The 107,307-nt window shown below is 39.3% G+C and overlaps 2 protein-coding genes across 8 annotated transcripts; one reads left to right on the top strand and one right to left on the bottom strand.

Annotated features, from left to right (window-relative positions):
* Window positions 1–18,521: 18,521 nt before the first annotated feature.
* Window positions 18,522–35,734, top strand: SERINC1 (serine incorporator 1). The gene is made up of 10 exons (XM_064413049.1): window positions 18,522–18,681; window positions 24,173–24,334; window positions 25,810–26,003; window positions 28,816–28,895; window positions 29,085–29,222; window positions 30,610–30,779; window positions 30,879–30,969; window positions 32,250–32,391; window positions 32,499–32,729; window positions 34,179–35,734. The coding sequence occupies exons 1-10, from the start codon at window positions 18,643–18,645 to the stop codon at window positions 34,315–34,317; spliced, it is 1,386 nt and encodes a 461-aa protein (XP_064269119.1). The 5' UTR covers window positions 18,522–18,642; the 3' UTR covers window positions 34,318–35,734.
* Window positions 35,735–36,405: 671 nt separating this feature from the next.
* Window positions 36,406–71,742, bottom strand: HSF2 (heat shock transcription factor 2). 7 transcript variants are annotated; one of them, XM_064413046.1, is made up of 14 exons: window positions 51,182–51,418; window positions 47,821–47,929; window positions 47,488–47,615; window positions 45,989–46,113; window positions 43,935–44,010; window positions 42,715–42,776; window positions 42,518–42,602; window positions 41,536–41,705; window positions 40,124–40,236; window positions 39,958–40,033; window positions 39,286–39,391; window positions 38,366–38,425; window positions 37,681–37,765; window positions 36,406–37,342 (listed from the first exon to the last, which is right to left on the bottom strand). In XM_064413046.1, the coding sequence occupies exons 1-14, from the start codon at window positions 51,338–51,340 to the stop codon at window positions 37,053–37,055; spliced, it is 1,644 nt and encodes a 547-aa protein (XP_064269116.1). In that variant the 5' UTR covers window positions 51,341–51,418; the 3' UTR covers window positions 36,406–37,052. The 7 variants fall into 7 exon arrangements, with proteins under 7 accessions (XP_064269116.1, XP_064269118.1, XP_064269117.1 ...); XM_064413048.1 differs by lacking the exon at window positions 51,182–51,418 and adding an exon at window positions 71,638–71,742 and having other exon boundaries at window positions 39,958–40,236; XM_064413047.1 differs by lacking the exon at window positions 51,182–51,418 and adding an exon at window positions 64,389–64,589 and having other exon boundaries at window positions 39,958–40,236.
* Window positions 71,743–107,307: the final 35,565 nt, after the last annotated feature.

Here is a 107,307-nt window from a genome sequence, read left to right as displayed (position 1 = left end):
AGCTGTAGTTTGGAGTCCTGCCAATACTCCCTCTAAAACATTTTTCTTGGAATATAATTTGCTGTATCTTCTTTAATGATTCATTTCTTTGTAATTTATTTCATTATTTGGGCAGATGGCTTGATTTCTCAAAAAATCCTCTTATGACTACTATTTTTAGCTTAATGACAAAAATAACTGGTAGGTGCCTTTCCTTTTCCAGGTTATAAGGAAGGTTTATTCAGAAGAATGATTCTGCAGTTATTCTCTCACAAAGTTTTTGTACTATAGATTTACATTCAGCAGAAACTGAAATCCAGTGTGCTGGTCACCTTGAGAGCTCTGTTTGCATGAGAACACATGAGCTAAGGAGAGTACACAGGTATTAATGCCAAGGCCCCGTCCTGCTCTTAGCTTGGTAATGTGAAGGCCTTGACATCCTTCTAGCCCAGCTGTATGTCTTCTGAGGGAGAACCCAACCCGTGTATTCCTTCAGGCTGAGGCAGTGGTAGGAGCTGTGAGGTAGCAGGAGATGCTCCTCACCTTTCCCAATGCGCTGGCATGTGCTGTGTGCACGTGGGGCTTCATGCGTGGGGTTTGGAGTGGAGCACTGCAGGGACCTGCTCTGAATCAGATCCAACACGAACGCCTGGAGGAACCACTGATGCCTGTGAGTGAGATGATTATTCCATGACAACAAGTTCTTCAGGGATGTGCATGTTCCCAGTGTGGCACTGAGAGAAAAATCCTTTCTGCAAAGGAGTGAATCACATACCATAGTGGTGTTCAGTAGTGGAAAAGTGCTTTGAAGCAGCTGGGATCAACTTATTTTCTGCTGTGGGCATGCCTTGACAGAAATGTGGAGCTTCCCTACTTAGAGCCACAACTGGGTTTCTATTCCATTTCCTTATTACAAACTGCTATTTCTTTATTTTAATTCCTCCTTTCTTGTAGCTAAATCAACATCACTTGAAAAAGAGCTTTTGTATTTGTAAGTCTTGCCCTGCGCAGTTTCTATTTTTTTTTCTATTTTCAAATATATGCAAGATTAGGAAAAAAATGTAGTTACTTTAATAATATTCATGCCAAGCCTGTCTTTCTTTATAATATATTGTACATACTGTTAGGAGTTTCAGATTCCCAAAGATGCTGCTAATGAAATCAATTGCACTCACAGGAAACAAACCAGTGAGGAAAATACTGTAGATGAATGCTTTTGAATTCCATTTGTGAAACTTATGAAGGAGATTATGGTTTACTGTGGTGCCAAGGAGACGGGGAACTAAGTCAGTGGCCCAGATCTTTGCTAGCCCTGTGACCATGTTCCATATTCCACTTGGCATCTAAAATTTTAAAAATAAACAGAACATAAAGTAAAAATGGAAAAAAAATTTTAGATAAATAAGACGAGAAATAGAAGAGATTTTAAATACAAAAGATTTTATCTGAAGGTAAAAGACATTTTTCCAGAAGCAGAAGTTATGTGCAAGCAAGAAAGCTTACACAGATTCTAAACCTAAACAAATTAGGCTTAAAAACATAAATGAAGAGTTTGTAGAATAACTTGCTAAAGGCAAGTATAAAAGTTACTCATAAAACCTTAGACCACAAGAACTAGGAAGTTCTGCAGAGCTGAGGGATTACCAAGGAGTAGGAGGATCACAAAAAAGGCCATGAAACAGATGCTAATACAACTCTTTCTTTGCAGTTTCTCTACCAAAGAGCTTGGAGACATTCATATCCATCCACTTTCTTTACAAAAAATCAGATCTGCAGAGTGATCCCATATTGAATGGCTGGAATGAGGAAAAAAAGCTCATATAAAGAAAAGGGATAATAAAATCAGCTTGCCTGAGTCCTATTCACTTCGAAGTGTCTTGAGAGGTCAGGTATTGAACAACTGTCTCACTAAGTTTGAGGTAAATTTGTCATTCAAATACTTTTTGAACTCAGCCAAATAGACAGGTACAAAATCTTGAAAAGGGCCCCAGAGGGTATTTTTATTTGAGACAATCTGCTTAAAAATAACCTAAAAATAGTATCACTTGGTATATGAATAACTGAACTAATACAATCCTGGCCTGTATCAGCAATAGTGTGGCCAGCAGCACCAGGGCATTCATTGTCTCCCTGTACTCAGCACTGGTGAGACCACACCTCAAATTCTGTGTTCAGTTCTGGGCCCCTCACTGCAAGAAAGACATGGAGGTGCTGTAGCGTGTCCAGAGAAGGGCAATGGAGCTGGTAAAATTCTGGAGCGCAAGTCCTGTGAGGAGTAACTGAAGGAGCTGGAGTTGTTCAGCCTGGAGAAAAGGAGGCTCAGGGGCACCTTATGATTCTCTACAACTGCCTGAAGGGAGGGTATAGCCAGGTGAAGTTTGATCTGTTCTCCCAGGTAACAAGCAGTAGCATGAGAGGAAATGGTCTCAAGCTGCACCAGTAAGATTTTGATTGGATATCAGGAAAACTTCCTTCACCTTGGAGGTGTTTAAAAGATGTGTAGATGTGGTGCTTAGGGACATGCTTTAGTGGTGCACTTGGCAGGGCTGGGTTAATGGCTGACTTGATCTCAAAGGCTTTTCCAACCTAAATGATTCTGTGATCCTATTGTATGATTCTATTGTATAATTATTATGAGGAAGCTGGGCCTCTTCCCATCTCCTGGAGGATTCATCAAGCTCCTTCATATGTAAGTGATCCAATTTATATGAACTTTTATATTTCATTAATACTTCTGTCTAGGTCTTTCTGGAAAGAATTGTGAAGATCTTTATAAGCAGTCTCAACTACCTTGAGATTAAAAGGATTAATAACTACTTAAAGGCCCATCACGGGATATTAAAGAGAGTCATCCAGATTCAACTTCTGTCTCACAAAACAAGGAAAGACTCGCTGAATGAAATCATTAGGCACTGTGTTTGAAACAAATAAAAAGAAGTACTTGTTTACTAATTGTGTAAGAATGCCACACATTAAATTGCCCACATAATCAGAGAATAATGTAGAAACGAAAATCATAAATAGGTAAAAAAGTTCAAATTATGGGAGAAATATTTATCAGGTGCAATTTAAACACAAAAATTGAGATTCCCAGTTCTTTATATATATGAGGCCTCTAATAAATGACCCAAACCAACAAGACTTATAATAGGGTACAGAAACAGAAAAGCAAGTGCATCATCTGTGCCTGCAGCTTTAATACCTGTGGTCTTTTCTTGAGGAAAGCTCAGACTCTGGAGACATTCAGAAATCTTCTCAGAGAGAATGTTAGTTGGGAAAGGTGTTCACTAGGAATACTATTTTTAAAAATTTACTTCTTTACCAATATTTCCATTAAAATGCCAGCAGCATGAGCAGTGCGTGGAGCCCTCTCTAATTTGCATAGCACACTTACTCTAAGTGACAGATCTTGTTCTTGTTACCATCCTACCCTCACATTGATCCAAAGCGGGACAGGGCCTCCAACATGCTGGCTGCCAGCAACTGGCCTCTGAATTAGCATAAAGCAAGAGTGAACTCCACAGAAGTTGAAAGGAACTGTGAAGCAAAAATCAAGCTTCTGATTCATTGCATGATTGATTACATGCATGCATCCAAATGCATGGAAACTTCCACATGCAGACATCCTGTCGGCTGTGTTACAGCATTAAGCATCATGCCTTGCTGCAACCTCAAACAGAACTGACAGCTCTAAATGCACTTCGATTTAAAGCACACTAAAGAGAAGGGAGAAGATTACATTGCCCAGAGGAACTACTGCTGAAATTTGTGTTTGCATCAGAATGACAAAGCCAGGGTTTGAACAGAGATGCTGCTTTTTCAGCCCAGAGTTGGCTCTGACAGGTTGCGTGTGCGATGTGCCTTTCAGACATCCAGTTCCTGCCTCCTGCCCCTCCTCATGTCCAGGCTCACACATGAATTCATAAAAGCCTTAGAGGATTTAAATAGCCTGGTTACAAAATTGTATTGAAACATAGATACTGATGCAAATTGTACAGCCTGTTGGCACTGCATGAATCACGCCAGGCCTAGAAAGAGTCTACATTAATTCCAAGTGTGATGTATTTCCATTTCCAAACTGTTCTCTTTTCATATTCATATTGTGTGTTGCCTTCATTTAGATTATTTTCTGTCTTCTTTTGCATCTGTTAATGTTTTTGCCAAGTCTCTGTATACATAGCTAATTTCCAGAGCTTCCCTTATCCTGCCCTGTGTTTGATCTCCAGTTCTTCCAAAGAAATATATACAATGGCAATCAGAAATTGAGATAAAGAAAGAAGCATCCCTTGAACTAGTTGTTACAAACAAATCCCTATAATAAAACAGAACCAAAAGAATAAGGAAAAGGTTTTTCCCACTATAAAGTTGGTTTTTTGCATCCCACATATACACACAGTGGATTGGTGTCCTACCATTTTGGTCATCCTTACTTCTTTTGTATGGAAAACTTATGCTACCCTTTGAGGGCTGTTTCTGGCTTCCAAGGGAAAGCGAGCAGCTCCCAAGTCACTGCCATGGGGAACACAGGCACACAAGCAGCCTCAACAACAGCACATGCACCATGCCAGTGACAGCAGTCTGCTCTTCAAAGGACGGAGAAGAAGGAAGCCCAGTCTGGCTGGTGACACTGCCACTAGGTGGGCACCTCGCTGAGATGGCTGGTGTCATGCATGGCCGTGTTCAGGAGATGCATTTGAGAGTGGCTATAACACACCTGCCATTAGGAATCTTCATTTACAAAGTCAGACATAACTTTGGTGAATCTGATGCCTGTGGGGATTAATGGGCAAGGCATGCAGCTCTGTGTGCAGCAGCAGCTGCCATGAAGTCATGACACTGTTGTTCGATGTTTGCTTCCAAAAATTACAGAAGCACTTGTAACAAATACAGTTGTTCATAAATCCCTGGAATAGCCTGCTGGATGAAAAGTTCATTAAAAGTCACATTCAATTAACAAATGACTGTCACAGCCAGATGTGTATATCCTGAGGTACAGTTTAATATATGTCAGACACAGACAAAATGACAGGCTAAATGATGATTAATGCTTAGCTGACAGTTTCACAAAGCATCACGCTAAGTAAAGGAATGCCTCTGAAATCAACAGCCTAATTTACATACACAGTGTCAGCTAACTCTGGTGAAAATATGAAATAAGGAAAAATAGATGATATCCCAAAAAAAAGGGAAGAAATGCAATGTGCTTGCAGTTATTCCCCAGTCTATATTTCTGTTTCACCCAGCTGGGGATGAAACATTTGCTTTTCAGGTCAATAATTAGACAAAGATTTTGTTTGAAGTAATGAACCAAAGCAACAGAACTCTAAGTACATTTCCCAAAAGACAAAAAAGGCAAGGTAGGGAGTCAAATGTGACTGGGCTTCTGAAGAGAAGCAGCATGACACAGAGGCTCAGAAGACCCAAAGTGGATATGCTCATGAGCCTTTCCAGAGCTTTGTGAAACATCCTCCAGGACTGACACATATTATTGCGATGCTACAACAGAAAGACAGGCAGCTGAGACTGTGCTTTCATTATATGAATGTGCTGGCAACAACACTGAATTAAGGATTTCTTCTTCCTACTTCACAGATGGTCACTTTTAACTCCATGAAAAGGTACATCAGCTCCCACAAATGGCCATGGGCTCACAATACATCCAGGAGCAGCAAATGAATCATAGAGTGGGTCACAGGCGCTAGAGAATATTGCCGGAAGGTTGTCATGAAAGCACGGTCTCCAGTTAAGTTCTGCTCCACTCAACATCAACTTGTGCTAATTGTGTGGGTCACGACCTGGGCTGACTTGGCAGAGCTGTGTGTCACCAGCTGGAGTGTGTTCAGATGTGGTTTTGCTGGGGTGGTGTCCAGTTCATGCATCATCATTTACAGAGAAGACACTGACTCCTTTTGTCACACAGATCCAAGCTCCTAGTGCAACTGAAGCACTGTAGAAAAGTGCAACTGAAGCAGTGTAGAAAGGTTGCCAGGCCATTACCTGTATCCTAAAAGCTGAGTTTTGCAGCATGAGGCATGGAAAAGGCACAATGCAGGTGCTAGAAAATTGTTGTCTGTTGGCTTTATAGCAGTGAGAAAAACAATGAAAACTGCTCTTGTTTTTTGTAATAGCTTCTTAACAGTCTCTGGTGTTCATAATTTTGTGTTGTCTATTCAGTGACCCCTGAACTTCTTGTGACAGAAATCACATAGCAAGTTAGTTCATTGGAACATTCACACAGTTCCTGATCTCTGGGGTTAGAAGACATTTACTTGGGTGGCTGTCTGCAAGGTGTTTCTTTACAACTAAGCTCAGTTCAGCCTCTCAGAGTTGCTAATACTGACTGCTGCAGTAATGTCAGAAACTCTATGAATTCCTGGCTGAACATTTTCACTTTTTCTGAGATATCTGTCTTCTGCACACCATAGCAGATACAAAAGGATCATATGGGATGGGGATATGAACCAGTCCCAGGTAGAAATGTTATGAAATTTTCCTACCAGATGCAGTCTTGTCAGATGTCCAGAATAAACTGTACTGGGGAAAAGTGCTAAAAAGGCAGTAAACTGAGGGAAAAAAAATAAGAGAAAGAAAAATAGTTGAATATGAAGAGAATAATCTTCGGTTTTCACAGTCTACAAGGGCCAGGTTCACAGCATTCCTCTTGTTCATTTGTTTATGTCATGGATATACAGGCTGCAGTGACACCTCTGAGGTCTTCTCATGCTATTTATAATGTACTTGATACTTCTGTGTTTTACAATATTATTGCCTCAATTTTATTTTATTTTTTTTTTAAGTAAAGCAAATAATAAATTCTCTTTCAGCTATAAATTCCCAGCTCTGGGAATTGGCTTAGGAGAGCTGCTCCTTTCAGATGGCAGTCCCAGCTAAACACGTGGCATGTCAAGGTACTCAGCTTACCTTGGTTGTCTGGAAAAAGCCAGGTTGATCCTCAGACTTCTGTTAAGTAGTGAGCACTCTTTAGTGAGCAGTGTGTAAAACAGCTGGAGCTTTTAAAAAAGACATAAACAGGACTCTCAGTAGCTGCAACAGCTGGAAGAGCAAAGAAGCGCTAAGATGTATCAGTGACAAATGAAACACAAATCAATAGACAGACAAAAGACAAAAGAAACCGCATTAGGGAAAATTAAGCACATGTCATCACAAGATGATTGGAGAGCTGATATTACAGGCATCCAAGCACATCACTAGCTATTAATTTGGCGTTAGTTGTCATTTATATTTAGTATCTGAGTAATCTGGACTAAAAAGTTCCAGATATAGAAGACACTAAATGCAAGTAATTTGGACTAAAAGAAATCAGACAACAGAGTGGACTTGAATCTGAGTTTCCACTTCAGATGTAGGGATCATTATCTTAAGAATGACGTAAGCAGTAATAAGCTTGCTTTGTGTCTTCCTGAGAGGTACTGATTTTATGGCTGGTTGAGAGAAGTCTCCAGGGAGAGAGCACGTGGATACTGAGATTCTGAAAAGCAGAAAAAAAATCAACTGCCAAGAGAGGTGAAAGGATTTTTTGTCTAAAAAACCAAACCAAAACAAAACAAAAAGAAACCACCAAAAATGGACAAGAGAAGATGTTTCATGAAAGCACCTCTCAGAATGAATCAGCTCTTTGGAGTGCATCAAGTTAGCTTTACAAAACAGACTGTTTCTATGTATTCACCATTCAGGAACCTTCAGTGATTCAGTGAATTAATTTCTTTCAGGAAGTTTCTCAGAAGTGCCTGACCAACATTACTGGAGAATTAATCTTTATAATTCAGTTGTCAAGCAGTGTGACTGATCACCTGTGGTCTAATTCTTGCTCTCTCATTAAATGGTCTCTGTTTCAAAAAGACATTTTTGCCTAAAAAAAAAAATTACCTAGTCACAAAATTAATCTCAAATTTAAGCAGCCTTGAAGATCAAAGTTCTTAACTTTGTGTTTATTAGTCTCAGGAAGTGAATGTGTCTAGGGCATAGACAATGGTTTTGAAGATACAGGCTGACCCTCTTAACCTTGTATAAGATTATTCAGGCTTTTGTAAGATAGGAGTATTAATAAATCAGAAAATATTTAAGATCTTTAGAAGAATGATGGATTTGGAGATCCAAAATATCACACCAGGTAATGAGACTGTAGGGAAAGAGATTAAGGATGAAAATACCTGAGATTTGATCAGTTCTGAGGTAGGCAGTTTGAGCGAGAATCTATCCAACAGAAAAGCCATCAGTGAAGGGCTGGGGAGAGATATGAAGTTTTAGAAAGCAGAACAGAGATATATCTCCCTTGGTGGTAATTAAAATGTGAACTGTCCAACCAAAACTACCAAAACAGTTGCAAGAAGAAATCATATTCAGTGTCCTTATCAGAGCCATTGACCAGGCCTATCTCCAATTTATTAATATTTTATTGGGCTGCCAGAGCAGCACCTCCGTTTGCAGACTCCCCAGGATGGTGAGAACAGCTGCAGTGATTCACACAAAAGTTTGATGACTACAGAAATCGTGCATGCAGTCTTTCCGTAACTCAAACTTACAGTGAAGTTCCTTCCTGCCACAATAATTTAGCAACAGTAAAGGGCTTGGTTACTGTAGAATGCTAAATTTTCATATCATCACTGTGTAGGAGACACATAGCCTGAGGGTTTTTTCCATTTTCATAATGCCTGAAAGACTTGTTTCCTCTAATTGTCCACTAGAAAATATTATTTCCTTTTCAGATTTGTAGACATGCCATGGGACAGTTTACAATGTGCAGAGATGGCTGGTCTTCTACATTAAGTAACCATATTATTTGAGGGGCTGTCACTGAAAAGTTCATTTGCTATATTGTTTAGAGTTTATGCAACATTTACTCACTTGAATGTGCTCTTAAATTTAATAGAGCTGCTACTATAATTAAGTCTTCACATAGAGGACAGACAATGTGGTTCTTGCTGCATGGGAAGTGCTAAATATAGACTTATATCTTTTTTCTGGTTTGGTTTCATGCAAGAGAACTGAGAATTTCCTCTGCTACACTACAGATGTGAAATATACAGCAAAAAGATGTTTCCCAACCAGAAAAACTGACACTTTTTTTTCAGTTTGTGTGTGTGTGGGGTATTTTTGGTTTCTTTTAGTTTAGTTTATTTAGAACAATACAACTTGATCATGAGAGAATAATGTCTGGAATCAGAATGTGAAGGTAACAAAAAGAAAAAATGCTTTTCATTGAAACATTGAAATGCAATGAAAAAAAAATTCCAAACTTTAATTTTAATTAGCATATATTAAAGTACAGCCCCACATCCAAAGCAAAAGTATGACAACATCTTATTCCAGAAAACCTAAAAGGCAAGCTATAACTTCCATAGGGGTTTTCTCCATTTAAAGGATCTTCTAAGGATGCTTAAATGTTTTGCTCTTAAACGTTAACTGAATAACCACGTAATGTGACAGAGATCAGGAGCAAAAAGTAAAAAATATGGTACCAAACATAAACAGTTTGAAGGTGAAACTACCTTAGACTTAGTTGTTCCATTGCACATTTTTGTGCAAGGTTGTAGACCCTTCTCTTTCTAATTCATTATATTGTTATTTCATCTAGGTTTTCTTTCTCTCCTAGATCACACAGTGAAAATTGAGGAGGTGTTGCTGCCTTAAGACTCCCTTCCATAAAATCCCCATGAGATGGTCACAGATATGCCAGTGTAGGAGTACAATAGATCTATAGTTTGCTCCCTTTTTTTCACTCCCTGGAGCATGAAAGTTTCTTGGCCTGATCTTTTCCCTTTCCTGTAGTCTCCTTTAAAAGCCCCACTTTTTCTGCTAATGGCACATTGACTCTTGACATGAGAATGACAGAGTGATCCACAAAATGGTTCCAGCCTCCCCAGCTCAGCTATCTGTTCTGCTTTCTTTAGGAAATGGGCATAAAGACTTGTATAAACATGAGTTCCAGCATTTATACTGTTACATATAAAAATACCTGCTACTACACAGAAAGTTACCTGGGATTCAGGACAGCAGCTAGGAATGTTACCTGGGGTTCAGGACAGCATCTGTCACTAGCAAAGCTCACAAGGATAAAAACATAACACTGTAAATTCACTTTATGGGCATGGTATAATGGAAAATATTCATTATGGGTTTGACGTATTCCTTTTGCACTAATGTCTGTGTTTTATGCTGCATATTTATAGGCTTAAATTACATCACACATATTTGGACACCAAACTGTGCCTGCTTGGCTGTGCAAGTCCAGATTCATCCCATCACCATCCCTGGAAGTGTTCAAGACTAGGCTGGATGGAGCTCTGAGCAATCTGGTCTACTGAAAGGCATCCCTGTCCGTAGCAGAGAACTAGAGGATTTTTAAGGTCTCTTCCAGGTCAAAGCATTCCATAATTCACTCCAACTGATTGTGTCCTTGAAGGCAGCTCTCTACTTTCATTCTCTGTCATCTCTGTTAGGTTATACAGGCAGGAAAGACATTGCCTGCCTCCTGAAGCATATCTCCAGTCCTGAAAATTTGAGCTGGCTCTTATTCCCTCAATTTCAAGTTGGTAGTCAAGAACATTTTTATCCTCAAGCTCTGGTTCACTGCTCAGAGCTGGCAGAAAATCTCATTGCCTTTTTTACTAGACCTTGCATGCCCACCTGAAATAGGTTTGCTGCAAGGAGATAGGCAATTTCTGTCTTGGCTAAAGTCCTACAGTCAAAATTAGGAGTTTATCTAGTTCAGCATTTGGAAGGTTCATGTCAGGATAGGTGTGAAAACAGTATGGCTGCTTGTGGTAAGACAAAAAAGCGTGCATAGAGGAACTGGCAGAAAGTGTTTATTAAATAAAAAAAGAAAATTACTGAGAGTCCTGTGTTTTTCATAACAAACTTCTACATTCAGTGTACTGAACCAGATGTGTGCAACCAAACCTTGCTGTGCTTGGGTAATCTCACAGGCACAGAGAGGAAATCAGTGCTGAGCATATTCCAAAGCAGTCACAGAAATACCAATGCCTCTGAATGCTTCCTCTAACCAATGGCTACTCCAGTGCAGAACACCATGAATTATGAAATTCAGATTTAGCAGTGAATAAACACTGTTCCAGAAACCAACCTGTCAAGCCAGAGAAGAAAAATGGCAGAAGTATGTTTTTGTTGACCAGTGTGTGTTGTTTTTCTTAACCTAGTATTAAATCCATTTAACTTTGGTTTCTACAAAATAAGTAAGTTGTCAAATAAGCAACTGTTGAAAGAGAATTTTGGCTCTAAACATTCTCTCAAGGTTTTTTTGTTTGTTGGTGGTCTTTTTTTGGTTTTTTTTTTTGTTTTTTTTTGTTTGTTTTTTGGGGTTTTTTTTTGTTTTTTTGGGTTTTTTTTTGTTTGGTTTGGTTTGGTTTTTTTGTTTTTTTTTTTTTTGTTTTTTTTTTTTTTACTAGGGACTCCAAATTACGCATGATTAGCCAGAGTGGTCTGCTAGCAGGAGTTCCAGAGAACCAGACAGTTCAGCTGAAGTTAACAGAACTGCAGAGGAATTTTTAGCATATTAATTTAGGCAGTCATTGCTGAAAATATTGATTCTTCTTCTCCCTGTTTAAAAACTGGTACCATATGAAGTCAAAGTATTCTGAAAATAAACTCTGATTTACTTTCTTGAATGTTCCTTGATGAGTATATCCATATCGTGTTTTACTATTAGGCTATATTTGCACACAGGCAATTTGTTCCACTCCAAAAAATAGCAGCAAACTGTTATAGCTTGCCAAGAGATCATACCGACAGTTTAACAGATTGAAGGAGCAATTTGCCCATTTAGTACACAGACATAAATCTTTATGCTTAGCAGCTTTGTTTAAAGGCCAGGACTGCTTGCTCCTACACCTAAACCTGCCACCAGCACATGTATGGTTGCACTGGGAAAGAAGTGAGGGAGAACAAATGTTGACTTGAAGAGTGTTGCTCTCTCTTAAGTGAGTTACACAGATTCAGAGTTCATGCTGTCATCCAAATGTTTTATGTTCAGTCCTCCAGTGCTTGTGGCTCTGTGAGCCATACATGTACAAATTCCACCTTTGCCTTCCCCACACAAGTGCAGCTCTTTGGTTGAAGGATTATGGTCGACTTGTGCCCCTGACTGCTCTCTCAGGATTCTGTAAAGGAGGGATCTTGATACAACCTAGCAAACTGCAGGTACCATGTTCCTTTCTCCAATATCTTCTAAAAACAAGAGCAATGACAGTTTTCAACACTGCTCCCATAAATATGCTCAGAGGGCTGGAGCACCTCTCCTATAAAGACAGGCTGAGAGAGCTGGGCTTGTTCAGCCCAGAGAAGAGAAGGCACCAGGGGGACATAATGAGGTCTTTCAGTACTTAAAGGAAGCTTATAAAAAGAAGGGAGAGGAACTTTTTATGTGGGCAAATAGTGACAGGATAAAGGGCAATGGTTTTAAAATTCTTTACTCAGAAGGTGGTGAAGCACTTAAATAGGTTGCCCAGAGAAGCTGTGGATACCTCACCCTTGGAATTGAGAGGAATAGCGGATTTGTCTTTACAAACAAGCTGTTGGTCTGCTGGTAGATAAAACTAGCACTGGGAGATAAAAGAACAATGGGAAGGATTCCATTGATTGATGAATGGAAAAATATATTTGCTTTTACAAATAAACTTTAGCTTTGCTGACAAATGAAATTAGATGTTGAAAGACGAAAGAAACAATGGGGAAGAAAAAACTCTAAATTCCATAAGAAATGTGGCCAGGAAATTAGAATAAAAAGGGAGGCTGTGTTGTCCAAAAATTTGAGAGACCCCAGGGGAATGCCCCATGGCCTCTCCTGTTATTAGAATAAAGTAAAGGACTCCTCTGTCTCCTTTTGGACATAAACCTCTGATGTTTGTGGATTAATTTTCCTCACAGTAGTGTTCAAGGCCATGTTGGATGGGGCTTTGAACAACCTGGTCTAGTGGAAGGTGTCCCTGCCCATGGCAGGGGACTTGGAACTATGATCTTTTAGGTCCCTTCCAACCCCAACCTTTCTATGTTTCTATGTGAAAATAATTGCTCTATTTTTAACTAAAATTACTAAGTTACAAAAGGAAGAGTCCTTTTATAATTAAAAAAACCCCTACATATAATTGCTACAACTCAGTGCCCAGTAAGACACTTAGCTAAGAGGTCACCACTAGGTCAGGGTAAGTATCCTCTTGCCCAGCATTATGTCCCTGAACAAGACCAAGAGCAAATGCTTCAGGAAAGAGTGTAGCTGAAGGACAAGCAGGTGGTGATAGCTTTGCCATTCCAGTTCCAGCAATTACCATTTTAAGGATTTTCTGAATAGAAATTGGAGCTGGACAATTATGCTTAATAGCCCTTGATGGATCTTGCTAGTAGCTATTAATCGAAAAGGGAGCCTCTTTTGTCATTTTGTGACTGATTAGTTGCTTTGAAAGCCCTCAGTGAGGACCTTGTGTAAGGCTTTTTTCAACCTAGGTAACTGCAGAAGCCAAATCACCCTTATTCATTCACTAACTTTTTGAAATAATGCTATTAGATTTCTGCAGCATGTGTTCCCAGGGGGCTAAGCTGTGCAGGTGCCTCCAGAGCCTTTGTGGCACTACATTTGCTGCTCCCTGTTTTCTGGGACAACTCCCACAGCCAGTTAAATAACAGCAAGTGGTTCAACATGTTCACATTTTAATTTGTTCAAAATAGCTAGTAAGCTGCATCTGATCCCACCAATGTTATTAATGTCTTCAAAATCAGCCACACTACCCAAAGTATCAGTCCTAAGAGCAGAATGATCCCTAACTTGTTCCAGCTAAATGCTTTTATAGAGCAAATACTAAAATCCTACATCTTCAGTTCCTCATGATTACCTTTTAAGAAGATCAGAACCTCTGTATTGCCACTCCTGACTGGCAAACTTTATTCTTAGCTGAAACTCATAATTGAGAGTAATAGGTCTTCACTGCCTTTAAGAATGAAAGAAAGATCATTGATAAAACAGACCACTAACAGCTGGTGTGGATCAGTGTAGCTCCAACAATATCCCTGCAGATATATAAAAATAAATAAAAATATTATCTTCTCTTTACATACATAATTTTTCTCCAACAGTTCTGCTGTATGGCTAGCTGGCTGGCTGGATGGATGGATTTTAAGGGTTATTAAAAATAAACTTATTTCAGTAATCAACTGTCTTCAGACCTTAGCCACCTGGGCACACACTGCCTCATGCCCTGTCAATTAACATCCCAGGTCCTTTTCCACCAGGCAGTTTTCCAGCCACTCTTCCCCCAGCCTGTAGCACTGTGTGGGGTTGTGACCCAGGTGTGGGACCCCACACTTTCTTGTTGAACCTCATCCCATTGGACGTGGCCCATCGATCCAGCCTGTCCAGACCCCTCTGCAGAGCCCTCCTGCCCAACAGCAGATCAAGACTCCCTTCCAACTGTGTCACCTGCAAACTGAGGGACTGCTCAATCCCCTCGTTGACGAAGATATTAAACAGGACTGGCCCCAGCACTGAGCTGGGGGGACACCACTCGTGACCAGCCTCCCTCCAAGCTCGTGCTGAAAGCTGCCTGCAGCACAGCCACTGTGAGGAGGCGTCTCTGGGGACTGGAACCTGCCTAATGCCATGCCAGCCGTGCATCCTCAGGTACCCTCGGGCATCTCACCTGTGTGAAACTCCCAATGCACAAGACAGGGTGATTCTGAAGAATACAAATGGATTCTAAATTCTTGTTGGCTGTTGAAAAATAAGGGTAATAAATCATTCCTTGATGAATTCCACTTGTTTCTTTAGACTTATGCCCAGGATAAGCGATACAAACACAAAGCTTCTCATGGCTGGACCATAGGGAAGATGGAATTAGACTGAAAGTTGTCAGTATTGGGTTTTAAAGGCATCCATCACGCCCTGTTACAATGCTAGCAGCAGTCTCCAAAATGCCAATTATTTAGAAACACTGAACCATACTATTCTATACAAATTGAAGGGGGCTGATTTTATTACAAATATTTCTGTCTTTTCCAATTAAGAATGTAGCATTATGTAGTGATGTGAGACTGTCTTGTTAATTTACCCTTGGAGTGCATTTATTCCAGACACTCAATAGCAGTAACAGAGCAGAAATTAGTTTTCCTCTCTCACTTGCAATGACTGTGATGGGGCTTAACAGGAATGTTAATAACAATCTTGACCCAAGCTGCATCTAATCTTCTGCTGCTATAAATGGAGTGACAGCAATTTGCACAATCTGATGATGTTTTGTTCTTTGCTTCATGGCAGTAGCTGTATAAAACAATTTCAGATTATCCACTCTTTTCTAAAGAAGGATTAAATTCATACATATTAAAAAAAAAAAAAAGATTGTTGTTAATCAATTTCTACTATTTTTTTGTATGATTAAACATCATTTTAGAAGCATACCTGATAATGTTTTACCATTTAAATCCATTGCATTGTTTGATTTTGATCTACATAAACAGGTATTAGAAGAAAAAAATGACAAGACCCACAAACTTGTAGGAGGGAGATAAAGAGGAACATTTATTCTATACTCCTATCTATTTGAATCTATTAGATTTATATCTAGGTCAGTCCTTGAATAATATGGCCTCTGAATTCCATTAAATTTCTGATAGCCCTATTACAAGTCCTTGCACAGTCCATCAGAAATAAGAATTTTATTCTTTTGTGTTCCACTTCTCTCTCACAATAGAGATGAAAACCTGGATATTACAATCTGTTGTCACAGACATTATTTCAAGATTACTTTTCATTTAGAGAATCAAGAGGGGAATAAAAGGTGGGCTTTTGTAGATTTCCCTTAAAAATGACATAAATTAAGTGAAATGTAGAATCGTACTGCGTACACAGATTCATTCCAGAAAATACAGCCCTGCAGAGTATTTCTCTGTTAGCATTGTTGAGATAAAAAAACACATCTTCACATTGCCGATTTCCATTTGATCGCTGCCAGGAGAGATTTCAATCCTTTAAGTTGCACTGCCCTCTAGGGGAAAGGATCTTCAGCTGTCGTTCCGCGTCCATGCCGCGAGAACAGAAGCCAGCCTGGCTTTTCTCCCTCAGTTTTCAAGGCTGAACACTTTGCTTCCTCCAAATGTTATGTTGATGCTTGGTATGAGTTCGGCATGAGTAGCACAAAGATGAGCAAGGCCCCAGTACAGCCACGCTTTATTTGCATTTTTATTCCCTCACATGCTCTGTTTGTGTGTGTGATGCCTTGCCTGAAGCATAAGCCCGTTTAAGTTGTGAATCTTGCCCTGTCGAGCTCACCCTTCCTCTCAGTGGTCTGGGGACAGGGACTCAGGAGACAAAATGGTTATCAGGGCTTTTCTGCTGGAGGTTAAACCTTGTGTAGCCATGTTCGGGATCCTCCACAAGGCAGCTCTGGGCTCTCTGAAGATCTGATGTTCACTGAAGGAGCTGATCACAGTTGCTTCTGCAGACCATGAAACAAAGGTGATCTCTAGTTTGGAAAAATTATCATTTTTCAATAAACAGCTGACAAAAAGGCAGGTTTTAGTAAAAAGCTCCCTAACACAAACAACAACAACAACAACAACAACAACAAGTTATTTCTGCTATTTGAGTCCTGTTATTTTCTAAAAAGAAATAATCAGAGAACTAGTTAAATAACAGACAACTGTGATTATCATATTCATGCAAACTCAAAAGGGTCACAGGGAAGCAAGATACCACACTGGGGAAGCCATCTGGGATATATATCTGGGTTTGATGAATTCCACCCCCCTTCAAATGAAGTAAAACTGGTATTTCACAATATAATTTAATGCTGTCAGCCAACTGTATGGCTTGGAAATGGAATACAATTCCAGAAGAGAAATTCCTATAGCAGATATCTTCTCTTTTACAATTTCTTAGAAAAGATGTGTAGTGAAGGAGGAGCAGGACTTGGTTCAGTGAAGTGTATGTAATGCTTCAGTATCTTTCCACAGTAGATACTCCAAATAAGATAGCAGAAATAATGACTGAATCAGAGAACAATTATGGGATTTAGTATTTGGGGAAAAAAAAAAGAGATCAGATTGGTATGGAGAGAAATAGGCTGCCATGGCTATCAGAAATTCTTGTAAGGAAAAAGAGCACACTGTGAAAATTGTGGGAATACTGAAGCGGAAAAAAAAATCAGTAGCTAATGAAGACTCATCTTTGAAGAATATTAAAGGTTCCACAAAGGAGAGGGAATGGAGATTATGCATTCATCACATGAAGCAAGCTGCAACGTTAGCTGTGAGCTGATGCTGCACCTCCAGGACCTTGTGGCTGCTGCAGTGGTGTTCTGTAGGAGATGAACACAGCACGCTTCACTGGCTCAGATCAGTGCACAAACAAAAGTGAACATTAAGAATTACTGTTCTGGATCTACTGGCCAAACTAAAGGTACTCCAGAATTTTTCAATGTCCACTATTTCTGTGTACTTACCTTTCAAACAAATAGCTATAACCATTTTATTAATTTTCCCACTTTTAATTACTAGGCAATTGCAGCCTTAAACCTGCAGCCTGCAAAAATTTCTCCTTAGCCTTTTCATGTTTGATTTTGAAAACAGGATTGCCTTTAAAATCAATTTCAAAGGACAGATTTAGCAACATCCATAGATAAATCAAATCTGAGCCCAGCATGTGGTAGTGTAATGACTGCATGTTAGTAAGGGAAAATTGTAAGAAACAAAAATTTCTTAACTTGTAAAACGATGTATACTTCTAAGTATTTTATTTAAAAATCCAATTTCTTTATGTATGCTTCTTAAGGAGGGATCTTAAAAGATACACTTAAAAGTGCCTACTTTTGGGTTTTAAGACTTTTTAGAAATGAACAGGTTGTATTTTTCAGCTGAGAAGGTATCCTTGGTATTATAATACCCTTATTATTCAATATTTTTAATAAATATAAGTATATATTATGTTTGTATTATTAAATATATAGCCTAAATTTTCTGATCCTCGACTGATTGTTTTTGTAAAGATTTTTAGGCCCTACTTCTTCTTTTAGGACTGTATTGTTTTTTTGTGGGCCTTTTCCCTTTTTTTGGGGCTGTATTAATCTACTGTCATCAGTTAGAAATTTCCATCCAAGCTACATAACCCCAGCCAACATCTGTGCACACAGAGGGTGAGGGTCTGCACCTGGCCGGGGTCTCTGCGACCTGTAAATGTGACTTTTAGTATTATAATGGACATCATTCAGCTATAGGACACACGGACATCAGATATTTTGCCAAGATCCATAGACGCGCACCAACACCTTGATTTACCACATCCTTAAAGTTTGTTAGCTCCCAGATGTCCTGGGCTCAGTTTTACTGACATACAACATTTTGCTTTACTACACCCAGTTCGCTGCACCTACACCCACAGCTGACAACTGACAAGCTTTAACCTTTAGCCCTTGACTGACGGCTGGGGGCTGCTGCTGTTCCCCGGGCTGGCTCTCCTTTCCTGAGGGCGAACCGAGCCCTGACGCCGGCACATCCCGGCTGCCCGGGCCCCGGGCCGGCCGGCAGTGACGCGCCCGCGCCGTCAGAGCGGCCGGAAGCGCCGCTGGGAGCAGTAAACAACGGCGTCGGGAGCCGCGGCCGCCGCTTCCATCTTGGAGGAGCCCGAGCCCGCGCCCACCGGCGACCATGGGCAGCGTCCTGGGCCTCTGCTCCATGGCGAGCTGGGTAAGGTGGACGCGGGCGGCGCGGGGGTCCCTCCCTGCCTTTCCCTGCCCGCCGGCGGCCGCTGCTTCCCCCGCTCCTTCCCTCCCCACCCGGGCCTCGCCCGCCGCCTCCCCGCGCCTGTGTCACCCAGGGCGGCTGTGGCGCTGCCTTCCCTGCTCCTCCTGCGGCACGGCGAGGCTGCGGGCCCCTGCCCGGCCCCATGGGAGCTCTGTCAGCCCCGAGCGGCCGCGGCCCCGCTCCGCCGGGCAGGGCTCTCTCCCGCCGCGCTGGAGGGGGCGGCCCCGCCATGGTCCCCCTCTCGGGCTGCTCCCGGGATCCCCAGGGATGGGTCGGAGCTTCGTCCTTAACCCAGACAGGCCGGCCTGTCGAGCTGCTGGGCGCCGCTTACTCCGCGCTGCTGTGCGGGAGGTGTTACGGAGTCCGCTGAAATCACCTCTCCCCGAATCTCTAGAGTCTGATCAAATGCCTTGAACTCCAGGGTTTCTTTCGGGAAAATCAAAACCCGCACGTTTCCCCGATTCTAATAGTTGTATTTAACGCCTCTTTCTTACGGCTTTGTCTGTAGCAGCTCCACCCTTTGTAGCATCTTTGTCTCGCCGAGCCATCCTTTCCTCGCGGCACGGTAATCCGTGGTGATGTGTCACCACGTCAGGTGATTTTTGTTCATGGGAAGCAGTAGATTGAGATGGCATTAAGACTCTTGGCACGATGCAGGAAAGCAAAGAAGTTGGTAACTGGTAACTTCAACTGAGGCATTGCTTTTCTATCAATAAGTGATATCTCTTTCCAAGTCTAGTCCCTGTGTATATTGACACAATCAAATGGTTTCTGAGTTTTTAGATGATTGCTGGAAGAATGTCAGTGGCATTGTGAAAATCTGAATTTTTCATACCATAAATATTGTACCATGCATGAGTTAAATTAAATTAGCTATTATTAAAGCATTCATACACACACTTCTAGTGATATAACAAAACCTCATATTTATCCAAGCTGCTATTTTTGTGATATCTGAATGTATGGGCTTTGACTCCTCTAGTATACAGTGACCTTTAATTAAGAGAAAAGATCCATAATCACTTAATCTCATGTAAAAAATATATGAAATTATCATAGAATTGGAAAATCTGAATAAATTAACTTCCAGGCTGATATGCCTGTAAATAATCAACTAGAACACTGATGATATCCTTTTAACTAATTACTGTCAGGGTTCATTTTGCTCTCATTAACATTTTAAATACTACTTAATGGTTTAGCCAGTTAGGCTTGAACTACTAACTGGATGTAGTTAACAGTGTTATTTTTAATTATTGTTGAATACTTCATGACATTGTGACTATAGGCTTTGATTCGAATACTTGAGTTAATATATACTGCGTTTTCAAGTTCATAAACAGCCTTTCCTACAACTGTTTGGTGTTTGTAGTGTTTGAAGAGCCCCTGTCTACTTGCTCTTGTTTGTTTCTCTACAGAGAAATTCAGCCTGTTAGATAAAATTATTTGCATGAGATCATAACCTTAAATCAGATTTAGTGTGAGTAGTTAACCCCTGGCCCTTCCTTTGAAGTGCCTAACAAATCAGGGTGGATAGTTTTTGTTAGTGTTACTTTTCTCTTTCTCCCGATGGCTTTAAAGGGTTAATTTTCTTTCCACATTTAAAACCACAGCTAATCAGCACTTAAAGCCTATACAGCAGTTCAGAACAGGAGCTGGAGTCTGTGCACGCTGGTCTCTAGGGATGTGTCAGTGAAACTCTGAGAAGCTCACAGACTGTGGCTGTGAGGAGAAGCGCGCAGTGAGGGTGGGGGAGCCGCCGCCCCAGGTGCAGTGGGCTTGGTGCGGTGCGGGCTGTGGCACAGGGACACAGCTCCGTGCCCGTGGGGACGCTGCTGTCCGGGTGGCTCCTCCGCAGGGCCACGTGTTGTGCTGTGCAGAGCCGCGCTGCTTGAGGCCCCCCCATCAGGCCTCATGCCCTGCTTGTGTCTTCTGGGCTTTTGTGCTGTGTTACTGCTGTGTGTCAGTGCTCTGCGCTCCCCTGTGCTGATCAGGCAGTGCTTCAGGTTAGCGTTTTTAAGAGCAAGGGGAGCCTGTCAGAGATGGGGGTGAGACTGAAACTGTAAGAGCCATCTTGGCAAAAGTCTTCTGCTCCTGACAGCCTAGATTGATAAGGCAGCGCTGTTTTCCCTCTGCTGTGTCTTGCCTCTATTGTTCTCTGAATCAGCTGAGCTGCTGTTCTGCTCCTGTAATATTCTCTGTCAAGACAAAGATCTTGATTAATTCAGTGTCTATAAGCTTAAGAGTAGGGATCATGTAGCCAAACCCTGACCAGGCCCATCAGGGGCTTAGTGTTTTTGCAAGTAGTTAATTCAGTATTCAATCATTTAGTCATTACTCCAGTAGGAAGATTATGTTTAATACTAAAAACTTCTTGTGTGTGCATCAGGGGCAGTAAAATTTGTCCTTCCATGATTTTGTGGGGTTCTCTGTCTCCTTCTCTCTCCTTCAGTATACATTTTTTGTTACGTGTTCCTCATGCAATTTCCACTGCCTTGGGGAATGAAGTGACTCGTTTAGCAGGCATGAATTAACTTGTATGTCCTGGTGGCTACTCCCAGAATAGGTGTGTGAGTTTGTCTTTTTTTTTTTTTGCCTTAACAAACACCATTGAGCTGCTTATTTTTCCTGAAAAATGTAAAGAGATATGACTTGGTAGGTAAGTAAAGTTTCTGGAAGGCAATAGATTTTATTCAGTTGTGTCTGTGTAAATTTTGTCTAAGCTAAATGAAAAAGTACTTGTGAAGTAACTTTTTGTCTGCATCTGTGACTAAGCTGAGTCACACTGGGGAGTTAAGCTTTGATCTCCATGGTAGTATCTTGTTGCGTGTACTACTGAAATTTTTGTGGGAGGTGTGCTTTAAATTTAGGAAGAAAGTGGCACAAACTCACCTTGTCTGCTCTGCTGATAAGCTGAATTCATTGGGCTCAATGTTGCTTGGTTTCTGTTATTTTTGAAGTCTGTAACAAATAGTTTAGCTGACAGTATACTACTGTTTTGTTGGAATGGTACATATTTTATTCTCTTTTGCCAAAGAAAGAGAGAATTGGACTGTAATGTGATGCCTTGTGTAAGTAGCCAGTTTGTATAAATAGTGTCATGTATCTTGTTCAGAGATGGATGTGCATGGGCTGTTCAGGGGCAAAACATTTTGAAAGCTGGTGTTGGAGCTGAGACACTCCAGTGAGGCCTCTCTTGAGGCGCGTTGTTTCCCAGTGAGGTGGAGACAATCATCTTCATTTCAGCTACTGCAAGTCTCTCCAGTCTGTAGAGGCATTTGTGCTTCCGCTGAGACAAGGAGCAAGTTGCTTGAATTATTTAGGTATTTTAACAAACAGTGTAACCCTGGGATTCCTTACAGAAGTGAATTTTCATAACAGGTGCTCCTGTCCCCACGTTTTCTGCAGCACATGAGCCTAGTCATATATTCTATTCTGCCAAACTCAACCTTTTATTCAAAGGAATGTTTGGAAATATTAATGCATACAGAATTAGTTCAAGAAGGTAATTCAGAGAGCTAAGATATTTTTCACTGGAAAGGTTATTTGTGTGTGTAGGACGTAGTGTAAGATAGTAGTACTATAAAATTCTGGTTTATTTGGAGACAATATTTGCCATACATTTCCTGCTTATGAAGTGTAGATGCACTACACCTAGTGTAGTTGCTTGCAGTTGTAGAGCAGCCTCCAAGGTCCACCTACTCCATCTTATATGAAAAAGGGGGCCCGAGTGGGATGATCTGGTACCCTGTCCAGCTGCATCTCGAACACCTCCAGTGATGGAGACTGCCATATCCTTGGGGAGGTTGTTGCAGGGACTGGTTGCTCTCAGTCTAAATAATTTCTTTATTATATTGAGATGAAACCTCCTATAATCAATGCCTTCATATAATTTGTGCTGCACTGAGTGGAGGAGAAGGTAAAAAGGGGCAATGTAATAACTATTACATCCTGAAATACTTATAATGAGAATATGCTTAGTTTCAGTGGTTTAGCAGGCAAAAGTAATGGTGAAGTTTGCCGATTTAAAGATGATTCTGTAGCATAGTGGACTGAAGATTGTTGACTCCTTGGGAAGGAACACATGCCAAAAACAATACAGGGAAGTTACTTAAAGGACGATGTTTGTTGGTTCAGTGTGTGAGTGTGGTTGAAACTGTAGGAATGATAATTGGCCTTTTCCTGAGGGCTGCTCGGGAGGGTGCCGGCAGTGTTGTGGCAATCTGTCTGCTTTTCCCAGCAACCCTGGGGCTCTTCCGGTAGCAGTACTGCTGGCGTTTTTGGTTGTCATACGACTAAGCTGCTGAGAACTCTTTCTGACCGATGCCTGTCATACTGGGTGAGTGGCACGTCCTGGTCATGTGGCCTTGTAACTAACACGGTCCTTATGTGACTGTGTCTCTCATGCAGTGATGGACACCTGTGGCTGTTGTCCCTGGATGTGTGCTGGGGGAGAAGCTGGGTTTTAACCCTGTTCTGTATCTTTCTGTGTCAGAGGTAGCATGGTTTGTTGTAGCTCAGAGAAGGGCAGTGATCACACATTTCAATTGTACCTTTCCTCCTTTGACTAATGTTTACTTGTGGGGCCTTGCCTTTCTTTTACTTCCCAAATTGTCACTCTGCACGTGGCAGAGAATTGTTCCCTGCTTCCCAACTCTTTCCTGGCAAAATAGCTCCCTTTTTTTCTTCCCACAATTTTCTATGTGAGAATTAAATACAGGTAAATTTTGTCATGGTTCCCCCCGCCTTGTAGTATTACAACTGTAGAGCATTCCCATCTACTTTTGCTGTTGATATTTGGTATCAATAACACATGTACTGCATATTTGCTCTGTTCTTACTGTTTGTAACTTTTACATTTCATAACTTAATTTTGCAGACTAACAGAATTATGTGATATGTGAGTAACTGCTATTGTGAAATAGTTTGCAACCTAAGATTTAGACTCTATCACCTGTTTTTTGTGTTTTGGAAGTATTTGTGGCCCCAGTGAGGATTCTATCCCAACTGTGTCAGGTGCTGAGAGTTTACCTACATGACAGTTGTGCTCGTATCTTTTTCCTGTGATGTGTTTGTTTAATCTCTGCAGCTGTGGAAGGGAGGATGTAGTTGCTAACAAAAGCATTCCTTGCATATCATTTAGCTGAAGTGAAATAAAATTCAGGAGAACAAATGAGCCTGAATCCAGTCTTTATTTCTTCTGAATGGCTAAGTGATTACTTCTGGCGTAGCACTAATTTCACTGTGCAGGGGCACATCGGGAAGCGTTGTTGTTTGGTGGCTCTGTGGCATGTTGCAGTGACTTAGTCTGCACCAGTGGTAGGATGCACAGGATGAGTAATTTTCCATCATATCTGATGATCTGTACAGCCTGATTAAATATTGAAATCTAGTAATCCAAAGCTTTTTAAATAATTCATGTTCTTTTTGTCAGATACCATGCTTGTGTGGAAGTGCCCCGTGCCTGCTTTGCCGATGCTGCCCCAGTGGAAACAACTCCACCATAACTCGGCTGATTTATGCCTTCTTTTTACTTCTTGGCGTGAGCGTTGCCTGCGTGATGCTAATACCAGGCATGGAAGAGCAGCTGAAGAAGGTCAGGTTATTTATTGCTGCATTTTTGGTAGAACAAATGTCACAAATAATAGTAATTGACATCTTGAAAAGCATGGATTTTATTTGGAAATGTGTCATTTTGCTACCAGCTGTGCTTCACAGTCCCCATTAATTTGTTTGTGGGTCATATAAAGAAGTTGTGGGAAAATCCCTCTATAGATGAAAAGCACCCTTTTGAGGTAAAGTCTCTCCTTTAAGTTCTCAGAGCAGAAAAAATAAAATTTAACATCAAACAAGAAAATTTATGTATGTGTCGTTTCAAATGAAGTATTATTGAGATGCTTGTATTTATGGCACTTAACTGATTTTTATTGTTGTTGTGATTAAAAAATATAACCCACTCTAAGATATCTTCTAGTTTTGTCGTGCTGTACTAGTTAAAATTCTATTTTAAAGTCTGCAGTAGGTAACAAAAATATTTTTCACTTCTCATAGTAGCCTGTTTTCCACCCAGGGAATTAGGAAATGTTTGTAGGATCTTACAGTTTATTAGCTATATGAAGATGCAATATAAAACTGGAGAAAGGTAATGTGAGTTATGGTAGAGCTTACAGGTTCACTGAACTTGGGTTGCATGTACTTCAGTTCTGTTTTGCAGTCTTTAGTTTTTTTCAGCAGATAGTAGCTTTGGTTAGGCATGATTTTCATATTTTTTCCCCCAAATTATTCATCTGTAAATGTGTATTGTAGGTTGGTATAGAGCTTCAGTGAGAGCCATGTTAGTCACCTAGGAAAGAAAATTACAGCCTTCTGGAGTATGATTTGACTTCTGAAAGATGTTGCTCATGTCCTGGTAGTGACTGGAGAGAATGTTCTCAGCTGTTTCATATGGAAATTACAGATTCACCTGATTGATGGTGATGGTATTTTTTTTGGGAAAGGCTGTGTCTGTTTTAAAGAGATGTAAGCAGGCTGCCACCTCCTAGCAATGTCATAAGTCTGATAGTATCTGTCAAGTCAAATTTATCAGTTCCCACTTTGATTATCTCTTGATTCAGATCAGCAAGGGAAAACTGCATTTCTTTGCGAAGTTCTGAAATTGCTAATAACATAAAAAACCTTTTAATAAGATCCCTTTCCCATTCATGGAAACATTCAAGGTCAGGTGGGATGGGGCCTTGAGCAACTTGATGTAGTTGAAGATGTCGTTGCCCATGGCAGAGGGGTTAGTCTGGGTGAGCTTTGAAGGTCATCTCCAACTCCAACTATTTTATGTAAAGATTTATTTTATTTTTATTTTATCTGGCCTATGCAGGTTTTTTTTTCCTTGCTGTGTTTGATATTCTAGTTAGACTGCCACTAATGATGCAGTCCTTCAATATCTTATTTTTCTAACAGTGTTAATAGTTACATAATATTAAAATAATAATAAATTGAATAATGGAAATTCATTAATACGCATTTACTGACAGGAAATCTTTTGATGATGACTGATGTGTCTTGTATTTATCACAGATTCCTGGATTTTGTGATGGAGGGTTGGGAACAAGTATTCCTGGTGTGCAGGGCCATGTGAACTGTGATGTCCTTGTTGGCTACAAGGCCGTGTACCGTGTGTGCTTTGGCATGGCCATGTTCTTCCTTCTCTTCTCCTTGCTGATGATCAAAGTGAAGAGCAGCAATGACCCCAGAGCAGCGGTGCACAATGGGTAAGGTGCAGAAATGAGTGCTGAGATGAGTTAGTAATCAGTTTTTGTTTCATTCCACAAAGATTTTTTTCAAGAAATAAAAATATTTAAGAGCCTCATCTGAATTATAGTCCTCTTAACTTTGTATGAACTTGTGTTCTTTTCTGAACAGTTTTCTTTTAAAGGTTATAGAGGTTACACATACATACAGATAGAGATGTATAAAACGTATCTTTTCTCCTTCTGCTGTCTTTTCAGTTGCCTCTCTGCAAAAAGAAATGTTATGTATCTAATTTCTGAGCTTTCCAGTGTATTTCATTGTGTTTGTATTTCATTTTAGTTAAGATTATCAGGTGGAAGAATATAGTGGAATTTCAGCTTGTGCATTGGCACAAGTGGTAGTTTTCATCCAGGGTCTGCCTATGTGTAATATAGCTCCTTGAACCAAGGAAATGTATATACTTGTAAGAGGACATGATACTGAAGAGCCTAAAACCATTTATGTAGCCTAATCTTGGTAGTCACAGTGATTGCTTAGACTACTGCTTTTTAGAGGTGACTGTATTTAACAGAAGCTATGAACAGCTAAGCCAAACATTTTATTTTATATTCAGTATAATAGGATAAAAAAAAGTCTAACGTAAAAAGAGAAAAAGCTTCAAATTATTTCTGTAGGGGAAAATAATTAAGACTGAGCAGAATATTGCTTTGTTTACTTTTGGGTTTTTTTGGAAAAGAAAAAGAGAGTACACTATTAAGATATGTTAGCAAGAGTAATTCAGTTCAGCCTTTCCCTCTACCCTGTTTTGTTCAGGAGAACATGCTTGTTGCAAGCAAGAAGAAAGTGGTTCAGCTACATTCTGTATCAGAGCTCTGTTGTTTTTTGGTTCTTTTTCAGAAAAAGGCATGTGGTGATTTTACATGATGAGGAATGTTTATTACCTAAATTTTTTCTAAAGTGTTTGGGATCTTCTTGATAACCTTATTTGGATTTGTGGTCTCCAATACAAATTTAGGTACTGTTTGTGCAACCCATAGCAGTTTGCTCTTCTTAGTCAATCTAACATCAGCACTAGGATAAAAGGAAAAATTATGCTGTTTAACTGTTGCTGGTAAAATATTTAATAACATTACTTTCAACACTTCTGTAATAATTTATTGCTTCAATAATATGTGTTACAGTGAGCTTTATGAAAAGCGCTATGGATTTTGATTTTTGAAATTGTCTGTATGTTCAGTAATATTTTGAGATGTAATCTTTTTGTCAGTGATTTGAAATATTCCGAATACTAGGTTTTTTGCATATATGTGTACTAACTTTTTCATGCTTGCATGCAAGTTAAGTTCAGTAATACAATCTAGTGCCAATGTTCACCTTCTCAGCTTTTTTCAGTGGCAGTCAGAGGGGGTTCTTGCCTCAGGTTTATGATAACAATAGAAAAAAATAAATTATAGTATATCTACCAGATAGTTGCTGGCTTGTACAGAATGCACAGCGGCTTTAGGTGTTATTTCAGATGAGTATTGTGTTCAATTGTAGAATGGGGTAGAGCAGTAAGATCCCTTTAAAAAGTCTAGAGTTAGAGATTAAATATGTACAAACTTGAACCTATTTCTGTTTCTGTAACTGAGAATGATATTGATTAAAAAAAGTGAATTCTAAAACTCGTGGGGTTTGTATTTCACTGTAAATTTTACAACTTAATTCAACTTTAATTGGATTTTGTCACTTCTCTATATCCCAGGGAATTAGTCCATTTTGTTCTGTATTCTGCACTTTGGTCATCTCACATTGTTCCTCTCCACACAACTGGCACTTGTTCTTCTGGTATCCATCACTTGATTGTAACAGCCAGCAGGAGAGATTAAACTTGTTCAAAGTATGGGAAGAAATGGGAAGGGATAGAAAACTTGAAAAATTGACAAGTGTTTGACATTATGGGGGTGTGGTACATATCTTTGTGCTGTTATATTCAGTTTTGAAGTGCATGTAGATGGCATCATGCCTGTTTTTGGAGCTGCCTGTCACTGGGATCAGAAAAAATAGTCTTTACCTCCTTACAGTTTTGTTGGCATAACAGTTTGAAGTTCTCTATGCAGTGTATATTTATACAGTTAGAGTATTTGGGGTGAGTTTGGTGTATCTTTGGTAAAGGATACTCCCTTGTATGCTTTCTGGAAACATCTGATCTCTTTTGATGATCTGTGAGTGCATATCTTTTACTGGAAGAAAAATTCCAATGACACTGCCCCTGAAGCAGGACATGGAACTTGATTGTGTCTTTTCTGTGCAGGATAAATTATTTGCTTTTGTTTTTGTGATAAATCCTCATCAGCTGTAGGCTTAAAGAACCTGAAATTGGGTGGGAAGAATCCAGACTTTTGTATATTTCTGTCATGTAGGAAGCGAACCAAGACTGGTAGAGAGCTCCAGCATAATATTTTTATGTCATTATAGGCACCAGTCAGATCTTTGATATTAAAATTATGAAGGGATTTTTTAAACACATTTTTCTCATATGCGGACAATCCAACAATCTCACTGCTCTGGTTTAGGAAGAAAAAAAGCAGCTCACAATTGGCCTAATTTGGAACTCTCAAGTAAGAAGGTACCTCTGGGAAATGTGTCAAGCTCTGTGTCAGTCTAGCACAGTTTAAGCATAATTTTTTTGAGAACAAAAATCTTGGGCAGATAAAATTTTTATCCTGCTTCAAATGAGGCAAGTTAAGAATGAGCAAATTTAAAAAAAACCCAATGCTTGAAGATGTGTATTTTATGTGTGAATTAGACCAGACTTAACAGTTGCCTTATTTTTTTTTTATTTCCCTTTAGATTCTGGTTCTTTAAATTTGCGACAGCACTTGCAATTAGTGTTGGAGCTTTCTTCATCCCAGAGGGACCATTTACAACTGGTAAGGGAATATTGTCTTCCTCTATATCGTGGTGCAGTCATACTTAGTTTTAAACAAAGTCAGTGCATGCTGATGTCACACAGTTTTAATTGTAGCTGCATAACTGTAGTGCCTCTCTGTGTTTAGGGACACTACGATGGTGTAAATCACCTCCGGTTCTTAACTGGTTTTGTTTTACTTCTCTTCTAGTGTGGTTTTATGTAGGTATGGCTGGAGCATTCTGCTTTATTCTTATTCAGCTGGTGTTGCTTATTGACTTTGCCCATTCCTGGAATGAATCTTGGGTTGAAAAAATGGAGGAAGGAAACTCGAGATGCTGGTATGCAGGTAAGGAGGGGCTGTACTACAGTCAAGTTTTAAACTTAATTTAACGTACATTATGTTAAATAAGTTACTGAATATTGAATACTGAAATTTTAACAGTGCAGAAAGGGCTGCTTCGTGCATGAGTGTCATTTTCTCAGATGTGTATTTCAGCTCCATTGATGTCCTTCTGTTGTCAAGTTAAGTAAGGGGAAGCAGGGAGAGGTTCAGCAGCCTCTGGGTAATAAGATCTGTTCCCTGGGAGCAGGGCATGAGTTTCACAGAATGGGTGAGCTTGGAAGGGACCACAGCAGCTCATCTGATCCAGCCTCCCAGCTCAAGCAGGGTCATCTCAGAGCACACATGGCACAGGATTGTGTCCAGATGGTTCTTGAATATCTCCAGTGAGGGAGACTCTACAGCCTGTCTGGGCAATCTGTTCCAGTGTGCCGTCATACACAAAGTAAAGAAGTTCTTCGTCATGTGCAGGTGGAGCTTTCGGTGCATCATGATATCAGAGAAGTGGCAACTGCAGCTTTTTGGGTTTTTCTTGTTTTGCTTTTTGGCTTGATTTTGGGCTTTTTTGTTTGGGTTGTTTTTTGGGGGGGGGGTTGGTTTGGGTTTTTTTGGTGGTTTTTGGGTTTTGTTTTCTTGCGGGTTTTTTTTTTGTTTGTTTGTTTGTTTGGGTTTTTTGTTGTTTTTGGGTGGGTTTTTTGTTTGTTTTTGGGTGTTTTTTTTTTGTTTTCTTTTTGTTTGGTTTTGTGGTTTTTTTTTTAGTCAGAGGTTTTGCTAGCCCTTCAGTACTGATTAAAAACAAAGTAACCTGCTAGTGCGTCATGTTGAGTAGAATCCTCTCAAACAATTGTTTTTTCTGGTTGCCAGTTAGTCATTCTTTGAAGGTATATGCTGAGTGAAAGATCAGCATATAGTGAAGGACATTAAAGTTATGTCAATGGGGAAATGTTATTTTAATAAAGTGTTTCAGGTTTGATAATTGAGGTTTTTCGAAAGAGAGCATGGCCTGTCTTCATTCAGTGGCTACTTCTCTATTTGATGTTTTTACCAAGATGTAATTGGGAAATGAGATTTTGTTTTAGCCTCTCTTGAAGAAGTACTTCTTCAGTTTCTTTTTTAAGCTGTTATCCAAAGTGTGTCCAGTACAACTATGTTCCTTTATCTTTCTTGCTCTTCCTGGTTGCTGTTAGGACACTGGAGAATCAAGCAGGGCCTCAGAATTCCCATGTATTGTTTCTTTTTAATACTTCACAGACTATTTGAGAACTTCTTTTACATTTCAGTGCTCACAACTCCCGTTGTGAGTGTGTCCCACACTTGATAATCATGCAGTATTATTCCAATCATAGTAGGCTCTGTTATTAACCAGTTTAATTATGGTTTTGTTTCTTCACAGCTCTGCTCTCAGCTACAGCTGTCAACTATCTGCTATCTCTAGTAGCTATTGTCTTGTTTTATGTTTATTACACTCATCCAGAAGGTTGTTCTGAAAACAAGACATTCATCAGTGTTAATATGCTCTTGTGCATTGGTGCTTCTGTAATGTCAATTCTGCCAAGGATTCAGGTACGATTTTAATTCTGTTGCCTCCTGTATTATCACAGTATAGTTGTGTCTGCACCTTTTGATTGCCTAACTTCCTTGTTTTGTGACTCCTTTCTGTAGGAATCTCAGCCAAGATCTGGTTTGCTGCAGTCTTCGGTGATCACAATTTACACAATGTATTTGACTTGGTCAGCCATGACCAATGAGCCAGGTAAGTGTAGTAGCAATGTAGAGCTTTTTGGGTAACCGGTTCAGCAATAAATTGTACTTCCACCTCTTGCAGGGCAGCATTAGAGTAGGGTAGTAGAATGTGCATGTGTTAGGACTCAGTTAGGTGAGCTCCTAGGAGCCCACTCTGCTGAGGGATAAGGAGGGATGGGCAGCAGGGAGGGGGGCAGGGTGGTGGGTCCAGGCAAGCTCCCTTGAGGGGGAGAGGGAAAGAGAGTGCCACTTCTTCCAGCACCTTTTCCTTTTCCTCCCCCCACAAAGCTACATTCCCACCAACAATGTGGGAGGTATAAAATAGCAACCTGGCCTTGCCCACACATCTCTGAGCTCCACCCCCTCTGCAACCTCTACTATGACCTCGTTTCCCCTTGGTCATATGGCATGTAAGAATTTCTGCTCTTTACTGACAGAGCTGCAGTATTCTAAAGCTTAGATTTTGCAGATCAGTGCAACTCCCCTGAGGAGTCTAGGAGTTTCATCTCTCTACCAGGTTTCATGTTTCTTAGGTGACCAAGATACTACTGATATTTTTCCAAACTGAGGATTCATTGCAAGTATTAATAAATGTTGTCAGTGTTTATTGTGACTGGAAACAGTTGAATGTCTCTAAAAATAAATAAGTGCAGAAATTCTGATGATTAAAATAAATCACCAGATATTTATTTTAGTGGTTTTAATTTGGTCTCTGACCCTTTTATCTTAGCTGTGGACAGTCTTTTGTGTTTCTGTGTCATGGAATACATGAGTCACCTAATTCAGTCAGTGATTATGGGAAAATAACATTGTCTTCTACTTCAGCTGTTTCATCAGTGTTACCTATGGATGCTGTGGGTTGGGAACCACTCATAATAAAAAACTGACTTACTGACATTGCTTTCCAATTCTGGGATGACTTGGGTACCCATGTATAGAATATGTTTGTCAGACTTGTTTTCTAGCAGTAGAATTTCTGAAGTTTATTATGCAGAAATGTCTGTTTTGTTGCATCTAATTATGTCAGATGGAATAGTAAAGCAGTTGATGCATAGCTTACGTAAGTTCAGAATCCTTTTATCTGCTCAAAGACACAGATTTTTATGCCATGTACTGCCATTTCCCTGCTGTAGAGAGATTCAGTAGGCTAAAATTAAATTCAGATTTTACTTAAAGACTGTCACAGTCACGACGTTCCTTTCTATTTCTGTGCATTCACCATAGAAATGTGCTATTAAATATTTGTCCTGTTCTTGTTTTATGTAAGTTCTAATGCAATTTCCCTCACAGACAGGCGCTGTAACCCCAGTCTGCTGAGCATCATTGGTTACAACAGCACCACCATTCCAACCCAAGGTCAGGTGGTGCAGTGGTGGGATGCACAAGGGATTGTAGGACTGGTTTTGTTTTTGCTGTGTGTTCTCTATTCAAGGTAAGATTCCTTTAAAAAAATACATTAATGCGCATCACTTCTTATTGTTGGATACTAAATTGTATTTATTTGGGTATCTGTACCATGTCCTTTCCTGTCATATCCAGCATCCGGACATCCAACAACAGCCAAGTTAACAAGCTGATGCTGACTAGTGATGAATCAACACTGATAGAGGATGGAATGCCCAGGAGTGATGGCTCCCTTGATGATGGAGATGATGTTCACCGAGCTATAGATAATGAGAGGGATGGAGTTACTTACAGTTACTCCTTCTTCCACTTCATGCTTTTCCTGGCATCACTGTATATCATGATGACACTTACCAACTGGTACAGGTATTCATGTTTGATTAGATGTTGTGCTGATAATGAACATACAAGATGCGTCTCTTGCTGGACAAGGAGGCACAAGTTGCATGCTCTGGAATGTAGGTCTTGAGTGGGCCTTCTCAAGGGAAGTGTATCTGAAAATTGTAGCCAACCTTGTTCACAAGTGCCTGCCATATTTTCTAGGATGATGCTTGTCGTTCACTGAACTGCTGAAATACATCCTGCTAATGTGAACAGGATAAAGTCTTTAATTATATAACAATTAAAAATTAGTGAACACTGGGCCCGTGTATAGAAAAAGGACATGTTATATCAACAGGTCAAAGGGAAGGTGTTTCTTCCCAACTCCTCCAGTTCTGGGGCTTCCCAGTACAAGACAGACATGGACATACTGGAGAGAGTCCAGCGAATGGCCACAGAGATGACTGAGGGACTGGAGCATACGTGATGTGAGGGGAAGCTGAGAGAGCTGGGACTGTTCAGCTTGGAGAAGGTCCAAGGGTGTCTCACCAATGTATATAAACACCTGTAGCAGGTGTACAAAGAAGATGGAGCCAGAACTTCTCAGTGGTGCTCAGTGACACTGCCAGAGGCAAAAGACACAAACTGAGACACAGGTGGTTCTCTCCTAACATGAGGAAACACTTCTCCATTGCTAGGGTGACTGAGCACTGGCACAGGTTGCCAGGGGAAGTTGTGGAGTTTCTATTCTTGGAGGCACTCCAAAGCCATCTGGGGCTTTGGTGTTCCTGCTGGAACAGTGGAGCTGGACTTGAGAAGCTTCAGTGGTCTCTTCCAACCACAGCCATTCTCTGATGGGGCTTGGTGGAAGGATAGTGTATTGTCTGATCCTTGAAAAAAATCCTCACGATAAAATAGTCCTCCTGCATGTGAACTGTTGCTAACAGCTGGATCAGATGTTCTTCAGAATTAAAAAATACAGCTTGAGGTCTCTAGTTATTTGGCAAAGAAAAATTTTTATTGAAAAAGCAAAAGTCATTCAGAAATGACTCTTAATTGATAGTCCTGCTGTGAAATTGATTTGTGGCCCTCCTTGGGTCAAATATGACATCAAGATGATTAATTTCTAAAAATTTTTAATTTTTAGATGGTGTCCTTTGGTGAGGCAAAATGCATTCATTTTATCTCTTTAGTGCTAACCATTTACTGCCTTTCTGCAGATTTGTTAGAGCTCCCTTGTGATTATTTCTGCTTTTTGGCAGCTTCTCCTACTGAGTATTTTCTCTGCTGTTGTTGTTTTTCCACCTCCTGTGACACCTACTTACAAGTGGTGTTCTTGTACAGACTGGTGTGAACTGCGTGGGAGAAGGGTCCTTTGATGTGTGAATTGAGAATGATCTCCTGTGAAAACAGTGTTGAAGGGTAGCTTAGAACACTAGTATGTTATATTGAAAAAAATTGCAAATGATCCTTTTTCTCTTCCTTGGTTCACAGTCCGGATTCTTCTTACGAGACAATGACCAGCAAGTGGCCGTCCGTGTGGGTGAAGATTTCTTCCAGCTGGATTGGCATCGTGCTGTACGTGTGGACTCTGGTGGCTCCGCTGGTTCTCACCAACCGCGACTTTGACTGAGCTGTGCTGCTCTGGAGGGAGGAGGCTGTGTTAGCACCGCGTGTCCCTGAAACAAACAGTATTCCGGGTAATAGTGCGGGTGTAAATACGTGTATGTGTGCTGTCCAGGTAGTATTCCCTGCTTTATCCTGCATGATTACCTTGAATCATGTCTTGTCATTTCAGTAAATGACTTTTTCTAGCTGAGCTCAGTGGTAATTGCTGTAACGATGGTTTCCATAGGATTACTCCTACTTTGAGAGCACAAGATATAAGATCAAAAACTTTTGGAAGTATGTTTTTTTCCCCTCAATTGCATTAAATGGTTGTAGGAAAAAAAGTGCAAGTGTTAACTAGGGTTATTAAACAGTGCTAGGTCAGGCTTTGCAAGTGAAGAAGGGTCTGCCTTTGATGATGCTCGTTGCCTTGATTCCAAAGTAAGCCATGAGTAAGTGTTGTTAGACTCAGAGTGGAGCACGTTGGGGTTCACTGGATATCTCGCAGCACTTTGGCACTACCAGCCTGACTTTTCCCATGCCGAGGGCAGCAGTACTTTCAGCACAGATGTGAGGGGGGAAACTTGCACCTGGAGCTGCAGAGGAGCCAGTCCAGTGTGTCCCATTGCACACAGGACAGGCCCCTGGGGCGAAATACCCTGGTATCAGATGCTCAGAAGCATGTTTTTAAGGCACCTGTTTACAATGTGCATCTACATAGTATTATTGTTTTTTAAGTAGTTTAAGTAGCATAGCTGTGCTGTAATTTATTGCTGTTTTGTGTGCCACTTTCTTGGCTAAGCTACAATCATGAAGTTTGCAAGGAGCCGAGTGGTAAAAGCTGTGTAAGCCCTTTGGAGGAATTGAGTATTGTGATTATAAAAAAAAAAAGTGGAGAAAAAGGAGCACTGAAGTTACAATAACTAAAGAAGGAGGTTTGCATTTACTGAGGCTTCAACTGACTGGTTTCTTAAAATATTTAAGGCTCTGAATCTTGAAATCTTAAACTGTATTAGGTATTTTGCTTGTTGTCCATTGCCAGAGGTGGACTTGAGCCTAGAAAGTCTAAATCTAGGCATAGTGCCTGTGCAGTTTCAAAATCTTAAAATGCTTTTGTGCTTGTTGCTTTGTAACTTAAGTACATAAGCTGCATAATTTCTCTGTTACTTGCTACAACTTGAGCCTAGCCTGACTGGGAGTGACCCTGGAGCCTGCAGCAGATGTCATGCTCATCCCTTTCCGTGGTGTTTGTAACTGTGACTTCCTGTTGCTATTCTTTATTTTATTTTAATTCTGCACCTGAACACTGACATTTACTGCAAAAAGTCTGACATGTGAAGTCAAACTTGAGACAGTAATGAAAAGATTAGTAAAGGCTTGTAATAATTTGGAATATGTTGTTACCTTATTAATAAATAAATTTGGATGAAGATGTCCCATGACTTCTGATGTCTCATGCTGCTGCCAGATGTGGCTATTTCAAGAGTCCTCTCCTGGGGATGCTTTGCAGCACTCTCAGGTTCTGAGAAGAGCTGACAGTGCTGCAGAGCACACCTGGGAGTCCCTATCTCTTGCAGGAGGTCACATGTAACCTCCCAGGTGAAGTTCTCTGACAGTTCTATGCCCATGGCAGCTGTGTCCCAGCAAACACTAACATGCCTTGCACCTGGAACTGCATTCCTACTTCAACTGCTGCCACCTCACTGGATTACACCTGTTTGAATTTGGGTCAAACACCTGAACACCATTCTACTACAGCAGTTCCTGAGTCCTGTAACAAAGAACAAGTTGCTGAATTCAGAAGATAAGCAGACTGCTCTGTCTGTGGATTCACCTTCTTGTACAAGTGGCCAGATTACTCCTTTGGAAAAAAACCTTGGAGCCACTGCCAGAGTTGGGGAATGTGGCTTTTGTGTTGCATGTATGAAGTTACTGAAACCCAGTTTCTCTTGTTTTGGGGGCTTATCAATAAACCCATCAGGCTGGAGATAAGGAAACTATTTTCCAGCAACTGTACACAGCAGATTTTGCACAGCTTCTATGATAGGAAAACAAGAGGCTGTGAAATCCATAACCACCTGGCACACAGAGTAAGAGACAAACTTGACAAGTATCACACTTAAGTAACATTTATTTTGTCAGCATAGATGGTCCAAGTTAAAGTACTCATGCAGTCATGGGGCCTGGCAGCTGTCAAGAACTTTTCCCCAGTTTGTGCTATGTTGTGAGCACTTCACTGAAGTGAAAGTAAGGCAGAACCAAGATTTAGCAAGGTACAGGCACTTTGTTCCCAGTTGAAGCAGGGAAAAAAAAAGCCTACATCAGGTCCTGGTCCCCCCACCCCAAAAAAGCCTCATGTGTGTTAAACAAAATGTAAAAAATAAAACCCCCAAAATACAGAAAGTCAGTGTTCCCTAACCATACACTACTAGTTTATGTCATCATATGTAAGACAAGAAGTGTAAGAAACCATAAACCAAAGCCTCACTATTGACAAGTGTTGGTTACTTGCAGTACGAGCAATGTGGGCAACACCAAGTGTTCACAGCAGCGCAGCAGGAGCCTGGCTCAGCAGTGCCAGCTGTGCCTGGTGCTTGTCTAACTCCATAGCTAAACAACTGCTTGCATAAGATAGGAAAGGTACTTCAGATTCCACATATCTGGTTACATAAAACAGTGATGTACAAAAAAACTCTCATACCAAACAATATTCTAAATAAATAGTTCATCTTCATGACTATATACAGAGCCTCCCTCCCATCAGTTATCCAAGAAGGCCATGTCTGTGTCCATGGGTGCTGGGGCAAGTTCGCACAGGTAGAACAGCGTGGCCTCACTCGCCTCTGCCTCCGTCAGCGGCTCCAGACGCACCAGTTTGCTCTGGGTGGGCTGGGGATCCAGGCTGCTCTCCAGGAGCTCATCCCCTTCCAGCGACTTTTCAACAGTGCAAGGAGTTTCAGCTGTGAAGCCCCCACTCTCAACAGCAGAACCTGGGTTCCCATCGAGGAATGCAAGGAGTGGAAACGCAGTGTAGTGTATCAGCTGCTTATCTGTGGGGAAAAAAAATGACAGAATATCAATGCACATGCCTTTTTACATGCAGAAGGAAAAAACAAAATCCAACCCACAGTACTTATTTAAAGAATAATTACTAAAAAAAGATGGGTATTTGCGTTTTTAAAGAATTGTTATGTTCATGCATAACATTATTAGTGCAGATTCACCTGCAAAACATCAGTTTCTCTGCATCTAGACAAAAATCTAAAAAGCAAATATACTAAGTATTGTGTTTTGGTTATTTATCAGCATAACATAAAATCAGATGAGAAAATAACTTTTGGGGTACTGTTCAACTGTGGAAATGTTTCAACAGATGACTACAACTAACCTGATCTGGGCTTAGTACCTTGCGTTTCCTGTGAAGCTGCTGGACCAGCATTATTCTTGTTAGTTTCTTTTCCCTTTGTCTCCACCTGGGAACAAAAGCAAACTTTTAAAATACACTTTTAAAGCCTGTTCCAATGCCAGTGGAGAATAGCTGAACAACTATGACAAACATTATTTTTTTATTTGTGGTAAGATGCAGTGGCATAATCAGTATTATCCACACTAACACACCTTGGCTGAGAAAACATGAAATGGAAAACACAGGCTACAAAGCAAGAACCAAAACTGATGCTTTAAATGAACGGGACAAATTCAAAGTGCTACATCTTTGCCTCACTGCTTATTACTGGTTTCTTTTCCCACCAGACAATACAGATGAAACCATTCTGATAGAAGTGCATATCATGTCTGCAAATAAAAAAATCTCGGGTATACAAAAGTCAAGAGACTGGTATAATGCAGAGGTAGTACAAGTTTTAAAGGACATTAATTAATTAATTAGGGCACTTTTTCCTTTGCTGTTTAAAGCCCAACAGGATGAACTCAGCTGCAGTCTTCCTATTCTCATGCAAGTCTTAAAAGCCAGAGCACAAAGTGCCATGATTCCAGTAAAGAAAACAGCAAAAGATGAGTGAATTTTGCATCTCTCACTACTGCGTATGTTGAGCAATGGATTTAAGACTTACTTTGGTATTAGTGATATGATCATGATCTGTGGGATTCATCTGCACAGAACTTGTAAAAAGCTGAATAAGACAAAAGACATCCAAGTTTTAGGTATCTCAGTGTTGCTATTAAGAATAAAAGACCATTGCTTCTGCATGTGTGAGAAAAACCCCTATACTTATTCCACCCTCTATGAGGACTGGAGTCTATCCGGAATTCCATGAACCCTGATCACAAAAGAAACAACTGTACGGCATCTAATGTGGTTTGCTGCAGCCTTAAAACACCAACTTCTACACTGCTGCATGGATAATTGTGTCTGCAGTATGGATGAAGGTGCAAGTTACACCAAGCCGGAAGGAGCCTTCAGTAAGTGGAGGGCAGAGGTGCTTTTAAGAGGGATCTCAGTGAAGTGGGAGGGGGGCCAACAGCAGGTTCAGCAGCCACATGTCACCAGTAACCTCATGCACTGGAGCCCAGGTTAGGCTTAAGCAACAAATGACAGGGAGCAGCACTTCAGAAGGGACATGTGAGTCGTGGCACACAACACCCTGCCACCAGCCAGCAACATGGTCTTTCTACAGGGAGGAAGGTTCTTTTTAGCCCCAGTTCATTGAGAAGACCAAAGATAATGTGCTGGGTTATTTCCAAGCAAGAATATTAATTGACTTGACATCTAAGTTCACATCACAGCAAATATAAGCATTATTTCATTAAGAAAGCCATTGTTCAGTAAGAAACTTAAGCATTCACTTGAGCAGTGGTGTAGCATTAAGACTTGTACCAGTGCTCCGGAAACTCATAAATATTTTTAACTTTGCTTTGTAAAGGGAAGGAAAAAAAGATCATTTGTGATTTAAATCCATATTAAACAGCAACAATACACACAAATGTTTCCTATAGCCTATTATGAATATACTTAATTTTAAGTCAAAATTACATCAACCAGGAGATCTGGATCTATGCTGAACTGTCGTCCTGACAACATAGCCTGGAAGTCCTCTAAACTGCAGTCGATACTGTCCAGATAATCCAGAAGTTCAACTCTAGAAGGCAAACAGGATTTTATTGCTGTATCCCTTAATAAAGTAAGAGAAATCCTTAAGTAAGCTTTACACAGATGTACTACATGCATCTAAAAATCTTTACCAGAACTAGAATGAACTAAGTCTTTCACAAGAAATGACCTCTGGAAAAAAGAAGACTTTTAGCCTCTTTAGAGAGAACCCAAGTCAGCAGACAGGTGCTCTGGAATAGGTATCACAGGAATCATGTCAACATAACACTATTACATGACATTAGCAGAGATGCAACTCTTGCATAGCCCTAATGAGTCAAATCCACCTGCAGGAATGACAAAAATAAATCCTGACGGTTTAAACAATCTCCACAATATTACACTGCTGGATTAAACATTTCAACTGACTCACTTAACAATTAAAATCAGAGGTCACATCTTAAAATACTTAAAATAAAAGGATCTTCAGAAACTGACTGGAATAAGTAGCCTGTAAGTTTAAAGTTCTCAGTAGAAACTGCTATTCAGTTCTTTTCATTTCAGTCAAATAATTAGTTCTAATACTAGAAAAAAACAAAAGACCAGACTACTCACTTTCCAAGAAGATTTATATTCTGTGAAATTACTCCATTTTCATTGAGTATGGAATCCATCACGGAGACTGGGTCTTCTGCAGTTAAAGTTGGCTGGTTATTCAGCTGTACAGCACTTGACATGAGTGGGCTTGTGCTGTCACTGACATGGCTGGCTGGATCATTACCTGGGACAGCAACTGATTCAGTGTTTTTATCCCCTTGAATTACAGGGGCATATTCATCTTCGTTATCATCTTCCACAATTACAATATCAGGAGAATGGTAGCTACAGCTACAGCTGTAATGTGAGATAAATTAATTGCAGCATTTCATACACATTTAAATGGGTATTATTCCACAGGTTTAGTTACCTCTCACTATAGTCAAGCTACTATTCAAGCTACTATCAGGAAATAAACTTTTCTACTGCTTTTTAATACTAAACACAGCAGATACTCAGAACATCTATTTTCCACTGATACGGTTCTCTAATGATCAATACAATTAATGTAGCTCAGTTAGCAGACACTGTTGTGCCAGACTACAGTAACCAACTGCTAAAGAGCTATCGAACACTGACACTTTTGTCATTAGAACAAAGATAAGCTTGCATATAAATGTGAAGTATGAACCAAATCATACAAGGTCATCAAACCAGACAGACAGTTTATATTTTGTGTATTTCCTGCTGAACAGCATCAACTCTGGAGCACCCATAACAAAGCATCCCAGACAACAGGTTTGTAGTTAACCTTATTATGCGTACAAGGAACTAAACCTGAGAACCAAGAGCGAGCCTCTAATGATTTGCTTTCATGCCTATTCTGGTTCTTAACCCTTAAGAAGCTGTTAGTTATGTTGCCTCTCTATCACAGCCTTTTTCTCATTAAGCTTTTCTATCAGCGAATGCATTCCCAGGCATCAGCTGAGCAAGAACAATGGTGCCAATTCAAGTATAATCTACAAATATTCATTTTTTTTTCTTGAGGCATAATACAGGCCCTATCAGTCCAATGCTACTCAAGAACAGAGTTGCATCTAAATCCCTGGAATAAGTTTCAACTTGCTTGTAGCTGAAAGATTAAGAACTTCTGTTGTATTGGAGTACAGACAGGAAAGAATACAATCCCCAAAAACAAGTGGACAATAAAAAACCCAGAACCCCTGAAATTAGTTGGCTTAATGCAAAGACCACACCAAAACCTGACAAACACCACATGTAATTTTTTTCTCCACAAAAACCTAGAAAAACAAGGGAAGTTGGTCCTGTCTGTACAAATAACCAAAAAGTAAAGACTTCTCTTACTCTGGCTTTAGTATATTTAACTATTATGCAATAATACAGATTGTTTTCACCAGTGTCCATCTATCCTCCTGATATTAAAACTCCAACAGACAATTAACTATTTTGGAACAAATCCAGAGGTCAGTAAGTCAAAAGCTAGTGTGAATTCACAGATGAAGTTTTTTATGTGCAGGAGTGATGAATAATTCTAACCCACTTCACTAAAAAAAAATTATCTAAGACATCTGAATTAGTGCATCTTATACAACACTGAAAGTCATTTGTCAACACACACTTCTCGAGACTTCTTACTTGGAAGAATCTGAAGTGGCATCTTCACTTGTTTCTGGTGTAACGGGAAGATTTTCTTCATCAGCCATGGGATGTTCTTCCTCACCCACATCCTCAGTGACATCATAAATTACAATGTCATCTGAAATCTGTTCCCTTTGTTTTAAGCCCTCATTTCTGTTGAGAGGTACCTGAGAATTAAAGAGTCAGGGCACAGAGGGACAATGAGCTTCAGCATTTTGACAGTTATTTTATCTTACAATGCTTCACATCTCATGAAGTCTAAGAGCTTTTCTACACCTTGGAGATTACAAGCTGTTTGTACAGATCTATGTTTAATAGAAAAAGCCACGCAAGTAAATAAACAAGCTGGAGAATAAAAGCTACAGAAAAAAAGAACTGGCAAATACAACTGTAGAAATAAAATTATACTAGCACTGTCAGATATGAGAACAAAAAGTATTAAAACAGTGACTGCTGTTTAAACAGTACTTTGTTATAAAGCCACTGATTCTAGTGCCATACTACAGAATTTGTTGTAACAATCTCCTCGCAGATTATTATTTGGACAGCAGAAAACAACTTTTAGTGACTCATTCACATGTAACAGGAACATGATATGGTTTTGCTGGGTTGAATACTGCCTTGCAGAGCAACACACTGGACCCTTGTCCCTGTATGGGGCCAGGGATGCCACATTCCAGAGATAACAATGTGACATTATACATGCTATTTCTAACAGCACCACTCTTAAAAGCAAACTGCTTTCAGCATGATCATGATTTAATACACAGGTAACTGGTTTATACGTGCTTATGTTGGAAAGTGAATGGTGATTATCAACCCCTTCAGCTTCTGAAAGGAAACAACACAGCCTATCACTTGTACAAGCTGACTGCTCTCAGTACACAGCTGTGATACAGTCTCCATACGACAGTGGATTTGATCCATCTGCCCACCCGCACTCCATCCAAACAGAGAGTACCCGTAACAGAAAACTTACATGGTGGCTACTGTCAGCTGGTTCTTTCACAATTTTCTGAAATACATTCGATTTTGTAGGTCCATTAGTGTTCAGAAGTAGAGGCCTACATCAGAAAGAATAAAGTAAGAAGGGCATCTCAAACCCACCTCTTTGGTAATTAGTCAACAAGGCCTGTCAGTTTATCAAGTGGACAAAGTTTTCAAGATCATATTTACCTCTTGCGTTTTAGGCTCACTAGCTGGTTATTCTGCACCAAGGTAACAATGAATTGTACAATCTGTAAGGGAGAGAACACTATTGTTGGTTGCTTTACTTGTAATTGTTTCTCTTTAAGAACCAAGGTATCTTATAGCAAAAGACACCAATAATAAAACATAAACAATATATATAAACAACAAACCACTTTCTTTGTATAATAACTTTTATGCAGAGCTGCTCTTTTCTTTCAGAAAACCTAAAACTCAAGGTAAAAACCAGTGCTGATAATATCTAAATAGTTATTCAATTGTTAGACTTTTCACATAGCAGGTGATAAGAGTTTGCTTTTACACAACATCATACAAGACACAGAAAGACGTGCAGCAACTCCAATAATTAGAAGAATTCTAATTAACAATGACAAAAGGCATGTAGGGATGTCTACCATACACACAACCTAAATCTGTAAATACTGATTCTGGTGAAAGGCATTTTTGACAGATTCAGAAAAAAAAACAAACTGTACAGTTAACACTATTCATCAGCTGTCTTTCCTTCTGAAACGTTAGCCTTCCTTCTCTTATGCTTTAAATCTAAGGCTTTAAAGTACGTATCTGGCTTGAAGAAACTGGGAAAAAATTTAGTAGCTCTGCTACAAGGCCACTTGCAGTGATGCCCTTTGTGATATGTTAAAAAAAATAGATCTCTATGCATTTGTGTCAGTTTTGGTAGGTCATAAATTTAACTGTTAAATAATGTAAGTTAACATATTATCAATAGGTTCCACTCAATTATCTATTCCTCTGGTAACCAGGAATATGCAGTCAGTAGGTCAGTTAAGGGGCAGCAGTGAACTTCCAATACAGAATCTTGTAATTCTTGCAGTGAGAAAATTTCTTCTGAGCAGCTGACAGAGAATTAGACATCTGATTCCCAAAGTAATAAAAAATGGATGGACCATATTAAGGGTAACTTAACCGATGTAAGATGTTCTTGAGCCTCTTTCTTTGAAAATGTTTATAAGACTTTGGCCTTATTTTCTGTTTATGCAATAAAATACCCTGAGTGTTTGTATCACTAGGGTTTGTTCATCATATACCACCCTGCTGTTTCTTCTATTAAAGAGAGATCTGACATTACAAAAAGCTGAGCGAGGGCAGAGCAAGGTAACATGGCAAAGCATTCCTAGTTCAGAAGCACTCACTCAAGCACATGTGACACTTGAACGAAGCCTTACCTTTCTAATAACTTGCTGCTGTTGCAAGTGTTTTGCTCTCAGTTCTGACACTTCCCTCCAAAGGGATTCATTCTCTCTGTGAAAAATGATGATTTAAAAGTCACACTAGAACTAGTATTTAATTTTTGTTAAAGATCAGCTGGCTTCATTAAAACTCTGAAATGCGCTTCTAGATTGGGGGTTGGTGTGGGAGAGTACACAGGCAGCAAGCAGCCTTGAAAGTAACTGTGAAACAAAGACCTAAACACAACAAATAGCCTGCAGAGAATTTCCATCTACTTTAAAGGAAAAAAAAAAAAAAGGACATTCCCAAATTTGGCAATAATCATTACCTATACATACAGCATTTAAAAATTAACTATCAGCATTCAACAGTTACTTCTATTAGCTCCAGTGTACAGGCATGTTAGGTGATAAAAAATAACAGGGGCATGTCAGAGGTACCAGTTTTCATGGAACTCTGCCATTTTAGAAACCTTGGTTCTTCCAGTACTCACAGGACTCCAGTTACTGAGACAGTGTAAAAACTGCCCTATTGCAACCACGAGCCTTTTTGTTTCCAACAGTGTATGCCATGTTAAGAGGTAGATAATGAGTACCAAAAGCTTCAATGAATATAGGTAGAGAACATACCACCCTCCTATCTTTTGTAGTTTAATTTTCAACACAAAAGAAGCAAACTCCACTGGTGTATGGGGTTTTAGGAAACCTTAAACTAATCTTTCAGAAACAGCAGCTCATAAGCAGTGTGATGAAGGGTACTTCTCGCTCGCTCCTATGCCCAACATACAATTTAAGAGTCCAGTTCCATCACAAAATTAACAGCAGAAGTGAGAGATTCTGAACTTTCTCAGCTTGTTCACTGGATTTCTCAACATGTTTTGTAGGACCAGGTCTTCTGATTTAGCTCCAGTTTCTACCTCAATCACTTCAAACTCATGGGATGACAATACGGATTGTCAAAGACCAACCACTATGTTCTCATCTCTACAAACTGTCAGCTAATTAGCAACTGGCTGTCATTTCAGTCAAAGCCAGCCCTGCTCTGGGCAGCAGTTTGGACCTGATGGCCTTCTGAGGTTCTTTTCAACCCAAATTCACCTAGGATTTTAGAAGTGCAAATATGATTTTTACTCTAGACTGGCCAGATTCTAATAAAGACTATGCCTAAGCAAAAGAAGTTTGCTTCTGAATATTCTACCACTCAAGTCACTGGAACTGAAGTCTAGAAATGAGAGAATTTACTTCTTACAACCTGAACTAATCAGTGACCTCTGCCACAGAGGTGCACTCTCATGAGACCATCTTCTAGAAGAAGGAATAGAAACTCTAATAGAGTTTCTACTGAGGTGATGTGACTTACAATGCATGACTTTATGTATCTTGTATCTACATATTCTAAAGGATTAAGTAATTTGTGACACACATCTCTCTCTGTTGAGAATAAATAATTTCTAAGCAGGCAGTAATGAAATTCTACAAAAACTCTACTTACATTTGGATTTTGAGTTCTGTTTCTCTGTCAAAAAGGTAACTAATGAATTTCCAAATAAGATTTTTCTAAACACATTTTCCTAGGTATTAACTTCTCCACAATTTTACACAGGAGGGGAATGAGGACAAAAACAACAGAAAAAACAATGAGCAAAGACATTAATTGTCCTACAGAAGTATTATATGCAAACTGCACAAACCAAACTCTGCCTCAAAAGAAATATAGTAACTATTTCAAACTTGAAGACAAAAACCAGCATACTTTATACTAAGAGCTGATTTAAATACCCAGACTCAGCATCTATATGGAACTATCATTAAAGGTGATATTTAATTGCCTACTACTAGACAGGTCAACAAACACCAGCATCGCCTGTAATTTTTAATAATATCAAAAAGTTTAATTTTAAAGCAATTTTTCTATAGAAGTTTATGTTCCTAAAGCAATAATTGAAATTAGGCAACCAGAAATCAAGAGACACATAGAATTATGTCTTGGTCCAGTATCTAGTATCACAATCACTCAGCATTAAGGATCAGATGCTGATGAAGCAACTTACCTCTTCAAAAGAGACAACTGAGATTCAATAGTTGTTTGCTTAATTTGCACCTTTTGAGCACTGCATATTATTTTAGAGAGATCTTCCTGACGGATCTTGTTTTCTTCCGGTCTTGAAGAAGAAACCTTTAAGAGATTAGAATCCAGAAACAATAGTTCCCTTAACTCATGCTTAACTATTATTCTCTTTTGGTGATCAAGTATAATGTTAACAAAATACGCTTTTATAGTAATAATAAAACAAGTATCTAAAAAAACTCCAAACCAGAAACACAACTGTCACCACACCAGCTTTAGCTGTTACAAGTATTTGCATACAATCCTGACTCTTCAGGCATTTTCCCAAGTGCTCTACTTCACCATAACTGCACCACAACAACCTGGTGATAACAAGTACATCACTCTCTGCTGGTTTTCGCTGGTGTGGGGTAATTTTCTTCACAGTAGCAAACACGGGGCTGTGTTTTGGATTCTGGAGTTGTGCTGCAGTGCCGGCAATACAAAGATGTTTTTGTTACTGCTGAGCAGTGCTTACACATGGAGTCAAGGGCTTTTCTGCTTGTCACCTTACTCCACCAGCCAGATGGCTGGGGCTGCACAAAAAACTGAGAGGGCACACACACAGCTGGGACAGTTATCCCCACCTCACCAAAGGAGAATTCCATACCATATGGTGTCATGCTTAGTACATAAAACAGAGGCAAAGAAAAAGGAAATGGGGGGGATGTTCAGAATTATGACATTTGCCTTCCCATGTCACCATTACATGTGATGAGACCCTGCTTTCCTGGGGATGGCTGAACACCTGCCTGCCCATGGGGAGCGCTAAATTAATTCCCAGTTCGGCTTTGCTTGTGCGTGTAGCTTTTGCTTGACTTATTGAACTGCCTTCATCTCAAGCCACGAGTCTTCTCGCTTTTACTCTCCCAATTCACTTCCACATCCTGACGTGGGGGGAGTGAGCAAGTGGCTGTCTGGGGCTAGGCTGTTGGCTGGAGTTAACCATGAGCTCTGGTTTCATCTGCCATTTTTCTATTTGCCATCTTATTCACTTGACTCAGTAACAGCAGAGCACATTTCAGAAGCAAAATGAATGTGTTTATAGGTCTGCCCCATTCTCTTGGGTGTACAGTCTAATGCTTACAGTAGCTTTGTTCTGAAACAAGCTACATAAATGAGCAGTTTCTTACATTGCTGATGGTAGTCAAAGCATGCTCTGCACTTCTAATACTCATTTGCAAATTGTCATATTATATAACTCATGCTTTTTTGCCACCTGTGAAACTTTACTATAATGACAGCAAAGCAGATAAAAAAGCCTTGTCAAATCCCCCAAAATATCTTTAAACAAGCTCAAGATATAAATGAAAGCAGGACAGTTTGTTTCCACAAAGTCTGAACTTACCTGCACTCACAATCCCGCAGTTAAACTTGACATGAACTTAGCAATTCATCAGTACTGAATAGTACAGGTTTTCCACATACTGGATTTTCACTAACCTTCCTTTTAATGTGCTCCAGCAAGTCCTCCCGGCCCTGCCTAAAATATGCATGCCGAAACTCTACTGGACCATCTCGCTCCGTTTTGACAATTCCAGAATCAACATGGACGACTTTACGGAAGCCATCTTTAAAAAAAAAAAAAGAAAAGAAAAACCTCAAACCCACATAAAGAAATTCAAAGTATGCTGTCCCAACTATCCTGTCACCAATTGAGGATAAGACAGTATCCTAGTTGCAGAGAACACAAAGCCACTGCTCAAAGGAAATTATAATTAACTTTTATTTACAGGAATTAGAACTGTGCTAGAATGCAAAAATCCAGGAACTTACACATGTTTAACTGTCTGACAAAGCTTGCCATGTTGTTATGCTTGAAGTACTTGGGAAGAATCTCTTTTGCAAATCTCTGCTCATCCAACACCAAGAAACTCTTTCCATTCTAAAATGAGAGAGACACATTAAGCTACTTAAAAACCATAGCAGAAAACACACTGGGCTTTTAGAATTAATCACCAGATTGGAATGCTTCCTTTCTGCATGCAGTACATTACTGATCTGCTTGCCTACAATTTTCCAAAACAAAAAGGGTACAAACCTTGCAGTTGCAAAGCAACTGAGTACTTACTATCAATTTACATCATTACCTGAAGGGGAACATCTCTATTGTTACACACTGCTTTATCAAGGTATGAAGTAATTGTTTACCCGCAATTATCAGAGTTTCACTACAGGACAATACTATCAATTTTGAATGTAGTTTTGAAGCCCTGGTAAGGAATCTTAACAAAGAACCTGAGCAAGGAAAAAATACCAACAACCAGCTGACAGTCCCGTCTGCTTTTCAGTATAAAACCATGATTGGTTTGATAGGACCTCTAAAGCAGATGGAGCTGTCAAAGAGGTGAGGTGAGAGTGTCCACTGGGTTTTAGAGTTACCAAAAAGGTAGCCACATAAAGCAAGACTCCCCTTCTGGAATGCCAATTGTGAGGGAAGACTGATCTTTTATTTAATCCACAGGCTTTAACTAAAATAGAAGGATCAGCTCTTTCTTCTTCAGTGACTGCACTCCATTTAAGTACAGGGCAAGTAATTAGCAGAATGCAAATTATCTACTTCAAAATGGTTTAGGCTGTCTACACATCCACAATACTCTCACCCTGTAGTAGTTAATAAAAAGTCTTATCTTCAACAAATGTCAACACTTTTCCTCCATCTTTTTAAGAGGCCTTCTTAATGAGTCACTTATCCTCAAATGCCAGCAGCTCTGTGATCCCAAGAAGCTTAAAGAACCAACTGTAAGACCACATGAAGGTCCTTGTCCAAAGGCAGGTGTCCTTGTTTCAGCTAGGATAAAATGAATTTGTTTCTCAGTAGCTGGTAGAGTGTGGAGTTTTGGATTCAGTGAGAGAATGTTGACAGCAAGTTGAAGTTTTAGTTGTTACTGAGCAGTGCTTACCCTAAGTCAAGGTCTTTTCAGCTTCCCAAGCACTGCCAGCAAGCAGGTGCACAAGAAGTTGGGAGGGTGCATGGCCAGGACAGCTGACCCAAACTGGGCAAAGGGATATTCCATACCAGAGAACATCATGCCCAGTACATAAACTGGGGGAGTTATCCAGCAGGAGGGCCTACTGCTGTTTTTGGATGGGCTGGGTACCAGCCTGCAGGCAGTAAGCAACTGAATTGGGCATTTGTTTTTCTTGTGTTTTCTTTCTGTTTTATTACTGTTATCACATACTTGACTTCATTTCAGTTTTAAATGTTATCTCAGCCCAGGAGTTCTACTTTCTCTACCAGGGTGCGGGGAAGTGAGCAAGTGGCTGAGCTGTACTTGGTTGCCAGTGCGGGTTAAACCACAACAGCTTGTTCCAGCAAATCAGCAGGGAGCATCAGAAACAGGATGTTACAAATGGCTCTTCAATGGGTGACTTAGGCCTTAACACTGAGAGGAAGGTAGGGAGATTAAAACTTCCAGTAATGCCTACCTATCTCCTGCAGAGAATCAATCAGTGGAAGAAAAAGGGGAAGCAAAAGAAATGGCAAGAACAGACTATTTTAGCCAATGCTGTGTGTGAAATTCACATACTGAAGGTGCTGAACCAAGTGACACTACAGTGACCTGTGACACCAACTTCCACATGATGCCTCACTTTATCATCACCCTGGCATTGTCCAGGCCTAGCACACAGAATGTGGGAAACACATCCACGAGCTCTTGCTGCCCTGACAGCCACGTACAGCAGAGCTGTACAGCCGTTAAGCCTGCAAGCTTCACTACACAGCTAAATACAATTGTCAACTCCCAGTCCAATGACTCCAGCACACAGCAGTCCTCCAAGTGCTTCATTTGTTTCTCCTCACCCGTATCACAGGCAATCCCAACATCTCCCCCCACAAGAACTGGCTGCTAATAATATCAACTGTGATGGGTGGACCTTCCCCTCTAGAAACAGCCCTGCAGAATTTCAAACAATTGTTTTTACTGTTTTCAATTAAACAAATAACACAAGGATACCTACACAGGTGTTGGTATGTTTACTTTAGATAACCATAAACAATGGATTTGGAAATACTCCATTAAAAGAATAAGGCAGCAAAATCAGCATTTTTTAATATAGACAATATCAATCTTCATACGGCCTGTAATATCTCTTTTCCAAAAAAAACCCAAACAAACCCCAAAAACCCACAAAAAATTCCCACCCTAAATCAAAACAAGAAGGAAAAAAAAAATAAAGAAAAGCTGCCATAATCTACTGAGGCCTCCTGCCTCCCTCTTTGGGAAATTTTGGCTGAAGGTACTCGTAAACCATTTTCAGTAAAATTTTTAAGACATTTCATTATTTCTAGAGCACTTAAATAATAAGCTCTCAATTGAGTTTAACTCAATACCACTTAAAGATATTGACAGGATCTGAGAACAAGATTTTATTGAAAACAGAACACAGGGGAAAAAATGAAGTCGCTATTATTAAAATATGTGCTTAGCTTTTAGCACAACTGTCAGTGATGCCCCCTGTATCAACTTGCCAGTGCCTCGATGCACTGTAAGAAGACTGGTGCCCAATCCGACCTCCCCCGTGGCCCATCCCCTTCCGCCACGCCGGCAGGTGACACGGAGCCCGGGAAGCCCCCGGCCATGCCCCACGTGGCCGCCCCCCGCGGGCAGCACACAGGAAACACCGCAGGCCTGAGCACGCCGCTCTTCCCACCCTCCGCAGCCCCGGCTAAGAGAGGGCGAGCCCCGCTCCCGGCGCACCCACCACCCCGGCCCGCGGTGGGAAATCCCCCCGCAGCTCCACGTTCCCCGCACGGCAAAACCCTCCGGCTCCCGGGCCCCTTCCCACCCCCCGCACGCCCGAGCCTGCTCCGTCAGTCGGAGCCGCCAGACAGACATCCCCACCCTCCGCGGCGGTGCTGGGGACGCGCCCCCAGGGCGGGCACCGGAGCTCCTGCTCCACAGTCAAAAAACAAGGCAGAGGCTGAGGGCTGAGCGGGGCCGGCCTCTGCCGAGCAGCTCAGCTCAGCTCAGTCCGGCCAAGCCATGTGGCCGTGCCCTGATTTTCCGTCCTCCCCACGGGCACGCCGAGGCCCCCAGCAGGCCGCGAGTGCCGCCGGAGCGAGGCGCGGGGCGATGGCGGGGGCTCCGCCACACGCGGGCGGGGAGGACGTGAGGGGGAGGGGGCGGCCGACCTGGCTCCAGGTGATGAGCTGGTTGCTGGGGGTCTCGCCCAGCAGAGCCCAGAGCTTGCTGAGGAAGGCCGGGACCCCCGGGCTGGCGAAGGGAGGCGACGGCTGCTGGGGAGGCTGCGGGGCCGGCGGCGGCTGCTGCGGCGGCTGCTGCTGCTTCATTGTCGCTCGGGAGCCTCCGCGGCCTCTGTCCGGGAGGGAGCACAGCCAGACCGGCCTGGCCCCGCCCCGCGCCCCCACCCCGCATGCGCGGCGGCCCCGCGGCTCGCGCGCGTGCCGGCCCCGCCCCTTCCCCCTGCGCCTTACATAATGCCCCCACGTGCGCCGCCCTCACGTGTCACAACAGCGCCGGCACGGGGTGGGGACGGGGCCAATAGCGGCGCGCCTCGCGGCGGGGGGCGGGGCCGCGTCGCGCGGGCGCACGTTCCCGGCGGGGCAGCGGCGCGTGGCGAGGGGCGGGCGCGCGAGCGGGAGCGCTCCGGCTCCCAGGGAAAGGCGGGCGAGTGCCCGGGGCGGGCCCCCTGAGGCCTTATGGCAGGCTGCCGTTTCCGAGCCGTCTGGGAGAAAGATGAAGCGTAGCTAGTCAGCTCCAAAACATGAGTGCGCAGGCCGTATGCACAACAGGAACATTCACCTCCCCCCCAAAAGCACCTCAGGCAGGCCCTAAGCAGACCCTCTGCAATTTGCCCTCTGCAAGGCAAATTGTCTTTAGATTTCAGATTTAGCGGCTGCTGAAACTGTGAAATGAAACTGGGTAGCTGAACTGCAAATAGTTTTCAAGAAGTTGTTCATGGAACTAAAATTAATGTTTTCATAATAAACCTTCATTGACTGGTAGTGTTACTGGTATTTTTACTCAAAAAAGTCTCAAAGAATCTCGGGGAATTTGGTCCGCTTCAGTTTACAGTAAAAATGAAGCACAATGGCACAGGGAGGATAACAGAACCTTTAGTGGGGTACCTGTCAGGAAAATTAAGTTCAATATTTCTTTTTCAAGCTGTATGTCACACAACTTCCTTGTCATCATTAGCAGCCTGCCACAGCCTATAACAAACCCTTTGACTGACATTCACTAGATCATTCCTGAGAGAAGTCACAGTTGCCAACTTTATGGCTCAGCTTTTCAGGGTCAGTATTTGGAATGAGAAAGCTTAAATGAATGCCTTTTGAATTTAAACACACATTTGCAGTAATTTTCCAAATAAGTTTTCATCCTGGCATGCATGTGCAGCAAGATCTCACTGAATTCCATTTATCCAGATACAAATGCTAGATAAGCAGAGAGAACATGGTTGTGACTTAATCTGGACTCAGTATTGCTCTGCATCTTATATTTCTTGTTTGCAACTTCCATTTGAAAATAGAAGTTGATTTGCAGCATTGTTGGAGAGTATTTCAAAAGGTAAACCCCTATATTTATGTCTTTGGCTGAGAGAGAAGGGGAACCACACACTTAATTTTTTTCATTTCCCTAGTAGACTGAACATCACTATGGTGAAAAAGACTGCTGTGTAACTTGATTTCCAGTGTCTTACAGTTGAGGCAAGTCTTTAAATCTTTCTTTCTAAACCTCAGTTTAGGAAAAAAGTTTTCTTCTGAAGCCTTAATGCTTAAGAACTGGAAGTTATTTACTAATACTTAATATAAAGTCTTAGCAATGTACGACTCAAGTAAGGCTTCCATTAGGTTTTGTCTTACGAGGTCTGAGCATAAGGTAGTTGCTTGTCCCAGTTCATAAAGCTTTTCATTACAATCCAGCCATTGCAAAACTCACCAGTCTTTATTTTGGGGCTATTTACTTCCCAGTATCTTCAAAAGCAGTGCTGTAATCTTTTTCCACACTGCAGTAAATTTTTCCTCCACTTAGCTTGCAGAAATCTGGTAATTATCAGCTCTGAGACAGGTCAAGCTATTTAAATCTTCCATGATGCAGTTCTCACCCTTCCCTCTCCAGAAAAACATAACACTTCAAAACTCCTCAGGTACTGTGAAATGTTGGGAATTCAGATCTCTTCCTATATCCCTAAACTAACCCCTCAAGCCCCAGCAGATTCAGTTCCTCCCGAGCCTCGTTCCCCCTCCCTTGGGCCCATAGTTCCCCCAAATGTCAGAGTTCCAAGTAAGACCTAGTGCCTGGGGACTAAGGGAGCACTGCCAACAGGAAACATCTGATTTCCAGCCCTTTTTTTCCACAGCTTTCATGGAGAGGCTACATAGTTAGCAGCACCTCAAGTCTGGGCAGGCGGCCAAAGAATAAAGTTAGATAGCTGTTCATATCACTGTCTGTTTGTTTTGACATCCCATATGCCTAAAAATTGCATCGATCACTGGTCTCTTCCTTTCATGCTCAAGCAGCAGGCAGCCCTACAGCACTCCTGTACTCTTATAGGAGCTTTCACCACTGATAGTCCAATTTTGATGTGTTTTAAGAAAAGTAGTTTGGGATGGGGACTCTGCTCCACAGCACATTTACAAGTAGGGGTCACAAAGCAGCCCTCATGTAACAATACTTTTCTGATATAAACTTAATCTATCTTCTCTGACTTCCTATTTTTTCCCCTACAATGGGATATGCAGCAGGGATCAACAGCCCTTCTTGTGCTGTTGGTCTGGCACTTTTAAGTCTGAAGTGCAATCTCCCTGAACTCCAATTACAACAGACCCTGAGTAAAGCCTGAGTCAACTCCCCAAGGGATACCAGTCTGCAGATTTTCCTTAAGACAAACAGCATGATGCAAAACAAGAAACTGGAAATGACAGGAGAGATGAAGGTAGGGGGACAGTTTTCAAGGCAATACCCTCCTCTTTCTGCAACCACTATTTGTCCTGCCTGAAAGGTCAGCATTTGAAGGTTATCTTTATTGATTCATCTGTATTGATCCATATGAAAGCAAGAGACAAATCAGACTGATCTTGCACAAATGTTATCCCTGGAACAAGCACAAGCAGCCAGCCACAAGTAGGCCATCCTGGATCAAACACTGCAGAGCACCTCATAGCCAAATTTTATGTAAGCCTTCCACCTTAAAAAAATTATTACACTACTTAAATAACTGAAAAGTGTCCCAGCTGTGCACATACAGCTGAGATTCAGGATCTCCTTGAATCAAAAGTGGCTCTAAGAGGCCTAGCTTTAAATTAATCCTCCTTGAACCAAGGATGGTATGAGATATCTGTATTTGTGATGAAACTAGCTAGAGTAGGCAAGGTAGATGACATTTAGAGAGGTTCTATAGAGATTAATGTCCTGGTTTAGGGTGAATTTAGGAGGAAATCTCCAAATGGGGTTCCTCCAGAAGGCAAACTGAAGCAGCCCCTCCCCCAAGTGGTTTGGGAAAAAAATTCCTTGGAGAAAAGTGGAAAAAGCTGTTTATTTAACAAGGAAAGTATGTGCAAGCATAAAAAAAAAAATATATATATATATTAAACAATAAAACCTCTTATTGTTCTGAAGAGATGGCAAATTCAGCAAGTCCTTGTTGTGGGCTGTAGCTCAGCTCACTCAGTCTCTCATCAGTCCCTCCTGCACCGGAAAATGCCACATCCTGGGCCCCAGTGGGCCACAGGTGTGAGCTGCTGGTGCTCTTCAGGATTTTCAGTCCAGAGCAGGTTTGAACAGTTACAAGAAAAAGAAAAAACATAGTCTAGGGAACTTCACTGCCTCAGCTAGCTAAAAAACACCTAGTAAAAAGCAAAGGAGAGCTTTCTCCTGCTGTCCATCAGTGCTGCAGACAACACAATCCGGGAGAGAAAAATGCTGAAGCTCTCTATGTTTTGAAAACAACAACCTCAAATATTCCACTGCTTTTCATTCTCCCCACTTTCACTCTCAGATCTAATTTTAAAGCCCAAAACTTATTTCTGGGCTAAACAAACAAATGGGGGTTCAATTCAGCATCATAAAGTCACCTTAGAACAATTAATCTTCCAAAGTAATATCCATTCAGTTAGCGTTATGCCATCCTTGTGCATTGGATTCAAGTACCACGTAGTGTTTTGGATGGCTGAGTGATTAATTTTCCTTCTTATGCTCTACAGGAAGAACAGATGGCACAGTCAGCACACCGGATATTTAACAGACAGTGATAAAACAAAGGCTGGCATCAAGTTCCAAAATTAAGTTTTGATAACTGTTCCCCACAGTATATTTAAAATTAAGCTATGATAACTGAAACCAACTTCCACTCATGATCAATGTTTTTTCTTTCTTGAAAGTAAAATTCAGACCTACATTCATATTGACTATAAACCCTTCAAGACAGCTTGCTTTGCAAATAGCACAGAAGTGGTATTGTATCCATTTCTTATTTGCTTATGTGTGAGGAATACTTGAAATAGACTTTCCTAATTAAAAAATATCTTCTATACACCTTGAAAATGCTCAGTGTTTCTTAAAAGACTGTTTTCTTGTAATATGAGAAAAAGTTACAAATTTGGAAAAGGTATATTTTAAAAAAGATATAGCATCGTTTAGTTGAGATAGCATTCAATATAAATGTAGTGTATTTAAAAAATTCCAGATTTAAAATGCTTGAAGCCATAAAAACCCCCATCTTAAAAAAGGAGGCAAAATAATATCTGAGTTGAGACCCATTTCTTAACCTGCTAACAATGACTTCAGGCCAGATTACCTGATTTTCAGGGATTTCTACAAAGCTAATCTTTATATTGAAGCTTTTGAAAGGATGGTAGATTTGGAAAAAAGAAGGAAGGGGGTTTCATTTGCCATACACCTGACAGAAAACTGTATTGAAGTTTTAGAGCAGCTTACTGTGACCATGTGTTGGTAATTACGGAAGTTCAGTGGTAAGAAAAAAACACAAAGTATTTGTGCTCATTTGGCCATCCAAACTTAGCACTGCTTTACTCTAAAATGAAAAGTAGATACAAAAACCTGTTAGCACAACTTTCTCTGCTTCAAAGAAGATTTTGTTATACAGAAGTTCTGAACGTTGTGGCAATGAAGAGCTCATAAATCAGAGTGAAGCATGAAAAGAAACTTTGTCATTGGAAGCTAGTTTAAAACCACATACTACATCCATGATTTACTTATTCTAAGGCCTCCATTTTGTGCAGTTTCCCATTACAAGTATCAGGACCTGCATAAAGTAACTGTTGTGTCAGTTCAATTCCAGAGCATGGCAAAGCTTTCTTCAAAAGCAGAATGTCCCTTGCATTGATTTACTCTTATCAAAAGCACGGTGGAAATTCTTTGTAAAGTACCAGTGAGCAACCTTAACCATATATTTGACACAGAAAAGCAACAATGTTCTTATTAAGTTTTAAAATTAACATTATTTTCAGTAATAAATTAGATTAGATTAGTCTGCTCTCAAGCCCATTCAGAGATATGATTTGAATGGATAAAAAACACCTGCTCTATGGGTGTGGAGTCTGTCATGTCTCCCCATGCTAATCTCCATTTAAAATCTCTCTTCAGCCTGTTTAAATCATAAAACACTGAGACTTGAAAGCAAAACAAACCCAACTGGCTAATTTCAATCCAATTTACCTGAATCTGAATAGGTGGAACATATCCTATGTCTGTCCCTAATCTACTGTTCTCATTGTTTTTTCAGGCTCCTGTAAGTTTTTATAAAGAAAAAAAAAAATTCCTTGATTTCCAGAAACATGGCCCAATTTACTAGTTTTCCTGTATTGACAGCGATACTAGAAAAAAAGCAATGATTTACTGTAGTTTCCACAGGATTTTGCTATTTCCTTCCCAGTTTGGTTAAAAGTACTGCTGAAGCAGCCATGCACCACAGTTGAATGGACAGCTGGTGACTGAAATGCTATCTATGCTGTAACTGCAGTTGCAGCTGTCATCACCTTTGGTAAGTTGGTCAAATGTAATCAAGCCCTTATTGAATGTGCATCAATGTTGTCTGCTGTGCTAGGCTACTTATTCTTCCCCACACAAATTGACCATTAATTTGAGAACCTGCTGCAACTTGTAGTTTTCTGTATTATGCAGATGTAAGAGCTCAACACAGAGCATCTTGACTTCACAGTTCAGACAGATTCTGTTTGTGGTTTGCACATATTTGGTGTCTTATCCTGGAATTTTAATGTAGTCTCAACACTGTCTCTTCCTCCTCTCCCCTGCTCTAGATAAGAGCTACAGTCATAGCCCAACAAGACATCTCTTGGGGACATAACAAATAAATTAATATTCATTTGACTTCACTCCTCACCACTGAGGTCCGTCCTTCAGTGCTGGGGTACAATTGTCAGGTGCTCTGTTAGAGCACTTGAAAATCATGGAATTATGATTGTAGTCATAATTTGCTGAATGAGCAAAGTGCTTGAAAATTAGAAAAAGCATGGAATCATTTAGGTTGGAAAAGACCTTTAAGATCATCAAGTCCTGCCATCAACCTAACACTGCCAAATGCACCACTAAAACATGTCCCTAAGCACCATGTCCACTTGTCTTTTAAATATCTCCAGAGATGAGGACTCCACCATTTCCCTGGACACCTTGTTCCAATGCTTGACCACATTTTCAGTGAAGAAATTTTTCCTAATATCTAATCTAAACCTCCCCTGATGCAACTTGAGGTAATATCCTCTTGTCCCTTTGCTTATTACTTGGGAAAAGAGACTGACCTCCACCTGGCTATACTCTCCCTTCAGGCAGTTGTGGAGAGTGATAAGGTCTCCTCTGAGTCTCCTTTTCTTCAGGCTAAACACCCCCAGCTGCTCTTCATAATACTTGTCCAGACACTTCACCAGCTCAATTTCCCTTCTCAGGACATGCTCCAGCACCTCAATATTTTCTTGTAGTTAGAGGCCCAAAGCTCGACACAGGACTCAAAGTGTGTCCTTATCAGTCCCGAGTACAGAGGGGCAGTCACTGCTCTGGTTTTGCTGGCCAGATTATTTCTTATACAAGCATGGCATTACTGGCAAGTATTATGAACCAGAATCTGTACTCTGAAAGCTGTTTCCTAAGTTGTTCTTTTACCAAGCCAGTAACACACACTAGGACATTCCACTTGCACATTTACTAGTTATATTACTGAAGAAGTCCTATTAATATAATAATACTTCTTCTAAAGGAGCAAAGGTTTTTCTCCACATTATTGTTAAGAAACTGCTGCTCTTAACTTCAGCTAAGTGCTGCTCCTTCACAGAGAGAACACTGCAATAATCCTAAGGACATGAAAGGCTCTAGTTCAATAACAATTTCTCCCCTCTCTGTCTTCCTTTACAATGCAGTATTATTCAATGCTTTTCACTCACTTACTGCTGTGCTACCTCCCACGCTAGGTTGCAATAACTGTTAGATCAAGGCAAATGGGATTAAAAAATACACACACAAAAATAAGTCTTTAGATATCTGGGGGGAGAAAGCTTTTATCTTGTATAATTTCTGTAAGCCAGTTCAAGTAATTCAGATCCAAAAGCGGTTGCAGCATCCCAGCCGAAACAATGTCCTAGCACTGCAAGGTGAAGAGCTAGGAAGCTTGAGTTAAGGTGCAATATACCTTGGGATTCTCTCCTGCCAGCAAAGGATTTATGAAGAGATGTGAAGCACAATAAAAGCAAGACAATTCTATTTGACTATTCCTGACTAAAGCAGATCTTAGGGTTAATTACTTTATTACACAGACCAATTCCTTTTCACAACTATTCAGCAGACCACTCAAAATCCACCTAGCTAAAAAAAAAATGCAAAAACAATTGAAAATTTTATTATTACCACTGTAAAAGCTGCATTTTAAAGATAACAATGAAAATGCTAGAACTAAATCTCCTTTCCTGTGTGCATTTCTGTTGAAACCTGTAGTAGATATTGTGGAAGTAAAATGAAAGCATTGTTTGTATAATAGTCTTAACATTACCCTGAAATCAAAACCAAAACACAAATGTACTCAAACATGCAGCCATAGTAACCATCAACAAAATCTCAGGAAAGCATTGTTTTGTTATGCCTATAGACCTGAAATTTTAAATGGAATTTAAAAAGAAATGCAAATAAATTTGCTGTTAGATCTGTGGAGTTTCTTTGGAACAAGGGAAAAAATAGATGACCATAGCAGTTTATAACAATGGCTAGTTGAAAAGGGTAAAATCACTCTGTTGTATATGCAGTTGCCAGCTGGTCATGAAGTGCAGAGTTCCCCTTTGGAAGGTTTCAAGGCAGCAAAAGCCACAAATGCAACTTGCTCTAACTAGAGTGTACATATTTTCTTACTCTCACTGTGAGGAAGGGTATTTCTACTTAACATCCATAGGACAGTGCTACAAAAACCATTATGTGCATGAGACCAGTACCCCCTGCTCCTGACTCTATGTTGTATGGTTGGCATAACCAATGTCATTTTATAAGCCAAGCAGCTGCTTTTTGTAACCTAGTAGGTAATGTATTTGTTCACTTTCCCTCATTATCAGGCCCCAAAGGTCCAGCAAACCAAGCAGACAAACCAAAGAGATTTCTTCTTCCCCTCCCAACCTGCCTCAAGGTTGCTGGGCACCAGGATAATTACTCCCTTCCCTGCCAGCCCTGGAGGCCCCAGGCACCCAGCCAGGGAGGTGCTGTTGTTGACCCCGAAGCCTAAAAGCACACATAGAAGAAGCCTAAGCATTTATAATACAACCTAACTTGTAAGTTAGGTTGTATAACTGCTTGGGCTCCTTCTAAATTTTACTACCTTCATTCTGCTTCTAGAAATCCAGTGCCATTCTAGCAATAAATTCTTTGATATACTAATTATAATAGGTTGCTAAGAAAATAAAGCTTTAATTGTTACTACAGGTTATCATCATCAATCTGCCTAAGATCCCTAAAAGAACCTGTCTCTCCCCTTAGCATTGGGTGACACAGGTATAGATATCTCAGGACTAAACACATGAATTGTCTGTGTGTATGCTATATATATATCTATCAAGCAGTGGGAATGCCCAGTTCTTAATGGAGTCCTGCCTGCCTGGACCAGACACCTTTCTCTCAGGCTCAAGAGGACCACAGACCAATCACATCCTGTACCACATACATGTTCTACAAGTTCAGCACCTTGCCCCAAATGCCAGTGTAGGAAGTGAACAAAGCATTCCATACTATCAACCTCAAAAGTTACCAAGGTCACTGTTTCTACCATAGCCCAGTCAGATCAGTTCCCCAGGAAAATTCTGGTTTTACTATCAGTGTAGAATAAAACAAGACTTTTCTGTCCTCTCTGAAGGATGCAGGAGCATTCTGGAAAAGCTGCTGTCACCTCAGTAATACACCAGTCCCCATTCTGCTCCAAGCTGCCAAATCAGTTATGGCAACAGCTGAGCTTTCCAGATTTAGGGAGTGTTAGTTGTAGGACTCCAGCTTCTGACTCATCCTCAGTGACAGGACAGCTGGAGAGGTTAAAGACATATGACAAAGGCATTTTGAGTCACCCCACTATCTAAAGGATAAAATCAGTATGATTTGAATCAAGAGTCTAACCCTTTAAATACTCATTTGAGATTACTCATGTAAGGCATCATTGCTATACTTGTTAACTAGCACAAGGGTTTGAAGAGAAGGCTGCATCATAGAAGAAAATAATATCAAATCAGTGAACTAGGTGGACATGCTTTTTCAAAAAAGCTTGGTTAACCCATCAAGATTTGGATACTGACAGGCCAGGTGTGGCATATTATGCACAGGTATTTAAACCTCATTTTCCTGAGCATTCTTACAGAGAAGATCTAAATGTGGATGAGTGTTGAAGGGTCCTAACGTAGTATCTGCTGTGGTGATCCAGATGAAGTAGCATCAGTTCTGCTTGTTCCTTCTTTCTTGATGTAATCTAGGTTTGTGCCAGTGACACAGTGCTCTACTCATCCCCGAGTGGCTGTTGATGAGAACAGTACCAGTGCAAAGCTGTTTATACTGACTCAAACACATACAGAATTCTCATTTCAAAACCTTTCCTACCATGAGGGAAAAGGAACTGTGTTAGAAGACACTGATACTAAATACATAAATATTGCTACATACAAGACTGTGAACATATACAGCTCTATTTAGGGATCTTTACCAGATCCAGACCAGTATCTAATGGTCTGGATCTGGTAAAGAATAGAGAGATATTGCATTGAATCAATTACTCAAGACTTTTTAAAAAGCCACGCATAGGCATTGTCAGACAACACAAATTTAATTACAGTGTTACTGAATTAAGCATGTCATATACTGACAACAAAAGTTTTTTTTATTTTTAAGGAAGAATAAAATGTTTTGTTGCTGCATAAACAAGTAAAGGACCAACGCTTAATTTATGGTTTAAAGATTTGTGGCAAGAGTTAGAGGCTGACATGCACTGTGTATGCCTGGCCAGTTCTGTGTACTATTTTATCTCTTTTCTAAAGGGAAAGCTTCCTAGGGCAAGCTGTCAGAGCATTGGTAAAAATGGAAAGAGCCATTACATCTAGCCCTACCACCTGTTTTCTTTTTCCACTGTGGGATCACAAGATCTATGACTCTTGCTTAAAAGCAGTTTAAGTTCAAGGTTCCACCAGTGGAAGCATTACTTGTGAAGTATGCTCAGAAATCCTAGGGAGCCTGCTGCAAAATCTGCAGTTTGTGAACTGCAGGCAGCTGTAATAATCAATAATTACTGAGGTAAAGCAAAAGGTAGCAACCTTTGTAAATACAGAGTGCTTTATACCACAACATTCCAAAATAATGGTGTTGTTTTGGATGAAGATTATAAAGTGAAAGTCACCCACCTCTCAGAAAATATAACTTGCTAGCTGAACAGGAATATATCCTCTTTTAGGCTCCTTAATTTCCTAGTGTCTTGGAAAACACATTTAGATTCTCCCCAAGTCTGAGATATTTCACACTGCCTGCCCTAATCACAAATAAATTTTTGCGCTTTGCTTTCCACAAACCACAAGTCATTTTACCAGAAAAAAAAGTCCCCCAAAGACACCATTGACAACTGCCACAAATGACAATTTTAAATTAAAAGCTTCCAAATACGATTTTTATTAAAAATAGAGGTTGGTCGATTTTGTAGTAGTAGTGGAATACATTTGGGCAAAATGAATCACAAAGTTTTATGTTTGATTTTTATTTTTAATGACTTCACAAAACCGTATCTTAGCATCATCATTTGATGTACTCTAAAAACATTTATAGGCAGATGAACTGTAAGGAATGTGACCAAGGAAAGCCAGCTCATGCTGTAGGGTGGAACAGATAGTTCTGGCATACTAAAAATAAAAAGAAGGCATTAACTCATCATGTGCTGTGCAACCCCAAATTATTTAGAAGAGTTCCAATAAAAGGTAACCATGATAAAAGTTCAGACCTACTGATAAAAACAACCAAAAGTTGACTGAAGCCAGCCACATGCCTCATTGCATGAAATAAACAGAAGTTTTAACTAACAATTTAGTTTCTTTGATTTTATGCACATTTTAGGATAACTTTCATCCAGTCATAGAGTTTTTCTTGGTAACATGGTTAGTAACCATACCAGACAGGAGTTGAAATACAAGTGATGAAGCAAATTTTGGGTTGTACACAGCCCACAGCTGTGTTTTCCTTAAATGACTGACTTGTCTTATACCTCAGTTGTAGTAACTTCTTATGGAGTAAGTTCCATTTCAACCCCTGTGTTCGTATTACTGTGCTGATGTACATTCTCTCTCAAACTGTATGAGCAAAGTTGTAAAAAAGAAGAGTTCTTCACTAAAGCAAAGGATCCTAGTAAGTCAAATTATTTGGTATCACAGAATCATGTCATTTCAACTATATGTTAATTTTCAGCATTTTTGCAAGTCACAAGCAACATGGGCGCCTCTGTGTGCATACACAGTATACAGTCAACAAACAAATGAGTTTTTTTCCCCCATAACTTTATACTGAAAATAGAAACCAGAACTAGATTATTTCTTAGAATGTTTCAGCTAATGATCTTGCAATTGGAGAGAGGCCTAAGGAGACTTAGGAGAGGTAAATCTTTTAAACAACAGAAATGCTTCAAACCACAACAGAGTAGACAAATTCTACTGACTGTAGCAGGGAAGCGGGTGAAGTAATTTAATGATGCCACAACCTTGTGCAAATCTTGATCTAGTTTCCACTTTGTGTATGAAGTTGTGGCTGTTTCATATATGCTGCAGCAGAGATGTGAAATCAGTTGGTTACACTCCGAGTTCCTCAGAACTGGCAACTAGCTTCTCAATCTCAGCCTTCTTGAAGTGCTCACTCATACTATTTGAGTTACCACCTCCAGGAGCATACAGACTGCAATCACTACATCTTCTTAAACTTTTGTTCTGTTCTCTTGGAGTCAAAACACAGTGGTCTGCCTATCAACTTATTTGGTCTTTTGACTCTAGCAAATAAGTTAAAGCATGGCATCAAAACAGGACACATTGTTCAACACTTTTTCAACACTAGCCCACCAGAAAACATGGAAGAAAATTTATCCATGTTAAAAAGCTTCATTAAATTACCATTCTGCAAGATAACCTAACATCAGCAAAAGTATATGCTAAAGATTAAAACACTCCTAAGTGTATTCTAGAAAGGCAGCTTTAAACCAAAAGACACCCAGTTCAAATTTGTTGGATTTTGCCTGACATGTCTCAAGTATTAATGAGCTGTCTGAAAGAACAGCAGTTGATTCAAAACAGCAACAGCTTCATGTCTTTGTTTTGTTCAAGAGGGTGTTTCTCATTATCATGTCAGATAGTAGCTCGAGAGTCCACAATGTATGTTCATTCCAACATACCCATATGCTGAATACTACTCAAATTCCCTTTTAAGAGCCTAACTAGAATACCTGTTCTTAACAGAGAAGTTGCACTAACAACTGGCACTTGGCTCCCTACCTTGGGTAGGGAGCCAAGAAAACCCATTCCCACCTCAGACCAGTAGTGAACCCAAGCTGCCATTCTGAGGCCTTTGCTTTTGTACGTGGCAGAACTCCACAATCAACACTAAGAACTGAAATGCATCTGTCTCATGACTCACTTGGAGCAACTCTTTTACCACAACAACTTACAGTGACTGAACACACTGTCCTCACCACTGCTCATTTCTGCATTAACTCCACTTACAACAGAAACAGAAAACCCAAGCAAACAAAAAACCCCAAAATTCACTTTTCAACTCATAACCTACCAAGTAAAAACAAGTAATACCCTGAGAACCAGCAGGTCTGTGAGGAAAGAGTCTCCACAGAGCCAGAAAAATGTTCACATTTCTTACCCTTGTTCTGTCACCAGAAGGCACTCTTCCCAGTCTCCTCATATCTTAATAGAACTTGCAAAAGCTCTATTTCTTATTCTTAATTCATGAATAGAAAGGACAGGTAGGGTTATGGAGCAGCACACTATTTTTAGCTATCTCATTACTCTTCTTCAACATTCAAACATATGTAATATCTACTGATCCTTCCCAACATGCCCTCCAACCCCTCAGAATACTCTTCCTTTCTCCTACTACTAATTTTCCCCATTTTAGTTCAAAATCAGTTAACTCAAACCAGCTGTGATCACAAGCTCGAAAATGCTGAACCAGCTGTCATGAATCAGGGCAACTTCAGCCACAGCTGAAGGCAAACAGGATACAAGAAGGAAGGACACCAGTTCAACTTGGTTACAGAAAAGCTCTCTCCTCTTTGTTACACAATGCTAAACTTCAAAACCAGTCTGCTTCCTTGCTTAGCTAGATCTAAAAATTCTGGTACTGTTTTCGTTCTAAAATTAAATACACTGCTCTTACTCTTTAGCTATCCTTTTCTGTGTTTTAGATGTGTCTGCTCCAACTCTTCATTGATCAAGAACACCAGCTCCAGCTTCAACTTTGGTTGTCCTTCCTGTCCCATGACCTTAATTTTCCAAACTTAGAAAGGGGAAAAAAAAAAAAAGACATATCAGTGGTTGCTTTTAGGCAAAAAAAAAAAAAAAACAAACAGAAACAAAAAAAACCCAGCCCCAAACTTTTCCCTGTATGAGGCTGTGTTTTTCTTTGAAACAAATCTTCATTCAGTGTAAGGCAAAATAAAAATAAAATTCGTAACTGTATGGCCCTATTTCATTTATGTTGCAAAGAATTATCCAAGTTTAGCTTAGATTATACAAGGAATGTGAGGAGGAGACTGCTACAGTCACAAACAGAAATGACGTTGAATATATGAGTATTGAATAACCTCTAAAATGGCCTTGCTTCAGCACTGCTTAGGGACAACAGAGATCTTCATAGAATCACAATCAAGTAGGTTGGCAAAGACTTTGGACACCATCAAGTCCAACCTATGACCTAGTACCACCTTATCAACTAGACCATGACACTAAGTGCCATATCCATTCTTTTCTTAAACACCTTCAAGGACAGTGACTCTACCTCCTCTCTGGCAGCCCATTCCAGTAGTAGGTTTGCTCTTAAGTGTAGGTATTACACAATGTGTGAGGGCTTTGAACTTTGGTCATTAATAACACAAATTAGTTGGTCAACATCAAAAAGGATCAAGAATGGGCTTCCTAACACTGTATTTCCAAATTCAGAAATTTGATTCATTGAATTTACCAAAATTCCTTTTTCACAGAAAAGTAAATTTTCTGACATTTTGGTCATGATCACTACATTTAACAATATCATTTTTGTCATCAGGGTTGTTTAGTGCTTTTACACGGTCCTCTGATGACTGTAGCTGTAAGGTCATGAATTAATTTTTCTGCTCTTTCAGTAGGGCATACTATATTTATACAGTCCCTCAAAAACCCTCTCCTCTGTGAAGGCTCCAAACCCCATTTCTTTAAATATTTTAATTGTATCAGAAGTTTAAAATAAATAAACATTTTAAAATCCCAAAAAAGGATCTGGCACTTTAAAATTCAGTAGGGAAATGGATGCTCCCAGGTGAAAATCCAAAGGATATGAAAAGAAAAAGAATTTAAAATTTTACCCATGCTTTCTGAATTACAGCCCCTTAAAACTAGTATGTAAAAGATTAAACTGAAGTTACATAACATTCTTTCTCAATAGGTCAGGTATCAAATAGCATAGCAAGACTTTATGTATATCTTTCAGGAAGTGAATATTTTCCAGATGAGTCTAATAATAAAGCTAACTCCTCAATTTCCAAATATTGAGATTACTGTACTAACAGTATAGTGTGACTACTAAAACATTTTTTAAACTTTGAGATTCTTTGTCTCAAGACTGAACAAATGCCAATTCAACACTGCGTGATATTATCTTGAATGTTTAAAAATAAACATATTTTCAAGAACAGCAAGTTAGAATGACCGTGTACATGTAGTAAGAATTACTGTCATATGTGGCATATTTTCACAATGCCATGAAGAATATGCTTTCTTCAATCAGATGTTTGACCCTGAAAAAGACACAGCAGAACACATGAGAACTGTTCCAGTTAAGGACCTGGTTTTTCCTTTTAATTTACTCCCCTTGAGTGGGTGTTTGAATTAAAATACTGAGACTACCCAAAAATTGCACTGGTACTATGCAGAATGGAGTGAGAGCACTCTTACAGGGAGGTCACAAAAGTTGCTTCCTATTTTTCAGTGTATATGTTGTTTTCATATTGAGTTATTTAGATCCCGCATTGGCAATAAGAAAAACAAACACTGCAAAAAGTCCATTAGATGCATCAGTGCTGTTTTAAATGACAATAGTTATTACTAAGCTAAAAAGCTAATGAGAGTTAGAGCCTAGGGACAAATGAAAAACCTCTTAGAGGAAGAATTCCTTTCTCAACATCTTTAGGGAGGACGGAGTCAAACTGACTGTATGAATTAACTACTATGTTAATTGTAATGTCTATCCAAAAGCTATGAACTTGAATACAGACTGAGTAAACTGGAGGCATGACAGGACAAATTTGTGTTGGACATCACCAGTTACTCTAGAGAGCAGCTGTAGGTTCTTGGCATTTGTGACAGAGCAGTTACTGGCTGAGAATACAGGGAAAATAAACAAACATACATAAGAAATTTTATGGGAATAGAGACCAGTAGTTCCCAACCTCTATCTCAAGGGTATGGATGCATTACTTTTAAGGGACCTGCAAAAGACATCTGGTAAAAACAAATCTAAATCTATTAATATTACAAGTGCTGTATGTATATGTTCTTCTTACCTTTCACTTCCATGACCAGTGACAGGACTTGAGGAAATGGCATGAAGCTGTGTCAGGGGAGGTTTAGGCTGGATATCATTTACCCAGAGGGTGATTAGCAGTGGAAGGCTCCCCAAGAAGGTGGTCATGGCACCAGTCTGATAGAGTTCAAGAAGTGTTTGGACAACACTCTCAGGCACATGGCATGACTCTTGGGGGTTCCTGTGCAGGGCAAGGAGTTGGACTCAATGATCCTGTTGGGCTCCTTCCAACTCTGCATATTTTATGATAACAAATTTTCCAGGAGCTCCTTCCAGTAATAGGCTTGAAACAGATTTAGACATAGAATTAAAACACCACAAGGTGTTGAAAAAAAAGTTTCTGAAAAAAGTGTCTCTCATTTACAAGCACTTGTGTAGAAGTATAAAATTTAAGTCACTGAAGTAGCTATGAAGCAAAAGGATTAAACCCCACTAGCCTCAAATTTAGATTACTTGAATATCAAGAAATGAAATTTCCTAAACTGGATCTGAAAAAAAAGACTGAAATTTTAAGAGGAACCCATAGGAGATACTATAGTAGAGACACAGACAATGCAGAACAAACACCTGGCAGATGTTTCCAGAAAGTGAAAGTTTCACTATTGCTTTAATTTAAATGTTTTTATTTGTTGTTTGTTTGTTTTTGTGTAAGGCCAAGAGTTGGACTATAAGATTGTAATGTGAGGTTTTTTTGAGGGGGGGAGGGAATGTGAACTGGAGAACAGATCACTTGCCACTCCAGTTAGTAAAAATAATTTTTGCTATATCAGTAAACTCCATATGTTCATTCATAATCAAGATAAGCAACATGTCAGTTACTGTTTTCAATCATAAGACAAAAACCTCAGAAACATGAGGTGGCATTAACTATATTAAATTCCTCTGTCCTAACATTAAGAATGCTGTAACTTCCAAACTGACAAAAGAGATATGAATCAGAAGAGTACTGATACCCAGGTAAGGATAACCTACTAGCAACTGACCAAAATTCATTTAACATATAATTTTCAAGAGCCATAATAAAAGCTATAAGTGCTTGGAGAAGCCTACAGCTGAGGATTGATATATTACTTATGAGAGTATTGTGATTTCAGTAACATTGAAAACACAGAGAGCTGACTTCTTCAGGTAATCATTAGAAGACTTGAGGAGTGTTTGTACATTTTAATGGAAAACTAAATGCACACAGTTTAGAAAACATGTATGTTTGGACACTATGGCTATATTTTCTGCTCTTACAAAAATCAGGTTTCTCAATAATTAATTAGATCACAGTTAAAAAACCCAAAAACTCACATGCTAAAAGCCATTAGCCTGAAAAAACACCAAAACCAAACCAACAACAAAAAAACAAAACCCCAGAAAAACCTATTGCTAATGAAACGGCAGTACTACAGGGATTGTTGACAGTATGAAAACCAGAGCACAGGTGTCTTGCTGGCTCCCTCCTCTTGTTCATTTTAACTGTCTACAGAGATATGTCATATTGATATTATAGACAAACACACACGTTTATAAGATAAAGAAAACATTAAGTATTCAAAATATTTAAATACCGGAAATACCTCAGAATAATCAGGTATAAGTAAAGAATTCTGAAGAGAAGCAATATAAACCCCCTGATATTTTACCTGTTTAAGTCAAAATTTGTCTTCAAAGTTCATACAGCTGGCAAACACAGGTGGACGCCAGTATGCTCCTCTGTGTCAGAAGTACTTAAGCAAGCTGAACATAATCACACAATTTTAAACCATAGCAAGTTTTATGTTTTACTATCACTCTGGACCTATGGTTACTCACTGCCTCCACAGAGCTATTGATGCCTCCTTGTTTCTGCATTAAGATCAGTAACTTCCTTTCGTAAGGCTCTTTTTTCCTTGAAAGTTCAAGGGAAATATTTCAATAGATCTTAAAAAAGCCCAGCATTTACAGAAGAAAAGGTGAAGGGAAATTGGAATTTTGTAAGCAACACAAAACTCTTTAAAACAATCATCTGATTGCTTCTGTAAAGCCTATTTACATGAAAACAGAGCTCTGTGAAGATAAAACAGGGCGAGTAAAGAGACCATTACTGACACATTTGAACACTTCATTAGTTAAACTGGTTTTGAGTGTAATCGTTGTCTCAAACAGGAAAAAAATATTACATAAAGTAGACCTCATAATCAAGTTTCTAGTATCCCTCCCTCAGTAACTGGAAGGCAATAAGTATTGTCCCATTAAGCATTGGACTGCTTATACACACAAATTAGTTTTAAAGCAAACATGACATGGTGATAGATTACACCTGCTTATACCTGAAACATGGATGACCTTCCCAGAGTTATAAATCTGGGTCTCACTTACTAAAAACGTGCTCTGAATTGATGGTGAAACATGCCAGAGGCACTGCAAAGCAAAATTTTCAATTTCGACACATTTTGTTTCCCAATTTCCTTACAATTCACAGTGATTAAAGAGCACTTTACATCTCGAGGATAAAACCCCTTAGACCTGAAAAGAAAAGTGCAAATGGCAAATAAGAGAGGAGGGAACTGGTGTGATTACATAGTTGCTCAGTCCTGATAATGGTTGCCATGTCGTTGTACATTTAGACCATGAAGGCAGCAAGTCAGGCAGTGCTTCTATGGAGAGGTAATTCCTTTTATTAGATTAACTAATATAGCTGGAAAAAAAACCTGATGAGCATCTGGGCACATAAGCCTTCTGAGGTCACTGTGTGACCAAAAGCTTGTGTGGCAGCCTGTCCCATTATAAGCCAGTGTAATAAAAGACAACTACCTCCCTGCACAAACCTCAGCTGATATATATCATTTTACCACACTTAGTCTCTGCAAAGAGATGATAGTGAAAAATCAAGATACTGGTTTAGCAAGATTCATGTACCTTCATAATGCAGAATCTCTCAAGGCTCTTACAGCACTTCATCAAAATGTCATGCACAGCAAAAAAGTCTAGGCCAAACAAAAAAAAAAGTCTTGATATATGAGAAAACATTACATTTTTGGGAACTCCCTCAATTGAGAATGCAGCACCTTTACACACTTATGTTAATTTTGTAATGCAATTCTGTGGAAAAAGGCAGCAGGAAGAAATTGAATCCCTGGGGACAGGGAAGAACTTAATTGTTGTAATGGTGCTTAATGAAAGAAATTCTTGTATTACAGAAGCTGTTTCTCTTAGAAAACATGAAGCAACATGGGAGAGGAAGTTTGCCAACAGTCATCATGAACAGATGATTCACCTGAAGAAACAGAAATTATGCACTTCCAAGGTACTGACACTGACTGTCTTCTGAATTAGCTTTAAAAATCAACTCTTCATAAAGTGTTCAAAAGCTGTGAAATGGTCTCAGTGAGGTACTAGCCCTCAGCTGGCTCCTTGGCTTTCACCACTAGGGGTTCTCCAAGGAAAAAAGTTGTAGAAGAACATGCTAAGCAGTTTAGATTCCCTGACTTTCTTTTACAACACAAGATTTTAAATTCTGCTTAAGAAATGCATTCTCATAAATCAGTTGCACATCAGACTTAACTGAGTAACTGCAACAGACATAAGGCACTCCAGGCATGCTACATTTCAGCCACCTTCAGGCATCTCAAAAGATGACATCTAAGCTAGTGAATCCAGATTCAGGGAGCCATGAACCTCTAAAAAGCAATTTATTGCATACTGGAAGAAGGTGACTTTAGAGATCTAATTTTCAAGTTAGAGTTCCTCAGTTTAGTAGCTAGATTATTTTTTGTCTACCCTGCTAGATACCTGGTCACAAAGAAAATTACTACTAAGTTGGTTAGTATTTGGGATCCTAAAGATGTCATTTAGGAACATGGTTCAACATTACTAAACAAGGGCAGTGCTTTACATAAATCAGATGCAGTGGGCCAGCCTATGAAATGCAGTACACAGTTAGCTACAACATTTCATTAGCAAATCAGTTCAATCTCATTAAGCAGACCCCTGTGGCAACCAACAGAGGCACAGTTTTATAATAGGATCATTTTCCAGAGAAAAATTGAACTACTGTTTCCCAGCAGTACCTAAACATACAACAGTTTTGACTGTTGTGGATGATGGTAGAGGAAAGAAAACAAGTAACCTCCCACCTGTAAGCTAAGAAAGAAAGTATATTTAACATAATGTTTTAATGATCAAACTCTGGAATTCATTAGGTCATGCTTTCCTTGAACCTGATGAACTAACACCTTGTCAATCTCCTCTAGATCATGCTTACCAATTTCTATGCAAGGTAAAAGTCCCTAAAAACAAGCAAAATGGTTGTTCCCACTGAATAAAAGCAGTAGGAAAGAGACTAAAGAAATGCTTAACAACTTACTTTATTCATTCACTGTTGTATTGAGGATGACTAAATGAAGTGACACATAGACTCCTAAGTCTCAGAAGGCAAAATAGACAAGTTTATTAAAAACCACACGCTTTTGTAGACAGTTACAATACAGGTGGACCTGGTTGGTCCTCAATCAATATCCCTCACACCATTGGCTAATTAGACACACCACCCTTTTGTAAGCATCCTTAGGCGAAAACAACACCAGCTGCAGAGATTAAGAATTTTTTTAATTCCTTCTCTGAAATTTCCCAAAACTTCACAGAGCAATGCCTGGAAAGTTTATCTGACTTTCTTCTCTGACCAGTTCTCAGCATCCATAACATCTCCCTCACATTCTCAAAAGGTTCATGGAAAGGAAAGCATGTCTGTGAGCAGTATCCCTCACTGTGGTTAGTCTAACTAACAGCATTTTTTAAGTCTAGCCACCACTCTCTGTGTCTGAGCAGAGAATTCATTCACTTCCCCTCATTATCAGGTTCCAAAGGTCCAGTGAACCAAGCAGACAAAGCAAAGAGATTTCTTCTTCCCCTCCTGACCAGTCTTAAGGTTGCTGGCACTATGAAAATTACTGCCTTCCCTGCCAGCCCTGAAGGCCCCCGGCCCAGGGAAGTGCTGTTGTTGACCCTGAGGGAAGCTTAACAGCACACAGAGCTGTCTGTAAAGTCAGCAAGTGGAGAACTTGGGTCCAAACTGCTGCTGGACTGTGAGACTCAGCACCTCCCCATCACGAGGGATGCCTCCACTGCTGGAGGTTTCAGGGAGTCACTTGTATTCTTGAATATGAATGTGAGTCTAGATTATGATTGTTATATTGATACAGCAAACCACACATTAAGACCTGACTTGACCTGCAGAGGGTCCAGCTGATTAGAAATTTTAAGATTAGTTGCATTACAAGTGCTGTACAATGGAATTATAAATTGTACTACATTGATTCTGCTTCTAGAAATCCTGTGCTGTACTAAATTGTAAATTCGATTCTATACTAATCATAGTAGACAGTGAACAAAATAAAGTTTGAATTGTAACTACAGGTTAGTGTCATCATTATTATGTCCCGGATCCTTAAAAGAACCTGTCTGTCCTCTTTGTGTCATATGACAGAAGAGAAGGAAAATGAGCTTGAAGAACCAGAACAAACAAGTTTGTGCACCTCTAACATTCACATTAATTGGAATGAGGTCTTTAAATTCCAAAATAAGAACACTGTTTTTACAGCTCTTTAGACACAGCAGTTAGATTTGCATGAACTGTCAGCATTTCAAGATCAGGCACAATTGTGCCTTCCGAGACAGCAGCTTGTGCCTTTGAGTCTTTACATTTTTAACTGAAGATAATGTGTTAGGTGGCTTACCATGAAGTTTTCTTGTACCACAGTGCCAACAGAGGACTGCAGAGGCTGTAGCCACAGTATGTGCAACCAGAAAAACTTCTTAGTAGCAATGCTGACACTCTCCAGCAACACCCATAAAGGCCTCTCATACCTTACAAGATGAATATGATTAACCAAGAGTCCAAGGCTAGAAGATATCTGTATCTGACCTGTGACATGCCCTAAGACCAAGCAGATGTGTCATATTTCAAACTCAAGCTATTATTGCCTAGAAGCTTAAATTGAAGTTACTTTTCTTTTTATCTTTCACAGCAAATTTTCCTGACCTTTATTGAAAAAGGAGGTGCTGCTGCTTTCCAGAACCATATTGTTCTTGCTTAGCAAAGCCCCACTCATATTATATAAATTGTTGAAAGTAATTTAAAGGTAATGAAAAACAAACACAAAGTTTAAGGTAAATGGCATGGCTTGTGTGCAAATAATAAGGCAAAAAACCCAGTTAAGACTTATATTAGCAAGGAGAACAGTACATACAGCTGTCGAAACTGGGCACAGATGTGGCCAAAATTTTGACCTTTTATGAAAAAGAAAAAAACGAAACAAAACAAAAACAACAAAAAAGACTGAAGTTTTTCCCCAGAATGGGACTAGGAGGTGGGGAGAGAGAGGAGGAGAGAAAAAAATCTCCCTTTGGAGTTTGAGGGTCCTTTTCAAATATTCTAAAGTCTAAATGACAATTGAGGTATCCACATTTTGACAAAGACCCAGAGTGAAAAAACTCAGACACCTCCCACTCACCACAAAAACATGCCCCCACTGAAGTCTTTGGCCTATGTTTTTAGCTGCTGTTCGAAGATAGTACCCAGATTCTCAGTTCAAGTAAACTGCATTATGGATCCTGATACCCCGAGGAACTACTTTAAAAAAGTCTCTAATACATAAAAGTTCTTCAGCATTGGATTAAATAACTCAGCGCTTAGAAGAGAATGACACACCTGTACTCCAGCCAAGGACCCCAAACTGAACAACTGAGGAACTGAAAAGGACAGAGTTCACAGCAAAGAAAACTTACAGAATATTATTTGGGGGCGGAAAAAAGTTAGAGGAGAAAGTTAACAAAGGAATTGAAAGATGAACGTGTGACAATTGTACTCTGCCAAAATCAGAAGGGCTTCTGTTACACAATGTAAACATGCACATATGTTCTTTTTCCTCTCCCAAAATCTTATTTTTTAGTAAATACAAAGTCCTTTTCAATTTATTTTTAACTTTTTATATCTGTGTCTGAATTCTGCCACCGAATTACCAAGCATGACATATAAAATATTTTTTCCTGTTAAGCTAAGATGAATGCAAAAATTAAGGTCAGAAGTAGTCAAGTGACAAAAAAACCCAAGAAAAAACAGCAACAATGAAAAAAATCCCAGCACCAAAACCCAAAGACTAAAACCTTTTTGCTGTCTTAGGGTAAATAAAAGTGTTTATGAAACTTGTTGCAATATTTGGAACTGTTTTCTTGCATTAGGATGTGACAGACTGGTTGCTCAGACAATTTATGCAAAAAGAAGATAGAATCACAGCAGGTTCTTCAAATGTATCTCTAAAATGTTAGTAAAACATTTTTGCTGGGTGAACTTGCAGCTTACATGTGTATGACATGCTTCTAAATTTTACTGTAACAAAGAGAAACTAGCTAGGAAAACTAAAGTGAAAGAACACTGTGAGAAGTTATCATAAAAAGATGATACAATCTTGTAAGAGGAGAACACCAAAGTAGGAACACATTTGGCAGATAATAAGACAGATCTCATTGAATACAAATTAACCTCTAATGGAATACATTAATAAATTAGACAGTACACATGATGTCCTGTAAGTGGAAACACTACATTTTTTCTGCAGAAAAAATAAGAGGAACAGTATTAACAGGTTAACAACACAAGCTTTAAGACCAAAGCAAGTACTTTTTGTCCCAAGAGTATGTAAAGCTTTAAGGAAAGGCTTTAAGTACTGGGCTTTGAAACTGTAAAGATGAATCCTGCCTGTGGAACTAATGATTGTCCTCTGTGCCTGGGCTCTGACATACTACATTGGACAAGACAGTCAAGCAGATACATCTATGGTAAATCTGACCAAAATGTGACTAAGACAAACCAATGTATTTTTAGAGCTATGGTAACAGTCTTTGACAAACTTCAAAATGCTTTATTTCAGCATGTAGGAGCTTAATCTTTGCACAAGAAAACAATCAGCACCAACTCAAAGGAACAGAGTATGCAGAGCAATTAGTTCAGTGAAGGCTAACCTATATGGAAGACAGAACAGAAGACAGACTTTAAGTAACTCTACATTACTAGTAATTATTTGAAATAACCAAAGTAATGTAACATTTTAAATAATGCAAATCAATTAAAAAAATTGAGCTAATTATGTGTTTTCATTCTTGCTCTGCACTTGTCAGAAAGCTTAGCATGACTTTCAAAACCTCATATTGCCTTTCCTGCCAGTGGAATTGCTGAGCTAGTAATACAAATGCCCAGAATGGCACATTGCTAATTTAACAACTTGGGCCTCATATTTGAGATCTGGTTTAATAAACATATTATATTTTCAGTATTTTGAGTCAAAATAACAGCTTTAGGTTTGTACAGTTTAGCTTCTTTAAAAAAAGAAAAAAAAATGACAGAAAAATGAAAACCCAAATCAAAAATAAAAGAACACTATTAAATCCAGTAATCTTTCCATACAATTGCATTCAATTTTTCATTCCTATCTCTTGCCTTAGAAGACAAAAAGCAAACTAATTCTCACCTTTTCAATGTGAAGGTTAAATTACTAGACTCTGCTTTCAGTCTTCTTGACATTATAACCCAATTCTGGATGATTCCTTCCACTTTGATTTAGTACTCTGATTGAGAATGATAGTGTAGAAGCACTAAGTCTTTTGGCTACTATCTTTTCACCTAAAAGGTGAAAAGAGTAGTAGAGTCTTTAGAAAATAATATGTTGCTTAAAAAGAATCTTCAATGTGACATCATTAGTCAAACTGACCAAAAAAGACTGTCACTTTCCCATATTAATTAATTTTGTTCTGTTAATACTCTTTCAAAAGCAGAATAAAATTGACAGTAAAAGTTGGCATGCATGTTTCCCAAACAGTTTTAGTGAGCCTCAGTCAGAATCTCTAAGTCTTTACCAGGGACACTCTGTGATGCCTTGAAGTCACTGATATGATATCAACCAAGAAAAAGATAGCAAAAGTATATCTGAGCCTTAAGGAGATGCCGAAGGTGGCTGATCTTAAAAGACAGATCTGGTCAGCTGTGTTCAAAATCAGGTATACTAAGACTGCAGTTTTAGTACAATTTGTTAATTTATTTCAAACAGAACCATTTGTGCATTTCTGTGGAGATTTTTTTTTCCATTCAAATTATATGAAAAGAAATTTGAATTAATTTTCTTTCTAGGGTTTTTTTTTTTCCAAGGCAGAAGATAACAGCAAAGCAAACATTCTTTTTGTGATTAAAAGTATCATATTTGGTGAAGACGTTGCAATAATTTTATATATGAAATAGCACCTTAAACAACTGGCCCAAGGGAGCCTCCTTAAACTAAAGAGATGTGACATAAAGGAAATTTGAAATAAAAGTCTTTTTGGGTAACAAACATATTCAAGTTAGTCTTTCTGGGCAGAACGTCAGCGCGGCTTTTAAGTGTGCCTCTAGGTGGTGCTAACGCTATTCCAGTGGTTAAAATCACAGTTTTAGGAAACATTTCAAGCGCTAGTGAAAAACTTCTGCCTCCAGGTTTTGTGTAGAGGGAAGTGTATCATTGCAACAGACCGCATATTGATGATTTGCAACTAAGGAGAATTCCCACAATTAATTTCTGATAACTGAGTTTAAATAATTTAAAGGTCTTGTTCGAACCCACAGAAACTTATTGTTTCAGAAATGGAGTTAAAAGCCCATCTTTAAACAAATGTCAAGTCAAAGAGCTGCAGCATGCTGGATATTAATTTGCTTGTTATTTGGAGCACCATGTTACGCAAGCACTAATCTAATGACTGAGCTCATGTTTATACCATATTACACCTTGCAGTTTGGATTTTGCTTGAAAGTAGGATAGAGTAATTCTCATGTTGTAGGATCTGTGGCACTAGAGTCACAGCTCTGTCTACCAGCATTTTTAAGGCCTTTGGGAAAGCAAGCCCTTGTAAGCCTTTAAGTATTTTGATGAAAAAGCAAAGCAAAACTTCCTTTCTCTTCTTTTTGGAAGAGATTTGTGCACAGTATGCAGAAAATGAAGAAGCCTTTTATGCCTATGGTAAGACAGACTCTGTTCTTTCATACTAAATAAGACATGACTATTCATTCAGACATGTTTCCTTTGGACTGTACTGTAAAATTTCTACATAGTTCAGAATACTTTTTTATCCTCCTGCCTCATTCACACATACTTCCCTTGGCAGCCTAGGATACTTGGCATTCTGATGCTTACTTAATGGCTTTTGGATACCAAAAAGTGGGAACTTGCTTCTGAGTCACTGTTGTTGACTGATAATTTTCTTTTTTAGCAATACAGTTTCCAGTTGAGGCAACGTTCAGAGACAGGTTGTCCTGTAACTCACCTCAATGCTTTATTAAATTAAAAAGAAATCTATTCAAAGCAGTGTCTCATTTGTGAGATGTAGGTGGGCTGCACAGCCTGGTAGGAGAGGAGACATGTGCCTTAAACTCACCCACATCCAGTGCCAGCCAGGAAGTGCTTCGTGCTTGGTGCCTGGTGCAGTGCAGCATGAAGAGGCTGTGAACCCACTCCCTTCCTGCCACACATCTATTTCAGGTCGGGTCACAAAATGACCTTATGGATTCACCAGGGAACTTGGCAGTGCAGTCTTGTCAGGGGAAGTTTTGGTTTCACTGTATACAATATAGTAAAATTCCACAAATTTCTTCAAGTTCAATCTATAAGGTTTATTTAACCATGGGTAACCAACTCTGTTGACCTACAAATTGCATGTGTGTTTGTATGACTGAAAACAACAGACATGAACTAAAGAAAGTTCAGAGAAACTCTGTGAATGTGTCTCTGGGCAAAATGAGAAGTTTCTCATTTTCCTGAAGCCCCAGGATGGCGTGGGTGTAGGCAGGGGATGTTGACATGCCTATGGTCGGCAGCTGAGGACATTCTAGCAGTAATGTTTGTCTCATTTCCTACAGCAGATGATTCCTGTGATTTCGTAAATACTGAATAGACAGTGAAGCAAAATTATTATAACTGGAAGAATGAGTATTTAGTTTTGCTGTGGTGGGGCTCATTCACTTAAACTTGCCTTTCCTTTGCTTTTCTTGACTATTATTTTCAAAAGTACATTGTCCTAGGGCATCCCATCTATTCCACCACGCATTTGTCATCCATTAGGAATCTCTTTGGGATTAGGTGTTGTGCACTGTTGGAACAACAATAGGACTCAAGGACAGACAGTGCCTTGAAGGGTTGATCCTTTAATTTGTAGTGCAACACAGACATGTGCAATCAGCATGGGTCTGAGTGTGGTGAGCTAACCACATAGGTAATACAAATTACTCACTCCTTATGGGTAATTAACCTGCTAATTATTCACAAAGCATTTTGCTCTGTGGCAGTCTTGTAAGTTGACAGGAATCACCCAAGCTGAAAGAAACCTTTAAAAAAATCTTTTTACCGTTGCCTCACTTCATGTCAAATCACATCATCTCTCAGAAGAACATTTTTGTATATACAATGAGGTAATAGTGAAAAAAGAAACTCCTTCCTTCCACATGAATGCCAGCTGTCATTTCAAGTAACCAGAGATACCCATCTATGTGAGGAATAAAGGGATACAAAGAATGTGCCTTTGAAGACCCTTTACCTGTTCCTATTTCAGGTTTTAGTATTTGGATAAACTTTAGATAAGGTCCCTTTTAGATAGGTCTCTTAAATAAGGTCTCTTTTAGAAACTTAGATTGTGATTCCAACCTTTTATTCCTCAACATTTAATTTTTTGTTGTTGTTGTTAAATGAGAAAGTTTCTTAATGTTTGTATTTTTCCTAGACTTGTTTTGCTCATAATATTCTACAAAGGGTAACCTGTATGCCTTCTATCAGTGCATTCTTAGTACAAAAATGATGATGAGTACCTGAATCTTCTATATAATGAACAAGGTAAGTATAGAGCTGCACCAAATATTGTGAGCTATACCGTGTTCCTGGGTGTGGGATCTTTGAGTCTGTTTGGGCAGTCAGGTCTTGTTTTCAGAGGACTTCAGGCTATGGTGGAGACAGCTGCTTGCAGTGGTGCTGAGCTTGCTGGGCTTCATTTTAATCCATCTCAAGAGGAGATAGACTTCTGTCCATCACAGCCATCTCCCTTCTCCTCTCTCCTGGGATACAAACACTTAAAACAAAGCTCCCTGGTAGCTTTCTTTTTTAAATTAAGACACCCTTGCCCACTAGACCTTTTCTGTTACTTTCCCAGAATTTCCATGTTTTCTCCCTACATTGCTCCAATATGTAGCACTTTCTCTAGTCCTGTTGCAGCATTTTAAAATAAAGAAGGAACGGTGATACTATGAGCTCTTTTGTAACCCCCACCTTTAGGTTTATAAAGTAGATGGCATTATTATCTCAAATATGACAGTGCTTGACAAATAGCTGTTCTCTGAAAAACTCCACTCTTTCCCTTAAATGACAGAATGTGAATCTCTCTGAAGGTTTCTAGACACTGAAGTGGTGTATGTGCTGTAACTAAGTTGTAAGGATAACACAAAAGCTCCTTTCCAAAAGGGCAGGTAGAGGACAGGGCAAAAGCCTTTTAAGATTTGTTAGTTCATACTAAACCATTTGTCCATCATTCTTTTGTTGCCTTTGAAAATGGCTATTGTTCTGATGTGCAGGAGTAGCAGTACTCGTATCATAATGCCCTTGAGCAGTTGTGAGTTGCAGTGAATTGCCAAGCACAGGGAGAAAAAACATCTTTCAAGACTCTGTGCTCATTATGTTTCTTGTGGCATTGTAAAAAGTACTAAAATTAGACAAAGTATTGTGAATTCATTGGAAGTACATGCCTGCCTTATGGTGTTTTGGTATATTAGGCAAGTGATCGGTAGCATATTAAAGATGGGTTTGTTAAAGTCATGCTGATTGTGTGACAGTTGCCTTTTATGAAAACATATTTTTTAAAGTGCTTTCCTTTACCTTAGATTTTTATTTGCTCTTTAATTAGTGATTGCCCTGAAAATTTCAGAATTATCACCTCTATGCTTTCTTCTTATTGCCAAAAGAATTTCCATATATGAAATGGAACTGCAATTTAACTCTCATTTTGATCCTGTCATTCAGGTATTTTGTATATTTATTTTTATGCTGTGCTTTGCTCTTTGTATTATGCATTAGGGTAAGAAAAGGATTTTGGCCTACTGTTTTCATGAATAAACAGGGAAGGGGCCAATAAACCTACTGGGTTTCAGCATCAAGAATGTAGAGATTCACATTAGAAATGTTAAGACTGACAGGAATGAAAGTGTCTATATATAAAATACCAGTAAAGTTAATTTTAAAAACCCCAAAAATCAAGAAGAAGGAACAAGAGAATGGCACATGTTGATGGCATCCAGATTAGCAACTGGTAAATACATTTACTTCCATATTCTCAAGACATTGAAAGAAGGAAAATGAAGTACAGGCTAAGATAAAGGACAGGCTACACGTGGAAATGGAATCCAGAGCATAATGAAAAAATCATCAGTGTTACCTGATGAGTTACAGGAGTGCTACTTGGTGGAAAAGGCAAAATACCAGCATTCCTGTCAAGCCCTAACAGGCAGAAAAGGCAAATCAGGGAACCAGCACATGGTTGCCAGGCTAAGACAGGTGGTATCACAAACAGCCAGTGTCCTTTGTCTTGTCACTGAAGTGTCCCTAGCCAGACTGTTTGAACATGAGAATGGGGGTGTGGGAGAATACCTGTGACTGAAATCAATTTTGTTTCAGTTACCATTGGTTATTATAAAGTTGCCTGCTGAGCTATTTTGCAACAAGAGTATTGCAAAATGCCTAATTAGTTTGTGGCTGTGCTCAGATCTGTAGATATCCAAGAGATAAATGAAGAACAGAACAGTTATTTGTTCATTAATTTTCCCTGCATACAATGTGAGCTTTGTAAACACTAGTGTAAACTTTTCAGCTGCTTTCTGTTAGGAACAAGTTATCCCAGAATATCACACTGCCTATAGGATGGTGCTGAAGCAAAATACAGGTTGGGATCCAAACATCTAAGAGATCTTTTTACTTCATATTTGGTAAGGGTTTTCAAACCTAATCCATTCAGTTTCATTTCGTTTCTTTGATTGTATCCTTTGCTTGTATTCATGCCACAAAGATCATGAAAAATACTGTAAACTTCACCATTTAGCATGCCAGAAACTGAAGGTGAAGCTCAACAGCAGTTTATAAGTGAGTGTATCAAAGACTTCACAAGGAATCAGAGAGCCAAGTCAGCTGATAGCTTACACACATATACCCAGGTTTAGTCTGTCATGCATTTCATCCGAGACATGCTTTACACCATGCTACTAAAGGTTCACAATTTTCTGGAAAATATTACCACAGTCCTGCTTAAGCAAATTGGAGTTATAGAAAATTTGTTTTTTGTATAGCCTACTTTGAGAAGTTCTTTGAAGAAGTTGTTGGCAGCAGCAGTTTGCAACTGCCAGGTGCACTGGGTTCTATTTTATTGAATTGCCAGATGATGAGAAAAATGTTACACCAATGGTCTCACCATTCTTTCAGTTATGCACTATTTGACACAGAATAAATAGGCAGGATGGGAAAGCTGGAAAATAATTTCTGCAGAGAAGCAATGGTTTTGTTTTGTTGGTTTGTTTCATTTTGATATTTTCTCTCCTCCTTCAAAACACAGATGAAACTAAAAGATACCAATTTGGAATGCTCTAGGTTATATCTTGCCAGGTGGATGGCCAATTACTGTGAACGAGTGTTTTCAGAGATGGAAAACATTTCATTTTTTGCTGAGGCTAAAATATGGTCTTCATTTGATCTTCTTAATGGCATCTGACAATGAAGTCATTTAAAGATAAAATGCCAAGCACAACCATATTACAGTGCACCTACTGACTTCTCTGTTGAATGCATAACAGCTAAAATTTCCTTTCCTTTTGTTTGGAGGAATGATATTACCTTAGAGCAGTCACGCTGTTTTCATGATTTATGGCTTCTGTAGTGTGAAATGGCGATTCTTACCCGAGTTCAGGAAGTTTAGTGGAACTCTGTAGAAGAGTAGAAAGAAGAGGTTAAAAGAAAAATCAAAGGATTTACTATCTGACCTTTTTAGCATAGCTTGTAGTACTTCAGTTTGTATTTCTTGCATCAAAACCATTACTTGTGATGGAGTGAAAATATTGGATGACCTAGGAGTTAATATTTGTGCTATGGGGGAAACCAATGTCATATTACTGCTTATTTTTACAGTGCACATATCTACACCTGCCTTAGTTGCTCGCCCCTTGTGGAGAATGGAGGCGAGTAAATATTAAGAGTGCAAGTCATTGATTTATTTCAGATATATGCCTTTTGGAAGTAATGGGGTATAGGTAGAAGGCACACGGCTCAGTATTTACTTAACCTTGAGGTCTGTTACCCACAGTAAAATCTCCATGGCAGTCATCTTCCCTTAGAAGAGGAGATTGCTGTCAGAGGTTCCCAGTGACATTTCAAATGCCCTATGGCATCTCTGAAGGCTTGGCCCATGTGGAACAAATCCTACAGGATGCTGTCTTGTACAGGCGACTGAGGCTGAGTGGGATACATTAGGACATCTAAAATGACGTTAGAGAATAAACTAATTCTTTTCTCTTTGTTTCAGTTTATTCTGCTTTTGAAAGATTTACTATGTCTTACCTCATCCTCTCTTCTAATTTTGTCTAGCTTCCCTACCTAAGGGTGTTTTCTAGTTCTCATTGTTCTTATTGCTCTGCTCTACACTTGTCTGGTTGTTCTGAATCTTCCTTGAATTTTGGTCAACAGATACATTTTATAGCTAATCTCTTGATGTTGGATGGGACAGAAGGATCCCTTTGTAAATCTTGCAATCTGTAATCCCAAATAAAAATCTAATGTGTTTATACTTTTTTTAAAATTTATTATAGCATCAGCATGAAGTTATTAACTTGTGTTTAACTTGTTATCCTTTATAACTTTGCAATCAGCTCCTGCAGAACCGTGATATTTCCAGCAGCTTATAATTCTGTTTCAAATAAATTATTTTATAAAATGTTTCATACATGAATAACACTTGACTTTTCCTGAACAAAATCAGTTTTTTGATCTAATGTGATTTCAGTCCCTTCCAGTTTAGTGTTGCCAGTGTTTGTGTTAAGTGTACTCTGTATTGTATCCCTGAGGTGCCTAATATGAATACCAAATATATTGCATCCAGGGAGGACCCTTACAGAACTTTAGCATTTATTTGGTAGGAACAAGTAAGAAATAGATGTTTTGCTAAAGTCAGTTATTACATTGCCCTAGAAGAAAGATAGAATGGTTTCAAACAATGCATTCTTGAAAAATTCCCAGTCTCCTCTTTTTCTTCTACATATTAATTTTTTTCTTTTTTGTTTCTTTTTATTTTTTGTATCTGAAATAGAATGGGAATTATTTTTTGTATCTGAAACTGCCAACTCAAACCTTTATCTTCTTTTAATGAGTGGCACTATTTTTCATTTCTTAAGCCTCTTATGCCTCCCCCTTCCTTCAGGAATTCTCAGGAATAACTGCTGATATGCTGGCATCTGAGAAGCAACTCTATAAGGTCAAGCAGATTTTTAAATATCTAGTTTGTGTGATCATAATTTCAAGGCTATTCTCCCTATCCCCTTTTCTTCCTGTTTCTTGTACTGGGAATTGCAGGCTTTGTAATTTCTCATCTTATATACCAGATCTGCTGATCTGCGATGTCTTTGATCTGATGATGGACACTTCATTGGGAGTCAGTCTAAAGTGGTATTACTAAACTTGATATTTTCTGCTTACAATTGGAATAAATAATATTACCTTTATGTTCTTCTGTTTTCAGACCTTTTCTTTCTTTCTGTTATCTGGATGAGGAGACTCCCTTGCTAGTTGGGCAATGTTCAGTGCCCAAAGCAGACGGTATTCAATAAATCCTGATTCCTGGGCATCCTCTCCTTATACTTCTGTAGGAGGCAGAAAACTCTTTCCTTCAGGCTCCTTACAGACAAACACAAATAAGAAGGTAAACTTGAAATGTTTGTTTTCAGCTGGAGTTCCTGAAAGACAACTGAAGAAATTTGTTTTACCTCAAAAATGCAAGCTGTTTATGTGTGTAGGGTCGGCCTCAGCACTTGGCCAAGGACCCCAACAGCCATTTGCTGGTGGCAGCAGGACAGAGGGAGAAGAAGAGTGAGAACACTGTTGGTCAAATCATAGGCAAGGAAATAATTTACAAATTAATCTAAGTATTTGGATACAGATTTCTCTGTTGGGAAACACAAATGAAAACGACAGATGTTTAAAACACCCTTTTTCAACACCCAAGTTAGCAGACTTCTGGAAAGTCACAGCATCCATTTCATGTCATCATACCTGATGGGTTGTTCTGAAAAACTCTACATGGAGTTCTTGGGAGGCTAAAAACTTCTGTTTCTTCTCAGTCTGAAGTGTTGTGATTGTCATCTCTTCAGGGGTGACAGATGTGGCTGCACTGGTCAAAATTGGGAGAAGAAGTAGCTCATAATGCAAAAAGTGATGATCACTATATTCAGGGACAAAAAGGGTTAGAGGGGAGGTTATGTTGCCTCTAAAGACAACAGACTGTTAAATATTAAAAAGGGGAAAACCTGTGTAAAATGAGCACTAAAGTGTGTGAAGAAGATACACTCATCCAGGAATGGAGAATGTGGTCTCTGACTGCCAGAGTCTGGATGCTCTGGAATAACCTGCTAGGACAAGTAACACAGACCAAAACCCAAACTGCTTCAGAAGGAATTTCTGAAAAGAAAGACGTGGCAGGGTGTGATAGCAGATGTTTGTTTCCCAGGCTTCCTTTCCCAGCTTTGTCTTGTACTGGCTTGAAAAAATGAGGCATTAAATGAGCATCCCATGGCTTTTTTTCCCCCCCATAAAATGGGGTTTTCATATTCATTAAATGTAAGTGACTGTCTAGGTAACTCCTTTCCAATGCAAGTTTATTTTCTTGATTTTCAGTCCCGTCATCACAGTCTTCCTGGTTTTCATAATAAGCAGCTGTTGCATTTTTTTCTAGAACTTGTTTTTGTACAGAAAGTTTCTGCAACCTTAATGATTTTATGATGATTCTATCATAATGCAAGCTGCTGACCTTTGATTGGCATTGGCAGTGAATCCCTGAATAGCATTTCATGTAGGAATGATTTATTCGAAAAACTTCTCGTTACTTGTTAAACTGGCCATCAAACTTCCAAAGTGATTGATGTATCTGTAGTCACTCCTTTAAAGTAGACTAAAGGACTAAACCTGGACATTGTAAATAATAGGATGAGGTAAATAACAGATGATGATCTGCTGATGTTGAGAGGACAATTTCCAGTGGAGATTAGAAGCAAGAAAAAAATTAATATGTAAGTCTTTGAATAGCTATAGGTCATACATTAATAAATTGTATTTTGGCTGCTGTTGTCATAGATGAAAAAGGGGAAAAGACCTAAAGTTCCTGCAGATTCCACCATTAATTTCTCAGACCCATGAAAGGTAAATTATACTATCCATTTACCAGACCCTGGGTATAGCTCCACTGAGGAAATGGCCAGCATGCTGATAAATTAATTATACTAATTTCTTACACTACAGGTAGTTCAAATTGGAGAATTGCATTTGAGTTTATCCCAAGTTCAACTTAGATTTGGTTAGGGCAAGAGCAATGAGAACTTAAAGGCTGATAAATTAGGTTTCATATATCCCAGAGCAATATTGACCAACGGCATCTACTTTCCTAACTGAATTTCTATAATAAAGTTTAGTTTAAGTGTATACTCTCAAAATAGAAACATCGTATGGATATTACATTTATTCTGGACACACTTTTATGGTGCATACTTTTGCTTTAAAGCACTGGCCATAACTTAGTTCATTTTATAGTAATATCGCCATTCCATATCCCTTTTGTTTTGTTGCCTGCCTTCTTCCAGGCCAAAGGGACTGCATTTCAATAGTGATTTTTTTCTCATTTGAAAAAGAAAATAAACCAAAAGAACCCAAAAGAAACCAACCCCAAAACATTTTGGGTTCATTCATGCTGAGAAACATTGTAAATATGAAAGTGCTTTCATGACAGCTAGTTGGCTGTGACAAGAAGCTAAACAAAAACATTTGAATACAAAATATTCGCAGTGACATAATTTCCTCTCAGTATTTTTTGGAAAGATTTTATGAGGACAAAACTAATTTTTGTGGGCAATTGTATTTTTATTTTAAGTCTAACTGAATACAGAATTATGCAACAGAAGTCCTTCTGTCTGATTTTTCCCAGACCTTGGCAGCAATAACCTTTCTGCTTACCAATTTTAAGTGGGACAGAATACCCAGTGAATTGAAAACTAAGTAAATCACCTATTTACTAAGTACAAATGATTATCAATAAATAAAATAAAGTAATAGTCTTTCTTGGGAAAATTATGGAAAACATACTTTGAGTGTGATTGGCATTTCTTCACTCCTGTCTGATCACTGATTTCAATGGAGATGAGCAGAGCAGAATGTGCAGTAGCCTGACTTATGATGCGTCACTCTTTCATCCATGAAAATGTAATATATGGACTTCCTCCAATGGTGCTACTATTGCTTCTTGCTTCTTTTCCTGACTGCTCTAATTATCTAACACATAGTGATTTTCATCCTTCCCATGGTAGCACTAACTCATAATAAATTGCATCCCTCAGAATCACGTGGATTCACAATGTTTTTTCAGTTGTCCTGGACCTTCCTCAAAGCTGTGTTGTAAACCTTTCTCCCAGAGTAACTTCCAAACAGAACTCAATTTATAATGAAGAAAAACCAGCACAGCTTCTTCTCCCTCTGATCTTGGTGCTCTGGTCTTTCCAGCATCCTCTCATCGAACTTCCTCTCCTCTTTCCAAAGGGTTTCCAGCCTTTTGATTCTGGTCTCTGTATTCCTCCACATGACTATGACTCTTACCCTGGCTTACAGTTACCACTGTAGACAAAGACAATTTCCACCCCCTAAGTGTCACCACTCAGAAAACAGAGATAAAGAGATTGCTCTTAGTTTTATATTCCTTGGCCGTGGACAGCTGCACTCAATGGGGCGAACAGAGCTCTGGGAATAGCTCTTGGTTCAGTTTTGTCCTACTTCACACAGGCATAAGAGCTGAAGGGAAGAAGCAGAATGGACAATCAACCTGTTCTTATCCCTCCCACACCAAGTAAAAACAGACAAATCTATCCCTTGTGTGATAGATGCAGCTTTGAATAAGGCAGGCACACCTTGACTTTGGATCTTTTCCTGAGCCCTCTTTAGATCATTGCCAATTTAAATGTCATATAGAACACAAGTCATATTTGGAACCATGGTGTGAAGTACTTTTTTTCCAAGATGACATATTTTTGGGAGAACGGTGGATGTATTTTTGGGAGAAAGGTGTAAAGGATAATGGAGGTAATGCTAATCTTTATAAATTAATAGTTTCATTTTCAGAGAAAGAAAATTAAGATCCCAAACAGGCCCAGCACATTTCTGGATCTTGACTGCCAAGCCCACAACCCAACTCAAACACCCAGCAAGTCTGGTCAATGGAGAGAAGAGTTTCACTGGGAGAGACACAGCATCTTCTCCACTGAGCTTCTGGAATGGCTTTCACTATTTTTCAAGGGCCAGGTTTAAGATGCCAGCCATAAATAGCCACAGAAAAAAAAAATGTTTGTGCTTAATAATTTTTTTTTTAACATGTATTTTGTTTTTTTTCTAAAACCAAAAGTGACAACTCAGACTCTCAGGGCAGTGAGCTGCTATGCAGCAGCAGCAGGAGCAGCCATATTTTAAAGAAAGTTAGGGAAAAGCAGTAAGGCAGAGATTTCTTCCTATAGGCACTCTTGTTCCCCATCACCTTCTGTTTCTTCTTATATAAGGATTGTCTGATCTTCATCCTGAAGTGTTCGTGCTTTTATTAAGGTTTTATGCTGACAGATCTCAAGAGTTATTGGATAACTCAGCAAGACATATGTACAGTTAATTAGAAATGAATGTGATATTACATCAAAAGGCTTCAACTGTTAAGTTTTAAATGGTTATAATTAACTTGCTCTTTGATTCTGAGCTGGAATGACTAAAGAGACAATGAAGGTCAATTTCCGTTCACTTGAAAAAATAAAAAAATAGAATAGCCACTAATTTAAAAAACCCAAGCCCTTCAATTGTGAAGCTGTTCATTTATGCTGTACTGCCTTGATGTGAAGGTAAGGCAATGGAAATCCTCTTAATAGGCACTCCTGTTATCCTTTATTATAAAAATACAGAGTCCAGTTCATTTGATATGGGAAAGACAAGAGTCTGGTCAATGTTACTTAGTCAGCTTTGTGCATATTTAGATTTGAATTTAAGTTTCCCAAGCTAAGGAAGACTGTTGCTCTTTAAGAAGTCCTTTTTGAAATAAAGATCCATAAGAAACTTTTAGAATTTGCAAGTATATCTAGAGATAATGGATTCATTTTATTAAAATTACAGATGTTCAGTACATCAAAACATGACTATTTTATTATCTAAATAAATACATAAACTAGTTTTTAAGTAATTATGTAAGTTTGGAACCCCTCCACCCTCAAAACCCTCTTCACCAGGCCCTACATGCATAAAATTCAATTATTTCCACTAGGTAAGGCAGGATGCCAGGCCTTTTGAGTTTTTCTCCCCATCTCTTTCAGATATATTTATTCCCAGAGAAATAGCTACCTTGGTTTGAGATTTGCTTACTGCTTTGTTTAATCCTGAGGGGGTGCCATTAGTTTGGAAAGGGCAAACACAATGCATAATCACATCATTAGGACAAATACAAACACAATTATCCCTCAACAGTGCAGCAGAAGGAAAGTACAGTGCAAACACGAAAGTCCTGACTGAATGCTTATCAAAGTGAGTGGTTGGCTTTGGCTCTGGCAGAAGCAGCTTGGCTGTGCAACTTTCTTATTTAGTCTTTTTCTCCAGCTAGTGCAGCAGCAGAGCATCTCTGTGGGTGGCAGTCACACTGAAACCAGCAGCGCAGGCTGATTGACTGCCAGTGCCACAAAGTATTTTTAAGACTGTGTCCTTTAAAACAGCACTGATAAAATTTGTTTGCTCTGCAACAGAAAATGCCTGCACTCATGCCATTACTGTCAGAAGTAAAGATGAAGAGCATGGAGCCTTTAATTTCTGGCCTATCCCAAACCCTACATCCCATGGTACAGATTACCCTGTATATAGTGCTTATTGCCAGCTCGGATCATGAGGTACTCAGAGAATTCTAGTTCCAGCCTTGTGCTAGATTTTGATGAGCAGATTTCCTAGGGCTTGAAATGACTGCAGCCCCAAACTCTTCCAAAAAGAGGAAACAACCAAGTCTGGATATTTTTTGTTATGGCTTTTGGTATTGTGGAAAGGTGACTCTGGATGCAGAAGTTCATAAAAAGCTATGTTGGTATAATATTAAGATCTATAAATATTTTTGGAAGTACATTATTAAAATGAATGTACTGCTAAAAAATGTTAAAGGACGTGGAGTGAGACCGTACAGTATCATAGGACAGTAAATAAACAGTACCACTGTGAAGGGAACAAAGTTTTAGGAAAACGGAATACTGCAGTTTTCCAAATTTGAATCATACCAGGGCACTGGACTTGACATCTGTGCAGTGGGTATTTTTACGACCACTATGAAAAATTATTTCAGTGCAATACTGTGTCCATTAGGCAACACCAGGCCTTGGCTTGTACAGCACATGTTTTGTTTATCTCGAGTGTGAGGAAAGAATGTTGCTGGTCATTTCAGTTATGTTTCCTTTGATGAAACATAACTTCAGTTTTGAGATTGAACAAGAAAGAAATCTGACCTATTTCATAGAACCACAGGTTTTTTTACTTCTTTAGATAGAATTCTCTCAATTTTTAAAACTGACATCATTGCACTTGCATTGCAATTAAGATGCCTTTATTTGGCTATTTTGTAGATACAACAATCTCTAGCTATAGAGATTTATAGCTAGATCCTTATTTAGATATCCACTTTTTATCTCAGAAATCAGCAGTGGGAAACTTGAACATTCAGTGCTGTTCATGCTGAACCTTTCAGATACGAGTCTGAGTGAGAACTCACCAACCTCAGCCAAGTCTGGCACCACAGAGGTGAAGCTGGAAAGATGTGTTAAATATCTGAGCATTCCCTTGATTCTCACAGGAGTGTGCCTTCCAAGAGCAGGTGAAACCGAGGGCTCCCCAGCAGTGGGCCTGAAGTAAAGCTTTGATTTTCAGCTATGTGGCATCAAATTCACTTTGCAGTTCTGGGTTTGTGGCACATGACTCAGTAAGAAACAAAGCTCTCCAACTGGATGGGCATCAAGCCTGGAATAACTCCTAAGAGAATATCTTGAGAAATAGGGAGCATTAATAGGCAAATAGATTTACTCTGGGAATAAATGTTTCCCTATTTTTCCTTTTTACTTGCTCCATAGAAGTTTCTTTCTAAGAAAATGCCTCGCAGTACTTGGCAGGTGAGAATGGCCCTTAGGAAATCTATCATCTGGTTGTGGTAGCCACATACTTGAGTTTACATGTTTTCCTAGGAGAATCAGGGGAAGAGCTGGAAGGGGAAGGCTTTAAGTAGCATATTTGCATGCTTAACACAGGGATAAATCAGAATATTTGCAAGTTTCTATATTAGCTGCATCATGTTATACTTTTTCTACTTCACTGAGAGAGTCTTTTCTCATATGGAAGCTGGGGTTTTAAAAAAGTTAACACACAAATTAAGTAAGGCCTGTATTTAGTTCATCAAGCAAAACAAATTAAGAAGCTGAGAATTAACTAAATTAACGTCTTAATTTAAAAAATTTAACTGGTTGAAGATTTTAACTTTGCACAGCATTTCTCCCTCTTTTTGTATGTAGATAGGAGTTCATAGAGCATGCTTTTGAATTTTTTTTTCATACTTTATGTGTATACGGTGTTTCTGTGTGTTTATTAATTTTAAAATGCAAATAGCTGTTAATTCTGAAAGTGGTAAAGAACTGTTCATAATTTATATTTATTTAAAGTCACTTATTTTCTTGATAGTTGAGTATATTGTAAAAGATTTTATTTCAAAATTTGTTGTTTCAAAACTCTTAAATCTGATGTAGTTGAAATTGATACAGTAGATTATATAATGCATCATATATAGTCATCTGGTGCTCTTTAGACAGCACATATTTCAGAAGAATAAGTGAAAAAAACCTGAACTTGTACCCCTGTTACAAAAAATAATTTGGATTATAAACTGTGCTGTAGTTTTAAAATCAAATTAATTCCTTAATATATCTGCAGCTTGTGCACCTTTCTGTGTTCCTCACTGCATTTACTGGACAATAATTGTAAAATGCATGGGCTTTTTCTAACTTTATTAATGAGTGCATAGCATACTATATAGCAAAGACTTTTTACAGTTAGTTTGTATAATGAAGGCTATGGTTGTAAAGGTGATATACAGAACTCACTGTCTAAAATAAAGTAGAGAAGAAGGTAAGAGCTAAACTCTCTTTACTCTAAGATCAAATTTTATTTAAGTTTATTTCTAAATGATATAAAAAAAGTGATAAGCCTTGTGTAAACTGAAATGAGCTCTTGCATAACTTTTTTTTTGTATCACATTAAATTAAATGCAAACCCTAAATAAAAGCATATAACTTTCCATAGACAACACTTGGCTGACTGTTTGGTTGGCCTAATATGCTAGTAGATATTTACTACTTTTGTCATTGCTGTCCTTAATTTGTAGCATATTGTGTAAATGCAATTTATATTTACATATCATAGAAATAACTTTTGTGGTCTAGTGTGGCATGTACAAAGCAATATGCATGCTAAAATAGGTTACCCATGTGCAACTAATTGCAAGAGGGTGAAACAGATATATCGTTGTGTGTCGTTGTAGTTAAAGATAGGAATGCAATGCAAAAGTAAAAAAGAGTAAAGACATATATATTCAACCTTAATTTTGTATGATGTATTCTCTGTTATGTCCTCTTAATATTCTGTAGTAACTGGAATCTGTTAAAGATAATTCATTTAGGCAAGTTGCTAATCCCATAAAACACTGTGGGTACAATTTTTACAAGTCTTCTTTGCAAGCAAGGGCTTATTTTGAGAAAGATGATGTGGGACTGAGACTGAAAGCATTCTTAAATTACTGCAATTATGTATCTCCACACCATGCCAGAACTCCATAGTTTCAGGTTGGAAATGATAATTCAGTGTTTCTGTGATTGTATTAATAAATAAATTTTACTTGTTCAGTTTTTTTTTTAATGTACAATTCATTTTCTCTAGGTAGGACTTTACTTTTTTGCAGTGTTTTTAGCTTGTTTCCCAAGCCAAGGATAGAAATCTTGAAAAAATGCCAATGATCAAATGGCTCTTTCCCTTAGAGATTATCAAGTACAGCACTCTTTTTTTCCTATGGACTAGATTAATTTGCTTAATACATACAGAATTGCAGAGAGAATTATTAAATTAATTGGTATCAATTATCACACTAACATAACAGCAGAAAGATTAAAGGACAAGTGAACAGAATGTCTTGGCTGCCCTTTTAATGTTTCTTTTAACAGTTTCATATTTTCTAGTAACCTGGAAGAAGAAAATCCTCCATCTTATTGTGAAATAGCTGTGATGATAGTTTCACTTGCTGGGATGCTTTTTAGCTGTTCATAGTTCATGACCTTTAGTAGATCTGAACTGTAAGATAGTGCAAAGATTAAAAGTTGATTTCGTTTTCATTAGATTAAAAACCTGGTGAGACAGATATTAGTGCTATAATGTTGGTCACTTATATTAAACATCCCACTCCCCACTAAAAACAAAAAAAAAAGGAGAAAAACAGTAAATCTTTTTTTTTTCCTCAGCTGAAGAATGTTTGGACAGCAAACTGCCTCTATGGTGGAGAGAGAGTTTTCTGTGGGAGTTTTGGCAGTCTGTGGTTTGTGTCACTCCTCTCAGCAGAGCCAAGTTTAGATGCTCTCTGAGCTGAAAAGTCCATTCTGGAGTTATAGAACATCTTTCTGTTCTGGGAAGCTCCCCAGAACAGGAAAAAGGACGATATTCATTCATCCAGACCCAGTTGCTATCCTACACCTCCTTGCGTATCATGGCTTCACTCATCCCTTTGCATGAATGTGGAAGACTTGAAGAGAAAGCAGGAGAGTCTGGTTTCTGGGGTGCAGCTGGTGATGGAAACATGAATATTTATAACACTGAACCTAAATAACTCATGATGAAGAAGGCCTAATGCATGTACAGCCTGCAGAACAAAGCAGAAAATGTTCCTCTTTGTTATTATCATTTTACCTTTGACTAATCAGATGTTTTTTTTAATATTTAATTAGGTGTCCAGAGCTGTTAGATGTCTAATAATGTCCTTTTCATTGTAATTTTGTGCTGTGTAGCTCAGCAAAGGAAAAATTGGCAGTTAATTTTACTATTGATGCAACCGCTAGAGTCACCAATTGCCCATCAGATAAAACTTTGTTGTAGAAGAATCTTGCTAGACTAGATGTCAGTGACAGACAGTTGCTGTGTGTGCATGTGTAGAACATACCATTGAAATATTTCAGTACCAGGAGCCATTGGTGCTGTTGAATGACTAGAAGCTGGAAATTGAGCCAGAGGCTCATGGTGGGGATTCCTGGGGGCAAATTATTTCAAACTCAGCAAAAACACGTGTGATCTCAAAATACCTTCTCAGAGCTGTGACTGTTATCAGTCAGTACCAGGAGAACTCACAAAATTTTACAAAGACAAGAAGCACAAAGCTTATGAGCAGTGGGCCAAGATGACACACTTTTGGTTACCCAAGCAAAACAAGAACAAAGCTTCAGATCAAAACCCATCAACAAAGGAAACAAAAAGCTATACCCTACCCAGATATTCATTGTTAGGTCATAAAACTGCTGTATAATAATGTTCTTAATTATTTTGAACAAGTGTTTCCTCTTTAGCAGAAATTTTTTGGGGGAAGAAAAGGATTTTTCCAGTTGTTTCATTCAGCAAGGGGAAGGAAGCTATAGCTACATATTTTGTACTGAGTAAATGCATTACTTTATACTGAGTAAATCTGCAGAAGGACACTACTTGATTTAAATGCAAAATGGGGAAAAAATTCTTGCGTAGAGAAGACGCAAGAAAAAAACCTAAACTGATGGGATTAGGCAAAAGCCTGATTAAAAAGAAGTGGAGCTCAAAACTGACTGTGGCAGGCTAAGAATTGAGGAGAAAAGGCAAGTAAGATCACAGTTGAGGCATATTTTGGAAAAAGATGATGGGTTTGGGAGTTTGAGGAAAGATATCTGTAACTGGAAGTCTGAGGTCTGTCAGATGACGTTCAGACCAGAAAACATTTAACAAAGGAGAAGGACTGGGAAAAGGCACATTTCTTGGTGACAGAACAAGGCTTAGAGCCAGAGAGGATGAGGCTGAAGAGCAGGGGTGAGGATACCTGAGAAAACTGGAGCAGTAATGACAAGGATTCTCCAGATTGTGCCTTGAGGAGCTGGTTAGTGGCAGATAGTGTGGAAGAGCAAGAGGTTCCAACCCTGAAAAAGGCACATGTGGATCTGATTATGGGGCTGCACGCTGGAATTTGAGCTGGTTTCTTTTGGGGTTTTGTTTCTGGTGTGTTGTTTTTCTTTTCTTTTAATCTGGCGCATTACATAAAAATAAACCGTCAAAAAGCATTATGGAAGTTGCAGTTTCTGCTAGCTCAGGGGTCTCTGGAGCGTGAGTCTCTGTAACATGAGTCTCAGTGGCACAGTCCCCATACCAAGGGACTGCTAAGGCTTTCCCAAGACAGCAGTTTGTGTCATTACTTGCTGCTGAGTGGGTCCCTGCAACCAAAGAAAACCATGGCTGCCAGTTTTGCAGGAATGTGTACATGTATATACAGACATAGGTACATGTGCAGATGTATATGTGTGTGTGTGTACATGTATATGTGCAGAAAGGGGAAATGTGTGATGATACAGCTAACACAGTTTTTCAATTTCCCTCATATATAATGGCATAAAGAAGTTTTCACTTGTTCAGATTAAGGACCTGTCTTTTGTATCAAGGAGCATCTGCTCTTTGACAGTGGCTGTAGCAGATGGCTATGGAAGAATAATCATCTATTCAGCCATTTTATTTTGTTATGTCTCTCTCCTTCACAGTTTTCAGGTTCTAGTGATCTATGGCTCAGAGATTTCCTTCGCCAGAGGTGATATCTTAGTGTTTAATAGCCCTTGATGGATTTTTCTTTCCACCCACAATATCCCCTGGCAATGAATTTCAGTTTTATATTGTGTGTGAGAAAAGATCTGCCTTTACTTGTTTGTACCAGCTGCTTGATGTTTATTAGTTCCTGTCATATGAGGCACACTGAAAAATTGTTCCCTGTTCACTGTCTTGCTGCCATGCTTCAGGATTATTTAGATGCTTCTCATTTTTCTACCTCCATCACCTCATTTGCAGGATGAAAAGACCAAGTCAGTGACCTGTTTGTACACTTTGTACTAGCCACAATTTTCTGAGAGATACTATCCTCTGATTCAGAAAGAAAAAAATAATTGCACTTGAATTAGATGTGGTAGCCTAAACCCACCAATAAATACTTTAAGTTTTGCCCCAAAATCCTTTTTTTGAGTATATACCAGCACAATAGCAAAATATGATTGGAGGACTATTCAAAACAATTTGCAAACTTTTTATAAAGCTGATTCACCTATAGGTTAATCAGGGTAATTCTACATATAAAAATTTGAAGGTGATCATATGTCCTCCTCCTTCTTCCCTTCATATAACTCAGAATAATTCATTAATATTTGAAAAGTGTGACAGCTTTGAGGCTAGATATAAGAAACTTTGTTGGTCTAATGCAAAAAACTCCTGAATGTTTCTTTACAAGTGGGATAAGCCTTTCTTTCAAATCAAAAAGCTAACATTTTAAGTTATGGCCATTTTGAGTATGGAAAAAATACTGTAATTGTTATAGGAAAAATCTAGTGTTTTTAGACTTCACTTACATGAATTTGGAGGCACAGATTTCATAATGGAAAGAAAAGAGAAAGTATTCTTAGTACCAGCTTGATTACATTCATTTATTTATTGATGTATCCATTTGGTGTTCACATTTTCGTTGTTAAACTTTGTATTTGATTTTTCCAGCCACAATTTTACTTAATTTTACGGGGTTGGCTGGTAGTAGTCTCATAAACACTTGGAAAATTGGAAGAATTTATAGGTATGGGGAATTTTTGAGATAAAGACATCAATAAAAAGAAGTGAAAACTACTATTCTTATCTCCCAGGAAAACAGTACTATATAGATCCTGAAAATACTATGTATCTGTGGCTTTCCTATAAGACTTAGCACAGGTAATGCTGCCAGGATTTAAAAAAAAAAAAAAAAAAAAGTGTGTTCACTAACTTAGAATCACAGCATCTTCCTTTAACATGCTGTCAAATACTTTCCTCCCTTTGCTTTGAGGCAATCCACTATTCTCTAGAGAATGGCAAATCAGAGCTATTACATGTAATTTGAGTCTTGCCCCTAGGACCTTGCTTTTATTGAAATATCATTGTGGTAATTTAAAAAAGTAACAGTAATGGTAAAAGGTCAGTGCATTAACTCTTGTAAAAGTTGTCATTTGTCCTGTGAGTGTCAATTATAGTCTGTGGTAATTTTATTTTCAAATAGAAAGAAGGCAAGGTGTCCTATGAAAGTGTTAGGTCACTGGTCCCCCTTTTCATTTTCTTGTCAATAGACAAGGGGAAAAAGAAAAACAACTTCATTGGAGCAGTTTATCACCAGCAAAGTGTCTTCCACAGCTTGGATCCGAGGACATGCTCAGAGGAAGGGCCCAGCAGGCAGCAATCTGAGACATGCTGGGCTTAGAGAGAAGGTACTCACACTGAGCAGCCAAGCCTGGAAAAAAGAATATGAAGGTTCTTGTACTGTTCCTCGAGCAGTTGTATTGATAAACCCTACATATACCTCTAAACTGACTGCAATCTAGTCTGCTTTCAAAAGCATTAAAAGTTATCACTTCTGGAAATGCCTAAAAGCTTAATGCTCTAGATCAATCACAGCAGAAACACTAAAAAGGTTTGAGAATTAACTCTGATAGAGAAACAAATCAAATTACATTTTCTTTTATGTGGTCTGCTTACTGAACTGGCATTGTGAGCAGTTGTGTAACATTGAAAGCTCTATAAATATTTCTAACTTACTTGATAACTAGATCATTTTTTTCCCCTGAGAAATTACTGTTTTGTGTCTCCTTCTATATGTAAGTGCAGTTTCCAGCTAAGTGCTTGTCAGGTATTCTTGGTGATAGCACTTGTGGGATTAGACTGCTTTGTGGAAATTTCCTCTAGCTTAATTCCAATTTGCCTAGTCTCAGGAACATGAAACTAAAATAAGATACCTATATGCACACACCACTTGTGTATTTTGGTTTCTGTATGAATTAAAATCACATAGGATTTTTCTATGTAACAGGTAACAACTGCCAGAAAAATATGGTTTACTGTAAGGTACAGGGTGCTTTATGTTCTTTCTGCACTAATACTACAGGCAGACAGAATTGAGTTATCATCCCACAGCAAAAAGGGGCACACTTCCCCTGGGGTAAGCTTTACTGCATCATAAGAAAACCACCCTTCTTTCTAGGCCGTTAATTCTTGTTGAAGCCTGGCGTGCCATTACAAGATTAATTTATAATCTTTCTGGGACATGCATAAGGCAGGATGCCAATGTATAATTAGATGGATTTCATTCTCTGTCATCATGAGCTTTACTTGGTAAAAATGCCTGCTTCCAAGACAGATAAGGAACTCCTGACTAAGCAGAGTAGAGCACCACCTAATCCCACTTCCCATCCTTGGTGTACGATAGTCCATTTTCAGTGAGATGTGGACAAAGGGGATGCAGCTCAGAAGCTGGTTTGTTACCAGGCTGATGGTTTTGCTTAACTCAACTCTATTACCTCCTTATAAATGTCATTTGAAAAGACTTTGCAGTTGGGTTCATCTTCAACACCACAGAATTAGCATCTGATAAAGGTTGCAACTGCTCAGAATGTGCTGACATAAAAGAACCATAATTTTGTCTGTATGAATGAAATCAAACCTCTGTGTTGGTGTAACTCCAGTTTTGGAGCTAAATGGGGTTGAAGGGCAAAGAGGTTCAAGCATAGCAAAAGAAGAAATCTTAAAGGACAGGTCTAGCAACCATAAAGCTTTGGCAAAATTTTTTTTTAGTGCTTAACAGAGAAGGTAAACCACAGGAAGAAGTGTGTTTGGGGGATGTCCAACATATGTAATTTTTTATTTTTTAATTTGTAGCAGGATGAGAGTGCCACTAATTCTATTGTACTGTTTGCCTCTGTCTTAAGTAGAATAAGCTGTCCACAACACTGGTTTGTTTATATATGTTCATCTTGTGTGTGAGCTCCTAGGCAGGGTTAATTGGGAATAATTAGGCCACCTATCGTTCTGACTTCCCATACGATTTAATTAGGTTTTCTTTTTTTCTTGTACGTCAGAAGCCTTTTATGGTCCGAGTCCTTTGATGCAAGAAAAAAAATCTGTGATTGCTGAGGCATACTTTGGAATCTCCTGGTATGTTTATTCCAGCAGTGCAATTTTATCCCACTTACTAACAAAGGGTCTTTAGCCTGGTTTTGAGCAGCTACACAGCACAAAGCTATATTTGTATGTAGCCATTACTGTTTTCAAGTCTTTTAGTGTTAGGTGTCGGTAAATGGGTTTCAGTCCTGGCACCATTCATACCTCTGAGCCCAACAGACCAGAAATTTGGAGAAAAGCCTTTGCTTTAACTAAAATTTCAGAGTCACCCGGTCTGTGTCCAGACTTTATCTTGGTTACTTTCGTGACATCTCAGAAGTGCAGAGGTTGAGGCCTGTGTAGACATCTGTGAGATTCGTTGTTGGCTACTCAGAGGAGCTCCAGGTATGGAGCACTATCAGGTACTGCACACCCACAGCTTCTCTGTGAGGACAGACTGGATGGAAAATGGGACAAAATGGGTTTTCAGTACAGCAGACACGTCAGCTGTACTAGAAAACATCTGCAATGGTTCTTTGTTCAAGTGAAGAGCGTTTACTACTCCTTGTGGGAATATATCATCAGGGAGGAAGTTCATCATAAGGGGCTCTCTGAAAAGATTCTTGAATATGCTGTAGTTGATTTTCAGGGTGGTTCTTAGAGGCCCAAGTTAGCTTAATGCTATTCTTCTGAAGTTTATAGAAAGCATATTCAGTGACTGGACTGACATGATATATTGATTTTGTTCATGTGTTTCTGTTTATGGTGACTGACGCTGAGATTGTGGTGATGTAGTGCCAAAGATCATTAATCTTCTGGTATCCTTTTTGTTCTTGTTCCCCCATGTTAGATCCTAGCTGTAGATATAGCTGGAAAATGGCTGTCAGAATGGAATACGATAGGGAGTTGCTGGAAAGGAGCCATTGATGTGCCTTGTTACAGATTCAGAGCAAAAGCTTTCAAAGAGCATTCATCCAGCATTCCTACAACCGCAGTGTGTGGCACTCCTAATACTGTTTAGAAGTAGGCGTCAGGCCCACCTACTTCACTTTTTAAACTGACTGTAAGGAAATGAAACAAATGAAGGTTACTTTTTAGTTTTCCTAGATGGAATCAAAATAAAAAAGTACCTTTTGCTTGGTAACAGCTATTAAAACTCAGTAAGTTAAATAAAGTACAATGAGGAGTAAAAGATCTGTTAATTTGTCAGTGATTTGATTAATTTGTTGCAAGAAACTGAAATAAAACTGAGAATCCACTTAGAAAGTCAAGGCATTTAATTGTTCCAAAAAATCAGCCATTAAAGCAATAATGAAATCCTGTGAAGGACTCTGATTCTAATTGCTGTGTGTGTAGCTCCAGCTCTGAGAGTGTGAGATAAATTCAAGTGAGAGCAGTGACTCTGACTGGAGTCTTTTGATCCAGGTGTGAAAAAGGCATCCAGAGTTATCATCTGTATGTTTCCTTGCTGATGCCTCTCACAGGGATGAGACTGCTCTCTCAGACTGCTGTATGACTGCAGTGTAAGGTAAATAACAATTCAATTACTCAGTTTTTGGTTTGTTGATCAATGTCGTTGATCTAGAACGTGCTTTCAGTAACTATGTCTATTTACCGGGTTGGTAGACATATGCTCATGTGCTGAACTCTGTTCTGTTCAGCTAAGATAACAGAATAATATCAATCTGTAATTAATACACTGACTTAGATAAAAAATAAATCCTGTTCCTGACAGTGTTAGTATTCATTCTTGGCTTTGAAATTTCATGAGAAATTTTGAAAATCTTATGTTAAAGTATGCTTTCAGAAAGCAAACAGCAAGGAAAAATTTAAACTCTTCCCTAAATTATACTCTTTAGATAATATTGTAGTTAAATTTTTTTATGGAATGATTGAATAGTGTTGAAGGACTCACATTCATTAATGTTTCATATAGTAGTTTGGTTATTTCTTTATGTTTGGTTGTTTCATTATACACTTGGCAGAACACAGCTCCAATCTCCTTCCAAAAGTAATATGTTTGGGACTTTGGAAAGTTCCTGGGAGTTGTGATTTCAGTATGCTTGAGTATGTGAATGGATACAGGGAGCTATGTGGCTGAAACTCTGTTTTCTTCACACTGCATTTAATGATACATCTATAATCTACCCAAACGCTGAGTGTCACCTCTGCTCAGGGTGGCCGTGGAGGCACCGTTACCAACAGGAGACTGGAATGCACTTGCATTGTAGCTACTGCACCTAAAAACTGCTTCTGCTTTTTACTGACAAGATCTTCACAAGCCGTGGCCCAGAGAAAGATGCTGTAATTGACAGCTTCTCTCTTAATATTTGGAATATTTATACAAGGAAAGTAGAAAATGACATCTCCAAGATGAGTGAAGATACTTCTGCAGTGTCTGGTATGGCACATGCTCTTTCTAATACCTGCATTATGACAGAACAGCCAGCTTGGAGAGAGTGGTTCTGAAATCTGTTTCAGAATGAATAAATATTCCTACATTCAAATTAATGGACTGGATCTTTTTTCCTAACTCTAAAACTGCTTTGATCCCCACAAAGAGTATTTGCCAATAAATAAGTTCGGTGTATATATACTATGGCAATATGGTGGCAAAATGTGTCAGAATATATTACAACAAACAGATTCTGCAAACTGATGGGCTTTTATTATTGTTTACTTTCGGAAGCTTCCCATAAAAAGACAGGCAATGCTTTGCTTTGTTTTGCTTTTACTGTAAGAATGGATAAGAGACAGAGGGCACAGCTTGGCATCCAGGGAACGGGGCTCTTTTTCTGCCTCCTGTGTGAGTGAGAGGCAAGGCCAGTTCTGGATGGAGGCAAAGCAGTCAATCACCTATGACAGCAAGCTCTTGACAAAATGGCTCTGGATCCCAGCAGCTTATCTGTCCTAGAGACAGGGAAGATCAAGTTTGCTGGTGTCACACAGTGTGACAGAATGTGTGAGAAGGCAGCTACCATGGAAACATTTATTATTCTCCAGCCAGGAACAGCAGGATCACAAGCTCATTTTCCCAGAGTTCCCTGACAAACCTGTCTCACCTCTCACCTACCAAGTCTGAAGGTACTATTCCAAGCAACTCTGTTTCAGCTGATAAGGTTCAGTTTTTGATAAGAAGCTCTGGAAAGACATCTCTGGCTCTGGATGATCTTTGGCTTCTCAAGCTGGATGTGACACGAGCATGAGCATATATCATGTAGGAGTAGAAAAAAATTGAACGGTTCTGTTCATGAATAATTCTTATATATCTGCATTATAAATGCAGGCAAAAGAAGTTCACTGGGTATGGGCAAATGAACTACTAACCTTCTGATAAAACACTTTTCACAATGCATTTTTGTAACCCACATGTCTATATTCCACCCGTAGTCATCACAATGCATTAATTTCAAAAATCTATGTGTGTAAAGACATAAAAATTGCTGTCTGAAAGCTGCCTATAAAGTGACTAGAATGCATGTTTTTGTCTGTCACTATGTGTCCATTAAAATATGTTTTCCAGAAAAATGCTGCAGAAAAATAATTTTTTAAAATGGGAGTTGAGAGTGTATTTCAATTTTTTTTTTTTGTTAAGAAAAGGTATCACTATCTTTCAAGTTGTTTGTGGCAAAACTTCTAAAAGAATTTTCTAAGTACTGAAAATGTTGACCCTAAATCCAAGTCTTTCCCTTATTTTAAAACAGAGGTTGTTCACTTGCATGATTTTGAAGTGCAGCATGTTTCATATGTAGTTCAGGTGCGCATCTGGGACATCTCTGTTTTTACAAATGGAAGAAATGAGTCAAGTGGTATTCAGCAAAGACTGTGTGAGCACTATGGGAATTCAGTGGCATTCCCAGCCTCCCAAACTAATCTGGCAGTGGTACCCTTTGGAACCATTACCCTGTCCCGTTTGTGAGCTATTCCAGAAGTTCCTTCTCTTCTCCAATTCAAGGGGTGTGGGATGTGTCTTGTGGCTCTTAGGTAGGCAAAGATTTTGTTATATGGCTCACACAGCAAGGATATTTTTCAGCCTTCTTTAAAATATTTTAGAGATAATGATAACAACTGAACTGCATCAGTTACTGGGCTTGGAGTAAAAGGTTTTTTTTTTGTACCTGGGTTGTTCTGAACCTCACTTTACATACGACATAAGCTTTGTTGAATCCTAATGCACAAATTTGGTTGAGACAGCTCAAGATATTAGCAGAAATCCTGAACTGAGCAACTCAAGACTTACATTTTTTTGCTTTGTTTTTCTTCAGGCAGGGAGAGAAGACTGCAGAAGCCATCCTCTTTCCTTCAGCTGACAGCAAAATGTATATTTTTTGATTGTGTGGAACGGATATTGGTATGGTCTACGAATAATTTTATCTTCACTTGAGAGGGGATTAATACTCACACAGATTTCTTTTTGTTATGTAATTATGGAAATGAGCCCAAAGGATGCTTAATAAATGACTAAATATCAGGGCTGAAATTGTGGTAATAAGAGCACAATATTCTTACTAAGTGCCCACAGTCAGAGCGAAGCAATTACATTCATCAATTATAAACACATGCTCTAGAGCATGACATCACTGCACATTTTTGCATTTGGAGAAAGCAATCCCTTCATGTCCAAAATCAAAGATATAACAGAAGGAACTGTTCCTAAACTGAACACCTGATGTTACATGGCTTCACTTTTTGGCAATCATTACAATCACATGTTAATTGTTTCCTGTGACAAGAAGAGCCTCAATCCATTTATTTACAGTAGAGATAGAAGTTTTAATTTTCACAAGAAAATATTTTGTACATTACCCACTCTTATAGCCTTATCTGCAAGTTTACATTCCATATTTATGAATTTATTTCAGTCTACATCTGCTTATACATTTGGAAAAAGGTTGATTTTGAAGGATTTTATATTAGGAAATTACTTAAGATAATAAGTGCTAATAAGTATATACCAGATCCTAAAGATGTCCAGGTGTTATCAGATATTTAAGCTTTATGCCCATATTGATTAAATTCTGTAAATGACCTAGAACTAATGAAGAGGTAGCTTCTAAGATGATCCAGAAAATATTTAGAGGTCATTCCCATGTTTTGTACTGAGCCTCCTCAGCTGTACTCCCAGCAATGTTGCAGCAAGCAAGTTCAAAATTAGCCTCTTTCCATAAATATGGGCAGGACATATTCTTAGGTGGAAATCTCCCCACAGACTGATCATAAACTATGTTAAGTATACTTAGGAGTAAAATTCCCACTACTCTCCCAGCAAGTGAGTAGAAGGTTTAGATGATGGAATTTGCTTCCTATATTCTGTTACACAAGAATAATGTGATTACATCTCAGTAGAAATTGTGAGTGCCCTGGGAACTATTTTAAATCAGATTTTATATGTTGAGGTTACTGAATGGAAAGCTATTTTATGCTATTTAAAGCAGAACAGTGATCCTTCCTAATTTTGTGTTCAGTCATTTTTCTAGGTACAATTATGTGCTGGTGAGCTACCACAATTTTAAATGAAATGCCTTGATATTTTTATAGAATTTCCCAGATTATCAAAAGTTCATGGTAAGTGGACAATTTAGACATTTGCAATTGTTCACTGTTAAACTGACTTCTGGCCTAGATACAGAAACTAAAATTACTCAGATTTACTCAGGTTTAACACCCTATATTATGCCTGCAGGAAATGATAAGCTACTGTGGAATTATTCAAGATGTGGGGTAATCTTTAAGCAAAAATACAGGGACGGGTTGGTTTCCCTTTTTTTTAAAGCCTAGTTCAAAGAGTATGCAGGCATATCATTTGGGGATGCAATGCAATTACCAGAAATAATTCAAAATGGGTTACTTCACTCGACTATGACTCTTTGAAGAATAAATAGTAATTGTTTTAAGTGCATAATTACTTTAATATTGGCTCCTTTCAGCAAGTTGCAGACTTCTAGGTTAAGCTCTAAGTCCTGTGCATCTGTCCACTCAAATTCTGTTTATTCTTCAGGCTGTCATAGTTCCATTATTAAACCCCTTGAAGCCCTTTGAAGTGTTCCTGCACATAAAAAGACTGGTGCAGACTCCCATGCAGCCTGATCTTTGCTATGCTAACTTTTTTCAGCGTAGCTGAAGTTCGAGAACAAGTTAAAGTCATCATTAAGAAACTCTGCTAACAAGAAAGAAGACTTTTATAAATGTATTTGTGTCTACATAAAAAGGGGTTTTTTTGGAAGGTGAAGCTTGTGAAGCTGCTGATATATTTCTGATTCTCAGAAGGAAACCCAGTATTGGAACTTGGCTGTGTTTCTTTGGAAGGCAGAGGCTGTGCTGAGGCACAGAACAGCGTGCTTTGATCTTACAGCTAAGTACCATGCTGTGACCCTGCTGGGAAACAGTGCTTGGGATCGAGGTAGCAGGTCCTTTTTGGACAGTGCTGTGAGTACCATCTTGTGGACTCTGAGCTCCTGACCACTCGTGACATCAGCTGAGCTCATCTACACCTCTGATTACTTCATTTTTGCCTGATTTGCACAGGTTGACAGCCATTCTTTCTGCTGCCCTCAAACACAAGAGAGACTTGTCTGGGCTAATACAACCAGAGTGTATCCAGAAATCCCACCTCTGTGCAAATTCTTAGTAAATATAGTCAGAGGCTTCCTTAAGTTTGCTGTATGGCCTCTCTATTTTTCAGAATCTCATCTTAAGATGGCTCTGTAGGCCTCTTTTGATTGGTAAGCTGTTGAGGTCCTGACTCCAGTGGAGTCACATTGCCATGAAGCTGGCAGAGAAGGGCAGTCAAATCTCAAAGCTGAGAGAAAAGGTATTCTCATGAGTATTTCCAAGTTTCTTCCAGATCCCCAAAAACCATGCAAATACCAGAGGATTTCAGGGAGTTCCTCTGAAGTGAGGGGGAAAAGAAAAAAACAGCTTTCCCCATAGTTTATTTGGGAGAAGATTCCCTTTACATTTTTTTTTTCTCCTGGATCGCTCTCTTGTAATTTATATCCATTAAGAAATTAATGCTGTTTTTGTAATAAGCATTAAAATATGTTGAGCTCCATGTTTTAGCCCATCTCTGACCTGAACAACTAATTTCTAGTTTCCTGCAATTCTCCTTCTCATTTCTATTGTCTTTTACTTCAACTGAAAGTGGCAATACACAGAACCTACATGTGTTTTTTCTAAAACATTTTCTAAGCCTTTATTTTTAAGAAAAGAGCCTTTTGCGGGATAACTACTAGGAAATAGTTATTAAGCTTTCGAGGAAGCATGGTCACCATTTGTTATCTTCTTTTCCTTACAACTCAAAGGTGAATGTTGAATGTAAATAAGTATTATTAGCACGTCATCAACACCTTTATTGTTTCTTGCCTTTTCCTTGCCTGCCCGTTTCTCGGAGCGAGTTTTCCCTTTATGGCAGTTCCACTAACCCTCTCTTTGGTCCGAAGGTGGCAGCATCTTACTTCTGTAGAAAGTTTCAGTCTTGTTTGACTGTGCTGTGGCTTGATCCTAATACTGTGCAGTTTCTCTACATCAGACACACCTTTTAGCAAAGCAAATGAAGACGTATTCTGTGTTTGCTTTCGGAAGAAAAAAGCTTTCAGTGTCCCCAGAAAGAATGCTAGCTGTCCACAGAGAACTTGCAATGCATGGTGGTAAAAGCAGAGTCACGGAATACTTTGCTATTTGCATTTTAATGCTGTGGCAATGCTGTTATAGAAGCCCTCTAAGAGCAGCTGTCACTCGTCCCCGGCAGTGCTGTGGCATGCCTGCTATGACAAACCCTGGGCGTGGGATGGTCTTTTGGGGTCTACTTTCAGCTGCACCACACCCTCCAAAGCTCTTTGAGTTTGGCTGCTCAGCATGGGGGTCTCTATGTGCCCCCACTGCCCTGGAAAAAGCAACCTAAGCCAGTTACCTAGGGCAGTCATCCTTGGGTAAAGAGCTATCAATTTTGGGAACTTCTGTTTGGAGATGGTTTTGTGGTCATACTGGGGACTGAGACAACACTGGCTCCCAGTTTATTGTCATAAACTTTCCTTGTGAATTCAGGCTGCTTCCTTCAGGTCTGGGTGCCCCACTTGTAACAGCAAGGTCACTCCACACCTTTTTTTCTGCCCTGCCATCTTAGGCTGGAGTCTCTGAGGACAGGAAGCATCTTCCTATCATTTGGCCAGAGGCTAGCACTGGGACAGGAGCAAGTTCCCCATCCGGACAGAGAAGGGCTGTCATTATCACTGGAACATAAATAATGATGCAACATCCACTTATCACTAGTACAGCCCTGACTGCAGCTTTCCACTAAGTGGGAGGCAGGGAGGAGGGAGGGGAAGTTTGCACAGCTGTGTGGTGCAGGCTGTGCACAGGGGAGAAGCTAGGTAGCTAATGGTTTCTCAGCCACTCTGGTAATTCTGCGTCTGTAATAGCCCAAAAGCAAATGAAATAGTTTCTCT

The sequence above is a fragment of the Passer domesticus genome, chromosome 3 (assembly GCF_036417665.1).
Source record: "Passer domesticus isolate bPasDom1 chromosome 3, bPasDom1.hap1, whole genome shotgun sequence".
NCBI classification, from domain to species: domain Eukaryota; kingdom Metazoa; phylum Chordata; class Aves; order Passeriformes; family Passeridae; genus Passer; species Passer domesticus.
The sequence above is the reverse complement of the archived record's forward strand: the minus strand, read 5'-3'. Positions and strand labels throughout refer to the sequence as shown.

Excerpts from the sequence above, each read along its gene's own strand:
- SERINC1 (XM_064413049.1), top strand. The coding sequence starts at position 18,643 with ATGGGCAGCGTCCTGGGCCTCTGCTCCATGGCGAGCTGG. Across the intron at positions 18,682-24,172 it reads TCTGCTCCATGGCGAGCTGG|ATACCATGCTTGTGTGGAAG; the intron begins GTAAGGTGGACG and ends TCTTTTTGTCAG. Across the intron at positions 26,004-28,815 it reads AGAGCAGCGGTGCACAATGG|ATTCTGGTTCTTTAAATTTG; the intron begins GTAAGGTGCAGA and ends ATTTCCCTTTAG.
- HSF2 (XM_064413041.1), bottom strand. The coding sequence starts at position 51,340 with ATGAAGCAGCAGCAGCCGCCGCAGCAGCCGCCGCCGGCCCCGCAGCCT. Across the intron at positions 47,930-51,181 it reads AGCTCATCACCTGGAGCCAG|AATGGAAAGAGTTTCTTGGT; the intron begins GTCGGCCGCCCC and ends CTCTCATTTTAG. Across the intron at positions 46,114-47,487 it reads TGGAGCACATTAAAAGGAAG|GTTTCTTCTTCAAGACCGGA; the intron begins GTTAGTGAAAAT and ends AATCTCTTAAAG.